Genomic DNA, 144,179 nt, shown 5'->3' with positions numbered 1-144,179 from the left:
AAAAAAAATATCGAAAAAACCTCAGAGAAATAAATGTTATTCACGGTTTCTCTGACAAGTGAGCGCAGTAGTGTTTTATCAGGACTGAAAGTTCAAATGTCACTACATTATTATTCCACAGCCATAAAGTCAGAGGTGTTAGTATTTCCATTAAATTCAGTAAATTTTAATTTCAAACTTTACTTTTCATTTTCCGCATCATCGAAACATTGAATTATGCTACAGGTCTCTCGCATAGTTCACCAGCGGGAAAAGTTTGTCTCTATCATCACTTTCAAAGGCTGACAGATGATCTGGAGAGTCTGTCAAACTCCAGAACAGCCGGAGGATGGAACATCGTCAAGGGCTGTCGGCCTGCTGAACTCATGATTGACTGTGTTGCAATAGCTGCCCTAAATATTAATCAGTGTCTGAGTAAAAGCAAGTATTTTGACTGGTATTACTTCAGCATGTCAAATAGTTTAAATGATACCTGCCTTTTATTACACGTGGAGATGAACATCATTAAATATAACTGGACATAAATTGTCAAACTCGTCCATAACAGTGTCCAAAAAAGTAAAATGATTTATTAATTATTATTAACTTTAGTTTACCACCTTACTAGGTGTTCATTCCATTGGATCCAGTCAATATATTTAAATAAACTCTGCTGTTCACCACAAGAGAGACAACATAAAAGAGGAGGAGAAACTTTATGGCAAAAACAAAAGCTTTGAAGAGCACTGCCTCGAAATACAGGAAGTCTTTGAGGCAGAGAGGAGAAAGGGAACCGGACTATCAGAGCAGGACAAAGATATGTTCAGTAGAGAAGTGAAAGATAAACAATAAGTACAGGAAGCCTGTTGCATCACGTTAACCTTATCTGTAGGTAGGACATTATTCACTGCTGTGTCGAAAAGTTTGTGTTTTGATTGCAGTGAATGGATGATGTAGTGCAGCAAGCTAGAAGAGTAATTAGTTTCAAAATACTTCATTGGTACAAATGTTTTCATTCAGGATGAGAAGATATCTGCACAGAAGGGCCTCTGTGAGTCTGACTGTTTGGCTCAAAAGAAGAAATGGTCACAAATGTCAGAGAGGAGCCAAAAACGCACAGGAAACTGGAAGCAGAGCTTTCAACAATACTGATTGAAAGGCCAACAATACAAAGTCCACAACAGAAACGGAGTCCAATAATGTAACATGAACAATAAAGAGAGCAGATCCAAAGCACAGGGAGAAAGACTAATCACACAGATGTCTAAAGGGAAGACTGGGTATTTATATACATGATGAGGCAGAGGGAGCGGAGGCAACTGTTTGATGAGGGACAGATGAGACTAATTAGGGATAATGAGAGAAAGGAAGTAAACTTCAGCATGAAGTACAAGAGACAAAGGACTACCAAAATAATACAGGAAGTGACTAAATATAGATACAAAGGCTCTAACACACTAAAATGAAATATAGCAGAACATGGGGGGGGAAGGAAAAATAACATGAGAAACTATGAGCTATGAAACCCTAACCAAAACTGAAACCTCGGCTCAGGATATAAAGAAGAAATATAAATATAATGAGTAACAATAACCAATAAGAAACCAAATAAAACAAAAACCAAGACTTCACACAAACTGGAAACTCCGGGTCAAAACACAAGACCACGACAGAAATAATGTAAAGTTTGAGTGCTATAGTCAGCTAATGAGACTAGACTGACTGCCTACCAGCTATGTAAAGTCAGGACAAGTCTCAAGACACTCTGGAGACAATGTAACCCACTGTGTTAAAGCCTGCTCCCACTGAACATATCATTTTATCACATGAAATCAAACAGCAATTCAAAAACTACTACAGCATGCGTGGCTGTTCGCATTGCACATATTTCCAAAGTTATAGCATCAAAATCTGCCTTCCTTGGAAGTGAGTTCTTGAGGTCAATTGAATAATCTCTCAGAAAAACATCAGCGGCTCTGCAATGAATCTAAATGCACTAAATCCACTATACTGCAACTTATCTCTCAAACAACACCAACTGGGAAGAAGAAGAGGCCTTCCAACACGACACATAAATCCATCCATCCGTTTTCTGCTGCTTATTTGAGTTAAGATTGTGGAGACAGCAGTCACCTAAATTACATTCTCTCTAACCACATCACCCAGCTTTTCCAGAAGAACAAGATAATACCACGGGGCCTGCTCTCAATACAAGATGCCCTCAACTAGGAGGCACCAAGGAAGAATCCTGGTCAGCCCAAACCACCTCAACTGTCTCATTTCAGTGTGGAGGAGTAGCAGCTCTACTCTGATTACTTCCAAGGTGACTGAATGCATCATCTCTAAGGCTGAACCTAGCCATTCTTTGGAAGACACTCCACCACTTGTGTCTATAAATTTAATTATTAAAATCGGTCATTAACCGAGGTTGTCACGAATACTGTACCCAAAAGCAGACTCAAAAAAATGAAAGTAAAAGTTCAAGTCGGGCCAGAGAAAATGGGAGCAAATATGGAGGTGCTGAGAGAAGCTGTAATCAGGACTGTGGGAACACTGCAACAGAAGAGGAAACAATTACTTAACTGCGGGGAAGCAGAGGTGAGAGGACAAAACAGGATAATGATGCTGCGGGCTTACTGTCAGAGCCAGACCGTGGAGCTCAGAGGGGGAAAACATCCACGGGAGAATCTAGAGGGATGAAGTAACAGAGAGTGTTATCCAGCGTACAGGGCAAGCAGGAGGACAGGCAGGTAGTATTTCCAGCGAGCAGGACGGAGACCTGGGCACAAGGGAGCAGAATTAAACACAAGCCAAAACGGGTACAGAGCACAGGCGAGCCTTAGTTACCACTAAAGGTGACTGAACGGACTGGCGTGGAGCAGCAGACCGTGCTGGGTGAAGTAATCCTTCTGTGATTGCCTGTATATGGAATTCAGGTGCGACCCTGCCCGAGGGCGTAGCCGAAGAGCCATCCCGAAACACTCCCTACACGATTGCCCCCACAGACCATGACAAACTCCCTACACAAAGCTTGCAACCACAGGTAGAAATAGAAACGTAAATTGTACATTGAGAGCTTTGCTTTCACAATCGGATCACTATTCACCACAACAAACCACTACAGCAGCTGCATAGTTGCTGATGCCGCAATAACCCATCTGTCAATCTCCTGCTCCACTCTCCCCTCACTCATGAGAAAAACCACAAGATACTTAAACTGCTTCACTCTGGGGCAGCAACTTGCTCCTGACCCAGAGTGGACTCCCCAGCCCTTTCAAGCTGAGAACCATGACCTCAGACTTTGAGGTGCTAATCTTCTCAGCTGCTTCTCACTCAGCCACAAACTGCCCCAGTGTGAGCTGGAGGTCAGCACTTGATGAAGCCAACGAAATCACATCATTCACAAAAAAATAAAAAAAATAAAATAGGAAATCTAGCACACATAACCCAACATAGTCAGCCAGACACTTACATATGATCATTACCATTTCTCTAACTTTCAGTGACTGCACATAAAATGATCCGGACTTAAAAACTCTGAATGACGAAAGAAGAATTTTACCATGCTGTTTGAATAAAGGATACATTTCAGCATAACTTCATTTGATACTTTTAATGTGTGTTTTTTTTTTATATTTGAGATGTGACATTAACATGATGTCCGTGGTATAATAGGATATAACTGATCACACACTGTGCAAGTGTAATAATGTGTAGATTATACTCAGTAAAACTCCAGGCCCCAGGAAATAACTTTTAGACAGATTACCTCTAATAACTCAGTGCCTGATTCATTAAATATATGAGACAAGTCAAATAATTTCCATCTTTAAAGCTTTTGCTAAGTCACATTCTTCGAAATTAGGGAAATGACATGCATCAGGCTTTTGTGTTCATGGGTTAATGACATGCATTATCCCAGACGCCGCTAATCTGAATCAGATGAATCCCATTACACATGTTGGAGGTGTTACTTTGGTCATGTGTCATCTGTCTGTAGTCAGGCATTTATTATTGAATTTTAACAGAAACCAGTGGACCGACTCATTTCATCATCCCACTCCAGTGGTTTCAGTACCACCAACAAAATGGGTCATGTTAGATGAATTTTTTTTTTAAGTCATAGGCTGACATCATTCATTTGCCACATGTGTTCTGCACTTTTATAACTCAGAGAGGTCTACAGTTAAAAAAGTAAGAAGAAGACAGGGTCAGAATGTTTAAAGCTTAACACAAAATCAGGTTTCCACATGAACACTGAAACAATTTTACTTTGCCATAATCCTTCCCTTTCATCAGGTTGATTTTTTAAGTAATTAAAAAGGGAAGGGACCTTTTTTTCCAAAGACTTCTTTCTTTGCAAAAATACATTCCAGAGTTCAGCTGAAGCCAATATGTGGTTTCAGCAGTATGGGGCAACTCAAGTTATCTTCCAAAGTTAGTCACCTTTCACCACTGCGAGTACATTTCCCCTTTTTTTTTAGCTGTCTGGTTTAAGACACAATGTCTGAACTCTCAAAACTTTGCACTGATCTTAATCCTGATGTAGAGGTTAAGCCTACGCTTGAAGGCACTGAGGTGTTCGATGGCAGGGGTGACGCAATGCCAATGTTATGAATAAAACTTGAGAAAGTCCGATAACTCCAGCTGTACTTATCTTGTCCGTTTAACACGTTTGTCGCTCACCATCCGTTGCATTTGTTGTTCAACAGTACTCTTAGTATTGGACATCATTTAACATGAATCAGAACAGCGCAGCGGTCACAACCCGTTTGCTCCTTCCGACCAACAACACCTGATGCTAATTGAATGTGCCTACCTTAAATACCATCGTTTACAAACAGAAGAGCGAGCCCTAGCGGCACACATGACGTACCAGACACAAAACATAACAGTTCAGATAACACAGATCACAGCTTGTTATATGTCCACCTTTATTAATACTACATTAGATTTAGCAATGTTACAATTTATTTAATTGACGCTCAATTAGTGGCTGAAAGTGTGCCCAAAAAATATCCACCACACCGTTAAACAACCACCACCAGCTTGAACCACTGGTACAAGGAATGCTTTCTTTTTGTTCACACCAACCACAGCAGGAACTGAGCCTGCGGAAACTGAAGCTTCAGCTTCTTCTTAGCTGACAAGTGTGCAGTCTCAGTGTGATCTTCTGCTGCTATAGCACATCTGCCATCCACATTCAGAGACGCTCTCCTGTATACCTTGTCTGTAAGGAGTAACTGTAACTTTGGCTTTAACAGTTGCTTCACAGTCAGCTTAAAGTGGTCCATTCTCCTTCGATCTTTGGCATCAACAAGGTAAATGAAAAAAGAACTGGTACTTACATAGTGCTTTTTTCCACTCTTCCTGAGCACTTAAAGCACTTTATACAACTTCTCTCATTTGCCCATTCTCCCTTATGCTTTGCACACACATTCATACTCTGATGGATGCATCAGACAGCAACATTAGTTAGCCTAAGGATATTTGGCATGCAGACTGGAGCAGCCAGGAATCATCAAACCTTCAGCTTAGTAGATGACCTGCTCTGCCAATTGAGCTTCGTTCACAACACAGAGAAATACTCAAATAAATTAGTGCATTTCTCTTAGTGTACTAACAATTGAACTAACTGAGGCATAAACAAATGAATAAATAAATCAATAAACAAAATGTCTATAAACTGTAATTCTACAATAAAGAAGGTGTCTGAGTCCAACCATTGACAGAGGCTCACATTGACTTTATGTGTTTATTACAGCCAGAACACATGCTCACATACTGAAACCAGCTTGACAGTCTTTGGTAGGTGATGTTAACGATATACCACAGAGTACACATTTATTCACCGTGTATTCCCCATACAGAGTTAGACTTTTTGTGGTCTAGACTTAATGTGCTGTCAAACACATTAATTACCCACCGCCCACAAAAAGCTCCAGCCCCTCTTGCTTCAGCCTCTGGCAGGTAACATCAGGCTACGAGCAAGGGAACAGCCGAGGGGATCTTGTGTCAGAGATGTGGAGAGGTTAACACAGATTCACTGGCCCTGCATTAATCACTGAAAGGTCATGCGAGGAAAGGCCAAACCAAGCAAATTACTCCTGGCTAGACTTCAGGTGAATACCCATGAAGTAAAGAACGGCAAAAGGCAATCAATGAGACAACCAGTGTGATGCTATGCATTCATTAAGTTGTTCATGTACCGATTTAATGATCTGCAAGTATGATTGGCTTCTCATTGGCTTTCATGTCTCACACAGAATCTACTGGCTAGATAAACAACGCACCCAAGGTCAAAGCTTCACATCTTGGGCAAAATAAACTTTGTAGTCTAACGGCTATGATTGTATGGACTCTTTTTTTATTTTGCACATCATTCCACTGAAGTGTATCTAGAGAATATTTCATAGATTACTGATATTTTTATGAGTGGTGGTTTCATTTTGTAAATGTTGCTAATCCCATGTTAATTTCAATGTTATGCACCAATGTAGATTCTTTTCCTGACTGTGACCTCTTACCCTGCTGAACAATGATGCCATGCACAGCTGTACTTTAAACCAAACTGTGAGCTTCAAACCAAAGAAACAAAAAAGTCAAAAGTTTTCAGTCACTCCAAAACTCTTTCCAGGCTGAAGATTTTCAGAAGCTCAGTTTCTACATTTACATGTGGACACGAAAAAAGTCAAAGGTGTCTTTATGTCTTTTTTATGTTACTCTGTGCACCATGTTATTAGTAGGCTTCTAATTGGCCAGCATTTCTACATGGCTAGGGTTTTATTGCCATCTGTTGCTTGTGCATGCCTGTCTTAGTGCTTTTGATGTGGACAGAGATCTTTTTCAGAGGAAAAGTGGAAAAATCCTGTTTGAAAAAATACCTGTGCACATGTGGATGTGGCCTCATTAACTCCAGACACTCTGAACTTTACCCATAGGTGATCTTTCTCATATGTAGCACACAGCAGGAGATGTGTTCTCACTCGCTTTGATTTAAGGTTACCAGCTGCATAGAACCTGCTGGAAGCATGATATGCGCTGCCCAGATGCTTTCAGTATAGTCCCTTAAAAATGTGTGTGCTTTATTCTCAAATGGGCATGAACCTTATATGAGGACGCTGGCAGTGTAAAGACATTTAACCTCTCGATCTGACTGATCTGGACATTTGCTTTCCCGCATAGAGCTCTCCAAGGTAATGTCAATAAAATTCAGACCTGAAACAGGTCAAGAGCAAAAATCCCCAAAAAGAACAAGTCTTGTTTGACTGTCGTGTGATTTATGCTATCATCGCACATTCTGCCTCACCGTGTAGACTTTTCACTATTTCAAACAGGATCATTTGCCCTTAAGCATATCTCAAGGAGTCCAAAATCCCTGACAAAATGTCATTATCTGATGCTCTAGCTGTTAGGACACAACTATATTTTTGCGGCTCATTTTAGAACAGGTAGAGATATAATTCACAAAAGAAAAGAAAATGATTTGTGTACTTTTTCATAAACAGACATGGTGTGTCTTTAGTATTCTTGTATTGAGGCCTTTCACCCCCCATATTGTAAATAATGGAAGATATTTTCTAAAATGAATATACTCAGGAGGTTGGGTTCCCGGAGGGTGGCTGGAATGACACATTGCTGCAATGAACACCTTTGGATGTGCATCAGGTGATGCAGTCAGGATTGCATTTAACACATGATTTGTAGAAAAGTAGCTGGGTTTGATGGTCAGGCAAAGCAGATTACTTGTAACAGACTGCGACAAGTGCCTCATCTCCTTCCACTGGCTAGTCCTGCTAGTGTGGCCATAATGACTGTGATTTCCCCCTAACCTTGACCAAGCAATTTACCCAACCGGTTGTTTAGATTGTGCTGCCATATGACTCATTTTGTCATTTAGATTTGAATCCCTGTTGGCTTACAGTGCTGCAGGCTGCACTTTAATCCACCCAGAACCTTCACAATTTTTGTAATGTATCTGTGGACCAGTCAGCTTATCTCAGTCACTTATCTGTCTTATAAAAAAGACACCCTATTCAAGCAGCCTTATGAAAAGAAAACTGCACACATTCATCAAAAACACATAGCTGAAGTGGTACCATAATTAGTAGTGTGTACTCCTTTAAGCCCAGAATTGCAGTTTGTGAAGAAAGTTTCTGTTTAAAGTTTATTGTAAAAGTGGAGCTACACAATAAAACATCTGATGGTAATGAGAAAAACACGACCTCATTGACAAGGGAAATGAGTCCTCTGGGAAAGAGAGCAGATGTCCTGATTAAGTCCCTAAAAAAGAAAGCTCAAGTTAATTTTCCCCATAAAAAAACAAACTACAAACTCTGCACCGAGCCTGAGGCAGAGAGGCAGGTAGAGAGATATACAATCAGTAAAATAATCTCCATCATCTTGTATGAATTTACACTCTTTATGAAAAATATTTACAAGCTGAGTGCTCATGTAGGTAATATCTGGCTGTGTGCACTATTGTGAGCTGCTGATGAATAGATCTTTTATCATCATTTTAAAATGTCACAGTCTGTGAAAATGATGAAAAACAACTTGAGGATAATGCTGTGAGCCCAAAAAACATCAGTCCACATCACTTAGGAGCTCCAAATAGGAGCATGCAGCGAAGAAGAATAAAGGCACGATACTTGAAAGGACCTTCAGAGAAGCCTTTTCAATAACTAGCACATTTTAATTTAACATAAATTTGATTTTGTTCTTTTACATGCAAACCTTTTGTGTGAAGAAAAAGTGTAGACTCCAGAGAGGACGTGGCTCACTGCACTGTCCGGCAGGGCTAAGTGAATATTCATCTTTACGTGTATCAAGAAAAAGTGTCACCTGATTTTGCTCCAGGTTTCTTTTACAAAACTGATGCATGAAATGGGGAATCGCTAATCATTCCAGACGAGTGGCAGACACTACCTCCCTAACTGTCTCAGTTTGTGCTCCTCTGTGTTAGCGTCTGTACTGCAGTGGTTGTGCTTTAGTGTGCCTCCTCTGTTTATATTGTTGGCTTTTCTAAAAGCAAACCTGGATTTAAAATGGCCTCTGTCACCCCACGCAACATTAAATGGAAGGCAAAGATGTCAGGTGAGACATCCCATTCAGGGAGATAAATGGATTTCCACTACAGAGAAGAGTTTCCTGCGTGTTCACATTATGGAATCTTTGATCGGCTCAAGGGTGAATCTTGGAGAAAAGCGCGAGCTCACAAGGTGCTGCCTCCCATCAGAAAACTCCTCTGAGGTGACGGCTTTCTAAGTTGTCGTGATTTAAAAACTACCATTACGCCATCAAATGACCGATATCCTCTGTAGAACCTGTAATCTTAGCCAAAATGGCTATTTTCCCACCACATTTGTGTGATAAATTGCAAAAATACAAAACCCAAGCCACCCTATGAACAGCTTGTGCTCATGATGGAGGCATGAGCCCAAACCATTTAGAAATGTTGGCCCATCACAGGCTGAGCGGGGCAGTATCCTGCAGAATTACATTCATATCACATTCTGTAATACACTATATAATCCAGCTCATACACTGACTTTTGTTGCTGTAGCTTTCACTCACCATGTGGTCTGGTCCCATCAGTTTTGGTCTTTTCTTCTAGTTGATTTTGGACGCGAGAAACACCATCTGCAGTATAGCGATGTTTATCAAAGCTACAAATTCAGGCATCCACAGGCCCAGTGCTTGGCAGCAAAAGTTTCTCTCCTCAGTCTGCAGCAGAAGAGTGAGCGCAGTAACACCACCCGTTTCTAACATTATATTATTTGTGCGCCTCTCCCTCCATCTCCTGTGTCTCCTCAGCCATTTGATTTAACTCCTTGTTTGTGTACTCGACTGTGGTGCCCATAAATATGGCTAACCATCCAACTGAAATGACATTCAGTCGTCCTCATAAGGATCCACAGGGTAATCTGCTAATCTGTTCTTCAGTAGACATTATGAACAAACCTCAGACACAAAAAAAACAAAAACAAATCAGTGTGCGACTGAATAGGCAGAACAACTAGGGTTTTTTTTTAAATCATAACAATAGAGGTGGAGAGTGCACAGTTAGCGTAGCCAAAAGAGCCACTTAAACTTTCTATTTAAACTTAAGCTTGAAATGTTACTGAATTACAGGTAGGTTCATATGTATTTGGAGACTGACAAGTTTTAGTTTACTAAAACATACCAATTACAGTTACATAATGGACATGGACATAATGCGTAGACTCCCAGCTTTCATTTGAGGGTATCCACATTCAGATTGGATGAAGGATTTAGGAGTTTTAGCTCCTTAACATATGCCACCATCTTTGTAAAGGGACCAAAAGTAATTGGATGACTTAATTATGGTGTTATCAATTAAGCAGATAAAGGGTCTGGAGATGATCGGAGGTGTGGTGCTTGATTTTGCTATGAACGGACAAAATGTCGCAAGCCGTGTGGAGATAAGAGAAGGCCCAAGATGCAGGGACTGGTTATGATGCGAGTGAGCTTCATTAACAGGAGGTGAAAACAAACAAAGGCGAGGACAGAACTAAGAAATAACCTGAAATGGGAAAACTAGTGAACAAACCTGAAACCATAAAATGCAGGGAGAAACACGGAATGATGAGCAGAGGAATGCAGAGAAACACCAAGAAAGGCAGACGGATCAACAACGAGCACAGGCAAACACACACTATATATATAAAGACGGAGGGAAACAAGGAATGGCAAAACATGAGGGAGGCACAGCTGATCCTAATTAATATGATGAGACAAGAGACACAGACCTTCAAAGTAAAACAGGAAATATACACTGAGAGAACTCAGAGACACAATACTGACTGAGAACAGAAACCAAAACCAAAGAACTAGAATGTCTTAACCTGAATACATAATCAGAATAAACTAGAACATAAGATCATGATAATAAACACAAAACGCTGGGTCAAAAGACCCAGGATCATGACACATGTGGTCAATCGAGCTCTCCATGCAGGTGAAACAAGCCATCCTTAAGCTGTGAAAACCGCAAAATCAGTTTGATACATCCTGAGAAAGAAAGAAAGCACTGGTGAACTCAGCAACACAAAAAGACCTGGACGTCCACAGAGTACAAAAGTGGTGGATGATCGCAGAATCATTTCCATGGTGAAGAGAAACCCTTTCACAACAGCTAACCAAGTGAACAACACTCTCCAGGAGGTAGGCGTATCGATGTCCAAGTCTACTGTAAAGAGAAGACTGCATGAACGAAAATACAGAGGGTTCACTGCAAGGTGCAAGCCACTCATAAACCTCAAGAATAGAAAGCCAATAGAAATCTAAAAAAGCTAGCACAGTTCTGGAAAAACATTCTATGGACAGATGAAACCATGATCAACCTCTACTAGAATGATGGCAAGTGTCATGATCCAAGCAGCCAGGAACACACAGGCACAAATGTAATCTTCAAAAAATGGGTTTTATTATACCCCCAAAAAGGACAAGATGATTACAAAAATTCAAGATATCAAAAATAAAGTTTTTAAGAACCAAGTGGGCCCGTAAAAGAGGTTAACATAACATAATGCTACTCAAAAGTCACTTAACAAAAACATAACTCAACAAACTGACCTCCTCAAATGAGAAACAGCTCCAGTTATATAGCAAATGAATAAACCATTATATACACCAAAGGTGAAAACTAAAGAGATAACAGCCAACCATCATTCAAGAAGAACCCCATTCCCCCTGCATGATCACAATAGATGGTTCAGTCCACTTTATTGGCTTCTGCATTTAAACCAGCTCCACCCTCAGCCTCCTCTTTCAGCCAAATCAGGAAGGACTGGAGCGGAGGTCAGGTAACTCAGAAAGAGCAGAAATATAAATCAATATAACATATACCTATATAAAATAACAAACAATGCAAAGCAAAGTCTATGCCACCATTTGGGCTATAGCTAGTGCTGTCATGCATTACAGGTAACTCAAAATATCAAATTAGTTAACTTATGATCACAGAAGCTTTAGAGCATAACGTAAACATAATACAAAAGACCACATGAATATTACCTAAGTATCTCAGTTGTGTGGTTGCATGCATCCATCACAGCAAGAAAAGAGAAGGTGTGGAACAGCTTCTGATCCAAAGCATACCACATCATCTGTAAAACATGGCGGAGGCAGTGTGATGGCTTGGGCGTGCATGGCTGCCAGTGGCACTGAGACAGTGTGTTTAGTGTTTACTGATGATGTGACACAGGACAGAAGCAGCTGAATGAATTCTGAGGTGCTCAGAGACTTACTGGCTGCTCAAATCCAGCTAAATGCAGTCAAAATGATTGAGAGTGTTTCATAATACAGGTGAAGCAAAGAAAAGGAATATCTTTGAATGCCCAAGCGAATCACCTGATCTTAACCCAACTGAGCATGCATTTCACTTGTTCAATACTAAACTTTGAGCAGAAAGGCCCACAAACAAACAGATCTGAAAGTCACTGCAATAAAATGGCTGGCAGAGCATTAAAAAGGAGGAAACCCAGCATCTGATGAGTTCAAGACTTCAGGATATCACTGGCAGCAAAGGGTTCAGCCAAGTTTTAAAAATGAACATTTTATTTTCAGGTATTTAATTTGCACAATTACTTTTGAGTACCTAAAATTAAGGCATTGTGTTTAAATATTCTTTATTTCCTCAGATTTTTATGCAATGTGTTTGTTCAACCCATTAAGTTAAAGCTGAAAGTCTGCACTTCAACTGCATCTGAGTTGTTTCATTTAGAATTTGTTGTGGTTATGTACAAAACCAAAATTAGATATGGGCCTAACTATATAATTAGATCTTTCACACATTTGTGGAGATGCTATAGCAAGTTACATTAAGGCTGAATAGGTTTCTTCTTTTTGGCAAACTGGGCACTGGATGCTCCCAAAAGCTCCCCAAAAAGGATCTGTGTAAACACACTTTCATAGCCGTAATCTGTCTTCAGTAGTAACTCAATTTTAGTGGGAACATATACATGACATGCCTTATGTGTGATGGATCAGCCGCTTCTCTCCACAGGGTGTCAAACACCGCTGTCATGTGCGCACATGGTGTCCTTTGAAGTTTGTGACTTGACTCACCGAAATTCACGTTACTGAGCGCCAGCAGCAAACGGGCCGGTTTCAAAGAGTGACTGGGAGGGTGGAGAGGTGGTGGTGGAAGCATAGAGACAGAGTCGTGCTTTTCACTTTGATTTCACTCAGTGTTTAGTTTTTACCTCTCAGCCATAAAAGGCTGATGGGGTATCATCTTCACACTGTTGCCTGTGGTGTCAGTGATCTTAACCTTAGCGACCTTAAAAATCTAGTGATAAATCCAGAAAGAAGTCAGTTAGGATTTTCAAAGTTTGGTGTGTATTTACTAGACAGCTGAGAGGTAGCACCAGTGGCTGCCATTATTTTTGTTTACTTAAGTTTTGCAGGGCTAACAATACCTTCTAGAGACTGGTGACCAATCCAATGTGTACCCTACCTCTCACCCTTTAGCAGTTGGGAAACTTTTTATCCTCCCAGGTTCCTGGATGGATGGATTGATGGATGGGCGAAAGGTTTGGAAGCCAGAAAGACTTGGATGTCCTTTGGTTTCAAATGCCTTTTTATAGTATCGAACGCAAAAATGACGCTTAAGGATCACAGAGTGCATTAAAATCTGATGTGAGGGAAAACTGTTTTTCCTGATATCTTTGAAAAGAAAGCTGCATTTGACACCATAGGATAGACATAGGGTTCCATGCATGGTTGCACTGTGTTGCTTCTATTGACAGGTAGAGGTTGCCTACTTTAGTATATCTATATTTTTTAATAATCACAACTTAAACCCACTATAAATCAAGTAAAAATCAGTGGAGTGTGTAAATGAGTTATTTTTCTTATATATTTTTTTCCTTTTGGAATTAGAGTTGACAGGACCTGTATGTGGCAAACTTCTAGAGCTTCTTATGAAGGTTAAACCCATAAGCGCTCTAGCAATGACCTTTTCAACAAGAACAGTCTGTCAGCCTGCTCCCAGGAGAGAAAATCAGGGGGGGGGAGGGAAAAGTATGCAGTCTTGTTACATTCATGCACAAAAGACAGTAGTACTCTCTGAATAAATTTTTCTATTTCATTTAGTACCAAAACTCTTACAAAGCACTCTTTATAGGGCATGTTTTTAATCATGTTAATCAAATACCAAGAAAAAAAATTGCTGTAAGACAGATCGACCCCTTTTTAAAGGGCCTATCATCCACAGGCTGCCATGCGAAGAACATTTATAAACATAATCCCCTGCTCACTTCATGCTATTTAGCGCGCTGCTGGTGTGTATGTGAGACAGAGCACTGAGAATCTCATTACCTTCACTGTCACTTCCCTCAGGTGTTGTGAGTAACGACGCCTACCCACTGACACTGCAGAATCCACTGCTGCCGATTAAAACCGGGCCGAGGCAGAAATTGATTCCGCAGCTCCAGTTTGCGGCCAATCCTGCCTTAATTGAGTTACAGGACGACACATCAGCATCCTGCCTCGTGGCGTCACTGATACATGAACTCGTCAGCTCATTGAAGTTGAAATTTTCCTCTCCTTTGGCAATGAGAAGCAGAGAGGGATCTGCCTGCTCGAGAGCTATCACTGTCGGATAGCTAATAATGTGTGCACCATTGTGGGTATATTAGTTGGCACAGTGTCATTAAATTAAAATTATTGCCTCAGTGTAATCCAAATGATGAATGAGGTTTTTATTATTAGTTGTCATTTTAATACTATTAACTCAGATGAATAATTCATTACTGTGGGAAGATGTAAATATACTGAGACAAACTCGATTCCCTCTGACATGTCTGTCATTTTGGAATAATTTTTACTTTTTTACAATATTAATAAAGTACAGTTTGCCTTTGTGTGAGCTTTGCCCAGCTTAAATGAAGCCACATCACATGGCCTTTCCATTTACCATCTACATAAAACTTAAATGTAAACTATTTAATTAGTAATGCAAATTCATTAGAAGATAAACCACTGCAAATCTCCCTTTTAAGCTGGTGGATAGAAACAAGGCATGGAAATATATATGCTAAAATATACTATAAATTACACAAGAACTAGCCAAATAATGCTGCTTTTTCCTTTTCGATATTACAAATGTTTGAATGCTGTGCACTCATAGCATTTTCTCTAACATAACCTCACAGAATAGTGTCAGCAAACTAAATGCACTCTATATAATGTGAGTCATGCATGCCTCTGACAGCAGCTCACATTCATATGTCTATTTCCTTAGCTGCTTACCCAGCTTAGGTTCACAGGGCAACTGGAGCCTATCCCACAGAGAGGCAAGGTAGAGTCTGGATGGCCCCACAACACTGTGGTCCACCTTTCTGAGTAGGCTGGTAAATATTTTACTTTACACACAAAAGTGTTCTAAACTCATTCAAGCAAGCGTTAGGGGGCCACAGACATCTGGATGTGCAGTTCAGCAACAGGATGAACCCGAGTTATTTATTTAAAAATTTGTGTTCCTCACAGGACAATCACTGCAAAACATATTTTATAGAATACAATACATATCTGTAGTTTAAACAGTGTATAAAGTATTTAAAGTGAGCTCTGCCTTAAACATCTGCAGCAGAAAGGGTACGTTTTCTTTGGATAATTTATGTATAATTTCCAGTAATACAGTTTTATGTGCACCAAGATACTTTCACAGTGTTTCATTGCTTCTTTTGCTAAAGAAATGGCTCTGACAAACCCCTGCAGCACATTGTAAGCTAATGGTAAATATTTAGATGATAACTGTAGAAGCAATAACATTTTACAATTATTCAGCCAGTAAATAGTAAAGGATGAATAAAGATGAAGAGGAAACATTATGCAGCAAGAGGCTACCAGCAGGCTAACTTCAATTTGTCTTGTTAAATAGTGGAGGTGGCATCATCTCTGCTTATCTCTCTATAATGTTACCAAATGCCAGTGAATTTCTGTGTATGTATTGTGGTTAATTTATATATTTAAATTAAATAACTGAAAAAGAAGTAAACCTGGCTGTTACATGGTGTTATCCATAGTGACATGTTCTAGATGGCTTCATCCAGTCCCCATGACTCAACAGCTTCCCTGAGGCTGTCATTACTGCTCCTGTATAGTTGTCAGGAAAATAGCCTGTCTGAAAACATCGACTGCAGTGTGTCCGGTTTCTAATGAAGTGCCCGTTAAGCTCATACAGGGATGTATTGTTTGGCTCATTCACATATCTGTTTCTAACTTGCAGATTTCTTTCATTACTTTGGCCCAACATTCATAATATAAACAAGTCTGTATCGTTTTATATGTGTTGTTTGCACAGAACAGTTTCCATGTCCATGCTACAGATGTAAAGTAGCCCCTCATTTAGCAACAAGCTCCTTGTTGCTAAACGAGATGGTCCTTCTGTGGTGACTACTGCAAACTGTTATCTAGAGCCATGAAAAAATACTGCAGTAAAAAGTGTGTTTAGCAACAGCATAAAATTAATGACAGATTTTTTAACATTGTGCTCCGATATATCTCGTCATATTGCACAGCTCTACCTGTAAGCTACCATTTCAGAGGCAAAACGATTACAGGTTCATTGCACAAGGTCACAGTAATTTTTAACTTTGTAAAACAGTAGCTTTTCTTGTGCTAAACCACAACCAAGTTACGGTTTAGTGTAAAATACACAACTTTACAATGTTACACACATTACAAAATTTCCATCTGGCTTCCAGGGTGTCATGGTCAGATAATCTTAAAGTAACAAGGCCAGAGCACACTATATGTTTCATGGACCTCATTGCTCTTATTTACCAGTTCTTTAGATGTTTTTGAACTTTAAGCCTTGATAAAAGCTTTTACTAATAGCTTGTTTACTGGAGGAGGAAAATCCCTATTCAACATATCAGACAAAAAGCATCAGCTAAAAAGAAGCTGCATGTCAGGCTGTTCCTGCACACATCAACAATGACAGAAATATTCATTTTAAGAGAAAACTCCACATTATTAAAGGCACAAAGTGAGTCATGGTCAAGAAAATAAAACAAAGAAGTCAAAAGGGTTTTTTGAATGTACCCTGAATGTAAAAATATTTTTTCCTTCAACCTGGTGTCGACCTGGTTTTGTTTTCCCACTGGATAGCAGCTTGGCTGAAGGAAAGCCAAAGGGCTTGGGTTAATCCTTAGTGCCACTGGGAGAGTGTGAAGTGGGTGTTAGCCAGCAAACTGCAGGCCGTCTGCATCTCATACTGGATGCCAACAACTGGCCCCATGAGCAGCATATCAACTCTCTGTTCCAAGTTGTGCACGGCCACCGACCAGCAGGCACTGATCCCAGTTCTGTCTCTCTGTGTGTATTTCAGTCTTTGTGGGAAACAGACAAACACATGCACGCGATGAAGGAAAAGTATGAAACATTAAGTGTTCTGTCCCTGGAGATACCACCGTATTAGAAAGATGAAAAGAATTCTGTTGCAAATGAGAAATTGCTTTCAGTTAAACATGTTTGCAAAAGCTGACTGAAAAAAAAAGTGTAAAAAGAAATGAAATGGTGCTTTGCATCACATTCTCACGATGCCATGAAATGTGAATAAGTGTGATAATATAGCAAAGCCCAGGCAGCTAATTAGCAAGAACAAAAAAACTATCCAATCAACTTCCCATTTTCAACAGCTCTTTGATGTTCTTACTTGACGGTCCTGGTGTGCTCGTCACGTCATACTCCTTATAAAGAACAAACCTATCTGAAATGGAAATGTGCCTCTTTCATTTTGACTCTGGGTTCAGTCCCATCCATAGTGCATAGAAGGTGAAGCCAAAAGCCAAACTCAAAAAAGTAAGCTGGATATTTTGCTTTATTTTGTATCTTATCTAGTGATGGTTTGGAGATTTTTTTTTTTTTCATTTTCAGTTATTAAACAGTTTATAAGACTACCATCCCCAAATATTTGCAATATTAAGGAATTGTTATAAATGTAAATTTGGGTACAAATACAAGTGGATATTTGTCCAGAGCATTTATTTACTATTCATAATCACACTTTGCCTTCTTTTTAATATAATAACAACGATTAGCATTTTAAGGGATTTGTTTAATTTTTCTTAACAGCTTGTTTGGGTGTTATAATTTTGCAATTTAAAAAAACAAAACAAAAAGTGTTTTTATCATGATCTCATTATTTTCTACCGGCTATTGTTTCCACAGAATTCTGCAGCAGTTTTCAAAGTCACTCTGTGATTTTGTCCTTAGTGTAAAAATACATTGTTCTTCTCCAGGGCACACGCATGCTGTCTACCTTCATAAATCAGCCAAAGTGGTCACTTTGAAGATATTCCTTATTTGCACCTTAATTGGACCTCTCCATCAAATATGCTAATCATGCTGGGAACGCTAATATCCCCTGCCTGTAGCAATATACCCAAACTTTTTGTGCTAAATCTACCATCCAATTTAAAATGAAGACATAATTCCATATTGGTCGTGACAATCTGCACTGCACATAGTCTTAAGTTTATTAAAAAAAAAAAAAAACCCACAATAATTAATATAAACAGCTTTTCAAAACCTTTAGATAAAACCTTAAATGGTCTTGCTCCTGCTTATGGATCATCCCACGGTGAGAGCTTATTGCACCAAGATTAGAAAGATCTCCCAGGTGACCTCTGAAATGCATAAACTCTGACTGTCTTTAAATCATGTAAACAGTGTGACTGTGTATGGGATGGATTTCAAGTAAGTCTTTTATTTTTCTGTAACAAGAATCTTCAGTTTTAAATGTTCTATATAAACAAAATGTATGAAAATATAAATATGCCGTTAAAAGTACAAAAAATGCATGTAGTAGGATACATGTAGTAACTTCACTGGAATCAAGAGTTCTCAGAAGAACAATTTAGAGCCATTAGCACTCAGCCATTCATCACGTTCCATAGAGATGTCCAGATTATTCCAGGGACAATGAACACATATACTGTATAAACACATGTTTAGTTTCAACAGAAAACTAAGAAGCGCGATTGCTTCTAGCATGTTTTTATTTCATAAGCCAGATTCTTTGACAGAGATACTGTAGGTAGTAGCAAAGGCTACATAACACCAAATGCCTTCTTCATCAGCTGTTGTCCTCTTTTGTGTGTTTACCAGTGTGGATGTCCTGTTGTTCTGTTTACCACACCATGTGGTGATTAGGTGAAATTACTGGCTAAATTATCTGAAGGTGTGGATGTGAGTGGGTTTTTCTCTCTGTGTCAGCTTTGTGACTGACTTATGTTTGCTGATATTTTGCAGGAAACTAACTATACTGTCAGTCACACCAGAGTATGACATAGAGTACATAAAAATATAGGACTGGGACAAACCCTAACCACAGAAGCCTAACACCACAGGACACCTTCAGAGGCCTGGTGTACATGCCGCAAATTATTAGTGCTGTTTTTGGTGACATTAGAGCTGTGAGCCACTGCTGCCACTGTCATCTCATTGGAGGGCCACTTAAGTGTTCAAGTAGTATAAAAAAAAAAAAAAACAACCAAAAAAACAAGAAAACACTCTCAAATATTTCTGAAAATGTAGTGTTTTGTTAGTTTTTTTTATTTTTTTTTATTTTAAATATTGTATAACAAGACACAACATACATTTTTTTTCTCACTTTTAACTAACTGAAGCCTTTTATTGAACTACCAAATAAACACACTGGTACTCTCATTCTGGCCAGACACGTGGCAGCACTTCTGCTATAACTTTGTTTGTATTTAACAAAATAAAAATGCAGATATAAGCGAACACATTAGTTTTTGAATCTCTCACTGAGCTAACACAGCCAGTTCCTCAACATGTTTATACTCTCTGCTCATCTTTTCTTAATATTACATCGTTTTTTGCTTTTTAAAGAATTTATTTCAACAGTGCACTCAACAACAAACAAATCCTCTCTAACAAAAAAAGTAACTTCAAAGGCCAAATTGCATTATATTTCTTCACATCACTATACTGGCCACAAGCAGGGGTGACGTGGGCCACAAGTGGTCCCCGGGCCACGAGTTTGAGCCCTCCGCATTAGAGGAAGCAAGTTAATAGATGTCAGAATGGCAGAGGAATGCACAGAAAAGCAATAATAAAGATATTATTATTGCTTTTCTGTGCATTCCTCTGCCATTGTGCGAGGTCATGTTCTCCGTAGTTAGTTCAATAACATGATGTGAACAATTAAAAGACTGCTTAGTAACACTGGTTTCATTGTCCCAATCAGAGCCAGAATGTGCATTGCATAATTTGAGTGGGGGTTCAGATTTGAGTTGCATTAACATTAAATCAAAGCTTTGAATGAATCACTAAATCGCATACAGTGTGATAAGGATGCTTCCTCCATGGCTGGCTCAGCCTGGATTGGGTTTGTTATGGCTGCCGTATTAATGTTTAACCACAGTTTGTCCTAAAAGCGAGTTGCATTGCATGTCCTACATTGATTATTCTGGAATTTTGTCTCTTCCTCTCTAGCACTTCGTTTCCTTGCTAATGCGTCTTGATGAAGCTTGGCAGCTGTATCAAGGAAATGTAACCTCAAAATAGATCTCACAGCGGCTGAGCAGCGTTTCATCAAGTTGAAAGGACATGGAGGAGGGGAAGGGCAGAAAGAGTTTAAAAGGGGATGAGAGAGATTTATTTATTTACTTCATTCGTCATGTTGCTGAAGCCTGTGACAGGTAGCAAATGAGAGACGCAGCAGAGTATTGACAGCATGCATGCACAGGTCCCACCAGGAAGCTCTGAGAGCAAAAAGAAGAAAAATATTAAAATGAAAAGAGGATTTAGCCCCAGGCAGATATACATCATTTATTGTGACTACATGAACATGACGAGTATTTTGCAGCTGTAAGTGATAGCTAATAATGTTAAGTAAAAAGTTCTTGCTCAAGTTTTCTTGTTGTGTTGTCTTCTTGTTCCAACATGGTGTCAGTTTTTGCAATTTCCGTAAATTCTGTCATCCCTGGAGAACATTTCCTCTCCACATTTTGTGTGTGTGAGATTTGTTTTCTGTGTCCCGCTGGTATTAACTACCCTGATTCAGGCAGCAGGGAGCAGCAGTTATTATTTCTAGCTTATCATGAGATTACTTAGTGTAGCGATGTCAGAACAAGCTATTGAATGTCTTGTTTGATTTAATAAAAGATAGTCCTCGCAGGCGTCCAATTCCCCAGGACTGAAGCGAGTCGTGTTTCTTCTTGACCACTGGCGGCCTCTTGAGAAAGGCGTTATTAATATATGACAAGTCTGAGCACTCTCCATGCAATATAAGAGGGTTTTTTTTCCCCCTGAGTAAGGTCATGTGTGAAACTGGAGGTAGAAAAATGTTTGATTGATTCTCTTAACATGCAGTACTTCTTTCCAAAGCAATACAAGAGAAAGGTATTTATCAAAAAGTGCAACTTGACAGGTTGCTGATACTCAGAAAAAGTCAGCGTGCCAAAACTCTATTTCATGTTTTGAAAAGCACTCACCTTTAAGTCCATCATTTAATCTCTTTAACTCATCAGTTCTCAGTGTTACCATTAACTCATTTTAACAGGCACCTGAAGCAGGCTGCTGCTTTTAGTGAGAAAGCTCTCATTCTGTCCACACAGCAGCAAACAGCAGACAGACGATGGGTACATTTTACTTTGAAGATACATTAATAACACCAAGTCACCATCATGTGTCATTAAAAGCCATAACATCTTTACATGGTGCATAATCTGACACTTTACTTTTTACACTTGTTTATTGCACACAGTGGACATTAAATTTAGCTTTGAAATGCAACATGATTTTAAAGCTTAATCTAGAAGGCTAGCTGTTTTTTCCCCTCACAACAGTCATTTTGGATCCAAAGTACCTCAGCTGCCCTTTACTTATGTGGCACATATGGATTAGTCTAGATCACAGCAAAGAAATTGACTGGTTAGCATATAGCACTTTTACCTAAGCACCCAAATTGCATGCCTCATTTACAGTCACCCTTTAATAAAGCACCAACTTAGCATAATGATCTGCTGGGAGAGCAGAACAGGATTAAACAGAAATCCGAATCATAACATACATAAAATAGAAACAAAATCTCTGAGCAGCACTTCCTTCTGACACACAGACTCAGTGTCTATCTCATGTTAATACAGGAATTATTTGAATGTGACCAGTGCTGACTGGTTAGCTTATAAAATACATTATAGCTGTTACTACGTCAAATTCTCTTTGAGTTTTACAAGATTTTGCAGTAACCATTTTACAAATTGCACTTTTAAAGAAGGTCTTAGTTGAAAGATATAAGCAGTGTAGACTGTATCTTTTCACAGAAGTATGCATGCCCAGAAAAACCCTGACTTGCACCAGGTATGGTTACATTCCAGCTCTGATGCAGAGCTTGCAATGTATGAAAGTTCCAGCAGATGCACCACAGGGCATTTCGAGGCAATCCCAAACCAGAGCTAAAAATATATGCCATGCTTACTTTAGAGGAATGCCAAATCTAGCTCTCAGTCTGTATATAAAACATGGATTTAGCCACTGTGATTTTGTCCAGTGGTTTTGCATTTTGAAGCATTTTGTCGAATGCAAAAGCACAGATACCTGCTGATTAGACATAGTTAACACTTTCACTGGAGTTAATCTACAAGTCCCTGTGCCGATGAAAGCAGCCAAGGCCCTAACTTTAAGCTTTCCCAGTATCCAAACATTTGAAAGAATAAAAAATTTAAAGTCACCCCCTACAGTTGTTATGAAGGGAGAAACTATCCCATCACACCAGGCTGTAAACATGCTTTTGGTGCTGTTTGTTTTGGAGTTTTTACACTGGAGTCCATGGGGACTGACTTGCGTTTGCAGCGATGCTCAACAGGCCACAGAAGAACTCTTTTTTTTTTTTACACATATGTGCTGGCTTCATTTTTAGACCCCAGAGGTTGCTGCTACATGAAGCTGCACAGCTTTCTGAAGGATGGAACAGAACAGCCTCTGAAATAAGAACTTTATGTGGGTTAAATAAAGCCTCTGTTGTCTCTGTGCTGTGAGAGGCTGCACAGCAGCACCTCTATTATAAAAAAAAAAAACTCATCTCTTATATTCAGTGTTGACAGTGACATTTCTAACTATGCTTCTGTTTAATGTTAACTTAGTAAAAACTGTACTTATTGCTAAACATTCATCCCTGAGTTGCTGTAATTCTAAGTTATTCAAGGCAATATAATTATTACACATGAGTGATAAATGTGTTTCCAGCGAACACTGAGTTATTCCCTTGCTGTGGCATTACAGCTAACTGCAGGTACGGCTGGAAAGCTCTTTGTGCCATAAGTGTGTTTTCAAATAAAATAAAATGTGCTTCCACATGTCCAGTATTTCTCGTCCATTTTTTGCTTTTTTTAAAAAATAAAAAGATTTTAAGATGTTGTCTATTGAATTTTGTCCAGAAGCAGAGGAAGACAGTGGGAACTTGTTTGTCCCTCTGTGAGGTGCTGTTTGTTTGGCTCACTGGTTTCTTCAGCTATTTTAGAGTTTTGTCAGACTGGAATGTCCCCATTACTGACTTTCAAAACACCTCTGGGTTTCAAGAGCTCAGAGTCTGTTATGGCAACACTATTTATGGCTTACAGACTCTAATTGGCAAGGTGTGATGCACAGTCTTCCATAATTTGAGGTGCAGCATGTGCAGCCATCGGTGGCACAAATCTGCGCTGTCACTGATAGATACAGCAAACATATCGACACTGAACTTTTAATTTAAGCTGCAAATCTCACTTTAGCAGATAGGTTGCATGCCACTTCCTCCTCTTACTTTGTCCGTGTAGACAGAGCTTAGAGGGCCAAGATGGAGATGATTAAAACGGGCTTAGTGGTGGATTTGCATTGCCTGATGTGATTGCATCACCTCAAAGGAAGCCTATTATTTGTGCAGTGGAGCAGAATAACTGGTAGAGGGAAATCGCTGCCATTTGGCAAAATTTGTCGAGGGAATGGCTCCTAATTTCAGCCTGTAATGTAATTATTTCAGCACAGCCTTATCGGCACGTCCTCCCCGGCTCAAAGGCAGACTGGTTAATGTTCCCTCTTGGCATTTCTGCGTGAGCTGCCTGGCTTCAGGTTTGAATCCTTTATTGAAGGAATGTGCAAGAATGTTTTAGGATCTTTTTAGCAGGTTCGTAAATGGTTTGTTTAGCCATCAGAATCTTTCAAGTTTTTTCTTTTCCTTTCCCCACATTTGATTTGTACAGAAAACAACTTTTTCTTCCAAAGAGACACTGGTGAATGCATTTCTAATATTTCAGTTTATGAGCTGTGATCAGAGAATTACCGGACACAGACAGGATTTTTTCAAAAGCATTTAAGGGAGACAATGTAGTGTAATCTGTACAGTGTAGCGAGGAATGCCCAGACCTCTACATCAGAGAGACCAAAAAGCCACTTCATAAACACACGGCACAACATAGAAGAGCCACCTCCACGGGAAAAGACTCAGCGGTCCATCTGCATCTAAAGGTCAAAGGTCACTCTTTCAAGGATGCCAATGTTCACATTTTGGACAGAGAAGACAGACAGTTTGAAAGAGCAGTAAAAGAAGCCATTTATGCCCACTGTGAACAGAGGCGGTGGTTTACGACACCAACTGTCTGCCATCTATAATCCAGTTTCGAGATCCTTCCCAGACACCTTAACACCCACTCACACCCTGGGCTATCTGACCTCAGGAAACCACATGATAGGGTGGGGCCAGGTTTCACAATGAGCTCACCCGAAACCTTGGCTGATTGTGACCTACACCTGTTTTTACACCTTGGCTCATATGATTAGGTAGAGGATCATCAGGGGGTCCATTGTCCATTGTCCTGAAGAAGCTTCTTAGATGAGAAGTGAAATGTCTTCAAGCAACTTAAAGAAGTCCAGACGCTTTTCTTTCCAAGCTCCTTAGACTACGTTGACCTGGATGACTGAGAACCTTCACAGACATAAGGGAGACAATATTACCCAATTATCTGTGAACATAAAGTTATATGAGATTAGTGAAAACAAGGAACTGTACAAACAAACTGTACTTACCAGGATAAGTGAAGTTCCCCAAACTGTTTATGCTCAGGTTTGGGTCCTTTTAAACTATTTTCCAAAAAGAACTGCACTTCATTTGTGTCAAATTCTTAATATAATATGCATAATATTAACCTTTTACACTGAAGATATCAAATATATAAAACAAGTGAGGAAGGAAAAAGTAGTGCTGTGCTATAATTATTTATTTGGCATCGATCTGATACCAAGCATGTACAGGGGAAGTTTTGCTGATAACAGTATAAATACTGAAACCTATAAAGGCACCTTATGGAGGGGAAAGCAGTGTGTCATTACTTATGAGCTGAATTCTTACTTTCCAAAATAATTAGTCAACACAAAAAAACACTCTTTAGAACTTTTCGTTTATTTTGAATCTGGGTTTTTTGAGTCCTGAGATGTAGATGTGCCTGTCTATAGTTCTGATACTAATACCAGCATTAATATTGTTTGATATTTGGATCGATCTGCAAACCTCTAGGAAACAGTAGGTAGTGGCTGAAAGGGAAGCAAAACTAGTGCAACAAACTAAAGAATTCTGAAGGAGTACTTAAGGTTTTGTGACTCCCATAAACGTTTGGATGCACCTATCTGTTTCCTCAGCACATTTAAGCACTGTGATGAGCACTTAGGTGTTTCTCTTCACTCTCTGACCATAATCATCTCAAACCACGTCAGCTTGGTTGAGGCAAGCTGATCTGATGCAGCATTCCATCTCTCTGTGTCTTGGTCAAAAACACTTTTCAGAGCCTGGAGGAATGTTTCCAGTCGCTGTCTTTTTGAAAAACATGTTTTTTTTCCCACTGAGCACAAACAGGCGGAGTGTACCTGCACACTAAATCAGCTCTTTAATTTAGTGAGTAAATCTCACATTGTCTGTTCAGAGCCATATGTATGCAAAATGTATGAGGTTCAAAGAGGAAGGAAAAGACATAATGAAAAAAAGAGGATGCACTGTGCCAGAGTTGCAGGGAGAGAGAGAAACAAACTGAGAAAGCCTGGGTTTCACGCTCATCCTCTCAGGTAAAAAAACAAAACAAAACAAAAAAACAGACACCAATCAAGGCATTACCTCACAGCAAACTGGAAGCTGGCCCAGCGAGCCAAAAGAACGGGATCAGCACAGCATGTGTCGGGCACAGCACCTATAACAGAAAACAGAGAGCCAGCTCGCCTGGGGCCTTCACACGGCTCTAATCTCAGGTGCTGCCAATCACTGGTGCTGGTGACTCTGTTGAACTTTTCTTCTGCAGCAGAGGGAACTCTTGCTCTTACTTTCCTGGGGCAGTCCTCATTAGAGCCAGTTTCATCATAATGTTTGAAAGTTTCTTCAAGTCCAGTTTTAAAGAAATGATCAAAGTTCTTGAAACTTTTTGGAGGGATTGGCCTTCATGTTTTACAGTAGTGATGGACCTACCTCAGCTAGTCTTTGCTTAACTGGGAGGTTTAGTGGGTTTTGCCATTATGCACTTAATTTAATCCATTCAATGCATTACTGAAAGAGGCATTCCTGTAAACAGTAACTTTTAGAAACTGGAAATGTTAAAAACACAACTTTTGCTTACTGTGCATTATTCTACATGAGTTATTTCATGATTCTTGATGTCTTAAGTACTGTAGGAAGCATTATAATGAAAAAAATATCTTTGCATGGTGTGTCACACAGTGACACACTCTGTGTGTAATCAAAGCTTGGCAGTTGTTATCAACAGCAAACGTCTCCCATAAAGATATGAGGCTGATATAAAATACTGTCACGGTCAAAGGCCAGTGTGTTTTATTTGAGGCTTTGTTTTGAATTAATATTTACATCTATGAATAATATTCATATTATTTCTATATGACATATTAATTATATTTATCTAGTAATGCAAAGTTTTCTTTCTTGTATTTTTTTGAGTTGTAGTTTTAACTCATTAGTTTGAGTTTTGGTGTCAGTTTGCATTACTGTACTGATGTAGTGTCTGAGATTTCGAATTCTGTTTTTTATTGAGTGCCAGTTCTTATTTTAAGTTCATTATTGTGTGTGTGTGTGTGTGTGTGTGTGTGTGTGTGTGTGTGTGTGTGTGTGTGTGTGTGTGTGTGTGTGTGTGTGCTCTCAGTATTTCTCTGTGTCTGTGTTGGCTCTATCTCATCTACATGCTTGTTGTACCCCCACCGCCATGCACCGAGTGACTAGACTCTATGCAGTCCCGTGGAAAGATACTGTAACTACACCCCACTTCGACAGGAAGTAGAAGCCAAGTGTTGTTATTTACTCAATGTTCATTGTTTAGTGTGAGCACGTCTACAAAACAGAAACATTGCATTCAAGTGTGGTTACCTACAAAGCAGGAATCAATTTGTTGCAATGACCCTCTCAAAGTCTGGACCTCACCCTGACTGAAATGCTGTGGTAGGACCTCAGGAGAACTGCACATATAAATAAATGCCTGCAAACCTTAATTGAAGCAACATTCAGGATTGGTTCACAATTATTTGAAAAGTAGGGGTAGTGTCTGTGTCCTGAATCCAAACTGGGAGCTGGTTCCACAGAACAGAGGCCTGAACACCGAAGGCTCTGCCTCCCATTCTAAAAAGGGAACCAAGGGAACTAATACGAACCACAAGTAAGGCCGAAGTCTGAGAGCAAAGTGCTCTAATGGGTCGATATGGTACTATAAGGTCATTAAGATAAGATGGGTCCTGATTATTCAAGACCTTGTATGTGAGGAGCAGGATTTTAAATTCAATTCTGGATTCAGCCCAGAATCTAGTCCCTGTCAGGACTCTTGCTGCAGTATTTTGGATCAACTGAAGGCTTTTCGGGGAGTTTTTAGGACATCCTGATAATAATGAAGTCCAGCCAAGTAATAAATGCATGAACTAGTTTTTCAGTGTCACTCTGAGACAGGAATATACATAACTACAAACAGCTACGCCAAACCCATATACATTACACATACCCATGTTTCTGCATATTATTATTTGGTCTTATACAGTTCTACACAAAACACAAATGTGGAAATCCAGAAACTTCTCGTGTATCTCTTCAGTTCCAGTCTGTGATCATTACAGCTTTAAGGTGACTCTTTGTCACTTTTAATTATATATGCTGTCCAATTTGCTGTTGTTCTTTTTTCTTTTCCATTTAGCTTTTCTTTCTGTTCTTCTTTTACTGAAAATTATGTTATTACATGTACAGCAATGCTGTTAATTGAATATTTGATGAAATTTTCTCAAATTTATGTTTATTCCTTGAGAAATATGGAAAAAGAACATAACCTGTTACCGTGACACGCTCAATACTCTCAGCACTGAGAGTGTCCTTCAAAAATGTTATCGTTTTAGCCTTGCAGAATAAAAAATTATGAATTATTAAAAATTTAAGAAACCTCTCAAGTGGAAACAGGTGTTCATAGAAAATGTTTCCCATGTTTCCAGAGAGCAGACATAAAAATGTTCTCTTCAGTTTTAAACAGACAGGCATTATTATTAGTCACTGAGCTTGTAGTGCGCTTTGGTCTGCAGGCCTGTAATGATTGTATCAAATATGGAATTAAGTGTATCTTTTGGGGGGTAAAATGTGCTTAATTATCAGTTCTGGGTGAGCAGAGTGTGAGAAAAACCTGCAGTTTAAGTTCATTTTGTGCAAGTATGATTGATCTTGAGCGGGTACACACATGAAAGTTCCTCAGTCTCCCAGGTAAAAAAAACAAAAAGAGAATTCTTCTCAAGAACAGATGCCTGCAAGTAAAACAGAAACATTGATGCGTGCGTGGGAAATTTTCTGCATCTAGCTTGGAAGCTGTGCTTTGGATATTAGAGTTTCTTCAAAGTGAGCCTGCTGCATCATCTGAAAAGCCAGAATAAGCATTAAAATTACTGACTTTATGAATGCTTCTGTCATGTCTCATATTCAGTCTGCTGCTTTTTCTTTTGCCCTGTAACCACAATCAGATACTCATAACTTGGGACAGAACAAGGACCTTAATTGTGCAGCAAAGCCTTTGTAGACCTATTTCTTTATGAAGTAATTGCATGAGCTTGAAATCCCCGTAGGGTCCTTTGTTTGACATTAGCCTAGTACGTAAATCCATTTTAATCAAGTTCCCGTGGGCTCTTGCTTTAATGTGAGTGTGCAATCTAAAATGTTCATGCTGAGAGAAATATATTTTTCTTCACGAAGTGAAAGAGTCCTTCTGGCACACTTGTTCTTGGAGGTGACCTCAACCTTGGACTAAATGAAGACATGGATAGGCTCAATACAGCGGGAACTCAGCGTAATTGGCAGTCCACAAATATAATCAAACAGTATATGAGCGACTTTGGTCTTTGCGATGCATGGCGCTCCCTTCACCCCACCAGTAAGGAATATACTTTTTTCTCACATGTCCATCACTCCTACTCTCGTCTGGATTATTTTTTGGTCAGCAGCTCACTGCTGAACGACATTTCAGACACTGAGATTCACCCTATAGCTGTCAGCGATCATGGTCCTGTATCTTTAACACTAATGCACAAGAATAATACTACGCCAAGAAAAAACTGGAGATTTAATATATCACTACTTAAAGATGAAGACTTTATTAAATATTTTAAAAAAGAGTGGACTTCATATTTGAACTATAATGACACTCCCGAAACATCAGCTTCTGTTCTATGGGAAGCAGGGAAAGCTGTGATGAGAGGTAAAATAATTTCTTTCTCATCACATAAAAAGAAAAAAGAAAACAAAAATATTCAGGAATTAGAAAAAAACATCAAATCACTAGAAGAAGCCTACGCGTCCCACCAAGATCAGGAAACATTGAACAAAATACGCAAAACAAAACTAGAATTAAATGAGATAATTGATAAAAAAACAAAATTCTTAGTACAAAGACTACGCCTACAAAATTATGAACATGGTAATAAATCCGGTCAATTTCTAGCAAACCAGCTAAAAATAAATAAAGAAAAAACAACTATAGGTGCTGTTCAAGATTCATCTGGGAACACAATATATGAACCGATACAAATAAACAACATTTTCAGGGATTTCTATAAAACGTTGTATTCACCACAAATAAACCCATCTAAAAAAGAAATTGATCAGTTTTTGGACAACATAACTCTTCCAAAATTATTGGACACTCAAGCAATGGCACTGGATTCACCACTGACACCAGGTGAACTCCAGGAAGCCCTGATAAGTATGCACAATAATAAGGCTCCAGGTCCAGATGGCTTTCCTGCAGAATTCTACAAAGAATTCTGGTCGATTCTAGCACCAGTTTTCTACAGAACGTTGTTGGAAATTAAAGAAAAGGGCAGACTTCCATCAAATATGAATTCTGCAAACATTAATCTCCTGCTAAAACCAGGCAAAGACCCTGTATATCCCTCAAGCTATCGTCCAATATCCCTTATAAACGTAGACCTTAAAATAATCTGCAAAGCTCTCTCAAAGAGACTGGAAAAAATAACCCCCCTCTTAATTCATCCTGACCAAACTGGTTTCATAAAAGGTAGGCACTCATCAACAAATACACGTAGATTACTTAATTTGATAGACTACTCATACAGTAAAAACCTAGAAACTACAATATTCTCTTTAGACGCAGAAAAAGCATTTGACAGAGTTAACTGGAAATTTCTATTTGCAACTTTACACAAATTTGGTTTTGGATCCTCTTTCATAAACTGGTTAAAAATATTATATAATTCCCCAACAGCTTGTGTTAGAACAAATGACCAGACATCCTCCAGCTTCTGTCTCTTGAGGGGCACCAGGCAGGGATGCCCACTCTCCCCTTCACTATTTGCAATTTTTATTGAACCACTAGCAGCAGCAATTAGACAGAATTCAGTAATTAAGGGCATAAAATGCAAGAACGTGGAACATAAAATCAGCCTTTATGCGGATGATGTGTTACTCTTTCTCCAAAATTCACAAACCAATATCTCTGGGGTGATTGAATTGATAAACTCTTTTGCAAGAATATCAGATTACTCAATTAACTGGTCAAAATCTACAGTCCTACCGATTAATTGCTCCTTCCATAATTCCTCTTCTACACCACTGCAATCGGGAAATATAAAATATTTAGGTATTAATGTTTCTCCCAAGCTTGCAGATCTAACTAAATTAAACCATATCCCACTTTTAAAGAAGGTAGAAGATGATCTGGCTAGATGGAAATGTCTACCCATATCACTCATGGGAAGGGTTGCCGCTATAAAAATGATGGTCTTACCAAAAATAAATTATTTATTCTCAATGATCCCAACTAAACCGCCACAAGATTGGTTCAGATCTCTAGATTCATGTATGTCCAAATTCCTTTGGAAAAATAAACCCCCACGTATAAGCTTAAAAACACTACAAAAGACCAAGGATAAAGGAGGACTAGAACTGCCTAACTTTCAGCACTACTTCTTAGCCAACAGGCTTCAGTTTATCTCAGGATGGCTAAAACACACCCTCTTAGATGAACCTTGGCTAGATGTAGAACAAGCACTCTGCAATAATCTAGAGATCTCAGACCTACCATTTATCAGCTCAAACATCCAACGACATGAATGCTTTAAAAGCATCAACATCAGCTCTTCTCTGACAGCATGGTGGGAGTTTCTAAAATTGACGGCGTCTTCATTAATCCCATGCAAACGTACACCTATCTGGAACAACCCTGACATATTACAAAACAATAATATGATAAACTTTTCAGATTGGAGTGATAAAGGAATCAAATATTTAGAACATATACTAGAAGGAACAGAATTTATTTCATTTGACGGACTAGTTACACAATATGGGATCAACAAGATATGATTTTTAGAATATCAACAAATTAAATCCATAGTAAAAAAGAAATTTAAACCGGGTCAAGTTGAACTACAAACACCACCAAGTGTGGTTCAATTTCTTACTCTTAAACCCCCCAAATTACTATCCAAAATATACAGAATGCTTTCTAAAACAGATGAATCAATATCACTTCCTATTGCAAAATGGGAAGCAGATTTATCAGTTAACTTAGACCTAAACTTCTGGTCTCAGATTTGCTTAAAAACCTTTCATCTAATTAGAAATCCCAGTCTTCAATTAATTCAATACAAAATATTACATAGAGTGCACTATACAGGTCATCGGATGTTCAAGATGGGCTTTACGTCTACCAACAACTGCTCACACTGCCAAACCAATTCACCGGACAATTATATCCACGCTCTTTGGTTCTGTCCACCAGTTCAGAAGTTTTGGCGCGAGATATGTGAAGACTTATCGAAGTGTCTGAAATGTAACATTCCAACTTCCCCCTTAGTGTGTTTGTTGGGCAGCTTAGATAATGTCACTTCAGAAAAGAATATCGCCCATATGGTTTTCACTGCCCTATGCATAGCCAAGAAAACAGTCCTCATGAACTGGAAAAATAAAAATAATCTTAATTCTAACCAATATAGAAATTATCTATTAGATTACATTAGTCTTGATACAGCCTCTGCCACCACATCAGATCAATTGCTCTGGGCTCCTTTGATCAGCTCCATCACCTAGTGGGGGTGGGGGGTCATAGTTTGGTCCTGCCTTCACTGTTGTGATTGGTGTGGGGGTAGGGACAGGCTTAGGGCGTCGGGGGGTTCCCCGGAGGCATCTTCCTTGGGGGGCTCAACCCGGGGTAGCGGTCATGTCCGGTTAGGGGCTCTGTTGGCTCTCCGGTGACTGTTTCCTCGCGGCTGCGTGCAGCGGGGCTAGGGGAGGGTCTGTGCTGACGGACGTGGGTTACTGACCTGGTAGCCTGGCTGCCCCTGGGTGGGTCCGGGATGGGCGTGAGGTTCTGGGGGCGCTCCGTCTCTGGGCTGGGACCCGGACCGGGCCTCGGGGGCTTGGGTCCTGGTTGGTGTGTTGCCGGGGTTGTGGGCGGGTGGGTGCATGGGGGCCCAGCCCTGGAGCAGGGTGCCGCCGGTGCGTCGAGCCACCTGGGGGGCTCTTCAACTGGTGGGGGAGATTGTCACATCTTGCAGGAGCTTTCCTCTCCTCAGGAGCTGCCTCTGCAGGAGGGGGAGATACAGGAGAGGTGGAGGAAGATCTCAGCCTGGGTGTTTATTGTCTTATGTAGTCTGGAAGATGAGTGGATGGTGGGGTGGGTGCAGTTTTCTCTGTGGTGGGGTTGGGTGGACTGTCCCGGGCTCTGTGGGGCCGGGCGGCGCTGCTGCACTGGGCCCGGTCTGGATGGGCCTGGGCCCCCTTTCCCTGGCGGGTCGCGGAGTATGGGGGTGCCTACTGGGGTCAGCGGGGGAGCTGGCCCCAGGGAGGGGTCACCTGCCCCTCCCTTCCTTCCCTCCCCATCTCCAGCTGCCTCCCTCTTCCCGCTCCACCACAACCACCCACACATGCAGGGCCTTGGAGTAGGGGTATGTCACCAGGGTGCAGAGGAGGCTACCCCCCCCCTCTGTCCCCTTCTGGCTGCCTCTGCCTCAATTTTATCCCACAACTTAGACATTCACATTACTCACACTCTCATTACACATACATATAGGATCTTGGGGGTGGGCACGATACACGGAGTCCAAAGTACCATCAGGGTGTACACCCCACCCCTGGCATCGTTGCCCACCTCTCAATTTTAAATACACGTAGACATTGAGGGCTAGCAGGAGGGACCATGCGCTTACCTGCTGCTCTCTGGCAGGTAGCTCCAAGCCCTCCTGGGTTTTAAATGCACCTTAGAACACACATGCATCAACATTACAATGAGCGGGTGGAGGGAGGTTCGGAGTCTTCTCTCACCCCCGTTCTCTGCGACCTGCTGGAGCAGGGGGGCTAGGAGGAGGAGTTGGCCGTCCGACTGCGGTCTGGAGTGTGGAGCCTTCCTGCTGCTGCGGAGTCGGGGCGGTCTGCCTCCCCCCACTGCAGGGAAAAGGGAAACACCACCTGGGTCTGGGTGCAGTTCCCCCCTCCAGGGGCGGGGGCACCTAGACCCGGTTTGTAGAGTACGCTTGGGGAGTGTGATCGTGTGTACAACGTCTCTTTATGTCTGTCTCCACGTTGGTTGAGTGTGGAGTAAGTGCATATGAGAGCATGAGGGTGGGAATGGATGTTTGTATCTGTGTGTGCCTGTATGTCTGTGTCTATATGTCAGGTTGGGTGTCAGGCGCCACCTCTCTGGGGACATCTCAGGCCCTCCAAGGTTTGGAGGCCTATCTCCCCCTACCACCACTTCCCCTGCCAGTGGCGGACCCCCTCAGACATCGGTGCGTTGGTGGTTCTTTGTGTCCTGGGATGGGCGTCCAGGTACACACCGGCTCACTCCTTGGCGGCCGCTTATCGGGGCCTGGAGCCTGGGGCTCGCTTGGGCCACTTCGGAGGTGGGGTGCCCCCGGCCTCTCGGCCTGGGGCTCGGTCACTCAGGCGCAGCTGGCTGCCGGCGGAGCTCACGGGCGCGTCACTGCAACTCCCCCTGGCTTCTGCTCCGCGGCTGCTGAGTGAGCCCTCATCTGGGACTCTCCTCAGCTCTTTCCGGGACAGTGGCGCAGCTGCCCCTCTGTTGGTCTTCCTTGGTCTCTTGTGTTCTGGGGGCCTCTGGATGTCTGGAGTTTTGATCTCCTCCACACCTGCTTCACGCCCTGGAGGACGGGGCTGTGGCCCCCCCACACCCTCTAGCAGATTATTACATGAAGGAACCTTTTAAAAAAACAAACAAACAAGCGCGTCCATGCTCACAGGTGTACACACGGGTGATCACACCCACAAACTACACCCTTTTTGGCTCCTACCTCAAAGCACACTGTGTTCTGTTGATCTTATGTGCTGCACAATAATGTTTAACATTTAGTATTTACTGTCATATTCCCATATATCATTGTGATGTTGTTTATTCTATTACTCTTGTTCTCTTCTGCTTGCTTTCTTTTTTCTTTCTCAGCAGGTGATCCAGGTGATTGATATATGCATTTTTTTTCTTTTCTTTTTTTTTTTTTTTCCCTGCCCATTCTGTTGGTTTTTGTTTTTTGCCCTTCTCCCCCGTCCCTCTTCTCAGCTGTTTCTCTTTCCCTCTTTCTTTCTCCCTTTCTTTCCCCCAGTCAAGTCTGTCCCGTATTCAGTAAGTGAAAATAAAATAAACAATAAAAGGTGAATCAAATGGACCATTACGGCAAGGCTGGGATGGTCAGTTTGGTAAAGTAAATCCGTTGGGCATCTTTCTTTGCCTTTAGACAACAATTCTGATGGCAAAAGAGCCAAACGGGACAGGCCAAAAAAAAAAAAAAAAAAGAAAAAAAAGAAAGAGTCCTTCTTTGAACTCCTTTCAGATACAACAAAAGATATCATTTGTAGGAACTACAATTAGAGCAGTGATGTTTTCAGGGTAACTTCCGCAGTCGCCACACAGCACAAGGAAATTGGAAAAGTTCAACTAACGGAAAACGATTAATTAAAAATAGATAATCATGTGTATTTGTGTGTTTTAACTGTAACCTGTGTGTGTGGCACATGCAGTTTTGAGCTTCCATTTCCAACATTGTTTTGTGTCTTTTGTTTGGCAGGAAATACGAGTGAAAGTTGACCGCTTCACATCACCTTCACTGCAATACAAGTGTTTAACATATACATGACTAAGGGGATACTTGAGATTGAAAACTACTGATTCTGATGATTACACAAAAAAAAAAATGTGTTTCATCACACACTGAATTTGAACATTTACTACTTTCATCACCTTTTACAAAATCTGACAGAAAGATTCTGACCTGTACATTTTAGTGAACATGCGCAGTGCTCAGGTACAGTTAAGTGTGAGGCTCACTTGAATAGATTTACTTGGTTTGGTTCACTTGGATTTCAAGTCTTCTTCTTTAACATCAGCTCAAGTTAAAGTGTTGAACAGAATAATTCTGTAAGGCATGCAGAGGACCCTGTGCTGCAAAAACTACTAAAATAGCTTAACATAACAATACTTCCAAAAGTCTTCTCTTCACTTTTAAATGAAGGGTGTAGTTTGGAGAACAGGCAGACCTAGCAAACTATCTTGTCCGATGTTTGGGACAATAGAAAAACCATGTGTGGATACATGATTAAGGCCCCATTGAGTGACGAGTGAATGTCACTCGATACAATGTTCTTTGATCAAATGTTTTGAGTTTTTGTATCCTTTATTTATTTATTTGCATCTGGTTCATTCTTTGTTTCAGTTTAACTTCCATAGTGTTCCATTGTGTTTTACTGTCAATTCTCCATTTCTGTGTTGTTTCCGTGTTAACTTGCTTCCTGTTTTATTCTGACAGTGATGTATGCAACAATTTGTAATTACTTTTACTTCCCTTGCCTCGGACCTGATCTTTTTTTTGTGTGCCCTCAATTTGTGTACCCTGAGATATGTGATCTTTTTTATTTAGTCCTACGTTCAGATCTGCAAAACTTTAAGACACACAGTGTTTCTTGACCCATACGAGCAGCACCTCAGCCAACCTGAATCGCATAAACTGATCTCTCAAATATGTCTGTTGTGATCGTACCACATATATTAAACCTTTTAGTTTTGAAACATATAATGGCGCTGGCACGGCTGGCAGCCTTAACCCAATTTCCCTCGGGATGAATAAAGTATGATCAATCAATCAATTTAGCTGTGTAGTATAAAATGAGTTATAATTTGGAGTAAAACTGTCACTCAGCAGTAAGAATATAATAGCGAAACTACATCCAAAAGAGTCTCCATGCTGACTATTTGTTTTTGCCTTCAAGTCCAATAAGCCTTTGCAACAAGCATTTCAATAACGCTCTTTCGCAACAATGAGACTGGGTTTTGTGGTGGCAGTGGGGATGGTATGCTTAGTGAATTGTTCTTGTTACACTTGTATAACTTCAATTATATTTATAGACAGGAAAGAAAATCTAATTAAAATGCATTTATCCATTAATACGCTTTAATCCATTACTGCCCTAACTTGATATCTATGTCAAAAAAAAATGAAGCAACAGTTTTTCCTGCGTTTGTTTTTTCAAATGTCTCTCACTTGTTGCAAAATGACTCATCAACTCCTGGAGGTGCAATTAAAGTACCCCGCATTTTTAGCTGAGACTTGAGGTGTGACCTGGGTTTAGATGGTACTCAGGGAACAGATATACTAGGCTATAAACAGTAATATACAATACGATGATGTGTTATTTCCTTTTGACATACAATAAACAGAAGCTTGTATTTCAGCCCCAGGTAAGGAAGCTATTTCATACCCCCCTGTATCAGTGCTGACAACCATTTCATAGTTTCACACATATCAGTAGGTGGGTCAGATATTTTCTCATGCTGCTGGGGGTGATTTTTATTTTTTTTTAATAATCCTAAAGCCGCCTTGCGACAGACTGGTGACCTGTCCAGGGTGTACCCCGCCTCTCACCCTATGACAGCTGGGATAGGCTCCAGCGCCCCCCGTGACCCTGAAAAGGAGAAGCGGAAGTGAATGGATGGATGGAATCCTAAAGCCCTTTTACAACAAAGAGACCTTCTTTTTCTTTGGCCCCTATACTGAGAAAGAATGAAGTGCACCAGGTGGTTACAGTATCCTGTGGAGGGGGCTTCACATCAAAGCCAGCAGGTTCTGTAGCTTTGACTCATACTCTGTACTTCGATGAGTGACCACATATTTCAGTCCATCTAAGTCTGTGCTTACAGCAGTTCTGTCCTCTCTTATTCACCGCCAACAGGGCCTTCCTTTGTCAAATGATGACTTCTACTGACTCATAAAATTAATTATTGATCTCAGAGTTAACTCAGCGTGGATACGATGTAAATTGTTGGCTGCTTTTAGCTGAACTTTGTGGGCATAGTGTGGTATTGAAGCAAATATAATAACACTTTAATGAATATTTGACCAGATCAAAGCTTTATTATTTGCTAAATCACCCATCCTGAACTGTCATTACCTAAGTTACATTTTTTAGGTCACAAACTCGAGAACTCGTGACGTTTGAATCCAGCAGAAAAAATCCCACCTGAGCTGAACTTTGATCCAAACTGGATCTGACAGAATGAAGTGGTTTTGAGTAAGCCTTTATCCAAGTCCTCTGCAGAGAATGGCAGCAAGAAAATGAAAAGGAATGATGGTTTTAAAAACTCAGACTTCAGCCCACTGAACACCCACAGATGCTGAGCAAACATGTTGGTTAACTATATGTATCACATCCTCTAACCCAAAAGCACACGCTTAATGTTTAGAAGCATACAAAGTGTCTTCAGGGGAAGGTGCTTCAGTATTTCGGCAATACATAATAAAATATATTAAAAAATACACATATCCACCCGTGACATTATCCATTTATCTATGTTGTTTCTAGTTTCCTGCTGTGAAACCTCAAGCTGAGGTCATTGCCATAATGACTTTTCAGTCGAGGCATTAAAGAATATGCTTTTTGGCTATACTAAATGGAAGTCTTCATAATAAATAAGACTTGAAAGTAGTGGCCATGAACTCTACGAGAAAGCAGTGGAGACATTTTTTTTAAATTGATTTTTATTCTTTTCTTTCCATTTTGGATTACAGGAATAACCTCCTGCTGACCATAGGAGAGAAATCAGGCAGAACTGATGACATCAACCAACCTACGGCTCCTATTGTGTTTTATTGTAGTTTTATAATACTTTTATTAGCACTAGTCATGTGCAGCAAGTTTTTAAAAGCTTACAATTTAACTATAGTTCATGGGCTCACCTTTTTCCAGACGCCATATATTTGAATGCTTCAGAAAAGAATCACTCCGGGACTAACTATACAAACAAATTCAGCGGGTGCACTGTTCAGGACTTTTTTTATAGCGAGTCATCGAAGCCAGAGGGCAGCGTATTAATGACTAACCTCGTGTAATAAATGAATCATCTCAGGGGTTTTCTCACTGAAGTTTGGTCCATTTGCAGTATCTTTTTCCTGCCAATGATTGCTTTAATCCCTGTCCTCACATTTTTATTGAGGGGAAACAATTATGTTTATCCTCCATCTTCCCTCATCTGTTTATACATTATCCTAATCATTGGTAGCCACCAGTTAGCACGCCATTATATGCTAGCTAGCCCAACTTCAGTGACCCTACAAACATCGCTGCTATTTAGTTTTCTCTCTTCATTTATGTCCAAAAAGCAGATAGCAGAACCGTACGTCCTGGTTCCTAAGAAATCCCTGAGTCAGAACATGGTGTATCATCTTTAGACAGAAACTAGAACGCTAACTTCCTGCTACATCTTTGTCTGTCTTTTTCATGGATGCCTGGATGTTAAGCAGGATTGTAATACCTGGGAGAGCGGCCACTCTGATTATTTTATTGGAGATTTTAACTCTCAGTGATACCACAGTGTTTGTTTGAGTTTGGGAATCGAAGAAGAGTTTGGACTGGAAATGGCTAATGATGTTAGACTCAACCACTGTACATTGTACCTGAAATATCAAACATAGCTACACAAGGAACTGGGATGGAATGGTATGTGTATCAGTATAAAAAAATCCTAGTTGAGGCAGATTTAAGAACTTAATGTAGACATGAATAATTTAAATAAAAGATTTAACTTTATACAAAATCTGTCACTTCTGGGTACTTTAATTCTACTCACTCCTCATTAAGTCTGCAAAATGTTTTTTTACGAGCAGCCCCTCAGATATATCATATGGACCTTGATTTTCAACCTCCTGTCTGGGAAGTTGTATTCTAAAGGATGACAAAACCGTATGAGTAAAAAATTATGACAGCTGCAGTGGTTGCTGTAAAGCTGTGCCTTGTGTTTTATACCATGAATCATCTTTTAGCTAACTTCAGCAATCCAGTGGGAAGAGGAACCAAAAGCAGGACAAAAGAGGGTGAGTAAGAGTTCAAAATCCAAGTCTTAAAGTTGAGGTCATACGCAGGCGGTCGGGCGGTCTAGCAAAGAAAGCCAGCAGTGTCATGGCCGTGGTTTAAAACCTTGTTTCCTGTTTTGAATCCTTAGTTAATATAGGAGTTACTATTTGGGTTTTCCTGTCACTCCTCTGTGTAAAGTTTCGGTTTTTGTGTTCATTGTAATGTTTGGATTCCTGATTTGACTTTTCTGTTACTGTAGTCAAAGCTCTGGTTATACTGTGCCTCCTTTTTTTTTTTTTTTTTTTTTGCCTGTCCCGTTTGGCTCTTTTGCCATCAGAATTATTGTCTAAAGGCAAAGAAAGATGCCCAACGGATTTACTTTACCAAATTGACCATCCCAGCCTTGCCATAATGGTCCATTTGATTCACCTTTTATTGTTTCTTTTATTTTCACTTGCTGAATACGGGACAGACTTGACTGGAGGAAAGAAGGGGAGAAAGAAAGAGGGAAAGAGAAACAGCTGAGAAGAGGGACGGGGGAGAAGGGCAAAAAACAAAAACCAACAGAATGGGCAGGGAAAAAAAAAAAAAAGAAAAGAAAAAAAATGCATATATCAATCACCTGGATCACCTGCTGAGAAAGAAAAAAGAAAACAAGCAGAAGAGAACAAGAGTAATAGAATAAACAACATCACAATGATATATGGGAATATGACAGTAAATACTAAATTTTAAACATTATTGTGCAGCGCATGAGATCAACAGAACACAGTGTGCTTTGAGGTAGGAGCCAAAAAGGGTGTAGTTTGTGGGTGTGATCACCCGTGTGTACACCTGTGAGCATGGACGCGCTTGTTTGTTTGTTTTTTCATGTAATGATCTGCTAGAGGGTGTGGGGGGGCCACAGCCCCGTCCTCCAGGGCATGAAGCAGGTATGGAGGAGATCAAAACTCCAGACATCCAGAGGCCCCCAGAACACAAGAGACCAAGGAAGACCAACAGAGGGGCAGCCGCGCCACTGTCCCAGAAAGAGCTGAGGAGAGTCCCAGATGAGGGTTCACTCAGCAGCCGCGGAGCAGAAGCCAGGGGGAGTTTCAGTGACGCGCCCGTGAGTTCTGCCGGCAGCCAGCTGTGCCTGAGTGACTGAGCCCCAGGCCGAGAGGGGGGAGATAGACCTCCAAACCTTGGAGGGCCTGAGATGTCCCCAGAGAGGTGGCGTCTGATACCCAACCTGACATATAGACACAGACATACAGGCACACACAGATACAAACATCCATTCCCACCCTCATGCTCTCATATGCACTTACTCCACACTCAACCAACGTGGAGACAGACATAAAGAGACGCTGTACACACGATCACACTCCCCAAGCGTACTCTACAAACCGGGTCTAGGTACCCTTGCCCCTGGAGGGGGAACTGCACCCAGACCCAGGTGGTGTTACCCTTTTCCCTGCTGTGCCTCCTGCTGTTTTACTTTATAGTTTCTAGTTATGAGTTTTAGTATTTGTGTTCTGGTTCATGACTATTTTTAGTATTTAGCAGGACCTGCCTCTCCGGTATTTGCATCTTGGTCTCCTTTTATTTTCTTGTCTTGTACTTGTTATGTATGCTCTGTATTCATGTCTCCTTTAGTTATTTCCTGATTTCTTTGAGGATTTGTTTTATTTCAGGTCCTGTGTTTCCTTTTTTCCTGTTGAGTTGTCTAATTTTGCTCCTTTTATTTTCTTCTTTTTGTATCCACTTTTACTTCGTGTTTTCGACTTTGTTACTTTCCGTACTTTTACATGAGCCACATTAAAGATTTATGTTTGTTAAGTTCTCATATAAATACTTTAACATTGTTATCCATCCCTTATTTATTCCATAATTATTCCAGCATCTTGTTGTCTACACTATTAAACAATCTGGAAACATGCTATACATGCTGTTATTGTTTATAGTATCTGTCTATTCTGTTAAGTACATTGAGGGTCATTTCTGTATTCATATACTTGGTGAATAAAGTTTATTCTTATTATGCAGACAGATACAGCAAAATAAACAACTGTACATTTAATTTTTGTAAAATGTTACTTCATCACTTAATTCCTTTTGTAAATATACTCTAAACAAAGTATAAAAAATGTGAAATCCTGAAATTATATTCATCTTCAGACAGATATCCAGACAGTCCTTGAGAACAAAGCACAATGTCAGCCTTTCATCCTTTCATCTGCTAATGTCAGAGTTCTTCTTTGACACATTGTTCCAAGTGAGAAATATTGAGGTCATGATATCGTGGGAAAATTAGCATAAAGAAAATTCCATCAGAGCTTTCCTCCAGATTTGACCATGTGACTTTTACTTTCTTTCATTCTTAAACTTTCCACACAGAACGTGGGGGACTACAGAGACATTGCTTCCCCGAACAGAGTGAGTAATGGCTCTGCATGATTAGTCTCAGAGACAGGCACATTCTTGTCCACTGACATCCCACACATGTGAACAAATGCACAAAGCAACCACCACACTGGCTACGTACCAAGACTGTGGACTGTTCACTCGGGTTTTTCTGCCTTCAGGGCTCATTTTCTAAAAACAAGAGTGTATCTGCCAATGGCTTAAGATAACTCGCCTTTTATTTTCCCAGTGTGGTTTCTTTTGTTTCGGGAACCTTAGAAGTGAATATCATCATCAAGACTGAATGGGCGTCTCTTTATTGCATCTTCACTACAATAAATCCGACTGTTTGTTTGTGTGGTCTCCAAAGTAAGTCAACAAATGTATCGTATTTCTGACAGTAAAGAATTGTCTACTGTAGGTTAGGAGATACGGCTAAACTGTAACAAAACATTGAATATATGTAGTTCTTCTGAAATACGAGGCTTTAATAATAGTACTGACATTATAATATGTTTTAAAACTTATATATGTGCAAAATACTGCACTGGCACATGTTGATTGCAGAAATGAAAACAGAAATGATAAAAAAAAAAGTTTAAGGAAATGATGTGGCATTGTGGCTGGAATATCATTCAACAGACATGGAACCATGCGAGTCATTCATCACTGGGGAAACTATTTTGAAAGCACAGAAGTGTAAATATAGTTTCCCGGTCTTTCTGACTGGAAGAAACTGGACGTCAGCAACTCTGTCCACTGGGAAAAGTGAGATCGATTAGCTAAATCCACAGAGAAAAATTAAAAAATGTAAAAATGACTATGTAAGAAACATGAAATATTTTAACAAAACAGTCACAGCCGAGCTCAACAAACTAAACTGAAATTGAAACCCCACTTTTCATGGGAAAATGCAGCTTTAGCTTTGGTTTTGTAATCAATTTCCATCAACCGATCTGAAACAAGAGTAGAGGCGGGTATATTGCTCCATATGGGATTACTCAGCCAGGCAACTTCTAAAACAGCGTGCAACAACTTCTCTGAACATTTGTTAATAAAGGTCAAGTGATGGTGGTGATAGCTGTCTGATTAGCACACTGCATGGACATGCCTTCACAACAATTAGGACGAAAGAAAACAAGGGGTGGAGTTGGTCAAAGATGTTTCAATTACAAAAGAGAATCAATTGCAAAACATTAAAGATTTTTTATGGTCAAAGTAGCTTGAAGTTTTATAATTTAACCACCCATAAAATGTCAGATTAGCAGTTTAACTACGTTAATATGCAAATAGGAATATATTTGCAGAGTAAATTTATGCCACAGCATTACCAAAATGATTTGTTCATGTTTCTGTAATGGTTAATCCACCGGTATGTCTAAGCTCTTTAATCAAAATGAAATTTTAATGCTAAAATGGACCCCAAAGCGCTTTACACATTCAGTCATCCACCCATTCACACACACATTCACACACTGGTGATGCCAAGCCACATTGTAGCCACAGCCGCCCTGGGGCGCACTGACAGAGGCGAGGCTTACTATTATTATTGCTGTTATCGTTAATTTTCTAATTCTGTTTCATTAAAAAGCTGGATTTTTTTTCCTGAACAAAAAAAAGAAGTTTTAGTTTTTGAATGTTATGCCTGATTTATTTCTCAGAGAAGTTCAGTGTGCCACCTTAAAACTGGGTATAAAAAGTTTGAATCAGAGAAGTTAGAAATGTTTTGTTTTTGGTAGATTTGCAACAAGGTACGCATCCATGTAGGCATTCATGTGTCCATTTTTTTTACAATAGAGTGGCAAATTTATAAGAAAGATGACAAATTTGCCAGGAATGACTCGAGACCCGCAACATCCTTGGATGAGTTTTTCTTAAACATTTTATAGCCCTTCATGCCCCGCCCCTTTTTTCCTACCTTCAGTGGCTCTTGGTGCAGCCATGGTAATGAACTTGATTTGTATCTATCTATCGATATATATATATATATATATATATATATATATATATATATATATATATATATATATATATATATATATATATATATATATATAATTATTATTTATTAATTTATTTATTAATTTTTTAACTTTAAAGTTGGGATTTATTTCATATATCCTAACTAACAGATCTATTCAGTGTATCCCAATGTACAACTGGAGCAGACAGGGAGGCCGCTTACGCACAACGTTTGAAGCCCAGTTTACTGATACTATCTCACTGGCACCGATTTCTGTGTGAATGAACAGCTGGCAGCTTTCACAGGCACATGCTGGTATGTCTTGTAAACCAGCCAAGTATGACATAAAGATCTGGTGTGATTGCAACATTCCTGTTGCATATACGCAACTGAAATATATTATACACTCTTTTAGTGTGGTTGGTTCACGTGCTGTGCCAAAATAAATAAATAAATAATCAGTATTTACATTTTTTTTTACTGTTGTGCAGACCAGCAGATGAACATTGGGCTCTACATTTGGTTCACTAGCTAGTTCCTCACTTGATCTGTCTGCTATTGTTGCTGGTTGTTGTGTATAGTTGGTTTGTGGATATTCTTCTGTGAAACAACTATTGCTGATATAATCAAGGTTGGATAGACCTGAGGTCTGTAATCTGAATATCGACTTATCCAGGTAACTTTAGGATTAACCTTGGCTTTTGTATAAAGAAGGTGGTGCACTACTTATAAGGTTACATTGCCATGGTAACATGCTGCAAAACTAACCTCTTTTTTGAACAGGTTATATTCCAGATTAGAGATCAGCAGGTATGAAATCACCATCAACTCACTAACCATGAAAATAGTATCACCACGCCTGGATGATCCCTCAGTGTCTGTTTTTGAAATATTGTCTAAAGTCTCTGTGTTTCCTCAATGAGCATAATTTTTTTTTATTGTCCTGTTTGCTGAAAACTGTTCTACAGCATTTTCATTGAGCTATAAGCATTAATACAAAACAGGGCACCTACTTGTAGGCTATTTGTGGCTAGGCTAATTTGCGCATGGCCTGTTGTAAGCCTGCATTTATTGATATATTTATTCTTTGCTCTCAAACCACAGAGCGCCACAGAGGCTCCAGCTGAAGGAAGCAAAAATAAAACTGTCTTATGTACATTTAAAAATTAATTTTAATAATGGGTGATAGAGTAATGGGTGATGATAGATCAGGTTCTGAAATAGGACAAACTTTCTTATGACACTAGCTCTTTTTCAGTCTTAAGAGCTTAAAGCAAACACACATTCATACAGCACTTTTTATACTAAACTGCAGTGCTTTTCCTCTTACACACACACAAACACACACACTCTTGTAGCTACCTTGACTGCAGCTGCTGTGGTGCTTTCAGTCTGCATTATGTGCTTAACCTCTTCACCCCCGCCCCCCATGAAATAGTTTTATCTTCCTTTGTGCCGTCGCCGATACAGTTGCCTATAATTGTGACTGGTCAGACACTGCTGGCACCTCCCCATTCATGTGTGTTAACTTACAGAGTTGACAACCACCTTCAAGTGACACTTATCCTGAGTCCAGATAATGCTGAGCTCTCTTCATAGTAGAAGCCTCAGGGAATAAACCATAAGAATGAGGGTGGGGTTCTAAAAACAAACAAAATGGGGAGGATGCAAACACACTCCTAGTTGCTAAGGAAAAATAAAAGAGCACATGAATGATTCATTTAATGCAACACATCAATCTTTCAATCGATATTAATGAAAATGCATTCACTTGAACCACATGCACAATATGTTTTGAATCTATGTGAAAACACAATGACATTGGTCTATGAAAAAGGAAATAGTCACAGTTTACTAAGGGTGTGTTAATGTCACATAGTCATACAGTTAATAGCATCTCCATAGGGGTTTCACCCTCAACTATCTTGGTTTGTTTTATTTTCATCATTTTATTGTGAAATAAAAAAAATCTTCCACTTTTCCCATTTTGCATCACACACATAAACTTCCACGCAGTCCCTCCAGGGAGCTGACCAAGTCTGACCACGATCCTGCTGCCGGCTGTTTACGAGCTCCATGGGAGCAACTGGGGTTTAGGAGGCTGGCTTGATGGCACCTCAGAGAACCTTTGGGGAGAAGAAACAAATATTAACTTTCCCTGCAAAGATTTTTCCAGCTGTTCTGAGGACTTGAACTATGACCCGCTGTCAAAGTCTTGTTCGGAAAAAAAAGTTTGTCTTGGCGACTGGAGAGAGCTCATAAAGTTTTAGTGGATCAGTCAGTTATGGAACAATGACAATTTACTTTTTGCTTCCTGCTTTCTAAACACTAATGTAATTCAGTTGATCAACTGCAAAATTTACAACACATATTTGTCTAAAAGCCCAACTCTCTAGTCAAGCCTTTGGGTAGTATGAAGTGTTTATGGTTGTAGCATTCAAGTAAATGTCTCCTATGCACAGATTAGTCATTAACACCAGTTTCTCAGGCTTCAGTATTTTCACAAACCATTTCCTTGTTAACAGTTTCCTGAAAGAAAAGCCAGAGAAAGAGTCATGCTGAATCACCTGAGCTCTACATTTGTTCTTTCAGCGATTCAAACTCATTGGTCAGACTTCTGTTCTGATCAAAATCACACCAGTTGCCACCACATTTAAAATAACAGAGTATGTTTTGTCAGTGTTCATGTTTCATGGCATGTTTGAACCTGAATCACAATCATTTCCTGAACCTAATCTAAATAGTTTTACAGTGTAAACCTCACCTGAAAAACAACTGGTGCCTAAACATCCAACGAAAAGCAAGAGTAAGGGGAGGGGGGGGGGGGGGGGGGGGGAGATCAGTGAATCAAAAAGTCACAACAAAGCAAAATAAAAAAGCAAACATAAAACTCATAAACAGGACACAAAGTGTAATCTCCTGGCTGACAAATACACTCTGCTGTCACCTCTCTGTCAACCCTAATGTGGATTTTATCACCTCTTTAGAGAAGACCATTTCTCTGTAACCAGTATCGCCATGAGTGGTGCATTAAGGCACCAATACCAAAGAACACCTTGTGCTTATCTATAATGGCCCTGAGGGTGTAAACTATAACAACAAAAAGGAAAAACATAATAGCATTCCAGAAAACACCAAGACATAAAAACACAACATTATTCACTTTACTTGAGAATTAGTTAAAAAAAAATAAAAAATTCTTGTTTTTGGCTATTTCTGTTCCTGTGCTACTCTGAGCTATGCCCTGTGAAAGGATGGAAGAGTAAAGGGAATATTTTAACAAAAGACATTAAACAAACTAATGTCTGCAGAAAAAATATTTTTAAACCTGAAAAGAATATTCCATAGCTTAAAAGAAATGTTTCCAGTTTCCAGCAGATGAGATGTGGTGTGCAGCAGAGTTCGACTCTCCTTTTGGCCCGAGCCTTTCTGTGTGGGGTTTGTGTGTTCTCCCTGTGTTTGTGTGGGTTCTCTCTGAGGACTCCGGCTTCCTCCCACAGTCCAAAGACATGCTAGACACATGTCAACGTGTTAACTGGTGATTTTAAATTGGGCATAAGTGTGAATGGTTGCCTGTCTCTCTGCGTTAGTTGTACAGTACAGTGCTGTACTGTCTCCCTATAGTAGCTGGGATACGCTCCAGCCCCCCTGCAACCCTGATAAGGATAAGCTGAAGAGAATGGATGGATCCTAAAACAACATAGCATCTTAAGTGTTCACAGCACGGGGCAAACACCTTTAATCTCTGACAGATAAAGAACATCTCCACCAAAGTGTTCTATGTGACAGTCAAAGCACTGATTTTTTATTGTTGTTGACCCCCCAACTGTGACTCAAATCCTCAGCCTTGGCAGCAGTGCAGCCACCTGCATTTAACAAAGTGTGCTTTGTACATAAATCCACTGGGGTATTTAATGCAGTGTAATGAATCCATCCAAGTTATGAACATTTGTGGGGAAAAGAGGCTTGCAGACTGTAATTTCAGGCTATATGAGCCAACTCAAAGCTCAATTACAGCTTGTGTCACCAGAAGAGGCCTGGAGGCGCTGGAAAAAGAAGTGTTTCAGAATCTTTCCAAAGGCTCAGGTACACATTTTCTGCATGAAGCAGACAGCTGAGGCTCTGTAATGCACTTCAGATGAAAATTTCTCATCACAGGGAGATGAATATGTGTCGCATCTTTGCAGCCCTTGAGGAGCTGCAAAGATGCAACCGGCTTGATGCAAGTTCATGATTCCCGAGCGTGTGTGTGAGAGATGGATTTTCTCCCGCTGTAAAGTTTCTGGCCAACCCTCTTATTACTCTTGTTATGATTACATTTATGTAACATTATTTACTTGAAAAACATGATAAGAGACATAATCAAATATTCCCATCTTCATACAATCCATTTCAATTCTTTGTAAGTGTTATGAGTCAGAGTTTATTCCCTTCTATCGATATATCCCAGGAAATTATTGGGAGTTTCAGTGACGTAGGCAGTGTCTACGGTCTCAGTGTTATCAAACGGAAGTACTCACCCTCCCATACACGTGCACAATCGTGAGCGCGCGCTACAGCACTTCAACTTGTTGAAGTTTCCCCCTGAACTTTACATTCCGCGCGGACCTGCCCCCCGTTCAGCAGCATGCCTCTCTCCAACAAGTGGTGGATTTTGTGCGCAGTTTTGCTCTCCTGCCTGGTCCGTTTTGGGTCTTGCAGAAAAGGTAAGACGAATAAGACAAAGTTTGTATGTGTATATGCATGCGGGTTCTTTTTTAAACTGGCTTTAGTTAGTTCGCAACTTGTTTTTGTTGCTACACGACCGTGCTTTAGGAGAAAGTTCTCCTCGCGAACCTCGTGCGTAAAATACGACTACGCTCAGGGTTTATACATATTCACTTTCTTATATTTATCACTTAAGTTTTATTCCTGTTGAAATACTGCATGGATGTGTTAGGCATTAATGCGTGTTATTGTGTACAGCAGTACAGTCCTGTCCTATATTCATATATTCGTAAAGATTGCAACAAAAAACATTTTAGAAATTACGCGTAAATGTTCAAATGTACTCAATAGAAACTATTGTCATTTTTTTTTATTTACTTTTTTGCTTAAGAAGTATTACGTGTAAAAATCCAGAAAATGTTGAGACGTGACCCCATACTTTAATCAATGTCTTTACTGAGGTCCTGGCAACAACGTTTGTTTTGCTGTGTGTGACCTTTTAAAGTCGAGATGTGGCGTCTGGAGAGGCCAAAGTCCAGAACAAATGCAGTTCTCATACTGGCCACGACCCACACCTGAACCGCTTGGCACCTCCTCTCGTTCTGTCACGTCGCAACAACAGCCTTGCGAGCTGTAATGAGACCGATGGGATTGGATGTCAGATACCCAACAAGCTGTGAAAGGTCTGAGTTGTGGCAGGTCTGGTCCAAAGTGGTGAAGAAAATGTAGCCTAATATTCTGCTTTCACTTCTCCTTTCCTGAAAGCAAATACCGGTTTGGGTGAACTGTAACATTCACTGTATATCTTTAATGTCAGTGTCTGCTTTCTTCCTATCTCTCAAAGACACACAGCTCCTTTTTGCATCATTTCCAAGCATGGAAGGGACATTTTAAAGCTATAGTTAGAATTTGTAAGCCAGACACTTTGTTATGTTGACAAACTTGATATTTCCCCTGATAAATACACGTGTACATTTAATATCCAAGCATTTTCCTGGCTTCTTGTAAGATTTACATTTTAGTGAAACCCATGGAACAGTTTGAAGATGAGGGACTGCCAGCAAAGTTGATAGACCTTAATTGCAAATAGACTACGATAAAATTTTTCTTTGTAAAGATTGAATAACAACAAACTTAAAAACTGCTCTTAATGGGTGGCAACTTTCTAGTCCTTTGTCCAGAGGTGATTCAAAGGACTAGAAAGTTGCCACTTAAAATGCACATACATGGAAGAATGCATTGTTCTATTCCGTAACCAGAAACTAAGTCCTATTCCTGCAATATAGTTTATTAACTTACACTCAATGTTGGTATTATAAAAAGCCCTGTACACTCTCAAGACTGTATTCATGAGATGTGCTGTAATCTGTGAAAAATACTTTGTTATTGAGGCTGATGAATATGTAGTGGGTCTGTAGCTCGACTACAAATAATTACAAAACAAACTGAGGAAGGAGAAAATTTTGACTGACTGGACTTTATTTAGTTGGAAATGTGTTAAAGCCCAGTAATTTATTTTGTCAGCCTTCAATTTTTTAGGTCTGTGGGATATAGAGTGGAACTCGGTTGCCACTCCCTGTGGGTTTGAATGAGAAATACAGTCATGTATCATCTGCATATAAATGGAAAACAACTTTAAATTACATTGCAGAGGGGCAGATTTAGACACGTTTTAAAACTCCAGAGTTGACAAAACACCAGAATCATAACCTCTGTAATGATATAATCAGAGCAAAACACCACTGATATGTTCCCGAGTGACCCAAAACATAATCTTTCCAATATAAGCTGCGAGAGAATACATTTCCCTCCAATGGTAATTGAGAAACTAATTTCACTTGTACAGAAGAATATTGTGGAAGCAAGACTTCTTATTTTTCAGATATACTTTTGACATTTTAGCGTTTACTGGACTGGATAGTAAAGAAAGTTTTCAGAAAAACGGGGAGAGAGTGTTTGGCATTGCCACAAAGGAAATGGTCTTGGGTTGGCTCAAACCAGTCACTCCAGTAGCTTTCAGCATATAGGTCACCTGCTTATCCAAGCGTCCTACCCATGACTTTTTTTTTTAAGCATCTAAGAGACATTATTTTCCCTAAACCATCATTTTCTATTTATTGATGATTAACATTGTAAACATACAGGTCTTTTTAACCTTAAGGCAAAAACTTTAAAAATACTAAATGTTTTCTTAAAGCCATACAGATATTGTTATAGCAAACACGACCAGGGGCATTTTTTATTTTTTAGCCACCCAGTAGTATGAGAAAGAAAATCTTCAGTAAATACAGAGAGACAATTTGTGTCTATTGCCCTATAGTGGCCTTCAATGTTTTGCTCACAGAAGAACGTTAGCTTTTACTATTTGCATATCATTTAGGTGCTCTTGAGAGGTAATGCAATAAGGGATTCACTGAGCCAGTTTGGGACTAAACATCGGTATCATTGGAGCACAGTTCTGGTCGTATCACTAATCGTCTCATGAAGGCGTAAACACTGTCTCATTAATTTGTGGAGGAATTTAATTAGAAGCTCGCTAGCTGTTTGAAGTGGCCCTTTTATTAGAGAGCCTCAGGCCATAGAAAGAAAACACTGTAGCATGTGCCATCTTAATTAGCGTCTGCAGTAAGGAGCAGACTTGAGAAAACTACGAGCCTTAGAATGTCACTAAAAACATTTTACCACAAGATCATTTCACCTATAACTGGAAAGTCTTCTCTGCACTGACTATTATTAGCTACAGACTAATGTTTCATGCTGGCAGTTTCTTTAATAAGGAATGTTAGTTTTGTCTCGACATGAAGCTCACCAAAAAGTGGCTGCACTGCAACATAACCAGCAGCCTTTCCTCAGGGTCATATAAGCATTAAAATGCAAGAGGCACGAAATCTCTCTCAGTGACGTAATTCATTGTTCTGCCTCTGTTCTCCATTTGTGGATGTACCAACTCCTAGTTTTTAAAACTTTATACTTTCGAGAGAGAATTTTTTGTTCTGTTTTTTTATGCCTAACTTTTATGTAATTTCACTTTGCCATGCAGACTTCGTTATTTCTTCTTCATAACTGACCCTTGTGGTCTTCAATGTCCCCACATACCAAATGCATAATGGAAAAAGTAAACAAACTTACAAATTTTCTGCATCCGAACTTGCCGTGTACTGTATGTGCACACTGTATGTGTTGTATTTTTGCAGGAAATTTGGCCTCAAAAAACACACTGTGAAAAGAAAAAAGTGAAGTTGGCATCAAGACATGATTAGCTGGTCCTGTAAGAACGTGAGATTCTGGGTACATTCAGTTCTCATGAGAAAGCAGCAGCAGGAAGAATTTCATGGTTTGATCCATGTTGAAGCTGTATCACGACCACTTTTATACGTTTTCAGAATGTCAGTCAAGCAATTTGAGGTCTTGTTGGCAGATTTGGGAGCAGATCTTAGGAGGTAGAAAAATGATTTCAGAGAGCCAGTTGACCCGGAGCTTGGTCTAGCTTTGTGTTTGAGGTAAAACATTATTGTTTTACTATTTCCAAATCACTGTATATTTAGTACTGGTGTGCGATTTGAGTTACGAATGTGCTTGATGCCAAATGTAGTGGTCTGATTGGTTAGATCTTTTTGTGCAGATCCAAAAAAATCAACCGTGTTTCTAAAAATTCTAAAATGCCGCAAATTCGTCCAGTGAAATTATGTGGTTGGTATGTGTGGCTGCATTAAGAAAGGTGAGTCTGAAAAATGTTTTTAATGCACAAATTATTCACACAGGTTTTAGATGTTTTTACAGATGTAACTGAAGCCAAAAAGTGAAAATCCTAAAGGGAACATTTCTTGTAGACCTGCAGGTAGTGAAGAAAGGCATTGCAAACTTTTGTTAACTTGGAAATTGCTGCAAGGCATGAATATTTAATAACATAAATGGGACTTTAAGAACATCTAAATTGCCTCCTAAAAACATGGAACTGCATCACCAACAGAAAAAAAAAAAGATAGAGCTTAAAAGTTCAGATTTGGAAAGCTTAGCACTCTGAGGATGCACTGTAAAAACTTTATGGAAGGACATTTATATAGCACTTTTCCAGGCTTACTGATAACCTAAAGGCACATTCTATAATAGAGCCAAGTCTCCATAAAGATGTGGGCACAACAGACTCTGATTTCCTGTGTCTGGGTCTTATTTCATCCATTTTATTTTCCTGTGATGTTTCCTGTAGGCTGGGCAGAGGAACAGCTTTAGGTCCAAGCTGACTTAGCTTAATTCTTATCCCTCTCTTTCTGGGTCGATCACACTGCCTGCAGGGATTTTTGGACTGCATCCTCTGCCTGGCTGGTCAGATGATAAAGAGGTCAGCGATGGGCTCAAAGTCTCTTAATCCAGTCTCTGAGGAAATTTTTCAGGTATCTAGTGCATTGACTGTATCTACGTTTTGTTGAGTTCGTAACTTTAGTGATACCTACACAACACTACAAAAGACACCCAGTACTGCTGTTTTAAAGCCTTTTCATCATTGAGAGGGAGTATTAGGCTCTTAAACTGAAAAACATTCACGATTGTACTCTGTCCTGACCTGACATGGATTTACTTTCTATAACACAATTTGAACGTCATGTAAAAGACCTTTGGATGGAGTTGAACTAGTCTAAAGACCTGAAACTTTCTCTTGAACATGCTTTGAGATATGACTGCAACCTGAGACTTCTTTCAGTTGCTCCTGTTAGGCATCACGGCGGCGGGTCATTTGCCTCCATCTCAGCTTATCCCGAGCATCCTCCTCTGTCACACCAACCCGTTACATGTCCTCCTTCACTACATCTGTTCAGTTCAAGTCAGTTTGATTGATATAGCGTCAAATACAAACAACAATCGCCTCAAGGTGGTTTTTACTATAAGGTAATAGTAGCCCTACAATACACAGAGTAACAATCATACAATCAGACAGCCCCCTATGAGCAAGAAGAGTTGGGAAGAGTTAATCTCTCCTTTAGTATTCTTAGCCCCTAGATTTAAAGTCCCCGCTCTCACTTCCATTGTCTTACTTTTCCCTCATTCTTGCTGCCTCTAAACATGCCTTCCTCTTTCTACTTCCTCTGGCTTTGCCCAACAACTTTAACCATCAAACTGATGGTCAACATCAGGAGGATGCATTCATCCAGATCATCAATTTTATGCAAAAGTTATGCACAACAATTTTACACCAAATGTCCTTTCTGATGGGAGCCTCTCCATTTATCCCATCTTGAGACCAGCAGTAGTGCATTGGTGTGTGACCCCCTGTGGCTGGGTTCTAAAAGACCTGCTACAAGGCTTGAAAATGAGCCAAAAGATTTAAATCAGCTACAACTTGAATTTCTTGAAGACAGGGTTGAGGCATGTTGTCTGCCATATTTCCATAACACATTAAATTGTTCCAGCACATCTGTTATTGTGGTAAAATATTTAAATAAATTTGCTTTTGTGGTGCTTTCTGTAGGGCGTGTGGTTTAAATAATAATGGTCATTAGTGGAATAAGCTGTGTGAGTCATAATAACTGGAAGTTGTGCTGTAACAAGATAATTTCGAGCCCATTATTCGCAGCCCTTGAGTGTCTTTCCGGTTTTGTTACTTCAGCTTTCTGAGCGTTGCTGCCCTGTGCGACACCAAAAACATAAATATGTGACAATGTTCTGAAGTGGAAGCATATTTAATTAAATACGATTGTTTTATGTGGCCTACATTTTCAGCTTTCGCCCACCACAGTATCACTTTAAGTTAGACAGAGTGTTAAAATTCTGCTTGAGGTAATGCCTCTAGCTTTGCTGGTTGACTAATTAAAATGTGTGCCTCATCTTTTTCTGTGAATATACAGTGCATATCGCTAAGAAATATAGCATGTGTAATTGTAGCCTACACACCTGCTTGAGCAGGAACCATAAACTCATTGTGATACACAGTTACATAATTTAATTGGCTGGGAACAGCTTCTTATTTTATTTGACCTCATGAACTTTAGAAAGTCAGAAATTTCAGAGTTCAAAGGTCCTTGCTGATTCATCTGCTGCAGAATATAAAACACCTCAGCCTACATCAGAGCAGCAGGAACGCTAGTCGAGAGCCTATATAACACCCGCTTAATCTCTGAGCTTATTTTATATCTATGTGACAAACACCTTAATGAACACTTAAGGTTGGGTTACTTAGGCCTTGATCTATAAAAAATGAGGACACAATGAGACAACTCAGTCACTGAGGAAGATTTCATATATCCATGCAATTTATTATTTTTGAACAATCGTTTGAATTTTTGTATTGATGTACTTGTCTTGATTTCATCTGTGCAGGTGTTCCACACACTAACTCCTCTGACTGTAATGCTATGATATTTTACATTTGTACTTACTACTGGCTTGCTGAACATAAGGATTCCTCTCAGGTCATGAGTATTTGGTCTTATTTGGAACAAGTTCTGGATGTTGTGGGGCAAAGATTTATTCGCAGCCTTGTACATTGTTCGCGCAGTTCTGAGGTCAACCAAATCTTTAAATTTGAGAATATTTAATTTGATAAAAAGTGGTTTTGATGGTTCTCTTGAAGTAGCTTTATTTAAACACCGAACTCCAATAAATTTTCCGTACACTAAGAGTAAGTAACAGTAACACAACATTTCCACTTTTGATTTATGATGTGCAAAATACAGATACTTGGAAACCCAGAAACATTCCAGTGCAAAGTTGTTCTGGGCATCAGATCTTTGTGCCGCTATTACCCTATTTTCAGATAAAAAGCTGACTGCAGTGCGTTTGGTGAATATACGTGTCCTTTGAGAGAAAATACCTGTCCACTCCAGTTTGACAGAGCTGGGGGGAGATGATAAATGTACTCTAAGGAGCATCCAGCGCAGGTTAATCGGTGAGTCCTGTGCACTGTCACCTGTAGAAGCTGGCAAACTACACTACCTTGGCTCTGTATTTAGAGGGAAGATGCTGTCTCTATAATCATTTCTCAACTCACCTGACAATATTTCGCTAGTGTGTTCTTTCACAGCTACAGAGGCATAGCCAGAACATCTGGAAATGCATGTACCAATTGCTCAATAGGAGGAAAAAGTGGCTCACCAAGGGATAGAAACATTACTTTCAGTGTACTAGCTTCCCATTATAGGCGTCAGTGAACACATGGATGTACTTTTTATTTAAAACTGTGTTGTTAAGTAATTTTAGGGCCACCCAGAAAAGGTTTGTAAAGAGACTCAAAGTCAGAAAGTCTTTTTTCCATTACTGAATATTCACTACCTGAAAAAAGGAATTCGTAATGTCTTTATGGTAAACAACAAGCAAAAATTTAGGTCTTAAATTGACTCTGAAGACTGGGATAATATTCTCAACCTGGGTCAGATTCCTTAAAAAAAGACCTGTTGCTATTCATAATTTTCAGTGACTGGCACAGAGACATGAAGGGAAAAATGTGTGCAAAAGTACAGATATTTATCTGGAACATGGACTTGGTTATACTAATAATTTTGTAGTTTTGGGATGTGAAAGACAAAAAAAGGATATTAATATTTTAATAATATATTAATAATAATTTTAAAAAAAGAGCGTCCTAATTAGCTAACCTTACTTAGGGTCGCTGTACTCAGTAGGTTGATGACGTGAATTTGAATCAAAACAAATCATTTCAGTCGAAATGATCAAAACTGACTGTCTGCTATTATTTGTGAACAGACAGAGTAGCAAGTTGTTACTGGCCTGGATTTAACAACCATCTGGCAAACCTGATAAAAATAACTGGAACACGTTGGAGAAAAAGCTTTGTTTTGTCCTCCTGGCTGACGCTCCTATAATGACGTGACGTAACATCACAGCTCCGAATTCCACTGGTGTCACTCTGATGAATAAAGACCATCTGTAGTTACGTAGGTTGTTAAAAGAGGCCCATTTGTGCCTTTTTTTTTTTTTTAACAAGACATGTTTAATTTCTGCCTTTTGTGTTGTTGATGGTGTTGTGTCATTCCAGGTACAAAACCAAACAAAGCTGGCCTTTTGTTCAAAGCTTTTCGTCCCTTTATCTGTCCCTGCACAGTGCGCTCTATCTTGAAGGAGTCTGCGGCTGACGGAGCTTCCTGCAAGCAGTAGCAACATTATTAACGTTGCTGTAGCTTGCAGGAAGCTTTAATCTCGCAAATGTTGAGTCATAATTGCCATTTTGCACAGGGGGTGAATGACACCGACATGGGAACTAATTAGGTCTGTAGCCTTATGCCTTCGTGAATGACTCACATTTGTTTGCTGAAAAAGATAGTGCTATCCTTTTTCCTTGACTCTGGAAAGTTTTTGTAGCCGAGCTCAACTGGCTGTCTGCAAGTGGATAAGGCTATGGTAGCATTTCCTGTTGGTGGAACTGACAATAAATGTAAGGTTTGTTTAAGGGGGAGTGTTTCAGGAAGTTATGCATCTCACAGGATGCTGAACTTGTGGGAGATAATGGAAGTGGAAATATGGCTTGAGATATGGGAATGGTGGTAAATAACTTGTGCTATTGCATTATGGTAAATGGCCTGTATTTATATAGCGCTTTACTAGTCCCTAAGGACCCCAAAGCGCTTTACATATCCAGTCATCCACCCATTCACACACAGGTGAGGGCAAGCCACATTGTAGCCACAGCCACCCTGGGGCGCACTGACAGAGGCAAGGCTGCCGGACACTGGCGCCACCGGGCCCTCTGACCACCATCAGTAGGCAATGGGTGAAGTGTCTTGCCCAAGGACACAACGACTGAGACTGTCCAAGCCGGGGCTCGAACCGGCAACCTTCCGATTACAAGGCGAACTCTTAACTCTTGAGCCATGATCGCTTGCATTATTTCGTTTTATATATAAATGCTGTATTTGTGTATGTTGGATTTATGTTGCTGGGGGAAAAAAGAAAAAAGAAGAAGAATCTCTTTTCTTAAGAAGGTGTGCTGACTTAACTGTGCTCTAGCATAGCAGCAAATATCAGCAGAGTGGACAAAAGGTTTGGGGAATAAAAGACAGAAGTGAACCAAGTCTGAACCTGTTGGAGGAGCAGTCAAGCAGAATGTCTGATGAAAGGCCAATCACTTCTTCTGGTTTGTACCAGTTCAGACAAGGCACATGTGGATGATGGGTTTCTTGTTTTTGACTGCTTGAGGTTGATAGTCACTGAAATTGAGCTTACGCCTCTTTCGCAGTCCCATGCTGCTCAGACTGATCTGATCTACTGAAACAACTCAAATGAAAGACCCGAATGAAATGTGAAAAACAACAGAGTGAGGTTGAGCTTATACCAACGTTTAAGGCAAATGAAGGCGTCACCTGTCCGGGCTCCGGGCTGCAGTTGGGTCTGTTTTTGTTTACCTTCAGCCGTGCAACCTTTAACTTAAATATTGCACACATATCAACACGCAGAGCAGTGTCAGGTTCAGAGCAAGTCCGTCAAATGCAAGTCCATCACAAAAATGAAAACACAGCACACTCTGCACGAGTACACCGTCTTTAAATGCCACCTGCGATCTTGGCTTTGCCCCAGTGGTACTTTCAAATCAAGTGCAAAATCTTTACACAAAAACACAAGCAAACTGTAACAAATCTCGATACTGCTACTCGTTGATATTTCAAACATTGTTGAATGTATGAACTGGGAGAGTTAAAAACATGCAATAAAAGGCAATGTTTTATTATGAGAAATGTGGTATTTATAACTCCACACTGAGATTTGTGAATATGTGCTCAGATGAACAGCAGGATATTGGTATTTCTGGGCTTCTGAGCATATTGAAATATAACAAATAATAAATTATCAAGTTGTATCTGAACACACTGTTTCTTAAGCCTCCCACTGTGTCTTTCTGTCTGCCATTTCTCTAAAAAATGAGTTTTCCATTTTACGCATAGTGCAAAGTCAGACACAATCAGTTTTTCCTTTGTATTTGTAACACCTCTGACTTATTCCCTACAGCTTCTTTCTTTTCCATGCACTGTAATGTGAACAGATTGGTACTGCTCAATTTTGAGGAACAAAACATTGTTTATTTCTCTTGTTTGTGGTTTTGTTATTCGGTTTTAGTCATGGCAAAGCCATGACCGGGTCAGCCTGCTGGGCGCTCCGGACTGAAACATTTCATTGTCGTCTTGGTTGTTCCCACGATTGCATTATTTATTTATTTTTCCACCTGCAGTCTCACCATTGTTTTGAGTTTTGATTTTCTAGTTGATTTTGTGAGTAAATTATTTGCAAACAAAACTGAATTATTGTGGTTTAACAATGATGCAAATACATAAATAGTCATTTCAACTGATGAAAACTCCACTAGGTTTAGAAATCATTGAACAGTCACAGCTGACAAAGCATCATAGCCACAGATTAAACATGTAAAAGCGACTAGCATCACTGGCACTGCGCAGGGGTTCGAGGCAAAACAGCACCAGAAAATGTTCAGTGAGCTACATTTTCATTCAATTTGTGTCTTTGGTGGACTTTTTCATGTCTTGCATCATATTTATGGCGAATTCTTGCAGCTGTAATGATGTTTAGAGATAATAATACTTGAATAGGAAAAAAAATACTTTATACGTTAACTATGGTGACAACTATGAAAGTCCATTTCCACCACCAAAAGAAAAAAAAACAATTATCCATAACTCGAAATTTCGAGTTAGTGCTGCCAATCAGTTATCTATGTGAATGACATCATTTCCTTGTTACCCAGAAGTAGAAGTTACCCTCCGCTACAATTGCTACAGCTAACCAGTATTACAGCCAGTCATGAATGCACAAATTGCTGAGTATTTTCAGCATGGCTTCACAAATGACGAAATCCTTGTGTTATTAGCTGAATCGTTACTATCGTGGTGTTACTATCAGCAAATGTACTTTCAAAAGCGCCAAATTGTTGCCAACCCGGTTTTGAGTGCGCATTCCTCTGCGCCATATCCTTCCGGGTAACAAGAAAATGACGTCATTATCGTAGATTACTGATTAGCAGAGCTAACTTGAAATTTCGAGTTACTTTTCTCAAAATTTTGAGTTAATAGGTCGAAATTTCGAGAAAGATAATGAGTTATGGATTGTGGTGTTTTTTTTTTTGTTTGTTTTTTTGCTTTTTTCCTTAGTGGCGTAAACAGACTTCCATGCAAAACAGTACCGTGCTAAGTAGCTTGCAATGCTGTATAATCTCAAGGTGTGTTCACATAGAAACTGAAGTTAAATTGAATTCGCTGTAATGTTTGTATTGTGTTGCCCTTGAAAGTCATAAAGCTGATTCATTGGAGCCTAACTGTCACAGGGTGAGAGGCTAGTTACACCCTGGACAGGTCATCAGCCTGTCACAGGGCGAACACGGAGACATGCAACCATTGCTCACATTCACACTCATTGTAATTATAGAATAACCAGTTATCCTAACCTTATGCACTCAGTTCGCTGTATTCAACATATTTGAATAAAAAAAGAAATTCTGTCACAGTTTTTTCTGTGGAGCTTTAAAAAGACGACATGTCATTTGTTAACCTCCAGGTCATGACCAAACCACTTAGGTGCAAAGTTGGGTTCAGGTTGCATTTCAGCCACCTGCTAACCAAGCATGTGTTAATTTTGATTACTGTTAGAGAGACTTAACCAAACCCAAATCATGTAATGCAGCAGTCCCCAACCCCCGGGCCTCGGACCGGTACCGGTCAATGAGTCGTTTGGTACCGGGCCGCGAGAGTTGAGGCTCAGGTGTGAAATGTGTGGTTTTCAGGGTTTTTATTGGTTTTCAGCGTTATTTTGTTATCGTTTTTATCGTTAACTCTGTTTTCCTGGGTCTTTTCCCGTGTGTTATGAATAAATCTTCTTTTTTTTCAGTACCGGTACTAGTTTTATTTTGTCCGCAACACCTTAAAGGCCGGTCCGTGAAAATCTTGTCGGGCATAAACCGGTCCGTGGCGCAAAAAAGGTTGGGGACCGCTGATGTAATGGAATAATAGTGTTTCACAAAGGGGACAGTTTGGATAGATGTGAACCTAAACATACAGGTCAATGGAGACCAGCTGGCTGTGAAGAGATTAAAAAATAAATTAGTAAATGATCTCATTTTTCAAGCTTAAAATGTCTCTTTGTACTGGTTATATTTTATTTTCTATAAAACTGGTCTGCCCATGCTGCCATCCATCTTGCTAATCTTTTCAGTTGATAACATAATGGCGGTGACCATGAAACCGTGGATTGAAATGGTTGCTGCTGATGTGAACAAAGTGGAAATAAAACAAAAGTGAACTTTCAGTGCCATTCGGCTGCATTACCCTCAGGTGTCAGTGCAGGAGCAGCAGGCATAATCCTTCATATGAGAGCATGCTTTCAAACTTAACTTTTAGTCTCACTTTGGCTCTCCAATCGGCAATAGAAGAAGGACTTCCTTTTCTCTCATCTGTTTGTCTGAATTATAACCTGCACTGTAGAAAAAGGCTGCTGTATTGATCTCCTAATCTAATGAGTGTATCTACTGTACAATCGGTTGAGGATGGCATTTGCACAGATGGGGAATGAGCCACTTTCTCTCTGACCCATTGATTCAGCTGCACCATCACAACCACATCAAAGCCAAAAACATTAATGACCGTAGTCCTTAGAATCCTTCAGGTTCTTTTCAGTGCTTCATTGTACCTGGAATATTGATGCATCTGGAAAAAAACAAAACAAAAACTTTTAGCTAAGTTACTTAAAACAGCCAGTATAGCAAACTGTGAACCTGCGTCATGATTGTGATATGCAGGCCAGCATTGTTTTTCTTCAGTCATTTACACCTTCAGCAGCTATGGGTTGTCCTGTCTAAATTATGAGCTGTTTTTATCTTTCTTTAGAACAATAAATCCTCATATTAAAAAATGTAAATATTTCACTTGTACCAAATATGACATTTATGAAATTTTACCTTCTTGAATGATGGATGTGAGCGTGATCAGGGCTTATAGCTATGAACCAACAAATCCTGTAGCGAAGCCTCTGTACCTCTTTTTCTCTTTAACCTATGTTAGAGTCATCTGATGTTGCCTCTGGTTCAGCTTTGATATTAGCAAAGACATCTGCATTTGGGGGCTCTTGATGCACTGACACTACCCTGTAAAATATGCCTGGCTTTCATTGTATGCACTCTGAGATAATCAGGTGTTGTTTTTTTTTTTTTTTTTTTTTTTTGTGTTACCCTGAAATAAATAAATGAACTGATTTATTCAGATATATAGTTCTAATTGGTTAAAGACAGCAGTTACAAGTTTTAATCCAATCCGAATGTGTTATATCAGCGTGCCTTGTAATGAAAGTTTTCCATTACTGGTCTCAACGCTGCCATTTCTGAGAATGATTTGGTTGTCATTGCCAGTGACGTGATGAATAATTGTGAGTCTTTTTGTAGCTGGGACTTCCTCACTATGGCAGATGGTGCTGTTGTATTTTCTCCCCCAGCGGCTTTTGCAACTTATGTCGAACTTATGCCTGCATCATTGTCTGCCATATGCTCCTTCTGGACTGAGAAGTCACAGTCTTCTCTCGAATTAAAGGGACCAGACTATAATTTTGCTCGTACCGATGTAAACTTAATTTCTTGCAGTGGCACACACAGGTGTGCAGATAACTGTCACTAACCTGCGGTTCAGCTAATCACACACATCCTATTAAAGTGGCATCCAGGAAACCTGGTTTGTCCGGTTGATTGGCTGAGGACCGGCTGAACCAGACTCTAATTGGCACTGAGTGGGATTTTTTTGGGGTCGGCAGTGTTTTGGCTTTGCAAATGTCACAGCACGGAATTGGAAGAATCACTGAAGCGAGAGGGATTTGTGGTTCCCACTATTGTTTTATTATCAAGACCAAGTGGGAAACAGAGGCTCAATTTAGATATTGCCAGGAATAGATAATGCCTTTGCAACGTGGAGTGATTTCCACCACTGAACTGAAATAGGAGAAAAAGTCTCTTCAGGTTTGCAAGATATATGAAAAAGAGTTAAAATCATAAAGAAAAGGCAGACAAAGTTTTTGGGTTTATCTCACCAGGCTCTCAGAGAAAGAGAAGAACAAGCTAACAAAGAAAAAGTGGCCCTGGGTTAAAAAAAACAACAAAAAAACAAGGTAAGTGGAGATAAGTGTTAAATCTGGCTTGGCATGGACAAATGAGTCCACAAAAGCTATCGAGTTGTGGAGCAACAATTATCTTGCTCATTTCATCTCTCCTCCCTCCCCACCTGCCACGCCATTACAGAGGTTCTGATTAAAAATGCATGGATCCCACAAGCCTTTTGGATAATTAAGCAGGTTTTCTTGCAGCCTAAAACAAAGCTCTGTTGCAATCTTTTTTAGCAACACCAGATAAAACATACTATACACCGAGATAAACAGAGCTCTGCATGATAACTTTGGTGTAAGTTTGGCGGTTTTGTAAGTTTTAACTTGGGTATCTCCAGCAGCAGTCAAGCCACCAGTTGTGGCAGGGTTTTGTCTATTCTCTGTGAACTGAGCGATACAGGGACCCAACCCATGGCTGCCCAAACATGAACTGGTTCACTACTCACTCTGGCTTCAGGGTAGCCCCCGGTTTGTTTCCCGACCACACAACCTGAACTTTCAAAGCTTTTATTGTTTGTAGAAATGGCAACATATTTGCCCTGGAGGCATGAACGTGTCAGTGTTTCAGGGGGATTCCTTTGATCTGCTGGCGAAAATACTTTAAAAGGTGCTTGAGGCCATCTTTGATCTCTCAGCATGAAGAGCCATTGGAGGAACTTCCTCCTGCTTCCACGATTGATGCAGGAATCAGGTCATCTTTCTGTGGCAAAGACCCAGGTCTGTTGCTTTAATGAGCTGAATGTGGAATGATGTGCAGGATGATTTTTCCTGTGCAACCCTCTTTTTTTTTTTTTTTTTTTTTTTTTTTTTTTTTGCTGACCCACCCAGTATCCTGCCGTTTGTAGCCTCAACCACACTAAGCATTAATTGTGTACACTTGCTAAAGTGAGCTCTGCTCTGTTAATAGATTAACCGAAAACAATGGTTCAAACCTGTTTGTGAGAGTGTAATTCAAAATGACATCATCTGCAGAACCACCAAATCCACCAGTTTGAGTCTGCAAAAAAAGCAATGCGGGTGTGTGTCAACTAGATGTCCTTCCCTGATTTGTCCCTTTTTGCCAGAGCTGACAAAGACTGTTAAAGACCTCGTGTGTTGATGCCAAAGCATTCAGGGAGCAGAGATGTATCCTTCTGTGCTCTAAAAAGAGAACGAAACTCTCCTGAAACCAAGTTACAAAACAAATGCATGTTTGGAAGTGTGTATGTACGTGCGCACACACAGAGGCAGAAACGCATACGCAGTGAGGGTGGCCTTATTTGCTCTGAGGTCAGCTGTAAAATCTTGGGACACACTGTGACTCACTGACTCGCCCTCAGCCCTTTGTCCACTGGCCTCAGGGCAGGGCTCTGATAAACACACAGCATTTCTTAAGTCTCGGGCCTATCTACACTGGCACGCTGATGCATCCTTTTGATTTCTTCATAAATGTTTAAGCATATTGACCCAAGTGTTGCAATCCAATATCAGTTTTATTTATTGGAATTTGCACTTGTTAAATATTTACTGAGACGAGTTAGTAAAGAAATGAATTTTCCATAAGCAGCTTTTTCAAGCAATGTTCACCATTTTTTTCCTGTCTTAAATAAACTCACCAACTAAGTAATGATTATTTTATCTCATCAAGCCTTAAAGGAATGGACATAAAAAAAAAAACCTCCTTTAAACTCGTGGATCATGTCACTGATTGCAGATTGGGTCCTCGGGCAGTGAACAGAGACATGAGTGAATCTGTAGTTTGTCAGGCTTTCTATGAAGACTGTCAGGGATGTTTCCTAAATCATTACTTCCACAGTTTGACGTACTGTTTTGAGTGCACAAGTAAGTAAACACATGGAGTACTCTATGAATACCTGAACTGTGTGCACACAGTTGTCAAATAGCTGAGCGTGGATTAGTGCAGACGTCTTGCACTCGTGCGTGAAATAAGATAAAGAACTTAAAACATATAGACTGAGCACGATGTTGGCTACATAGGAATATGAAAGCCTCTTCAGCCAGTAGAAGGCGGACTCTTTATCAGCACGCGCCATGATGTCAGTGCTACTTAGCTTGGCACTAATAAAATCAGACATTGTGTTGTTTAGTATATGTGCCTGATAAGTGTTGTTTTCAGTGCACTGGAGGCATTTCATATTGTGTTGATACTGTGGTCATTTATTCAGCTTAGTGAGTAAATGTTCTCTTTCTGCTGTTTCTTTTCAAATCTCAATGCATGGGGAAATGTTAAAACCAGACTATTTCCCTTCCTGCAGCGAACATTCATACAGTTGATGCTATAGATGACAAATGCACTGGGAGCTGTCAAAACTGTGGCATTACTCTGCTCTTTATCTTTGTTTTCCATCTTTATTTGTCTCACTTTCCCAAGCTTGTCTTTTAGCACATCATGTTTAACTGTCATCCTGATGATGGTGCGTGCTCTTTCGTATTTTCTCTTCGACTCTTTCATGGGTTGCCTGTTTTTGTTTGCTGCTTTGTGGTAATTCAATCCTCTTTGCAAAGGGCCCTAGAAATGAAGACACGGGATAATCTTCTGTTACACCGAACAAGCTGGGACTGGGTTTCAATCAGACTCAACCTGCCCAGGGAATTACAGAGGTGCTCAGCACAGCGCACATGTTGAGCAACTCAGATCTTTATCCGTCCATATGTGTACGTACAAATCTTGGCCAAGCTGAACTTGTCAGCAGTATTCAGAAGAGTAGCCATCAATAGAAATCTGACGTGCCTGAAATCTGCTTCCTGATTCATTACGCTCCATATTTCATATTTCAAGAAGCATGCTAATAGGTCCAAGGATTTTTCTGATGCCTTTTGTGAACAATATTTACTTACCCTCTGTTCAACTCTGTAGAGGATTCCTGATGACAGATCCAGAGCTTTGGATGGATTTGTAGATTGCTCAGGGGTGTGTGTGTGTGTGTGTGTGTGTGTGTGTGTGTGTGTGTGTGTGTGTGTGTGTGTGTGTGTGTGTGTGTGTGTGTGTGAAAGTGTGTGTTTTTTTATTGAATTTTACCCCGGCATACTTTAAAGATTTAATTTTAGTTTGCAAATTGCATCATGTAAAATACAGCTTATAGCTTTTTACATACATTTATTAATTTTTTGATCATAATATATAATTTTCCACCAAGAAAAACAGCTTGGGATTGACAAAAATAAAAACAATATTATTGCTGTTCATTCAGAATTATTTAATGTTGAATCTCTTTGGCATTTAGCTGCAGTTCTATGATGCTGCTCAAGAAAACCTGAGCTGGAATGAGGGTGACTAGAAGATTGCTCATGTCACGCCAACCACTCAAAAACTCTCAGCATTTCTTTCTTTAATGCCATCTATGTAATTAATTTCAGCCTTTTCTTCTTTGCGGCGCTCCTGATTGTACTTGATTGCACTGATGGGTTTTCCATTAAAAGGGTGCATAAAAAAATAAAGGAGGACTTCTTAATTGTAAAATACTGGAGGCAGTAGCAAATTTCATTTATGCTAGCCTACCATTGTTCAGAGGAAAAGCTACTGGGAATACCTGACATGACTCATTATCTGCATCCATAAAAGGAATGCTTTGGAAATGATCTTTATTCTAACTTTATTCTGAACCTATCAAGAAAAAAATCTGATCGTTGCAGGTCTGGTCATTTTTTCCAATTTAAAAAAAAAAAAAAAAACAAAACAAAAAAACCCCAAAAAAAACAACAAAACAAAACAAAACCAAAACATTAAATGAAAATGCAGGATTGGGCAGGGGTCAGGCTTCAAATCAAAGGAACCGCTGTTGGCTGGCATCTCATGTAAGGTTTAATTATTAGATTTATTTATAACAGTCACCTCAAGGTATAAGGTAAAGATGCTGCAATAATAGAGAGAAAACCCCAACAATCAGATGACCCACTCTGAGCAAGCACTTGTCAACAGTGGGAAGGAAGGCTCAGGGAGGGGTGGCCATCTGCTGCGATCAGTTTAGGGTGAGGGGAGGGAGATAGAAAAAAGACATGCTGTGGAAGAGAGCCAGAGATAAATAATTACTGATGAATAAATAGAAAATGGTGTATGAACACATAGAAAGGGAAATGAGGCACGTGAGGAAGAAACACTCATCATGGGAAGTCCCCAGCAGCCTAGGACAGTGTAATTACTTGAAGGTTCAGGGTCACCTGAAGCCGTAACTATTTGCTTTATCAAAAAGGAAAGCTTTAAGCCTGAAATTAAAAACAGAAGGTGTCTGTCTCCTGAATCCAAACAAATTCTTTAAAGGAAGTTTTGAGTCACCACATGGAAGTGGCTGGAATTTTTTGGTTTCCCTGCAGAGAAAATGTCTTCAGTTGTGTTTCTTTTACACTGCCTCCCAATGCTTCTGTCTGAATAATGAACATGAGTGATAGAAGAAAAGAGTCCTTATTGCTTTGGTCTGGCTTAGACAGGAGGAGCAGAAATCAATAGGAGGAACCTGTTTCCTTTCCGTCTCCTTGGAAAGTCAAATTCTGGCTTATTGACCATTCCTATTTGCAAGACACTGTGTAACACAAAGCCCAGTCTGCACCATGTCTGCACTTTTATTTTTAAAGAATTTTTTGTGCTGTAACCATGGTAGCCCGAGGCATTCGATCTCAAAGAAGAGAGCAAACAATTGTGACTTGCCATCTTTCTCTTTAAAGTTTGTTCAGTGTGTTTCAGCACTAAGGTGCGTCCACATAGGCTGTGTGGGGTACCAGACAGACTCACTTCACCTATGTCAATGTGAAATTCCTCCCTGTCTGCTACTGCTTATCAGCCTCGGCAAGAGGAGCATGAACAAAAATACCACAAGACTCTTCAGGGAAACTCTGCTGGCCTCACCACATGCATTAGTAGTAACACAGGTCGGCTGGAAAGAAGGAGATTGGGAATATCTGATTGGTATCCCCAATGGCTGGTTGCAAGCTAGAATTGGACAGGTAAAGGAGGAGGACAGGCTGAAAGGATGAGCTGCTGCCCTCATTACCTTTCCTGGCAGAGTGACTGTTTGTTGACTGCTGTGCTGATAGGAGAGGGGTTAGGGTAGGTCCCATTAGAGGACCTGTTTTGATGAAACTCTGTAGCTTTCAGAAAACAAACCTTGTTTTTTCATCCCAGCTGCAAAAATCTAAAGTGGGTGATTTTTAAAACATCAATATATATATTACTAGATACATTATATAGCCTTGAAATCTTGTTAATTCAGTTCTGTTCCTTGTGTATGCTGGTACGGTAATGCAGGAGTTAACAGTGTCACTTTACTGGAAGAAGGTTCCTGGTTTAAGCCCTCCAGCCAGGAGAGGCCTTTCTATAATTCCACTCTGATTCCACCCCCCCCCCCCCATTTGCTTGTTAAGTTATCTGGTGAATTTGTAGTTGTCTGACTGTGTTCTTCCTGTGATGGACCGGTGATCTATCCTGCTTCTACCATGCCTCTTTGCCTGCAGCCCGCAGGAGATGGCCCTCAGTTTGATAAGCTGTAAAACAAATTGATCTGTCTTGTGCATTTTTGGTTGTTTTAACACTTGTCTTCACTTTACTTAGGATTTCCTTTTGTCTTATTTTAAGTAAGCCATTAATACAGTGGTTGCCTTAAGCATCTGAGTAAATGGAGGAAGACTGGGACTTTACCCCAGAAGCAGAGGCAGAAGTGAAAATGGCATAGGCACTGGAAATTTTGAGTGCTCACATGCAGCTCCAGCAGGAAATAGTTTTGGGTTGCATTGCATGTGTGAAAATGTCTCTAGAGAGCTCAGAACTTAACCAGTATTCTTGGAATTTTTGCCTCACAATGTGACTTGCTAATCAGATCTAGGACAAGTCCTGAGAGTGACAGTGAAAATAACAAAGAGTGACAAACGTGGCTATATTTACCTCAGACCTTCTCTGCAGAATAGGCAGCATAGGTGGAAATTGTCATGCATTCTTTATGAATCAGAATCAGAATCAGAAAGGGGTTTATTGCCAAATGTTGAGCAGGTTTACAACATTAGGAAATTGCTGCGGTGCTTCAGTGCAAACATAGTGTCATAAATAGCACTTAAATAGACATGAAAAAATAAAAGTAGGGATAAGAATTAAAAGTGCTACGTAGAAAGATATGTGCATGAGCTATACATGAGATATATACATGAGAATAAGAATTAAGAGTGCTACGTTGAAAGATATATACATGAGTGCAGGTGGTGGTCAGTGCCAATCATGGAATGATGCAGTGAACACAGCGTACAAAAACAAAACAAAAGTAACGCACTGAAGCACCAGGGCGACCATACGCGGCGCCATCTTGGTTGAAGACAGTTGAGCACCACCACTTAATGGGGATCCATAGCAAAAGCAATCAATTTTTGTGTCCGTGTGCATTTGTGTTATTATATTTTTTTCATTGTGCAGGATTGCGCGAGTATTGATTCACACTCCCAGGTTTCAAAAGTCACTCCTCTCTGTGCTCGTACGTGAAAAAAGCAGGGAAGGTAGGAAACACTGAGTGAGAGATTGCAACACATCGATTTATTTATTACATTAGCATGCGCAGAATCCATAAAGACATTTTTAAATGCTGTGGTTCAAGCTCTGTAAACCCCTTTTGGACAGATATCCAACAAACCAAAGAGATCTCAGTGGGTTTTGAAGTAACTGCACTGCTGCAGGCGAGCATAACAGAGACCTGACCTAAAAACAGCAGGGATGAGGACATAGAAAGCTATTTCCCAGCAGCACACAGAGACAGTGATTTAACATTCGCAACGGTGGTTAGTAGAGCTCAGAGGGTTTCGTGTCACCTTTTTTTTTCATGGATCTGACAAAGCCAGCTTTTATAAATATTAATGACATTAGAGAACGCTGTCTGTGCAAAGCTCCATTGTCCACTGATCTTAAAAGTTGTGACCTCAACCGCCTAGTGATCAAGAAAGTTCACCTCAACAGGCCCGGTTATTTAACACTCTAATGATCCGGTCTCGCAGTTTGTGCAATAAATAATTTGATGTGCTGCAGTCCAAGCCATCGCTGTGTGCAGCATGCTGGGAAATTTGTGCTGCCTTCACTCAGTCTTTTCCTTCCAGCTGCCACCTACCTGGATCTGATCTGCTTTTATGTCGCAGGGGAGTTTTGCTGGTTGCTGGTGCTTCCTTATTTTCAGTGCAAGTCCAAAAAAGAAGTATGCCAAAAGTAGAAGTTTTCTTTTAAGTTATTGCATAAAAATAAAATATGTGAGTAGCTTTTCTGACTAAATATTTGCATATTTCTAATTATTTTGTCAGGTCACACGGCGTGCTGTTCTTGTGTCTAAAGTGTAAACGGCTGAAAGCTGACTGTCAGCCGTTTACACGAAAGTCTTTTAAAAATTATACTGCCATGCAACTTTACCTTATCTCAAAGCCTGAGGTTAGAGTTTGATGCTGTGACCTAATTTCTTTCCTCACAAAAAAAAAAAAAAAATCCATTTTACTGGATGCCAAAAGAAGCTGAGCACTAAAAGTTGTGTTCTTGTCCCACCACAGCACATGGAGTGCCAGCTGAACCCGTCATCTTCAGTGAGTTATGTGCCCTGAAGGACGAGCCGGGGCCGTGCAGGGCCATAAAGGACAGATACTTCTTCAATGTCGACTCCGGACGCTGTGAACTCTTCGAATATGGAGGCTGTGGGGGAAACCAGAACAATTTTGAGACTTCGGAAGAATGCGAGGAAACATGCCTCGTCTCGGGTGAGTCTAACTTTTTTGGCTGACTAAATGATTTTTTTTGACGTTTTTTTGAAAACTCACTTGAGCAGTGAACACATCAATCAATCAATCAAGGCTTTATTCACCACGTGCAGGTTGCCCTGCAGTGAAATGGGACCCCCACCCCTCCCCCGACCTTACACACACAACACAGACATCACATGGGGATACAGGTCGGAGATTGGTAGCGTTACAGAAAAACACTGAAATATACACTACAATGGGAAAGTACAAGAGGAAAAAAGAGACCTCTACTCATGCTGGGCTCCTGGGAGGACAGCATGAGAACAGGAAACAAAAAAACTCCTCTGCACAAAAAAGCACATAAATGTCCAAAGCACAACATTATGGAACACGTGACAAGCCACAGGGTTGGGTGGGGGGTGAGGAGTAATCCGAAGCAAACACAGCAGCCATCCTGCCCAGCGCTACCATTCCAGCACGGGCTCAGACCCGCCGTGTTCCCAGGAGGGAACAAGCATCGAAGGCGTTCGGAAAGGGAGGGGTGATGCGTGTGTGCATATCAGTGTATATGTATGTGTGTGCGTGTCCAGAGTTCAGCTGAGACAATGTCCTTCGCCCTGCTAGGCTAAGTAAACAGTCTTCCAGCCAACCTAGGTGGCCTTGCATGGAATTGGAAGGAACAGACTAGCCCATCGTTATCAGGGAGTTTTTGTTCGGCTCCAGCCTTGCGACCGCAGCTGGCACCGAAAGGGTATCCGCATGAAGTGATGGTGCTTTTTACTTTAGTGCGAACAGCTCATATAAATTTCAAAGCTGTTCTAACAGTCCAACACTGGTCTCTCAATCTCCCGTTGGAGAGCCGTGAGCTTCTCCATGATGTTATCAAACTTGCGCTCCGTGATGTTGTCATTCTTGTGCTCAAAGAGCCGATTCTGAGAACTCACGACCACAGTGAGCTGCTCCAAGATGTGATACAGTTTGCACTCAGAGGTCTTATTCTGAGTATTCATGGCAGCCGTGCGTTCTCCAAGATCTTCTCTGTGCTGCGCTCAATGAGCCCATTTTGAGAAACTCGTACCTCGTCCCATCGTTTCAATCCCAGCGGGCAGCCTTGTGGGGGTTTGAACAGCCAGTTCCGCTTCCTTAATTCTTCGATAAGTCAGGGCCAAGCCAGCTCCGATCAGCAAGAACCCTGTTATGTCTGTGAAGGTTCTCAGTCATCCAGGTCATTGTAGTCAAAGGAGCTTGCAAAGAAAAGCGTCTGGACTTCTTTAAGTTACTTGAAGACGTTTCACCTCTCATCCGAGAAGCTTCTTCAGTTCTAAGGTCAAATGGTGGAGAGTCCCAGATATAAACCTAGTGGGAGTATCCCCCCACAGAGGGACAAAAGGACCCCCTGATGATCCTCTAATCGCCTGAGCCAAGGTGTGAAACTGGGTGTGGGTCCCAATCAGCCAGAGTTTCGGGTGTGTTCATTGTGAAACCTGGCCCCACCTTATCATGCGAATTCCTGAGAACCCTGTTACCATGGTTCCGAATAGGTAGATATCTTCAGCACTCAGGCTCACCCAAGCCCAAACTTCTCATTGAGAAAAGGGTGTCAGTTGCATTTAGGGACCAGATGATCAAATCCATAATTCCTCTTTTAGGTTTTAGAGAACAGACTGTGAGAGAGTGTTCCAGGGAAAAGTAATATAAAAAACACGAGACTAGACAAGGACACAAGAGTCTAAGGAGGGAAGCTAAGGGAGAAGAGGAGGAGGAGAAAAGTGCGACCGCCTTCGTCAAGAGCAAGAGCAGAAAAAAAGGACACCTATGACACACAGATAATTTTTCATAGTGAGCACGCTCAGACCGAGGATCGTGGCACTGTTGTTGTTAGCAAAGGATCATTTTTGTTTTCAAGGACTGCTGTTCCTCATTAGGCTTTATTGCCTCCTTGGGCATAAAATCCTATTATAAAGTCATTCTGTTGTTATGTTGCTAACACGGAACATTGCCAGCACATTAATTCTGAACAGTTTTGCAGAAGCCATCTGCTTAATGTATAAAAGAAAACTTGGAAGTTTCTGGGTCATAATTATGTATAATTTGACCTTTTTTAATGAAAACTACCCAGCTTGACCCTGAAAAGGTCACTTAAAAAATTCACAACTGTCACCTTTTTTACTAGAGGGTAAAGATCTTACAGATATTTGAGAGAAATCCCCAACAGTCAAATTACTATGGGTGACTGCTCGGGGATGGTGGGAAGGAAGAACTTCCTTTTAACAAGAAGAGACCTCCAGCAGAGCCAGGCTCAGGAAGGGCCTGAAGCCAGCTGGGAGGTCTTGGGAAAACATAAAATGTAATGACATTCAGAATTACTATATGAAGATACTGTTAATGCTGAAGTGTATAGAGGATGACCCAAATGCTGCACAAGCCTGCATACAAACTAGAAAAAATAAAACACAACAAAACAAGACTATTTGGGTGAATTTTAATAACAAACAATACCCAGCATAAACAAAGTATGGCTCAGTCCAAAAAACAAACAAAAAAACATTAAAAACATTTAGGAGGAGTAAAATAAGACCCGTAGACATGGCTGTTTATACACACTGGGGTTGATAAGGAAGGTGGAGACAGGTGGGGAATGAGGCATAACTAAGCGTAATCATGATCCAGGAACTAGTTAACCGAATAAATCAGAAAATCACCGACAACCATTATTGATAAAAACACTGTGACACACAGAGGTAGTGGAAAGATGTGATTTTAGTGGGTCATGGGAAGTCCAGCAAAGCAAAGTCTGTAGTAGCATAATCAAGGAGGGCTCAAAGTCACGTGGCCCAGCCCGAACTATAAGCTTTATCAAAAAGAACAGTTTTCAATTCAATTCAATTTTATTTATATAGCGCCAAATCACAACAAAAGTCGCCTCAAGGCGCTTCATAGATACAGAGAAAAACCCAACAATCATATGACCCCCTATGAGCAAGCACTTTGGTGACAGTGGGAAGGAAAAACTCCCTTTTAACAGGAAGAAACCTCCGGCAGAACCAGACTCAGGGAGGGGCGGGGCCATCTGCTGCGACTGGTTGGGTTTTAAACCTAATCTTAAAAACAGGCGAGAGACTGAAGCCAAACAAGGAAACGGCTCCTTAGAAAATTTTAGCATGGTACACTGATATCCTCGTCAGATATGACATTTGAAATTGGTTGTAATTTTTAGGCAGGAGACAAAGCTACCTTGCAAGTAGCTTTTATCACTAAATGGTAATTACATTAATAACAGAAAATCAGGATTTTTATTTTTTTTTTCAAATTGAGAGAGCTGCAAAATATTAGTCAGTATGCATTTAATAACTCCAAATGTGCTATTATTCACATGCTGAAGCATGAATTTGCATCATTAGCCTGTCTATTGTGTGTAAAGGACATGAAAATGAAGGAGCAGCATTGTTCTTGGCTTTAGAAACTAAAAACTGTGCTTGTTTTTCCAAGGATTATAGCAAGAAACATGACTAGGATCAGCAAGGTATTTAGCTCCATGGGTGCTAAGGTATCGGTACTTGTGCCAGCCACAGAAATCTCTAAAGTATTCGTTATTATCAATGCTGAAATATATGTGCCATATTTCACTTTTGCATTCAGGATGTGATGCAAAAAATGTATTGAGGGAAAGCTAACAGAATATATAAGAATCTGTCTATCCTTCAAGCTCGGGTCCTCTACCCGAGGCCTGGGATCTTAAGGGTCCTGCGCAATATCTTAGCTGTTCCTAGGACTGAATCAGAATCAGAATCAGAATCAGAAACTTTATTGTCATTGTCATGAGAACAACGAAATTAAGAATGGTCCCCGATCATTGCATCATCCCTAGCAATATCAAAATATAAATAAAACAATAAAATTCAATAAATAAAATAGATAGAATACTTAAAATACTAATAAGATATAACAGTAAAACATTCACATACATTCCCACACACATGCTTCAGACCGTGCATAGATTAACACAAGAGTGGCGTGATGGACATTTTGGATGGACTGCGCTCTTACCTTCACCCTCCACATCTTCTAAAGCTCTTCGCTGAGCCCTTGGTATTTCTCCAGCTTCTTGTGTTCCTTCTTCCTGATGTTGTTGCATATTGATTCTTTCAGTGCAAAATATTAGTGTTCAAAAACAACTCTCTGTCACACTAAACAGTTATTTCTATAAAAATAAATGCAGTGTATAATTTAACCTTAAGCTAGAAAGCAACATGGGAACACTCAAGTAAAGTACCTTTAAATTGTGCTCCTGAATAGTAAGTAAAAGTGTTTACTGACATTTCCTTATGAGACCACAAAAGGATCTTGTGGAATAAAATAGTGGCTTCCTGCTGTTGCAAGAAGCCACTTTTAGTTGTTTTAGTCTTGAATGGCCTGTGAGCCTGCAGGATAGCTGTTTGTCTTATGCTGGAGCTCGGGATTACCAGTTACCTGTAGACACAAAGCTAGTTAGTCCCCTATGCTGGTGTCACAAGTTTGCATTTCAACAGACAAACACCCATTTTTTTATCCTCTTTATATCCCTGCTGTCTGGAAATAATATTCCAGAGCCACACCTCTGAAATCTCTGGAGCACTTTAAAGCCTTACAGGCCTCGTGTACATAGTTAAGGTTTCTAAGCCCAAAAATAGTTTAATTCCCCAAACTGCCAAAGCTGTGTTCAACATCTAAAAGTGAAAGCAAACAGGAATCTGCTTACATCATGCAGTCACGCACCACAAACTGCCGGTAATAGGTTCGTCAGAGGCAATATAGTCATTTTAAATTGCATTTAGATTAGATAAAAACTATTACTGGGAAACGCATGCATCAACCATATATACAGCAATCAAGATTGTACAGAAGGAAGAGGGCAAGAAGGAATGGCTTTTATAATTCAATTCAATTCAATTTTATTTATATAGCGCCAAATCACAACATAAGTCGCCTCAAGGCAAGCAGTGTGCACATAGGCAGTGCTTGTTTATCTGTCTGAGTTGCTCGAATAATTTTAAGATGGGTACAGATTCACCTCCGTCTTGCCGTAAAAGATTTGGGATGACTTTTTCTGGCTCAATTAGAGTGAAATCAACAATCTAGCTAAAAATACTTTTTGTCCCACTGGGTTCTGACTAGGAGGGAAGATTTTCTCTATGGTAGCGTTCCCAGGTAAAATCAAAATGCAGATGTAAAATTGTGGATATTTATAACACTGCTGCGGCTATTTCTCTCTCACTCCTCCCTGAAACATTGTGTGAGATGCCTGCTGCATATAGAGAAGATTGCAGATACTTCTATAAATTCCCATTAGGCTGTTGATAGCATGCAATCAGTGTTGCCATAAAGCACACCTGCTATTGTGCGCCAACTGTCAGATTGCAAAACAGACAAGTCGAGATGAGTTGCTTTTTTTCAACTCCCTTTTTTCTTGATGAGATGGAAAATTTTATAATCTTCATTATTGCTAAACTTCGCTTAACCTCCACGCTGCAAGACGCAAGTTCAAACACGTTATGCGGTAGCTGTTTTTCTGTAGTGTGGCGTGACTGGGCTTAACGGATATACACACACGCACATACAAAAAAAGCTCAGAACTAAATCCTGAGTGTACTAAAAGTAAAGGTAGAAAGGCCACTCTGAGTGTGAGTGTGTGTGTGTGTGTGTGTGTGTGTGTGTGTGTGTGTGTGTGTGTGTGTGTGTGTGTGTGTGTAACTATGAGTAAAGATGGACTAAATAAAAGGAGTGACAGGACCCCTTCATTGATCCATGCTGTATCCTCCCAAATCAATTGGTGACGGTGAAAGCACCGTGACACCTGCTAAGTGCAGCCTTGACAGCACAGCAATACATCCTGCCACTCATTGCACTGCACTTAGCTTTTGTTAAGTGGGACGAGGGTAATATATCATAAAACTGTCGCACTTGAAAAGCAATCAAAGCCGCGATAATTAGACCCGTTCACAATTGGAAGTTCAATTTATCCACAGTCAGGTTGTGCCGCAGCGCCTCACTCCAGAAGCACTTCAGGTGAAATCTGAAGTATGTGTTGTGAAAAACACTTGAAGTCGACAAAAGCAAATTTGGGAATGGGTGAGGAGCAGTTTTGTCTCGGTTCTGGAGCTGCGTGCAGAATGTATAGCATATAAATAATACACTTTTAATACTGAAGCATGTCTGATCAACGTGGAATATGTTTCTCTCACAGTAAGAAACCTTTACTTTTAGCATGTTATGGGATGCTTAATGCAGTCAAACAAGAGGATCATGAATGGATTTGCATCCTCCAACCATTGTTACATACAGGAAATGCCTCCATTTGATCCACACTATTGCGTGAGGCCACAGGATAACTGGTCTGTGTCTAAAGTCTCACACAAGTTTGAAACTTGCAGCCTTTTGGTTATAAAGAAAATATCACTGCATTAAATGCAGCTATAAATGTAACTTATCTGTATAATGGCATTTAAAGGGCACTTCCAGGACGGCCTTTATTGGTTTTTGGTTGAACAAATAAAAACATGTTAGAGCGCACTACAAGCAAGGGACAGCGTGTAGTGGTGGCTTTTATCTAAATTGAATCGCACTTTCAGGAGTGTATCCTTTTTTCCAGCGCTGGGTGATGACTTTGGTTTAAACTCAAAGTCGAAACTACAATGAAAGGAAATAAGCCAACAAGTTCCTGTTTCATTTGTGTTGATTTACAGCAGGCTTTAAATGCTTACACACACAAATATAAAGGAATCTGGTGCGTGTATCATTCAAGAGCTTCTCATTGAGAAAACTGACACCCTTTTCTCAATGAGAAGTTTGGGCTTGGGTGAGCCTGAGTGCTGAAGATATCTACCTATTCGGAACCATGGTAACAGGGTTCTCAGGAATTCGCATGATAAGGTGGGGCCAGGTTTCACAATGAACACACCCGAAACTCTGGCTGATTGGGACCCACACCCAGTTTCACACCTTGGCTCAGGCGATTAGAGGATCATCAGGGGGTCCTTTTGTCCCTCTGTGGGGGGATACTCCCACTAGGTTTATATCTGGGACTCTCCACCATTTGACCTTAGAACTGAAGAAGCTTCTCGGATGAGAGGTGAAACGTCTTCAAGCAACTTAAAGAAGTCCAGACGCTTTTCTTTGCAAGCTCCTTTGACTACGATGACCTGGATGACTGAGAACCTTCACAGACATTCATAACATAATTAAGTTGCTTTCAGGTCCACATTAGTAAAACGAATATCACATTTGTGTTATTCAGTCTGATGGGTTTGTAAATTAATTTGAAATTAACCTAAATTAGCATCAAAATTTCATTAGCACTACCTGTTAGTGTGCTCTCCACTATCCAGTTGGCCTTTTACAGGATATGTTTGTTTGTATGATGGAACACATTAAATCCTTCACTCAGCAACTCTGTATGGTTTTGCCAACAGGAATACAAAGCTAGACTTTTTCACAATGAAACCTTGAAAATGTCATCACTAAATCTCAGGAATCAGATCTTTAAGATCCAATGTCTTCCTCTGTGTTTTGACTCATTCTGTGCAACAGGCCTGTCAAATCAGCAACTCTTTATTTCTCACAAACACTGCACACGGCAAAAAGTCTGCACACTCTGATTTGATTTATGCCACCTGTCCCTTCTAAACTTCATTACACCAGATGACAAAGACATAGACAGCTTGTTGAGAATCTTCTTGTAAAGGTCAGAAACCGATGTGAGGAACATTGTGGCTTACCCCAAAAAATCACCAGGTCCAAAACTCTTCTTTTAGTTTGCTTTGCCTTTTATAGCTAAGCCCGCAGAGGTCAGGGAGACAAACAAGGGTTTCTCTGTCACTGATGTGCTTATTTGTACTTACCCCTTACATTCAGCGTGTGAGCACAGCTTTTTATACACCAAAGTGAAAAAAGAGATAGCAGCAAACCTGTAACTACACAAACGGTATTATATTGCTGGAGGTCTTTGAAATGTCAAATTTGTTAAGGGTGTGGAAAAGGCCTGTGTACTAAACAACATCATTCTACAAGGGTAAGCTGTTTTTACATTGTTTTGCAGTGACTATTTGGGGACTGAATTATGTTTTGGAGGTGGTTAAGTAAACCAGTAAATAATCTTACCCCCGAAATCCATCATTTTTGTTGATTTGTTTATTCCTCATACTCCAGCGGTGTTTATGTATGAAATCTCAAAATCATAGAAATGTATTGTTTTTATTAATGTTTTACAAATATGTTGTGACATTATTATGCTAGATGAAAATTAGCAAAGGCAATGTTGTAATTTCCAGATTTGCCCTCTCACTGCTGCTGGACACAGTGGTACAGAGGTGTGTTATTTGGGCTGTGACATAATGATGTTTGACAGGTTAAAGGTTTAGTTCGTTTAGTAACAGCATTTTCTTAAAGGATTTTTATACCACCTCATCTGTACTGTACCTGAGGCTGTGGATAATTTGGAATTCAGTTATAGTTTATGTAATTTTGTGTCAGATGTTACATTTAAGAGCAGCAGAAAGCTATTTAGAGCACATATTAGGCAATATTTGCAATACTTTAAATCAGAATCAGGATACTTTATTGATCCCTGGGGGAAATTATTTTTTGTTACAGTGCTCCATTATAAACCAACATTAAGACAAGACAGACAATACGCTAACTAAGAATAGCACTAATATATATATATATATATATATATATATATATATATATATATATATATATATATATATATATATATATATATATATATATATATATATATATATATATATATATATGTGTATATGTGTATATGTATATATATATATATATATATGTATGTATGTATGTATGTGTATATATATATGTATGTGTGTGTATATGTGTATGTGTATGTATGTGTATGTATATATATGTGTATGTATATATGTGTGTGTATATGTGTATGTGTATGTATGTGTATGTATATATATGTGTATGTGTATGTATATGTGTGTATATATGTATATATAAAATAGCTGTAAAAGAAACATGTGTAGTTGTAGCAGTAAACAGTGTGTTAAGTGGATGCGTTGTACAGGGAGATGGCCACAGGCAGGAATGATTTCCTGTGTCGTTCAGTGGTGCTTTTTGGTAATCTCAGTCTCTCACTGAACGTGCTCCTGTGACTGACCAACATGTCATGGAGTGGGTGGGAGGTGTTATCCAACATTGTCTTTATCTTGGACAGCATCCGCCTCTCCGACACCACCTTGAGGGAGTTCAGCTCCATCCCCACAACATTGCTGGCCTTACGGATTAGTTTATTAAGAGTGTTGGCATCTGCGACCCTCAGCCTGCTCCCCCAGCATGCAACAGCATAGAGGATCGCACTGGCCACAACAGACTCATAGAAAATCCTGAGCGTTTTCTGGCAGATGTTGAAGGACCTCAGTCGCCTCAAAAAATAGAGACGACTCTGGCCCTTCCTGTAAAGTGCTGTGGTGTTTTTAGCCCAGTCCAGTTTATTGTCAATGTGTACTCCAAGGTATTTATAGTCCTCCACAATGTCAACACTGACCCCCTGAATTGAAACAGGGGTCAAGTGTTTCCTGGTCTTCCTGAAGTCCACGATCAGTTCCTTGGTTTTTGCCATGTTGAGCTGCAGATGATTCTGCTCACACCACGTGACAAAGGAGTCGACCACAGCCCGGTACTCTGTCTCATCATCCCTGCTGATGCATCCAACCACCGCAGAGTCATCAGAAAACTTCTGAAGATGGCAGGTCTCTGTGCAGTGGCTGAAGTCTGTGGTGTAGAGGGTGAAGAGGAAGGGGGAGAGGACAGTCCCCTGTGGTGCCCCTGTGTTGCTGATCACCTTGTCAGACACACACTGTGGGAGACGTACATATTGTGGTCTTCCTGTCAGGTAATCAACAATCCAGGACACCAGAGAAGCATCCACCTGCATTGCTGCTAACTTATCACCCAGGAGGGTCGGCCTGATGGTGTTGAAAGCACTGGAAAAGTCAAAAAACATGACCCTCACAGTGCTCGCCGGCTGGTCCAGATGGGTGTAGACACGATTGAGCAGGTAGATGATGGCGTCCTCAGTTCCGAGACGAGGCTGATAAGCGAACTGAAGGGGATCTAGGTGTGGTCTTACTATGGGTCGCAGCTGGTCCAGGATGAGCCTTTCCAGGGTCTTCATGATGTGGGAGGTCAGTGCCACGGGCCTGTAATCCTGGGGGCCACTGGGACGTGGCGTCTTTGGTACAGGGACGAGGCGTGATGTCTTCCACATCACTGGGACCCTCTGCAGACTCAGACTCAGCATAAACAGTTTATGAAAGACTCCACACAGCTGGGGGGCACAGGTCTTGAGGACGAGGGGACTCACTCCGTCTGGTCCAGCAGACTTGCCTGAGTGAAGTCTCCTCATTTGCATCTCAACCTGGTATTGAGTGAAGGTGATGGGTGGGGGAGGGGTGTCAGGAATCTCACAGGAGGCAACAGCGCCATGTGAAGAGAGAGGCTGGCACAGTGGTGTGGCTCTGGATTCCAGGCTGACTACAGGTGAGGTTGTGGGAGCATAAATGCAAAAGCACATCCAATTAGGTGGCCCAATAATGTATGTAATATCAGTTTCATGTACTAGAGTTACATCAGCTGCCCTGATTCTGTACCTCTACAAGTAGTCTTTTGTTTTCCCTAATCTGAAGGGTTTCCAATGAACCAGTAACCACAACGATGAGCATGACTGTGATTAGTTCCCATCTAATTTGGGTTTCGTATGTTTCAATTAGAAGCTTCAATGTGGAGTTAAGGAAAATAAAACATATGCAGTAAGCAAAAATGCCAAACAATTTCTAGTTAGAGCTTCTTATTTAATTTCTTTATACCAGTGAATTAATATATTGAAGCAGCCCTACAGTTGGTGAGGGAAATTCCCCACTGAAATCCATCCATTTAGTCTTATGGGAAACTGTTATGAGCCTTTCCACTGTTCACTGAGTCGGTCGGCCTGAGTCACTGGCAGATGAATTGCTAATGAAAAGAAAATGTTTTCAATAATAATTAGTTGCATTCTTGCTTAACTAACAGGCATGTGCAATTTTAGAAAGTAATTCGGGCCTTCCAATTATTGAGTTTTTTGACATTCTTTTTTTTCTGCTGAGATAAGACAGACACTCATATAATTTTCTTCTCCTCGCAGCTCAGCCTGCAAGTGCTGACCTTTATCAGTGCTTATAGGCTGGAAGCTGCATTTATTTATTACTTTTCAATCACAAAAATAGCATAATGACAATTTAATCAGCAGCATATCGCAATATATATTAAATGAAAAAGTTGCTGTTGAGATCTGTGTCTGTCATTATCAACTGGAATTCACAGGCTTCAATTATTTTTCCACCCTGAGTTTGTTTATTTTTCTTTATTTACTCTTCCATTACAGATCAGCTGTCTTTTCTTTCCACATGAGGCTTCACTGAGAATGTGTAAGCACAATAAAGACCTTTCAAAATACGGTGACGTGTACTGACAAAAAAAATATGAAGGAAGAAGCAGAAAGAAAGTAAATGAGCAAGCGAAGAGATAAAGAAGCGATGGGCTGATCTGAAAGGTAGTCTAAATATTCAGCTCGTCCCATCAAAAGAGTCATTGTACATTGTTCCAAAATCTCATCTGTCTCCTCGTTCTGCAGATAACATTTAGGCAAAATATGAAAACATACATGTTTTTCTTTTTTTCTCCACACGTAATCCAGCTCAGCCCTCAGAATCTTTCACGGCTATCTTAAATATTAAAGTGTGCTTTGCTGAATGATGGGATGCTCTGTATGATTCATACCCAGTATTTGAGAAAAAAAAATAAAAATAAAAAGCTGACCGATAATTCTCAAAACACAAATCATCTCTGCCACCTTCACGGCTTTAATAGAGAATTGTGCATTTGAATTATTCATCGCCGCTTTGCTCTGGTGAGTACGCAAGCCTGGCCCTTTGGCACAACTCTTTGCCCAAGCTTTTAAGTCAAAGTCACCTCATGAAATGTATTTAGATGTTACAATGATAGCTTTTTAATCACAGTCAGCCTTCAGTGGAGAGTGATTATTCAAAGACTTAACAGATAAACCGAACAGACAGTGTGCGGCTTTAAGATATCACTTGGCAACCATATTAGTCCTCAGATGCTTGACCACAGTGACTTTAGACAGGTAGCAGCATTTATTTACGCACAGGTCAGAAGTCCCAGCAGAATTCTCATTTGGCTTCGAACAAGAGTGATTGATTTTGTGTTTTCTTGGCTTGTTAGCCAGTAAATCACACTCTCTGGGCGGCTAATTGTCGCAGTCTTGATGGAAACCAGTGATGGTTCAGTCTGTCCATTTAACTGTTGATGAGCTATTTCAAAGAGTGCTGAAGTTTTTAAGCTCAGACTGTGTGTTTTACTTTATCTGTGCAATTATGTTTCCACGCAGCTAAAATATCACTTGAAGTAAACATTTATAAGCATACAGCTGAATACTAATGGATCAGTAGTGTGCTGATGACATGGCGTGCTTCCACCGATATAACTGCTGATAACTTTATGGATTGGTCATCAGGGTGCTTGGTTAAGGTCAGGGAAAGACCAGAGGAGAAACAAACAATGCTCACGTTACTTGAGAAACAAAGTGTTATTTACTTTTGTTTAAAACCACAGTCCGTTCGTAACCTTAGCCAAAGTTGATTCTGTTCATCTGGACGTAGCGTGGGAAAAACGTTTCTCGTCTAAGAGACTTCTTCAGTCTCCAAAGTGTTTTCGTTGCCTAACCTGAACCATAGATTGGTATTGTGAGCTGAGTGACCACCATCCACTCAGACCACCTTGATGCAGTTCATCATTGCAACTTCATTATTAAAACAAACAAACATGTCTCTGCATACATGGATAAAATCTTGCCTGGTTATCTACTAGACTCACAGGAAGCAGGCAGGCTGATGGTTCCCAGATTGCACCAAACGTACTGGAAAAACAGTTTGATGTAAATTCTTAGAGATTGGATCGACTTGTTTTTGTAATTGAGGTTTACTAACTGAAATGAAAGTGCCACGATCAAATTTGTTTACAATCTTTTGCTGAAACATGTCATTTTTTTGTCCATTCTTTAGACAGTGCAGTTACATTTCTGCTTTTGGATAAGCTTTGCACAGGGTTTTTTTAAAGTTAATAACAATATAATATAGTTTGCTTTTCACATATTCTAACCTATTAAAATCCTTCTCCAGGTTGTCGTGTTGTTATTCAAGTAACACGAACACAAAATCTGATCTGAACATCCTAGTGTGTGACTAAAGTACCATTCAAACAGTGTCTTCACCGGTCCATGTAATGAACACATTTGACTGTTTTGTGCATAATTTACTCAGAAAATTAGTCTGGCATATTAAGTATGTTTTTGGAGACTGTGAGATCTCCACTAGAATGTAAAACAATAATTTGTGGGTTTGATGACAGCAGATGTTTGCACTTATCAATCCACTGATGTGAGGCTTAAGATGTTTACTTAATTTCTTTCACTGCCTTAACAATCTTTGGAATAAATATTCATTGAATAAAATGCACCACAAGTGTCATTTTAGATGTGAGGATAAAGATAATAATTACACTTTGATGATTATGCTTTTGCACCACGACAGGCATTTAGAGGATCCCATTACAATTTGATGTAATTGCAGAAGTATTTTGATAAGTGAATCACACACACACACTGTGTGTCATGGACTGAATGACTGAGGGGGCTTAGAGGCACATGTTCTACTCTGTGAAGAGCCACGCTGATCAGTATATTGACAGCTTGTCAAGTTGCACCTGTATTAGTTGACAATGCCTGTCTAATGCAAGCAGTGCATTTCATAGTATAGCCATGATTGGATTTCAGACTGAAATCAAGCTTTAGTCTGTTGCTTGTAATGATTTGAAGTTTTGTGACGGCTCATTCAGTTAATCAGCAGGGTTCCCACATCCTCCCATCTCTGCAGTGGTCCATACTGCAGATGTTGGGAATTTCAGATTAAAGACATGGTGACTGCTGAGTGCATGCATAAGCATCCTTAGCTGGATTACCGAGTAATAAGCTTTCAGTTAAAGGCATAAAGCATAAAACAAATCTGAGATACTGTGAGTAAAAAAAGACACACCGGAGCAGATTCAGAATTTAGATGAGCATCTAACTGTAGCTCAGAGGTGTAAGACCCTGGGCTCAGTACTCCGACACTCGAGGGTGATATTATACGCAACAAAAAGTGGAGAAGGGTAGAGCTGAAGTAAGAAGTAGAAAAGATATGATAGAAAAGAAAGCAGAGCCTTGGCAGGAGGAGGGAATGTGGGTCACCAGGGACAAGGGAACATAAGGAAGTTCTTGCTGGAAATGTTGACTCTTTGCCTTCTGTTGGATTGTATCTGAAACTTGACTGGAGAAGAAATGTCACTGTACCACTGGGGAGGCAAAAAGTGGGACAGACTGCCCGGTGATTGCAAAGTGCTTCATGGCATGCAGTCAATTTACTGCACCTTGTACCACGTACTGTTTTGAATAGGTTTATCTTCCCTCCCTGTGTCTTTGGTGTTGTTCCTGCTCCTTTTTTCTGTTTGGCAATTCTCATAAAGACATGTTTAATTGGATAGCACTGAACCTTTCTGCTCAAGGCATTGCTTCGTACGCATATAAGGAAAAAGCCATCACTGGCTTTATCGGATGGTATTGCATACTTTTGAAAATAATTTGCCACTCAGTTAAACTACATTCATAGCAAATGAAAACCCAACTGAAGCAGCAAAGTTAATTGTGTTTCTTTTTAGTTTCAGTTGGCTTTTTTTTTTTTTTTTTTTTTTTTAAGGAAATCAATTTCAGAGTCATTGAAGCTTTATGTTCTGAATAAAAATGAAAGAAAGTGAAGTACCATTGATCCTACCAAACAAAGTGATGGTGGCTCTATATGTTGTGGAATACTGAACACAGTTTGGCTCTTCTTTGGGACTTTCTTTAATGAAGAATGAACGAATGAAGTTTCATTGTCATGCATTTTATATTTCAGATAGGAGTCAAATATGGAACAAAACTATGGACTTTCATGACTCAGAAAATGAACTGAAATGTCCAAAACCATTTTTAAGAGCTTGAAAAAAAAAAGGTGTCTCACGTATTTAAACCCTAGTGGGGTTTGTCCGTCGAGAGGCGGTTGCTGACCTACTATTAATCATGTGTGCTGTCACATGATCCAAGGTGTGAAAAAAGGTGTATGTCGTTACACCAGAGGGTTTGGGTGAAACCTCTGTGACACCTTGCCTCACCCTATCATACGACATATTAAAGTCATATGCTATTATTATTACTATTTAGCAGCAAATTAATAATTACACGTTTCAAGAGAATTTATTGTAACTCTTCCCTCTTTTACTTTCTTAGATAAGAAGAACCCATGTCATTTACCCCAGGCTCCCGGTCCCTGTCGAGGGCTCGTGTCACGCTTCTTCTTTGACAGCTCGAGTCAGGAGTGCAAGCAGTTCTATTATGGAGGATGTTTTGGCAATGCCAACAATTTCAGGACCATGGCTGAGTGTCAGGCAAAGTGTCTAAATCCAGGTAGGGATGCACTTGCATTCACTAATGCAGTTCACTGACTGTTGTTTTGAAGCGTTCTCTGATTTCTTCCATAGTCATATCTGCTTTTGATGAAGTCCTACATGAGGACCCAAAGATCACAGCCTTTCATTACAGCTTAATGGTCTTTATCCTCTGTATACAGAGAGTTCTCTAATCTTTTCATAATGTTAGAATCTGTAAAATTGCATGTAAAGAAACATTATTTTTTCTCCCTCACAGAGTGGAGAATCCTTTATTTTCTTTGCTTACTTTATCAATCATTTTCTTTTGAAAGGTTCCGCTGGCATCAAATTGTATATCAGCACGTTATTTTAAGCATGTTATATGTTGTCTTTGTACTGATTTTGATTAAACACATGGTTTGAATAACTTGTAGATCATTTGGATTTTGTGTATATTTTACACACAATAGCTTTCTTTTATTGGAAACATGGCCAGTTGCTGTGCATCAACAGAAAACCCATTTCAGTGAGGTGACATAATCAAAATAATTCTACCTCTGAAAATTAACTTTGTGATGACTTTTAGCTGACCGTGAAATCACATTCCACCTTGATTTAGCATTTAAATGGTTTTAAAGTGACCAAAGCATACTCAATTATACCAGACTTTAGGCATAAGTCGTTTAAATATTGAAATTTTGAGGAAAATAACGAGCAAGTCACTCGGCTGTGACCAGTTCTGCCAAAAGACCATGTTGTAGAGAGAATCGATTTTAATTCCACACAGACGAATGTTTAGTTTCATTTATAGACAAAATGTTTGCAAAACAACACCTTTTCCCAGCTGATGCTAATGTAATTAAACGTGCTTTAATTATGATTGATCAGGGGGATATACACTGAACAAAAATATAAACGCAACACTTTTGTTTTTGCTCCCATTCCCCATGGGATGGACGTAGAGACGTAAAATTCATTCCAGATACACAATATAACCATCCCTCCCAAACAGTGGTCACAAATCAGTCCAAATGTGTGGTAGTGGGCACATCTGCTATATTGAGATAATCCATCCCACCTCACAGGTGTGCCACATCAGGATGCTGATCTGACATCATGAGTAGTGCACAGGTGTACCTCAGACTGCCCACAACAAAAGGCCACCCTGGAATGTGCAGTTTTTTGCGCTATTGGGGGTCTGGGGACCCAGAACCGGTCAGTATCTGGTGTGACCACCATTTGCCTCATGCAGTGCAACACATCGTCGCATGGAGTCTATCAGATTGTCAATTGTGGCCTGTGGAATGTTGGTCCACTCCACTTCAATGGCTGTGCGATGTTGTTGGATATTCGTGGGAACTGGTACACGCTGTCGTATACGCCGGTCAAGCACATCCCGAACATGCTCAATGGGTGACATGTCCGGTGAGTATGCTGGCCATGCAAGAACTGGGACATTCTCAGCTGCCATCTGCCCTGAACAATGTGAACCATGATTCATCCGTGAAGCGCACACCTCTCCAACGTGCCAGACGCCATCGAATGTGAGCATTTGCCCACACAAGTCTGTTACGGCGACGAGCTGGAGTCAGGTCAAGACCCCGATGAGGACGACGGGCATGCAGTTGAGCGTCCCTGAGACGGTTTCTGACAGTCTGTGCAGAAATTGTTTGGTTGTGCAAACCAATTGTTCCAGCAGCTGTCTGGGTGGCTGGTCTCAGACGATCTTGGAGGTGAACCTGCTGGATGTGGAGGTCCTGGGCTGGTGTGGTTACACGGGGTCTGTGGTTGTGAGGCCGGTTGGATGTGCTGCCATATTCTCTGAAACGCCTGTGGAGACGGCTTATGGTTGAGAAATGAACATTCAATGCACGGGCGACAGATCTGGTTGACATTCCTGCTGTCAGCATGCCAATTGCACGCTCCCTCATTGCTTGTGGCATCTGTGGCATTTTGCTGTGAGTCAAAACTGCACATTCCAGGGTGGCCTTTTGTTGTGGGCAGTCTGAGGTACACCTGTGCACTACTCATGATGTCAGATCAGCATCCTGATGTGGCACACCTGTGAGGTGGGATGGATTATCTCAATATAGCAGATGTGCCCACTACCACACATTTGGACTGATTTGTGACCACTGTTTGGGAGGGATGGTTATATTGTGTATCTGGAATGAATTTTACGTCTCTACGTCCATCCCATGGGGAATGGGAGCAAAAACAAAAGTGTTGCGTTTATATTTTTGTTCAGTGTAATTAAATTTGTTCCAACTATAGTAGGTCTTGATGCTCAAACATCCAGGTAAAAAAAATCCCCAAAGGTTGATTCTGTTCATCTGGATGTAGCGTTTTCAGGAGGAGAAACATCATGTCCAGATGAACAGAATCAACTTTTCGAGATAAATACAGCAGGACTGATGTTCTGTGGATGGCAGTCGAGACACATGTTCTCAGATGTTGCTTTTCTCTTTTGTCCGTGTCAATATGGTGAACCCTACCACAGCACCAGAATCTCCTTCTCCAAGAAAAGACGATGTTCAGCCAATCATCGAGACTGGTAACGATGACTGTACACTGCACTCTGCCTATCTTCTTCTTCTTTCACCTGTTCCCTTTTAGTGTCATCACATCAGGTCATCTTCCTCCATCTCACCCTATCCCTAGCATCCTCCTCTGCCACACCAGCCTTCTGCATGTCCTCCTTTACCACATCCTTGAATCCTCTTTGTGGTCTTCCTCTTCTCCTCCTGCCTGGCAACTTCAGTATATCCACTATCTCCCACCTGCGCATATATTCAAACCATCTCAACATTGCCTTTCTCTGTAATATTCTGTGTCTTAAGTAACTGATAAATATAATTATTACTGATGGCATCATTCCCCTTGCAACTGGGATTAAAAAAAAAAAAAAGAAAACAGTAAAAACCAGAATGAGATGGGCGATTGATGGAGGCATTCAGCCTATGTTGGCATGACTGGAAGCAGAAGGAAACAACATGTCCAAAAATCAGTAAATACTGCACAGATGGACAAATTGCTATTTAGTAATAAGTAGTTACATATGCATGTCATTAGTTAATTAAAGCTTTAGAGTACCAATTTTTTAATTTCATAAAGACGCAAGTAAGCTAATTCCAGTCTTTATGTAATCACTTTCCTGTCGCAATTCTCTGTTTTATGCACAGGTGCAAAATTTGCATTAATGATCACAACTGAGTCTGACAAAGGAAGCAAATTTATTCACTGACTGATTGATGGCTTCCCATATTGTTGCATTTCAGGGGAACAAATTGCAGGGGAACAAATTGCAAATGCACCGTTGGTGCAAGGGAATGACACAAATCCAGAGACAAACGGTAAGAAAATTCCACATTTTCAAGGAGAACTCAATGAGAAATCTTGGATGTAGCATTTAGAATTAAGGCTAATTTGATTTTATTCATGCAAATTGGTTGTTAGGTTACTATTCTTCATAACTCCATAAACACAGAGGCTACATTTCTGAGAACAGCCAGGATTTCACTCAATGTTAGTCTCATAAAGCCAAGTAACACGAGTCAAGAATGTGATATCAATAAAATCAGCCGGCTGTGTAGCTGATTGATGAAGTAAACTTGATCAGTGAGAAAACTGAAAAGCTCTGCGACTAAGATACAGTCAGACAATGAAGCACAAAGCTAGAAGCAGTACACGTAGTTTTCATTTATTACACAGAGTATTAGACATGTGGGATAGATTAATGGTCACAAGGCATGATTAAATCACTCATCTTGTCCTCAGTCATTGTTAAATTCTGAAATATGCTCAGACCTGAAAGTAAGCAATTCCAAGCCATTTATTAACTAGAGCAGTTTGTGCTGCCAAAAACTTTTTTGTTATAAAAAGAAGAAAAGAAATTGTCAAGGTGCAGTGATGCATAGATGGTAGACAGCTTGCAGAATTGCTTTTGTTGTGAAAAGCAAAGGGCAGAAACGGAGTGCATCAGTGTCCTCTTCCCACAACTCGTTTGTTACTTTCCCACTCACTAATTTTCGGTGTATTCGCAGTGTGGGAGCATAAATCACAGCTGTCCTGTTGCAAGGCTGTTTTGTACAGCTTGCAGGAAAGAACTGGGAGACCCTGGCTCGTCTCCCATCGCCCTCAACTCATTCAAAGAGTTATAATTCTAAGAATTCAATTTCACTGTTGTCAAAAATATTGAGTAGAAGAGATTCAGGATAAGTTAGCCTCTGTAGTTCCACCATGGAATCAATCTTTTTCTTTTTGAGGGTAATTCTTTGATTAAAAAAAACAAAACAAAAAACCCAAAGAACTCGTTGATGTAATAAAGTGTCTCTGAGAAGTAAAGTTGGTATGAATGTTGATTTCAATTCATTAATCAGGTCTTTAAAAGACAGATTTAGAAAATAGGTTTTGGTGATATTTGATGTCACAGTTCACTACTACGATGAACCGAGTTTGACTCTCAAAGTTACAAAAGCCAGAAATGAGCATGAGAGAATGTGGTGTGCATGTTGACGTCTGTCTGCCAAGCAGATGTTGCCATGTTGAAATCAAAGAAATCAAATCAAAGACTGACATCTTGTGGCTGCTCAGTGAAGCACACACTTTGGCTCTGTGGATCTCAGACTTTTTCAGGCATGAAACAGTTCTGGGCAGCTCCTCCGCCCAGAAAGTCATTAAAATCATCTCATCAATAACAATAATAAAAAAGGGAATATAAACTTGAAATTTAGCTAAATAAAATAAAACACAATAGCATCATGAAAACCCTTTATATATTTTCCAGGTTGCCTGCACCCAGTTATGTGCTGTGACTAGTTATAGTTTCTCTGTTTTTGTAACACGGGACATGACAAGTAACAGAAGACCACAGTTTTTCCAGCAAAGCATGTTTATAAAAAGCAGCTGTAGAACTCACTGAATTATCTAATTAATTATTTTTATCAAAGAGAATTTGCAATGCAAACAGTGGCATGACTGGCATGAAACAACACTTTGCGCACCTCACAGCTGTGTATGAGAACTCAAAAGTCGGTCTGATGGGAGCTTAAATGAGCTTTAATCTGCCAGCTCCAGAATACAAAGTCTGTGTGATGTGTGTTTGTGCCCATCTGGACATATTGTTGCAGATAACGGATTCATAGGCAGTGCGGGGGTGTCATTTGTGCTGTGTTTTGCACACTCCCAGGAGCATCTTTTGTGTCCTACATGTGAGAAAGGACAATATGAACAATGCCCTGACCTGGTTCTACCAACATGATCTATTTATGTGTGAGAACTTGTCATACTATATTATGTTTGGAAGTTTAACACAGTGGTGGAATAATTCTTATATATTAACTGTTTGCCTAAAAGACTGAGGCTTTGTGGTGATTTAGGGGTTTGAATTCCTAGCCAGTATATCTGAGTTTGGGTTTCAGACCCAGTGTCAGAAGTTCTTATTGTTAGGCTGATTTCTTTATCAAACGAGTCATTTTTGAGTATTAGCTCTGATTATTATTATTTATTGTATAGAATTATTGCTTTTTCGTGTGTTTAATTCTCTCGGTGTAAGCAATTCCAGGCCATTCTTATCCTCTATCTTGTCTTTCTGTTTATTCCTTTGTCCTGTAGTGTTCTCCTATATCCATCTTCATGCATAATGTAAGTCTCATCTCTGTGTTTAGGATAGGTCTTTGAGGTTTAAAGGTTATTATTATTATTATTATTATTATTATTATTATTATTAATATTGTACGCTGAGATCATTTTAATTTTTGTCTTACCTGACCCTGGATTCTCACCTGTGTTAACTGTGTCACCTATGCCTTGTTCCCCACCTGTGTGTGTATAAATAGTCCTGCCCCTGTGTATATATTGTCCTATCGTCTTTTGTCATTGTTTCCTGCAAGCCCTCCTGTGCTCTCTTGTGCTTCTGCGGTTTAATTTCAGATTTTGGGCTTTGTTCATTTGCGATGTAGTTTCACCCTGAACAAAATCACTTTTTGTTGTTGATCCTGGATTTCTCTGCAGTGTGACATTATTTTTGGTGACCTTAGCTGAGCCTAGCAAGTTAAATACTGAGATAAATGCTGAACTGTTAAGGTCACTGTTTGTCAGTGAAAATAAGTGTGCATCAGTAGTGAAAAAGAGTCATTGCTCATGGGTCTCCAGTCAGAATATGGAATATGGCCCTACTCTCACCCAGCAGAAAACTACAGAAAAAAACAAAGAGGATGGCTTACACAGCAACTTCCACTCTCAGAATCTGTTACTCCAAGACTCAGCCTGAATATGCCGGTCAAAATCAGTTTCAGGTGGATGAAGCCTAATGCAACAGTACACAAACAGGAATCATTCATCTTCCTCACCTTCAGGCTTGTGGTATCTTCAGCTTATGTCTTAGCTCTCTAATAAAACTAACATAGATCTAATTTAATCAAAGAATTATGTAACATTTTAAGGATGAAATGAAATAAAGTTGGCTGTTTGCTGTTTCTTGTGATTAACAGACTTCACTCTTTCAGAGCTGTGCTTCAGACCTGTGGACAAGGGGACATGTAGTGGTTCAGAGAGCAGATATGCATACATTCCAGAAAAAAAGCGATGCCAGTCATTTTCCTACAGCGGCTGTGGAGGGAATGAAAACAACTTCATAACCCGGAGACACTGCTTCCACAAATGCATCAGAAAGGGTAGGATTATTTTAAGAGATTCACTTTAATCCAATTCTGTTCAGTTTAGTTGATTTATATACTGCCAAATCACAACAGCAGTCACCTGAAGGCACTTATGTTGGTAATAAACCTACAATAATACAAAGAAAACCCCCAACAATCAAACATCCTCCTATGAGCAAGTACTTGGTGACAGTGGGAAGGAAAACCTCCCCTTTAACAGGAAGAAACCTCAAGCAGAACCAGGTTAAGACCCAGGATGACCCAAGGAAGACAGGACAATCTGGAACTGATCAGTTCCAAAGTTTGGCATACCATGGCATGCTCATTCAGTTAATTTCTTTTTCATTTGTTGTCTTTAATTATTCCATTTTAAAAATCTAATATGAAGACATTTTGTGGTTTATGTTGCAGGTCATGGGAAGAGGATGATGATCCGAGTAAGGAGGAAAAACTTACACAACATTCTTAATTACTCAAGAAGAACACTCGACTCTGCGTGAGATTCTACTCTGCTGTCAGCTGTATTTATGCCAATATATGTTTTGTTTGGGCTTTTTTTTTTTTTTTTTTAGCTTTATGCATGTTTTTTTTTCTGCTCTGCAGCCAAGTCTGCCACAACCCCTTGACATCATTGGTCTGCCTCTGTGTTTATAGCAATATGATTTTCTTGACTTGTTGAAACATGTTTATTCATCTCAGGAATAATTTGAGCTTTATGTCATTTAAAAACTCTGTTAATTTTATTTTTGGTCAGACACATGAAAGTAATGCTGTGCTGCACTGTGCAGTTTGGAGTCATTGTTTAGAATCTGCATCTAAATGATGTTCATTAACTGAGATCGTTAGAAGAAAAGACTGCGGGATCCCCCTGTGGTCTAGATACTGGTGGCGGTAGAGGAGAATAAGCAGATGATGATGACGCTGATAGAGAATTTGGATCAAGCTCAAGGACAACCCACACTGGTGGACATGGGGAGGAGCAGGAGTAGATTACAATATGTTGTAATGGAACTAGAGGAGAAGCTGGAGATGGAGAAGCAAGGATATCAACAAGAGGAATGTCACAGATTGGCTCTTTCTTACTGAAATGAAACACATTTTGAAATAAGGGGGGGGGGGTCACTTTTTGAAGGAAAAAGTGTGACAAATGAAGCTAAAAGTGACACCAAAGAGGGATGACGTCCTTTCGTCCTAGATGAAGGTGAAGAATAATGATTGGACCCTGAAAAGAAACAAATGAGGGAAGACATTTCAGAGGATTTATTTTTTGAAAAGAAAAAAGCTTCATAAAAACAAACAGAGTTAGCCACTGAGAAATATCATGAAGAGCCTTGTCCTGTTTGCTTGTCTGTGTGCGTCCCTTTGCCGCTCACACTGCTGCTGCCATGACCTTTAATAAAGAGCTGCCATACATGAATGAAACATATACTGAACAGCTATAGCGTATACATGATGATCATGTCTTTATGTCTTTTCAATAATAACTTGCTCAGAAAAGGGCAAGCATAGTATCAAAGAATAATATTTCTGCCTTTCATTACAAAACATTAAAATTTATGACCTTAGCAACAGCCTGAGTGACATACAGAGACAGATGAGCTTTGATATCGCAGCAGGATAGTCGTGTTTTCGATTTACATCAGAATTTATGGAAAAAAATATAACATCGTACAAGCAGACTTTGAAATAATTGCTACACCGTGCTGCTGAGGACGGTGCTCTCTGTTGGTGTCGTTGTACGTCAGGCAGCATCTCATATTCTTCTGTAGCACACTTGGCTTGGGATAACAGATCTTGTGTAAAAATGATTTTTTAATTACATAAATTTGATTTTTAATGAATTAAACTTGTTATTCGCATTGTTTCTATCGCTTATTGACAAAAAACATTTGTTTGGCTGATGTTTATGCTCTGGGCACTAATGCTTTGCACTGCAGTTATTATATGTATACATATTTTATGTCTTTCTATTTTTACGATCAGATATTATCGTTTCGATATAAACTTCTCACTATAGCCTTAATGGGAATACATCTAATGCATATTTACTGTGTATGTACAGCAGCTGATGCTATTCTACTGTGGTATTGGCATAGTTTCTCTTCAGTGTGAACGGCAGCATTAAAGTTGTGCACAATTCTTCGTCCAGAATTGAATTTTTTTTAAGCAACTCCACAATCAAGAAACCATCACAGCTGTAAATCATTGTGAACAGGATAATGACTGTATTGTTGTTTGTTGTTGATTTTTTTTATGACTTTAAATCAATGTTTTCAAGCTTTGGAATGTTGTTGGTAAGAAAAGCCAGAAGGGGGCAGTGTTGTGTAAAGAAAGACGTTTGTGAGCAGCAGACGAACAGTGCTGTTTACTGTACATGGCTGTAATGGATGGGACTGAAAGTTTATATATATAATACATTTCAACAATCCTATTGTGTTTCGTGTTTATTTACTCTCTTTCCATCTCTTTTAGTTTGAGTGACAAGTCCAGAGTTTTACACTGGAAAACAAAGAATAGCAAAATGGCCTTCAGAACTCTAAATAAGACAACAGAAATCGTGTAGAGTTGCAAGAATTGTCAACTGAACTATCAGCTTTATAACAACATAAAGCTGACAATTTACACCCTGCACAACAGTCCGTTATTGTTGTGCAGGGTGGGGGTGAATTTTTTTAAGCATCCTTCTAGGTTACCTCTGTTGTAGGCTAGTGCAGAATCCACAGCCTGCATATTTTCAGTGGAATCTGGGTAATTTTCAAGACTTGATCTCTGTTTTGTTATTGATTACTTTATTACGCTATTTTTATTCAAGTCTGTAGAAAATGCTTTCATAAAGCTGCACAAGACAGTAATTTCAGAATGTCAAATCAATGCATCTCATGTGAAAGACATTCTCTATACTGACAAACCCACTGAGACGTATCACCTGATATAGTTCTAGTTTTATAGGATGGAACTTTCTCCTGTTTTGAGTGAAGAAACACTCTTGAACCCATACACAATCATCGTTTAATAGTTAGCTGGTAAGCTGCTGGAATATATCGCTCTCATCTACAATAGAAATATAAGAGTGGTGCAAGAACTTTGTAAGTCTTTTTCCTCTAAAATGAAAAGTGGATCCAAATCATGCTAGCTAAGTGAGTCCAACAGCATAACAGAGACACAACATCCCATCAGTGCAGGATCAAGGGTTCAGATATTTCCTTCAGTCTGTTACGCCTCTGTTTGTGTGCTTTACCAGCTGGCGGTAACCCTCGTTGTGGCTGAAATCACTCAATATCAACTGAATTCTGAGTGTGTAAATCCACTTTGACACCGTGTTCAAATCATAATCTCACAGAGCAATTCCTTATAGTTTACAGAAAATGCAGCCTCCTACAGAAACACATCTATAAGTAAATGCTAATGAGATTATGTTTTTACCTGTATTTCTAGCTTATAATACAATAAATCCTCATCATATGTCAGATCCCACAGTGGAATAATGTTTGTCTGTATCTTACTTTACTAGAAAGTGTCGATGTATATATGTGGCCTGTCAAGAAAACACATTCCCCTGGCAGTAGACTCATTTTATCGGTGCATATATGTTTATGGCTTTAGAAAGCATCCAGTACTTTCATAGCAGCAGTTTGGTTTGAAACTGCAGCTGGTTTGAAACAGAGAAGGTCAGAGAAGCAAAAGGGATTCAAAAGCTACAAAAAGTGCTTTTACCTGTGTGTGATCAGTAATGACCCATCCACCAAATAACGAAGAATCCATTTATAAGAAATGTATGAATGCGTTGTAGGCTAGATGCACAATTATAGATCACGGGTAGAAGTAAAATAAAATATAAGCCGATGTCTTAACCCAGCCATAAAGGAAGAAAATTAACAAAAATGGAGGCTTAGACGTATGCTTTAAATGTCCCCGTGTTTAAAATGATCCATTTCATTGTTTCTGCAGGCTTGGAACGAAAAGATCACTCAGAATGCACAAAACAGTTTCCCCGGTGAAGTGCCCGTGAGCAAAAACACTCTTTGATAACACAAACTGTGGATACACGCCTGCATTAGCGTGTAGGAGTGAAAGGGGCACATCATCCTGCACTGTGCCGAGCTCGCCACAGATCGCAGGTCCTCAGCTGTAGCCTACAGTGTGATGTAACAGGAAGTAGTGGGTTGCCTTCCAACGTCAACCTGACAGCCGTCTGAGCTGCGCTCATTGAGCGCCGGAGGTCCACCGTGTCCAGTTGTCTGCGCTGAAGCCGAGGAGGAAAAGACGCTTTGGGGGACTGCTCTGAGAGTTTATTGCGGTTCCTGCCTCTGCGCTCCGGGTGGATTTTACTCTGTGGTAGGACGTGCTACAGTGAAGTGTGAATTGCGGTCTACGCGCTGTGTCTCTTCCATGTTTTGTAGGCAATTTGAGCCGCAGTCACGTCGAATGCAATTAGCGCAGAGTTGACAGGGCATTCTGTTGCTTTATCCAGGGCATTTCAACTGTATGTGCACTGAGGGAGCCGGGGAACATGCACTTATAGAATGGCTGAGCCCACTCTGAACGATGAGCATCCGCTTGAGCCGCATTGTCCCTCTGTCAGGAGCTGAATGCAAGAAATGTCGAGGTGTAGGAAGAAAATAAAGAAACGGCTTTGTTTGTGCGCTTTGGACACCGTTAGACCAACAAAGCGCGTTGTGCGTGATTATTTGTATCAAATTTATATATTAGTTCCGTCTAATGAGACATTCGCACTCACCCCTGTCCCGTTTTCAGGTGGTTTTAGGATCTTTTCACACGCGCAGAAATGATAACACTGTTGGTAAATGAATTCAGAGGTTACATTTTAAGATGCATGCATGGTCAATTTAGATTTTACATGTAATCTATACACCTACTAATGACTGATACCTCATAGGAAGGGATGAGACGCAGTCAGGCGTTTGTTTAGATTTTTTACATTAATTAAACGGAATAAGAAAAAGAATCAGCTCCATTCAGCACCGAGGCTTTGATGTAAGCGACGGCCACTGGTTGCTAAATCATCTGCATGGTTACATAAGGGGCAGATTTGGACATGTTGGAAGTTTGTGGGCTGGACAGTGAAAGGGATCATGATGATGATGAATGATGGTTGTGATGATGGTGGTGTGTAGGAGGAGGATGTGATGACGATGGCCACAATTGGCGGACTATATTCTGCTGAGGAAAGATGCATTCGAGTGATTACAAGGGAGGTGACAGAGCAGAGGTAACTCCCAATCTGAAGCTGACTGGGTTTTTAACAGATGAGTTTCTAGATATGTTTGAACTCCGTGGGTTTTGCAATGTCGAGGTGGAGTATTCTCAGATGACTTCTTGTGTTTATTAAATGTTGTTTAGCCTAATTTAGCACTTTTGTTATGGTGATTGGGAAATATCAGCAGTTGAATTCATTCAAAAGGTTGAGCCAAAAGATTTTATGTGCCGCTTTTATTTGCTGCTCTGCTTTTAAACGTGCAATTTCAACTCATGCCTTAAGTATTTGAACTCTCCACGACCAATGAAAGAGGATGTTTGGAAAACTAAAAGAATTCAGTTAAATATTAAGTAAGTTGCTTTGGTCACTTCAGATCATTTAAAATGTGATAAGTTTAAGATGCAGAAAAATTCGTTTCAAAGCACATGTTTGGCCCAAAGTTAACTTCTTCTTCTTGGAATAAACACATTTTTAGATCTCATTTCAAGATGAACACTGATTAATATTTCATAAAAGGGCTAACATAAACAACAGAAACAGACATTTCTAATTAAAAATGACTAAAAAGTGCTTTAACTTTGGATTATTTTGTACAAAACCAGCAACTTTGAAGGAGCTTCTTTTACTAGTTGCATGTCAGAAATCACTTTAACGAAAGTATATTAACATTATTTAACAGTTTTCAAGAAAAATCAGAGAAATATTAAGCAGAAATATAGCAGCACTAGTTAATTTCTGCTTTGCTGTCTCTGTGATGATCTCACAGATGTTCAGATTTGTCACGCACACCTCAAAAACAAAAACAGCCCATTACTGCAGTGCTCCACCCTGAATGTCACACCTAGTTAAATGTTAAATGGTCAAGTTTACATTATATGCACATGTTTATTCTTAAGTATGGGAAAGGTAAAATAACGTTGAGAAATGCCAGAAAGTAAGCCTAGTAAAACAGTGGATCTGCTTTCCTGCCCATGCATGTCGGCCGTCAAGACACTTTGGACAGTGAACGTATCGAAGCTGCCAGTTGGCAGGGCTGTCTGATGAGTCTTTGAGGCCATTTCGCTCTGACATCTTCCAGCGGCTCAGGCCTACACCAAATTCATGAGCCGATTGTGCAATGGGAGTGTCGTGCAGCTCATCACATTTAACCCATGCTGAGTGTTTACTGCCCACGTCTAGAAAGCAACTATTAAATGTGGGTGAGACAAAGATCTTGGCAGCAAAGCTCCCCAAACCTTTGCAGTCTTCATGATATAGCAGAGCTTCTCCTACAGCCATGGCATTTAGAAAGCTGTGCTAGTGGCAGCTCATTTGCAGTGTAGCCGATTCATATGGAGAACCGTGAAAAATAAATTTCTTCAGGCCTTAGAAGAAGCTCTCGTGTGGCTTTTTTGTAGTGATAATACGTGTGTTGAAACTGGAGCTTTTTGTGAAGAATTTATCCTGTAAACTCCAGGTGACCTTCTCTGGTGAGTGCAAAGGCCATCCGATTCACAGTCACAAGCGTAATGATGTTTCTCGTAAAGCGTCACCCCTCATAAATCACCAGGACACAGCTCCTGATCGATTCCTCTGTTTACTTCCTCATCCTGTTGGGGACACTGCAGACCTCTCAGACCTCTATAAAAACCTTCATGACCACAGGTTTCTTGCAGCACCTTTCACTGTCTGTCAGATGTATTTAAATTGATTTCCTATCATGTTTCAAACTGAGTCTCCACCTCTTTTATATATTATATATTTTCTTCCCTGCTCACTCAAGACTGAAGCTATCGTATTACACAAAAGCACAGTGATGTACATATGCAGCACTCCCCTCAGCTTCTGGATTCAGTTTCAGGAATATGAAACCTTTTGAGGTAATTTTTCCACTCATACATTATGATGGGTAAATGTATTTCTCATCTCCAGTTTAAATTGAGGTGCCTGATGGGACGTGTCGCAGCCTAATGTCGTCGGGAGCAGCTTCAGGACGGCTTTGTTGCTGTGTAGTGATTGGCATTTTGAACTGCAGCGCTCTGCGAAGGATAGAAGGAAAAGGCTGCATGGTTTCTAAGGGTCTTCCATGTTTGTGTGAGCTAAACAAACTGAGTGATACAAGCTTCTTAATTTAGTGTGTGGGAGGGGACTTCTGGCATACACAATAGAGGAAATGGTCCCTGGGAAGAGCTGCATGTTTGTCTTCCAAAGGTGAACCTGGAGTACTAGCAGATGAGTATAGAGCAATTTTGTTTGTTTTTTTCGCCATATAAACTCATAATAAATTCTTGGGGCTTTGATGGAAGATCATTAATAAATAATCTGGTACATTAAGTGCAGAGATTTCTTGTTTGAGAGAGCTTGTTTCCAACCACTTAACACTGCTTCACATTCCTCTTCCACCCTGCGTTTTCTGCAGCTCTGAGCAAATGTCTGCAGCAGCCATTTCTGTTGGATTTCCAATTAGCTAACTTACTCTAGCGTGAAAATACGACTATTATTACTTTCAAGCCCAGGCTGCCGTAAGCTGTGCCAAAAATCTCTCCATTTTATTGTAGTTAATTGGTTTTCAAGGTTAATAAAAGTCTCAAATTGCTTGTTTCCCCATTGAAAAACACAATATGTTATTGTCTGTAGTCTGTGTAATGGTCAATATCATAACGTTGCTTTGGTTAAACATATAGGGAACTATAGCCACTGGGAAAAAGCTCTGTTTGCTGTAAGGGATTATTTGTGCATTGCAATACCATGAGTGGCCACTAGGAAAGATTAGCAGGAAGGATGACTAGAAGCAACTAAGGGTAATATTTAAAATTCATTACATTACAAGATTACGGATGTTAAAATGGTCTGCAAGACAATTCTCTACAAAAGTCTTGAGCCACCTCTCATTTTTAAATATTTTGTTTCCAAAGAGTCAGACTGTTGTATTTTTTTAAGTGATCTGGAGCAATGGTTGGCTCAAGACCTTTGCAGCCTATGGTCTAAATATACTGACTAGCCAATCTCAAAGCTAGATTTGGAGGTGTAGTACTGACATGACTCTCCTCCTTGTTATGGAGCTAGGATTCAAAATGTATTATAGAGCCTCTTAGCAGCTCACATGCAATTATTAACACCCCAGGACAGGAAAATACCTTATAAAAGCCTTAGCATGTGCACTGACAACCGTAAAACTGCCCCAAATATTGCAAATGTGTCTGAGCTTTCTTTTTTGTGGCAATGAAAGGAAGTGCTGTAACATTTTAACTGTATATTTTTGTCATTAACATTAGAACAAAAAGGTAATCTGAGAACTCTTAACATTTTATTTTGTAAAAAGTTACACCCAATACTACTAGTGACACAGTATCCATGTAACCATCAGACATGCATGAGACTGATGCTCTGCGTAGCGTTGAAGCCAGACAGAGCCACAGACCGTATAATGCACTAGATTTCCTGCTAATGCTGCTTTACTGTCCAGCTTACAGACAGGATCTTGTCTTGCTCTGGATCCTTATCTTGCTGACCTCTCTAGTGACTAAGCAGACATCTACTGGGGAGGTTTGCATGCTAGTTACTCCTCAGCCTTACCAAACAAACACTGTCTGCCTTCAACCTCTTGTAGCATGCAATAATTCTTTTACTTGTTAATTTTTTGTGGTTTGAATAGTTTGTCTTATTTTCTCCGATTAACACTTAATTTTCTCAATCTTTTTACAGGTAAAAGTTTTGTTTGTTTTTTTACTGATAACAAGCGGTCCGTTATAAATTTAAAATAACTTTGCACCCTTTGTGACAGCAATAAGGGACAATGTCATGTAAAACTAACTGTAAATGACCGTTATTCAGATATTCTCCACAAAAACAAATATATTTATTGAAGCTCTCATGTGTGGGCTAAGCTGTTAAAATGTTTTCGTTACACAAACACAAGGCACGCAGAGAAACTTGAACCGCTTAGTAGTGACGTGAATAGCACTTTCAGAGGTCAAGTCTAGGGCCCACAGCAAGCATACAGAGGATATTCCTTGGCTTCCTTTGGGCTGTTAATTTTGAGCTCCAGTGTTATTTTTGTCGTGGCACTACCCACAGGGAACCACTCATACAGGTCCCTGAGCAGCCTGTGCTCACTGTTGACTGTTGTTAAATGCTAAAAGAGGTTTTCAGCCAGAGATTAAATAATGCATCACAGAACAACCTTACTGCTTTTCTGCATTCAGTGTGTGTGTGTGGTGTGTATGTGTGTGTGTGTGTGTGTGTGTGTGTGTGTGGGGGGGGGGGGGGGGGGGTGTTATGTGCTCCCTCTGGAATTCAAGAATTCGTTTTCTTAATGGAGAATAAGAGTGTGATATGAAGCTTTGGAAATGGTTGGATCTATGTAAATGAAATCGAACACAGGGGGGATTAAAGAATGGTGCTTGACTCGCTTGGAGAGAGATCCCAAAGGACATTTTTCTGGGTTTATAATATTTCAACAGTACAAAGAAAAACAGCCAATAAGTGAGTGGAGGCTTCATTGATAAAATCCACAGAAATGAAGAAAGAAAGAAAGAAACTGGGAGAACACATAAACACTGATTCAAAGGCAGTGTTTGGCCTGAAAATCCTCTGCTGGTTGCCATTTTAATGACCAAGAATCCCCTAAACAAACAGTTATGGAAATAAATTTGGTGAAAAGCAGCAGGATGTAGAAATGTCACCCAGAAATGTGGGAACAATTCTGCTGAGGAAGTTTAAGCTATTGTATAAATCTGTCAAGCTGTCAGTGCATTTAAAGCACTTTACAAAGAAAGTCGAGTGACCTGTAAAAATGTGGCTCTATGCAGTGGAGAGAACGGGTGAAATTAACCACACATTCCCACCAGCCTGTGCTGTATGCACCAGGTTACACACTGGGCATGCTCAGGAGGTTATCCATGTGGTTGTATAGCTACTTCAAAACATTTACATCGCAACTGCAAGAGCAGCTATATGGATGCAGTGCAAGACAGAGCCTGATTTATTTTTAACCAGAGTATTTTTATCTAGGTATTTGTACTATTTTTTCCTTTGCGCAGACCAGTGGCCTCTGGAACAGGATTCTTTTCCTATGCTAAGACCTTTAGTATGCAAAGGTAACTGAAGACAGCCTTGGTGTTTGTTATTTTTTTGTTGTTGTCAAGATTAATGAGGACACGCTAATGAAACGAATTCAGTTTCACATTTTGAGTAAAATCCAGTATTATCTCTTCAGCAATTCAACGCTTGTCTGTTGGCATGCTGCATCGTGTTCATCATTTCTTTTTTAAATCTCAGAGTTTTGGAAAGAAATGTGATTGTTTTTGTAGGCAGAACTGGATTAGAAGGATTAGTAGAACTGTAAGAAATATATGTAGATGGTTAGATTAGCTTAGTGAAGACAGGGGACAGGTTAAAACCACTACAATGTAACATGGCTAAAAGATACTGCTATTTGAGCAAATAAAGAAAACTGTGTTGCCAGAATAGATTGGGCAGTCCTTGGATTTGAGTCTTTAGGTTTCTGGAACTCTGTTGAAGTGATGGGACATCATTTTTTTCAGAAAGAAACATTTCATTTGATGTATTAATACTGCTGATTCTATGGATGGGGCAAACGTCATCCTCAATGAGACCACATATGTCATCTAAAGATGATACACAGTGATGCTCACCTCAAAAGGACAAGCAGATCCAAACCACACTAGCAAAAGGTCCTCCAGAGCAAGACGGTCACCATTTTTTTTCCCCCTTTTCTTTCATCACCTATCAGTAACCTCCCTAGAGCGTAACTCCAAAGATCACTAACGGGTTAGGCCATGTCTCATCTGTGTTTTAAAAAAAAAAAAAAAAAATCTAGTATTTTATGTTGTCCACACAGAAAACATTTAATAGTTCTAAGTAGTAGTTGTAGTACAGTACTCAGCTGTATTTTTAAAGGGTTCAAAGAAGGCTACTGTGTGAAAGTACTGCAGAGTATTGCTGTGCTGTCTACATGAGTTGCGACCCGGCTCAAAACCCACAACATGATGTGGAGACTGATATCAGAGTTTTAAGAAACATTCCTTTTTGTTTCAAATTACTTGATAGGCTTGGCTAAAACACTTACAGCCCAGTGAGCATAAAGCCTCAGCCCTCCATACACCACACTTCATCAGGAGTAGCCAATCAGCAATTAAACCCAGGCAACACCTGAGAGGGTCACACAGGGGTCACAGTGGTGTGCTGTGACATTAACCTGGTTCTTGAATGCTTTGGTTTAATATTTTAGGTCTGTAACTAATGATAAAATGTCCTTGAGGTGGCAGTTGCTGTGAATTGAATTGAATCCTCTGTGTTGACTCCTGCTTTCTCAGTTGTTAAGTCACTTTGTGATTTAAAAGGTTTGAAAATACAATGAATCAATTTTCAGAAAACCTTCACCTGTGTTTGAAATATTCAATTCATACTGAATCACTGGCACATAAGCAGCATTTTACTGATGTAATTGGCCCACTCATAAGTTTTTTTTAAGTCATTTATACAGTTTGATAGTTTATTAGCATAGTTACAACAATAAATTTGGGGTGACAGGAGCTGATTACAGGGTAGGAACAAAGGGGAAAAGCTCAGCTGCTGCACACAGGCACTGAATACTTGGCATAATTAGAACTATGCCTCAAAACTCTGCTTGCAGGACTCTTTTAAAGCCAACACATACTTGACATTCAGAACAAAAAATGTCACACGTAACCTTTTACTTTTCTTTTCGTTTAAGTGCGTTTTTGTGATGTTTGTGTGTATTCTTTGTGTGACTATTAATATTTCTAACATAAACTTTATCATCACCACTAAAGGTTATGTCACATGCCAAGAATGTATTTTCAACTAGTTTCACCTCCCCTAGCAGACAAAGAAACACCAACACTAAACAATACTTCATAAAGATTCACCTATGCTCATCCGAAAAACTGCAAACATCCAAGTCTGACAGAAAAATCCTGTAATCCTCTGAACGTAGCCAAGAGTAAAATGGCAAATGGCCCGTATTATTAAAGCGCTTTACTAGTCCTTAAAGACCCCAAAGCGCTTTACATATCCAGTCATCCACCCATTCACACACTGGTGATGGTAGCTACATTGTAGCCACAGCAACCCTGGGGCGCACTGACAGAGGCGAGGCTGCCGGACACTGGTGCCACCGGGCCCTCTGACCACCACCAGTAGGCAACGGGTGAAGTGTCTTGCCCAAGGACACAATGACCAAGACTGTCCAAGCCGGGGCTCGAACCGGCAACCTTCCGATTACAAGGCGAACTCCCAACTCTTCAGCCACGATCGCCCTACTGCTCTGCAAAACTGCAGAAGTACTAGGTGTATCTATATGTGGCAATAACAGAATGGTTGGGATGCATAACACATGGGCCCAGATGCACTGAGCAGCAAGTTCATGGTTTAATCCCTGACCTCAGACCATTTGCTATATGACATTCCCGTAAATGCTTTCCTACAGTTCCCGGCTCAGCTGTTGCTGTCAAAAACATAACAATGCCATAGTCTCCCCCAAAGTGATAGTGGTATAACAGAAGGACACATACTTTCAAATTCCTTGAACAGTCATAATTCCCCAAGATGTTTAGTTGCACATGCATTTCCCTATGCAGGCTCGGAGTCTTCACACTTCCCTAATTGCTGTACAACATCTGGCATCATCCAACCATAAGCCTGTCCTTCCTTAGTTGTGGAGATGAGTTTTAGAATTCACTCTTTTCAACACCGCCGTCATAAATAGATCCACGTGCTTGCCTTAAGGACACTGGCATGCTTGTGAGGGTATGAATGAAATGACATGAATGTTTTGGTATCTGAGTTGCTGTCTATTTCAAAACCACAAGAACACAGCCCCCCTCCTGCCCTGTTAATGCAAAGAATATTGCATTGCTTTAGTCGGGGTGGGTGGAAGGAGATTTGCAGCAGTCTTTTCATGCAACAAAGAGGACTCCTCCTTCACATTAGTGTGGGAATGCTGTTGTTTTTCCAGACATCTGGTGATGCCCCTGGCAACTGGGAAGTCTGCTCTCATGTCCCAGGCTTGGTAAGATCAGTTGCTGTAAGGCTGAACTCCTATTCAGGCATGTTCACTCACATGGATAAAAGCTACACGTACAGCTGATCCTGTGGAAAACATCCAACAGCTAAATTTGGCCCTGTTAATCAGAAGGGAAGCTCTCAGAGGAACCGTGTTCTCACATCCTCATGTTTTTTGGGTTTGTCACTCTTGTTTCCCGTATATTCGTGGTCAGCATCATTTAAAGGCATGCAGATTTTTCCTTTCTTAGCATTTCCTCTTTCACAGACCCTCCTCTGTCCTCTAAAATAATAATCAGCCTGCGATAATGCAGTAAAACGGTGTAAAACCAAGCAGGTAGGAACGCTTCCATTACTCCTTGAACACATTAAGTCTTCCTTGTCAGAACGGCTCTGTTTAAATAATCCATTTTGTGTCGGAGGAAATGAAGATTGTGGCTGCAAAGTGTGCACAAACATGATAAAAGAAGGGTTATAAGTAATTGTCAGTCATAATGAGTAATTCTTATTGTATGTAATTGTATGCTAGTTGTTCGTTTGGAATGATGTACTGCACTTGAAGTACTCATTTTCTCAACAAATGTGTACGCTGGCTTATGAAGGCACAGACCAAGGACATGTGCTGCTGTAATACAGACTATGATAATGAGTGTCTAGAGAGAGAGTGGTTTGCTCTCACCAAAAGAATCATTTTTATTTCTGTACTTGCTACAACCTGTTTTCAGGTCTTAAATAGAGAGTCCTTCATGTTTTTAAACAAAAGCCGTGCACTGAATTTCAAATTCAAAAAACACACGGGAAAAGACCCAGGGAAACCGAGTTAATGATAAAAACGCTAAAAAAAATGATGATAGAAACCCTGCAAACCATACATTTCACACCCGAGCTTGTGGCATGGTACCAAACGACCAGGCCGTTTGGTACTATAGGCTATTGACTACTGAATCTGTGCTTGAAACGTGTGTCCACACACCAAATCTTCCCTGACTCTGTGTGTACTGACATGGTAAATGATGGCATGACTGATATGGAATTAGTTCCAGAAGGCACAACTCTGCTGTTTATCTTGTCTCATCTCTTGTTTACAGAGCAAGCATAGGACACTCAAGACCTCTATACCCCAGTGACCAGATTTGTGCGAAGCTCTCAAAGGCCGATAACAGTGTTTTGCAAACATTGCAGTGTAACAGCACAGCATCATTATCATCATTTATCTTTTCATTTTGCACTTCTTTGCTCATCTTTCAGCAGAGAGTAAAACTGATCACTTTACATAATATTTTTGTGATGGATTATTCTTTTCTCTGATTCACTTACTATTGTTTAAAATATGGTCAGCTACTAGTGCAAATATTGTTTGAAGAAGAATTGTTTCATAATTGCGTCTTTTTTTTAATCAAATTTGCCGTAGACAGAACAGGAATAAATCTTGGCGGCATCTTTTGCAAGCAGAGGTTTAATCGGCTCCCAGTACCTGCTTCCCGCTCCGTTTAATCCCATATCCATGCTATAGATTGAGACGGTAATGCAGTTACTGGCCTTTACCAGCCTAAAGGTTCTCCGAATGCCACTGAGCCGAACTTGATGGAACTTGGTGTGCAGGGCGCCAAACATCCTGTGAGTACAAAAGGATGTTTACAGTGCAGCATAACATCTCTGCAGGGACAGTGGGAGTTGATAAGTGCAGGCTGGGCTCTGGCACTGGGTGAGAAGACGGCAGATGTTATACATAGGCTGTTTTTTCTGGGTAACTTTCTGCTTGCAGATGTAGTAGGTGATGTCATCTCTTGTGTAAAGTGTACATGACTAACCACTTCAGTGAAACACTCTGAGGTACTACAGATAATAGTGGACCACCTACAGTTTGCACTGGTCTGCTGTTGGATAAAGTTGACCCAAACAGATCAATAATCAAGTGCTGTGCCTCTGTGGAGGCTGCTCTCCTGGTTTTGAGCTGCAATTAGCCGAAACATGTTTATGAAGTTTGCGAAATAGTTGCAAATCAAATGTCCAAAATTTTCCATTTTGTTTGTATCTACACGAATATGGAAAACAAAAACAGTATTCAGTCTTAGGATGAAGTAAAAGCGAGAAGTTTTCATTTTCTTAAGAACTCTAAAAACAATTCTTTCTTTAAAAAGACTTGTGGGAAGTCTGAGTGCTGTCCTGGACTGTGTCACGATAACGCCAGCCCGCTGCTACAGCTGTTGAGCTCTCATTACCTCCATAATAGCAGCATTAATAGGACATAGAGACATAGTAAAAGTTAAGTACATGAATGTAAACACAGACAAACCACAAGGATTATGTAACAGAGAGTCATCAAGAGGATTATGTGACAGACGTGGCAGATAATCAGAGGGATCCTTTTTTTCTCTGTAGCTAACAGCAGGGACACTACTGGTATTATTATACTAGTAGTATAATAACAGTTTTAGCTGCAAGGCTCTGTAGTTAAGTACACAGTTAAATGGATCGGGTTGTTTAATTAACCAAGAGCTTGTTTTGTGTCTGTGTAAAACTGTGTGTGTATAAGCACAGAATTAGGGATGGGAATTAATAAGAAAATAGTGGTTCCAATTCCATTATCAATATCACTTCATGGATTCCATTCAATTCCTGGCTTTTTTTTTGGCTCTGCTTTAAGAATCACCACTGTTGCTAAACAGCATATCAAAGACATCACGTTCACTCTAATTAATTGCATGCTGTGTGCATAATGTATTACATATTTTACACAGAACACTGTGTAACACACACAAAGTTGTGTTAGCAGCATAATGCACTTGTTTTTGTCCTAGTCATGAATTTATTAATTTTATTTGGAAATGCAATAATAAAAATTTCCGCTGTCCAAAGTTGCTCCAGAAACCCCCACACAGGATTGAACCAGCTGAAGGTGAAATGATGTCCACAAAGCAGGCTGTGATGGGAGCACAGTGAGAGCTGCACGTAGGCTTACACAGAACAGCTGTTCTGATCACACAGTATGTGGCACTGCTGGTGGATCATGCTCTGTTTTCTGTTTACTGCAGAAGTTCAGTAGCATTGTTGCATATTTCTCACAATTGCTTATTTATTAGTTGTGTTGGAGCACACATAATTAACATTTTCTCTCTCAGAATCATTTCAACAAGTAAGCATAGTTTCTGACATCACTGAGATTTCTATGAAGTCTTGTCATAGCTTGTTTAAGACTACTTTTGATAAAAAGGTATTTGTTATGTGTTATGGCTTGAGAGTGAATATTAAATGTGAAATTTCCACCGTGACATGCGGGAAAGTCACCACATGTACTGTTAGTTAAATGGTACAATATTATCAGTTTAAAACAATAACGTACATGCACGCACACATGCGTGCACACACACACTCACACACACACGCACAGGTTGTCTGAAATGATGCATCCTCTGTATCACTGTATTTATATTAAAAAAAAACTTGCCAAGAAACAGCTGGGGTTCTTGACAGAGTAGGGCTGTGTGTCTGTGTGTGTTTGTGCATTTCTGTGTGTTTGACTGTGTGCGAGCGTGACAGAGCAGCTGATCTTTTCCTGGCTGTTTCTAATTTGCACATCACCATAATGTTTTACAATCCCACTTTCAGTAAGTCCCTCCTCTGTCTCAGCTTAATGCTGTTTTAACTCTGAGCAGACTTGAGGAGCACTGAGCCAGCCAGTCCCTTTGGTGACTGAGCAGTGTGGGGACCTGTGTGGGAATAAAAGCTACTTTCACCTGCTCCTTATTCAGAAGGGTATCGCCACTGCGGGCTTGCCTGCATGTTTGATTTGGCAGTGTTTTTGCACTGGGATGCCCTTTCTGAGCCAACCCCAAAGGGATTTGTGTCTACCTCCAGCATTGAAGTAAGGCTCTTTTGCTTGTTAGGCAAATGTGAAAACCACTATGAGAATAAACAGGGTCAGTTTTCTCTCTGGAATACTGATTGATGGGTGTAGTGTACTGGCCAGTGAAATATCAATATGAAAGCAGGGGGATCCCAGGGGGACTATTCTATTCACACATCATCACAGCTGAGAATTTGTATCTTTTTTATTGTATTGATAAGCCATTGTATCGTATGGATCTTAATGATCTTCTAGAACCATATCACCCCATTACAGCTCTTTGCTCTCACACTGCAGGCTTACTTGTTGTTGTTCCTAGAGTATTTAAAAGTAGAATGGGAGGCAGAGCCTTCAGTTTTCAGGCCCTACTTCTGTGGAACCAGTTTCTAGTTTGGATTCAGGAGACCGACACTATCTCTACTTTTAAGATTAGGCTTAAAACTTTCTTTTTGGTAAAGCATATGGTTAAGGCTGGATCAGGTGACCACGAGTCCTCCCTTAGTTACGCTGCAATAGGTGTAGGCTGCTGGGGAATTCCCATGATTGAGTATTTCTGCTTCAGTCACCTCCCTGAGCCTGGTTCTGCTAGAGGTTTCCTCCTGTTAAAATGGAGTTTTTCCTTCCCACTGTCGCCAAAGCACTTACTCATATGGATTTGTCTGATTGTTGCGTTTTCTCTTTATTATTGTAGGGTCTTTACCTTACAATGCAAAGTGCCTTGAAGCCACTGTTGTTGTGATTTCATGCTATGTAAAGAAAACTGAATTGAAACTAGTTTGGCATTCTTCTAAAGACTCAGTAACACAGGCCCAGAGACTGATTAGCAACCACCTGGTACCATAATTACCAGTTACAAGAGAAAAATAAATATTACTTGACCAAAAGTTGTTGCTGGCAGTCGCCGTGGAATCAATTGCTAAAGCCTTATTCACACAGGTCTAAAGACCCGTCAAAGACCCTGGAAACTGCTGCCCACTAGTGACTATTCCACAACTGGTTGGTGAGAGGTTGCTGGAGGTTGGACTGTCACTCGAGTGAAATTGGTTGCAAAGAGTTAAACACTTTCAGTAAACCCCTCTTCTGCCTCCTTTTAAATGTGAGCAGACTTGAGGAGACGCTGCATCAGCATCTTCTGTGACTGAGCTGCAGATAGAGTTGTGAGAATGAAATGGGTCAAATCTCTCTCTAATGTACTGACTGATGTCTGTGCTGCTCCCCCCACTTTTCTTCTTCTTCTTCTTTCTGTGACTGTAAGGTTCAAGTAACTAAGCAGTGAATATTTCAGCTCTTCATCCAGATGCGATGCTCACAGGAAAGGCAGCTGATTATATTGCTGAGTGTATAATTGGTAATTAAAATGTTTCCAAAAGAGAAACTTATAAATGGAATTAGTCTACAACTCATTATAGGTGTGTCCCACAAACGGAATGTGAGTCTGTGGGAAACACTGCTCTGGTTCACATAAAGCGACCCTGCACACCTGTTTCTGATACTTTTGAGAATGTAAAGTGCAGACAAGCAACTTTGGAGGGAGAATGGGGTAGGCGGGGTATGATTATGTCATGTGCTACAATAAAAGTTTAAACATAGGCCTGACTGTTCTGCATGCGATTGATCACAGAAAGTTAAAAACATTCATGTGTAATATATGCAGTGATGGTTGAGATGGTCTTCTAACTACATCACTAGATGCAAATAGCAACATCGTCCCAGTTATCTGGAGCTGAGCTTTACTGCTTGGGATATTGTGGATTTGTTTGCTGGTTAAAGAGAAGAGCACCGGTTGGTCTGCAGCTTCATAACATTTCAGCAAACTTAATCAGACTTCAGATGTTGCAAATAAAAGTGACCTACAGGTGACTTAGTTCCTTTAGGGTATGAAGGATGTTATTAAATTTCACTAACCTATTCCTGCATGCCATATCATTATCCTGGGGATCAGGTTCTCTCTCTGTCTCCCATTCTCAAGCTTGTTACCCACCGAAAGCCTCACTGCCACAAGAACCTATTGATTTGAATTGTTAGCAATGGTAACAACTTATCTCAGGTTATCTTGGTGCCAGTACAGCATTTCTTCCTCATGCTGTGATATATTTGTACATTTGCATCACAGGTTTTAGACGTTTAACTCCAAGTCAAACATAAGCCGCTTAAACTATCTAAAGCTACCCGAGCATTAGTAAACCCACTGTTTTGCAAAGCAAATCTGTAGAACCTGAGGGATATGCTTCTATTTGAATTTTCTCTCATCTGCTATTCCACAGCCTTGTCATGAAATCCCAGTGGCCAGCAGCTTTGCTGCAAACAACCTTATGGGATTCTGCTTTGATGAGGTGCAACTTGCACCCACTAACAGATTTATAAGTGCTGTCAGAATTTATGATGGACTGCAAACCAAAAGAAGTTTGGCTTACAAAACACACGCGGAAGTAGGAACAGGAGATTTTAAGCCTGTACTGTGCTTACAAGACTTTTACCACTTCCTTTGATTGATACGGCTTTGTTGGGTTGATTACAGCTGCTTATTTTTTCAGCTGTGCGTTCCCTTGAATACTATGCCAAAAAGCTACATCACAGGAGCCTTTAATTCCAAGCTGACCTAACATGGAGAGTGAGGGCACGTTATATTGCTGTTTATTGGGAGAACATACTGTACAGTGCTTTGCTGTAGTTAATCCTCGGTATTAAAACAAACTGATTCGGCCAAGTTCTTGTTACAAAGTTTCTTTTGGTCACAGAATAAATTTGTTGTATTTAATGATTCAGTAAATTTTCTAACTCAGCTGATGTCCTGAACTGGAAAAACAGAAACTTAATGAACATTTAGCAAAGGTCAACTCACTCTTATCCACTTAGACTATTCAGTGTCATTCCAGTGTCATCTTATATATAAGAAGGGCCTTTTTTATGAGGACATTTTATTACATTTTAATGATTATCTAATGTTAATGTTTAATTATTTGCTTTCCATTGCAGGTCTGCAGTTTGTAAATCATCGTCCAGCTCTGAAATGGCTGACAGGAAGTTGGATGGCTTTGGACAGATTTGGATGGTAGCGCTTATACTGCTGTGTAATCCAGCAGCGGTAGGTCAGCCAAAATGCACACAAGACACAGTTTAGTTCTTACTGATCTAAATTTCATAAATACAGCAACCACCTTTAATTCTACCTCAGAGAGTTATGTACTGCTAGGCTGTTTATGTTTGATGTTATCCTTTAAAGGACAAAAAATGCAGCTTCAGGTTGGTGTTTGGACACATCTGTGCACCAATACTAAGGCATAGATGTCATAGTTTCCATGCAGCGCAACTGACTTTAATGAATCACTAAGTATGACTCCCTTTTCCTGCATTTGGTAGTATGTGTTGACTGTTTTAGACTAATGCATCACCAGAGGGTTCGCAAGTACATAACCAAAGATGGCTCAGAGACATCTTTACTCATTTTAAACATAACCAACAGTACTTTTTGTACCCTCTCACTGAGCGAGAATTTATACACTTGTTTCTTTTACTTGGTTTCTGTTGCACTGTACCATAACATATCTCTCATTCTACTTTGTAAAGCTTAAAAAAATGAGTGGATTTCTATTTTTTCTCACCTGTCTTGTAGTTTATGGTGAAGGCAAGTCTGGCGATCAATGAAACCCAGCAGCAGGCTTCAACCAGTGTCTACAATGACATTACGGTCACCAGGAACAAGATAGTCACAGCCCAGTTTGAGTGCTATCAAAAGTTAATGAAAGAAAATACCCACAGCAGACAAGGTAAAGCTGTCTTGATTGAAATTGGTTAAGAGAACCCTACTTTCAAAATTCTATAAATCTATTCTTCAATTCTTAGTTTGCAATGTTCCAAATGTGAAGAGCAAAAAAGCTCTTAAAATGATGTCTGTGTTTTTAGAACCTGTGTGCAATCGCACGTGGGATGGCTGGCTTTGCTGGGATGACACCAAAGCAGGAGTTACATCCGAGCAGCACTGCCCGGACTACTTCCAGGATTTTGATCCATCAGGTGAGATCTGCAGCTTCTAGCAGCCAATTTTCTTCATCCACCTGCAGATTTACAGATGACAACTTACTCTGATGATTATTCCTTGTTGTGGCTTTCAGGTCCTCATTCATAACTTTGAAGGCCTTTAGTAAAAAAACAAAAGCCCAAACCAAGATAACACTTATTATATCACCAAGGTTAAAGCTCTCCAGAACCACAAAAGGTATTATGTAACAGATTTCGCAGGCTGAGGGGAGCTCTTCATGATTAATGACTGTTCTTCATGTATAAATTTGCTTCACCTTTTAGCTTGAATCTTTCTAAGTGAAAAAAGCAAAGACTATACCTCACACTATGCTCACACACTGAATGTAAATACCAATTACAGCAAATGGCCATGAAGCAGAAAAGCTCTGTTCTCAGTATTAACACAGGATTTGTAATTTTTAGTGTATTAAATGTGTATTAAATCACTGACTTCAGCTCCTTCTGTTAATGAGGCAGGGTTTTTGTGTGTGTGATTATTAACTTATGCGTGTATGGAGTGGTGTAAATACATCACTGTTTATTACAGTAAATTTGATTTAAGCGTCCGGGGACTTCTTAACCACATTCAGTCAACCGCAACCGTCAACAGGATGTGCAGGCTTATAATTAGATTTCATTCTTCTAATTGACGTTTTCATTAGCTCCATCCATAATGGTGTTTTTCTTTTTCATCTGCCTCTACCTTCTACTGGAAAAATCAGAATAATACATTTAAATTATTTACCACTTTTTGTTCTGCAGAGATGGTCACAAAGATTTGCACTGACAGTGGTCAATGGTTTCTGCATCCGGAGAGCAACAGGACATGGACCAACTACACCCGCTGCAATGAGCACACTGTAGAAGGCAGAATGGTAGGTTGAAAATGGCAGTAGGTAGGACTGAGTTTAAATGTTAGATAATCAACAATAGGAAAAGTATGGCTTTGATGGCCATGTGATGTGGTTGTGAGGGGCTCTGCACGCTCTGAACACCACAGCATGTCTGCTTGGTGACCAAATACAGGCTGGAATTTGTTCTGCTTTGGCCCAATTTCCCCCCCCCCCCTTTTTTTTTTTTTGGACACAAGGAGAAACTATATTATAATTGCACTGTACTATAATTTCCTGTAACTGGTTCATAAAAAAACCCATCAGCTTGAAATTATAAATATTAAAAGACAAATGGAACATTTTCAAGAGCCTTTCAGTGCAAATGCTGAGATGTATGTTGATGCTTAGTCAAGTAGCCATTTGGAGAAAGATAATGAGATTACAGCCTGATAACCTAATTTCCATCTGTTGTTTCTTTTCAGACTGCAATGAACCTTTTCTACCTTGCCCTCATAGGACATGGGCTGTCTCTGACTTCCCTCCTCATCTCCCTAGCAATTTTTTTCCATTTCAAGTGAGTCAACTTCTGTTATATGCGCGACTTCCATAGACGGATGCTTCTCAGTCTGTGCATAACATAAAAGCGTTGTGGCATAACTTCAGTTTTCTGTTTTTCCAGGAGTTTGAGCTGTCAAAGGATCACCCTTCATAAGAACCTCTTCTTCTCTTTTGTTCTGAACTCTGTGATCACCATCATTTTGCTGACTGCAGTGGCCAACAACCAGGAGCTCGTGCAGAGGAATCCAGTCAGTTTCTTATTATTTGTATTGATTCACTTGACTGTAGCCTCACAAATGTCTCTATTAGTTTAATGTGCACCATTACACCGGTCATTCTAGTTTAATATTAAACATAAATCAATTGCTATAAATCCACATTTATTATGTCTTTTCCTTCCTCAGACAAGCTGTAAAGTGTCCCAGTTTATTCACCTGTACCTGTTTGGCTGTAATTACTTCTGGATGCTGTGTGAGGGGATATATTTGCACACTCTCATCGTGGTGGCAGTGTTTGCTGAGAAGCAGCATCTGATGTGGTACTATCTCCTAGGATGGGGTAAGAAGAGGATATCAGTCAGCTAATCACTACATTTTTCTAACTGAAGGGTCTTTCTTTACCTAACTTGCTCACTTTGTTTTGCAGGCTTTCCTCTTATCCCAGCCACCATACATGCCGTCGCTCGGAGCTACTACTACAACGACAAGTGAGTTAACGCCAATGCTTGTGCAAGAAGTTCTCCTGTATAATATTTTTTTAAGGAAACCCACAGATTGCTGTGATAGATTTGCTGTTATGTGATGCAACGTTACTGTTGTGTAAACCTTTTTTGTACTGCTCTCCTCTGCAGCTGCTGGATTAGCTCAAAAACATCACTGCTCTACATCATCCACGGCCCCATCTGTGCTGCTCTTTTGGTAAGAATACTACTTCTTTTCTTTCCTAACTCCAATCAGTTTCAACAAGTAATTCACTATATATCTATTTACTAGAATAAACCAGCTGATTTGTTTCATGTTTCTCTTGCCACACTGTTTGTTGCGCAAAGAGTACAATAAGCTGCTTTTGTCCTCCTCTGAGTGGACTCTGTGGGGGGTCCTGTGAGCAGGACAGTCTCAGAACATGCATAAGTGTGTTTGTCTTGTGAAATCAATGCATCTTCCCCTTTGAGAATCCACCCACTGGTCCCCAAGCTTATGTTGTTTTCTAGGAATTCACCTAATCAGCACATTGGAGCATGCTTCAGAGAACGCTGGTCCCTTAGGACAGTCTGTACTAAATGTTCAGCCTCCAACATCCTTTAAAATGTTATGTGTAGGTTTCCTAACTTTACCGTGTATCAGAAGTAGACTCGGTGTCTTATAATACTGCAGTAACGGAACTGAAGACTTTCTCGGCTTATTAGAAAAAGCAAACATTCCTCTTTGATTTTTTTGTTAACACTTGTCTTGTTAGGATTGACGTGTTTAAAGAAATGATGCCTAAAAGAAGCTTTGTAGTCTCTTAATAATTCAAATACAGTACTGTACAAAAGTTTTGATTTCTTTATCATTTGCTTCCAATGAACTAGAAGTACTTGTAATATTTTAGAAGTGGTCTTAAGCAATAGTTCTCCGGGCTGAACGTCTTTCAACATTTTCAGTCCAGTCCTTGTACCAGACTATTTTCAGAGGAATCGGCATGATGTGCATTGTGCCCTTAAAAAAATCTGAGGAAACTCCTCAAGAGGAGGACAAAAAAGTATAACCTACAGCAAGTAAACAGTGTCTAACAAGCATGTCACCAATAAAGATTTTCACCTCTTATAAGAAATTGCCATACTGCTCTTTATGCTCTTATACTTGAGGCATTGCTTGTTTTCACATCCTATCAAAATACTAGACTGTAATGCTGATTTATATATGACTTCCCCCTTTAGGTTAATTTGTTCTTTCTACTCAACATCGTGCGAGTTCTCATCACCAAACTGAAGGTGACCCATCAAGCAGAATCAAGTCTGTACATGAAAGCCGTGAGAGCCACGCTCATCCTGGTCCCTCTGCTTGGAATTCAGTACGTCCTGCTTCCCTACAAGCCAGAGGGACGGGTCTCTTCGGAAATATATGACTACATCATGCACATACTCATGCATTACCAGGTGAGACAGCGGTTATTAATCAGTGTGAAGGTTTGAGGGGATTCTCGTCATTTCTACACATTCATATAAAGCATAGAAAGCCGACTGCCTGTGGCATCTACGGCAGTCTTTAACTGTTCTGTTTGTGTAGTTCTGTTGTCATTCTATCATGCATATTTATTTTATTATGAAAATTGATTGCTTTGTCTCCTTCGGTGCTTGAGACATGTATTTTAATAAAATCATTTGTTAAATGGACATTAACCTCATTGTTTTCTAGCTTTTAACAAGAGTCAAACATTCTCATTAGCCAGAGAAAAGACTTTGTTTGTCTAGCCCAGGCAAGAACAGCAGGAAGTAAGGCACAAATTATTTGAGTTGAAAGAGACTGAAATCCGTTGGATGTTGATGAAGCGTTATCTGATCATCTTGAGCTGTCCCAGTGTGCGCAGTGCAGGGAAAATGTCTTGAGTAACAGCCTGAATCAGCTTTCAAAATGTATTCACTTTGACCTCTTAAGTTTCCCTGCTTCACAGCACTTTAGACCCTAAGATGTTGTCTACAAATGACTTTCCTGAGACCAATTAGTAAGCTGTATGTCATCTCTCTTTTAATATGTTTTTTTTTTTCATTCCAGGGTCTGCTTGTGGCCACCATCTTCTGCTTTTTCAATGGAGAAGTAAGACAGGGTTATGCCCTTTTATTATTCTTTTTTTTTTTTTTAGATATTTCAACACGTGTACACACCCTATCCCACACTTGTGCTGACCTCATGGTTGAGAAGGGTCATGCGTTGACAGGGTCATTGCCCTGGTGCTACTCTTCCAATGTTGGGGAAACTAATATGTAGTCATAACATTTCAGGCTACCAGCTTGATTACACTGAATGAAATTACAGCAAAGATACCCTAGAGAATAATCTAGCATGTTAAATTAAAAACTCTTGGAATGGGCTGTCCAAAGTACACCTTTGTTCAAAGGTCTTACTTTTTTGTCAGACCAAAAAAAAAGAAAATGCTGGTGATGCAAAAGTTTAGGAATGTTACCTTTCATTTTCTACAACCCAAGAAACTTCAGTCCAGGTCAGCGAATTACTAAAGTAGCTGACATCATCTTTGGGCATTTAGTAATAAATGGTAAAAATAAATCAACACCTATGATTCTGGATCCTTGCAAATGCATTGTTTCTACTTGCTTTCCCTGTGGTTATACCTAAAAAATGGAGCTTACAGTAGATTAAAGGAAGGTCAATTACAGCAGAGAAGCAATTTTTCAATAAACATTTTAAAATAAAATCAGCTTGTGCTTACAGCTGTTAGGTAAAGACAAAAGTCTGACTACTTCTCCAGCATTGCTCTCCACAGACTGAAAATTATGCTGCTAGCAAGCAGCCATGAGCTACATGCTGATTACTGTCAATTTTGCAGGCAATTGGTCTGCAGAGAACTTGACTTGAAGTGAATGGTTTACAAGATCCACTAAGTAACTTCCCTTTGATATTTATCTTGTGATTTTACTGTCATAGTGTGTCCTAACCCTGTGCTCATTATACGCTCAAAGAAAAAGTGGCATTGTTATTTCTGTACTCAGAAACACTGACTCAGTAAGGCACAATAGAACGACACTTTAATCAAAACACGTTTTTCTCAAAGAGAGCTTCAGAGAGAATTTACAGTGAAAGATAAACAATGCTATGTGAAGAAATGGATCATGCATGTTCCAGGTTTTGCTTTCAGGAGTGCCTCAACTATTCATGAAATAGATACACCAGTGTGCTGGAACCATCACACAGCTGCTGCAGACTTGTTGCTGCACATCCATGATGTGACATGTCCTGCCACATCCGAGAGGTGCTCTGTTAGACATAGATTTGGTCAATGTGGAGGCCATTTCAGTACAGTGAACTCATGTTTACTTTGCTAGAAGCAGGCATTAGGAGGCGGTACACTGTGGCAATAGAGGGATGGGGATAATCAGCAACAACAGTCTGGCTGTAAAATTAGCACCAAGGGGCCCAAAATGTGACAAGAAAGCATATCTCACTCCATATCTCAGACCACCACCACCAGCCTGAATTGTTTGCATGCTTTCATGTTGTTTACACCAATTTCTGACCTTACCATCCGAATGCTGCAGCAGAAATTGATGCTATTCAATCTTTTTCAATCTTCCATTGTCTGATTTTTGTGAGCCTGTGTGAAACATAGTCAGTTTCCTGTTCTTAGCTACCAAAACTGGTCGTGTGCTGCTGCACTCCATCTGCCTCAAGTTTCGGAGTATTTGCGTTTAGAGATACTCTACTGCATCCCTTAGCTGTAATGAATGGCTAATGAGTGACTGTTGCCATCAGCTGAAAGCAGTCTGGTCATTGTCCTCTGACATCTGAAATCAACAAGGCCTTTTCTCCAAGAGAACACCTGCTCAGTCAATATTTTCTCTTTTTGGACCATTCTCTGTAAACTCTAGAGATGGTTGTGTAGGTTGCAGCCCGTCTGGCACCAACAATCATGACCCTTCAGCAGATTGTCAGTCTGAATGCCTACATGCTGTTGCTGCCATATGTTTGACTAATAAGGCATTTTTACAAAATAACAGTTGAATTGATGTCCCTAATAAAGTGTCTCTGTGTCACAAGAATCTAATGAAGAACTAGAAAACAGAAGCACCCCTCCCCTGGTTCTCTGTGTATATATGTGCCCTACTAACCCACAAGCTGTTTGTTCTCCTTTTCGTACCCTCTCTTCCTCCCTCTTTTTCAATTCTTTCACCTCTCATTAGTGCACTGAGATCTGCCTCGCCCAAGTCCCTAAGGCCTTGGCCAAACCCCAACCTCAGTACATGCTTACTGCATCTGCCATTGTCTACTAGAAACGTTGTTCAAATAGTCTCAAGTAGTGAATTACCATCCAAAAAATGAAGACATCAATATTATGCTGTGGTTAGCATAACAGCACACTATTTTAGAGTTAGGTAGACTCTCAAATTGCCCTCAAATTTATTACAGTTGTGCAAAAAAATTTCCATGATGCCCTGCCGTTGTTCGTCCAGCAAAAACTAAAGCATCTAAAGCCCTTGTGTTACTTGGTACTTCTAGCTTTAAGCTAGGCTAGCCATGTCTCTGCTGTTTCTTGGTTGCTTACCAACAATGCTCCTGAGACTATCACATCCCAAAGGATGAAGTAATTTTAAGATCACATTTAAAATGTGGGAAATAAACAGATGTGCTTTCTCTCATAGATTAAGGTGATAAGAGGCATATCCCACTGCGCAAAGTGACGTCTTTTAGAAGTCATTTTTGGACGTATAATTTTGGTCCGCTGAAGGGGTTGTTTTGTAACAACAAGCGACGTCTTTTGTCTACATCCATTATACTTGTGTTGATGTCCGTATGACTTCCATGTATGGATTATTTATAGTACAAACAAATAAGTTAATTAAAATTAAAATAATCAATTAATTAAAATAAATAAAACAGTTAAAGCAAAACTGGAACTTTAAAAATAACAAGCAAAACAAAAAAAAAGATAGACAATAAATCATGTAATCAAGTAATCCATATATTTATATGTATCATGTTGATAACAACAATTTTGATATTTGTAAATAAAAAAAATAATAAATGTATTAATCATGTAAATTTCCTGCACCTATCATAGACATCCACATGACCTCCAAAAATATTACCCAGTCTAAAGTTCAAATGTTGAACATCATATTAACGTCCAGGCTGGGTCATGGTTAGATGCCAAAACTGTGGACCTTGTTTGGACATCCAGAATAGATGTCCAGAATCGGTCATGGACCAATGGACCCAATATAGACATTATCTGAACGTCTATCCAACGTCCATTGTTTAGTGGTGTTATCATGTCTATGAGTCATTTTAAAGGTTTCATATCAGCACAGATAAAAGAAGAAATGCAGTCCTTCGCAGGGGAATATTTTCCTATTTTCTTTCCCGAGTATCAGAAAATGTGAAAATGCTTACCAATTTTTATTTCTACCACTGCTTCAACTTTTCAAGTTTCGGATAATATACAATCATCATCTTCATATTTAAGAAATTCATCAATGAATTTCTTATACCGCTTTATCAATTAATTGTCTTTGAGTAAACTATTTCACTGACTATGTGATAATCAGTTGTTTCATGCTTACACAATTGGAGCTAGAAAGCTTTTAGCCTATATAAACATTAAGACAAAAACTTCACCTTAACTTTGGCTCTGTCTAAAGCACAGCTGTTGAATGCCAGTCCTCGAGGTCCGGTGTCCTGACATCTTTACACGTGTCCGTGCTGCAACACACCTGAATAAAATTTAGTAGTTCCTTACCTCTATAGAACTTGACTATAGGCTGATGTGGCAATTCAGCCATCTGATTTGTGTTACAGCAGCTTAAGAGTGAATGAACACTGTGCAATAAAAGTAGTTTTAGAATTATTATTTTTTTAAACTTACACTTTTATTAAAATATACTTGAGTAGGGTTGGGGGTTGCCACCTTGGCAAACAGTCAAGTCTTGCTAATGACCTACAAATTTTATTCAGGTGTGTTGCAGCAGGGACACTGCTGTAAATGTTTCAGGATACCGGCCCTTGAAGGGTAAAAGAATTCTGTTAACTGTTGTTTACCAATGTTGTGCTAAGATTTTACAAAAGTGTAATTGTCAGAAAGTCACCCTAGACTTTTCACAGATGTGCATGGAGAAGCTGGTGCCAAAAAATAAACCAAAAACCGAAGCAAAAAACCCCAAAAACATCTAAATATTTATTTTTGTATTTTGTTCTGCCATCTTATGCAAAATTACTTTGGGCTTATCACTTGAACTCTCAGGCTTTATATCACCTTTGAAAGCTTTCCTGTCAGCTAATATCTGATATATGATCCCTCTGGTCAGGTCCAAGCTGTTCTGAGGCGGCACTGGAACCAGTATCATATCCAGTTTGGCAGCAGCATAGGAAACCACTCGGATGCCCTGCGCTCAGCTTCCTACACAGCTTCCTCCATCACTGAGGTACAGGGCTGCTACAGCATCGACGGTCACTCGGAACACATGAACGGCAAAGGCTGCCACGACTCAGATGCCTCCATACTCAAGTCAGACAGCCCCTTCGCCTGACACAAACAGTGCTCTCAGACTCTGTCCATCCCACCATCACCCTTAAAATCTGCCACATGCTTGGAGCTCGCCATCCAGGAAAACTGGCCACTTCCCATAGATACATAGAGGAAAACGAGTGAGGGGGAAAAAGGATTGTCCATCCAGGCTGTCATGCATCTGAAGGAAATTATGACTTCTTATCCACACCAACACAGGTCCTTTAACTGTACTGTACGGTGAGCTTGATACAGCTACTCCTGCGCTGTGCTTTGTCTACAATTTGCATCTGAACTGCTTTACTTGGACTACGATGCTTTCAGATCTTTCAGCCTGACTAAATCATTTTTAAATCAATAATTACTGACTGCTTGATTATCCTCCCGGGTTCATGTTGTGCACAAAAGGCCTTTGGTTACACTGTAAATTCTTTTGACACAGTTAGTGCCAAACCAAGAAATCTTGCCTGCCTCATTTATTTTTTTCATTATCAATAATGAATCAGATAGGACGTCTAACATGTGCATATTGAAGTATTAAACATATCTGTATCTTTCACATGTTAAACTTAATTTATCAACATATTCTTGTTTATTAAATGAAAATGGATTAAATATCATACAGTATTTATGAAAGGTTTATATGTTACATGTTTGTTTTTTTTATTTTCAAAATTAAATACTGATATAACTTGCCAGCAGCACAGAAAACTTTTCTTTGTTTCAGTGTTTGTTCCTGTGTGTGCAGTTCATGCAGGCGATTTTGGTTCGCACCACTAGCTCACGCTCTTCATTTCTAGTCAAGATGTTTGCACCTGCTCAAGTGATCCTTACTAACGTGTGCATCAGTTAGGCCACATGGTTGCAATGTTTACAGAATATTATCAAAGAGAAGCCACATTTGAATGTTGACAGCCAATGGTGTGTTTCATTTGAACTTGGAATTTTCCCAACCAAAAGTTTGTTTTTTGTTTTTTAACTGGAACACCCCCCTCAAATCTGACTTCCAATTCGGAAGGTTGGAGAATTCCCACCAACAACGATTTTACAATCCAGTATAGCAGTGCATGTAATCTGTAAAGCTTATATTGCTGAATAAGCCATATTCAGAGCATTGACCACGTTTTGTGTGTGAACATGCAGCAGTGGTGTTTTCCAGCTTATAAAATAAGCAAAGCGCTATATTGCTAGTCATGCGTGAATGGCTCTACCTTGCGAAGGAGCAGAACGCCGCTAGGACGCACCCGGCTCAGGAGTGACATCACACCCCACTCTGATGTGCAACTTCCAAGGCAAATGAAATGCAGCATTTATTTAAAGACTTGGCTCCTTTAAGCACACATCACATTTACTTTTACTGCTGTCTTTATCCTTACCCCTCATAAAGCATTTAAAAATAATTAAGATGTCAACAGTACTCAGTTTTCAGACAGAATACAGGAAGTTAATTGGATGACGTGCTGCTTTTTCCAGTACCGTAGTAGGAAGAAAATTAAATCAAATTGAAGAAGACCACAATTATTAATGTTCGCATGAAAGAGGAGAAAGATTTAATTCCTCTTGTGTAATGAACAAAGCCATGTTTCTGTTTCTTTGTAGTGCAACCGTTAGAAATTACGGTAGATTCACTTCCATCTTCTTTGAAGCCAGTACACATTATTCTTTTCTACCTAAACTGAATCTGTATCTTAATGTTAGCAAGTGTACTATCTATACTAAAAAGCTTACCGATTTGTAAGAAACTTCAGGCCGCTAAATCCTGATATAGGTGGGATTACTTTTGCATTTTGTCCCCGTCTTTTTACAGGATAGTCATGCTACGAAACAATATCTTAAGGCCAGTATGAACGTTTGAGTTTAGTGATCTTATAATCAGTTTGCACATAAAAAATGGAAAGTGCAATAGAAGCAGGCAAAATCGTGATGCAAAATGAAGCAAGCAACATTAATGTCCACTAACCTGTCCTGCTACACTGAAGACACTAAAAATGGCAAAAGAGGAGAAGCATTAGATCTGTGTGAAGTGTCAAGGAATAGCGTTCCTTATTTTCATGCATGAGCAAATTATACAAATCTCCAAAACTTCCACTGCCTGTTTGTTTTAGGTCTGACTGGTGCTTTCTCAGTTACTTTGATATGAATCCTACCTGGGGCAAAACCCTTCTTACCTCAGTGAACCAAATCTTTATAGTGATTAGTGGATAAAAATGCATGCATTAATTTAGCCTACTCTTATTCCCAGGGATGAAATACTGATATTTTGTCAAAGCCTCTGGAGTCTCCAATACTTACAAGCTTGTGGTACTACAACACACCTAGTTTAAGGGGTCTCTTGTCCCCAAATCATCACATATTGACACTTGTAGAGGAGCTCTTGGTGTTGTATTTAACCACACTGGTTTAGAGCATTTTTTATACATGCAGGGTTATGAATTTACAAACCATGGTCCCTTCCTATGCCTGGTAGTTTTACTATTTACTACTATTATTTATGTATGGGACACCAGTGACATCTGATAGAATGTCAATATTTTGTGACCAGGGATGAAAACGCACAATTTACTCTTCTTTTTGGAATTTATTTAAAGGCTAAAAGTATTTTATTCCCCGAGAGTGAGGTATAAAGAAGACATTAAGGGTTAAGGTATATGATTTTATTTTTTGGAAAGAGCCCTCTGCTTTAGCACAGTGCTAATGCTAGTCTGCACACAGCCTTATTAAGAAGTATACATGATAAACTTGTCACATTTTACACCACAAAACACTAAAAATTGTAAAAATGTGTACTGATAAAACAGTTTGAAAGCATTTACTGAGAAATGTGTGTTCTCATTCACATCACAGAACCTTCTTTGAACTTTTGTTTCTTTTTTTTATTTGTCTTTTTTCTCTTCACTGTAAATCATTTTAACACATTTTCCATAATGCTGGGAACACACGTCACTATCAGTCAATGTAAATATTTTATAAATCTAACATTTCTGCAAAGGGGACAAGTGTGAGTGTGCGTATGCATGATTTATATATACAGTATAAATGAGTACAGTATACTCATGAAAGCATTCAACCACTGTCTGTGTTTTATTTTTTTTAATGGTAGTAACTCTTTCATAAGATTCATTTGTGAAAAATCTCATGGATATCTGAAATAACCACCAATGAAAAGGTCAATACATTTACATTGCTGGCTATTCATTTATGTATGATAACTGTTGTATGTTTCCATTGTCAGTCTTTAATACAGCTGTGACTTAAAGCACTTATTTCTACACTAAACAATGAATTGGCATATTTTTAAGAAACATTATTAGTAAGTGGTTAATGTTTGAGGCAAAACCAATCAGTTTGCGTCATATGTTCTCAGTTTTCATTCTGTATTGATTCTATGTGAGATCAGGCTTTAATATCCAACATACAGTTTGTAGTTTTATCATATCATATCTGCAGGACAGTTTCTTCATTTAAACATAAACAATACAATCTGCATGTATGGTTGACGCTGTACTGCTTTGCAGCACGTGATTCATGTACAATGGGAAAGCTATAAAGTATCCATAAATAGTCATTTATTGTGTAGTAATGCCTCATAATCATTGATGAAAGTAATTTCAGATTTGTGGAAACGCCATAGGCTTTTGGTAAATGTAGTAAATCTTGTGTATCATTTAAGTTGTGTATTTATGTGTGAAATGTTTTCATATGACTCTCCAAAGGATTTGTGATGTCCCCGATGACACTTGGTAAAATGTTGTAAAGTATGACAAAAGTATTGAGGACTATGTCTGTAGGTTTTGTTTATACTGTACTGTATCTAACTTTGGTAGTCTTGACACATTGACTTCACACTGCTGTTTGAATGTAAATGGTTTTGTTTTATTCTCTGGATGTGAAGAACGTATATACACATATATTTACGTACAATGTCTCTTTTTTTATTATTTCACTGAATTAGACAATGTCGCTATCTTGTGTGTATCTACATACTAATACAGTATGTAGATACACAATATACTATATTAGTATACAATGCAATGTCTTTGCAATAGTTAAATTGCTGTCCTGCAGCAACTGCATCAGAATTTGTGGAGGAATTTCTGAACTTCTGTTTAAAATCGTTGAGGTTCTGGCTGGACTCTGAATGTAAACAGTGAATTTCTGTGAGATGGCAACAGATATGACAAACTAAGCAGACTGACTTTATGCACTGAGGTTGCTTCAAAGATAGCAACTGACTGCAAGTGGTTGTAGACTAGTCACTGTCTCTCAAAGGCAACAGTAACAATAATTATGGTTGTGCCACAGTCTCTAACCACCAGTTTCCTTAATTTGACTGTATGATTAGCAAAAGATACCCAAGCTAAAGACCTGCATCAAACTGCAGTACAATGTCCATAAAAAGTCCTGTTCAGGTTGCAAACTCTCGCCTGCATCATTCTACAGCCATTCAAGCAAATCTATTCAATTTAATACTTCGGTGTAACATTTCATATCATTCTCACTTGTCCCATCTACTATATACTTGATTTATGAGTTTTGTGTTGAAGTGAAACATCCCAAAAGAACACAGTGTAACTGAATTGTGTAGTTGGTTTGACACGTCTGGGACTCTGTAGTGGGGGCTGTTGTAATGAGAAACATCTGCTATGTTGCCAAAGAGTCCCCACTGAAACCGTAAAAGCGAACAAACAAGCTTCATTTTTTTTTATGTTGTTCCGTTCCCGAATCCCTTAAGCGTTGGGTAATTTCTGAAGAGTCTATTAAAAAAATCATGTGATAATGGGAGATTATGACTAACACCATATTAATACAAATTACTTAATTTAACCTAGTTTATGAGCAACATATTAACAGGTGACTAAGTGCACAAAACTTGAAAGTGTTGCAAAGTACAGAAAGACCATGAGGTACAATAATATTTTTTTTTTATTAACATTGCACAGACAAGTTGAATTTTATAGAGTGAAAAATGATTCATGGTCCCGCACTTTGATAGTTTGATACGTTTTTCACAAATCTATAACCTGTCATGTCTTATGCATTTAGAACTGTCTTAATTCTTCATGGCACCGACTGAACTAAGCGTAGGTTTCCTCACAGATTTTGGTCCATGGCTGCTGGCTGATGGTCAATCCAGCTGGAAGCTGCGGTACCATCAGTATAATGACAGTAGCATGGGTTGCTCTGATCTGTTTAAACACTGACTAGGAAAACTGAGCAATACATACTTTAAAATATGAAAATATGAGTTTTTTAACAGATATTTACCTTGATTATGTATTACAAACATCAGCCATCCATAACCTTAGCATGTTTTTATGTGTATAAGCTCCATTGACAAACCACGTCTCAGTGAATTTACTCTTTAATTTGGAATTAATGTTCATGCAAATCGAGACAATGTAGGGCTTAACACTGAATACAACCCTAATGCTACTAATGCTGTTCTTGGTATAATGTTCATAAATATTTCAAATAAGCAAGGTCTTAATGGAATATTTAGCGGTATAATATTATTTATGAGACTATGAGAGATTATATTGATGCTACTGAGAGTGTGCACTTTAGCAGCACACTATACTTTTAAGCATTAAATTCTGCTAAACAAAGTTGTCTACTCAAATGAGTACAAAACTGTAAAACACTATAAAGGTAAAGAAAATCCAGCCTTCTACAGTATGCATCCTGCTTTGTCCAATTAAGACTCCCGGCACCACACATTTACTGCCCCACTGCTTACAACAGCCCAAGCTGACATATGGAATTTTTTATGACCCTTATCTGGCTCAACATGTGGTAAGACAGGTTCGCTCAAAGCCACAACATGCCAACTGGGCAAAAGTTTTAAAAATATAATTTTCCCTCAGTGGTGAAGAATTGTTAAGAAACACAATTCCTGTAGTTATATGTCAGCAGACATTGCATGTCTTTTTCTTTGCTGCTTCTGGCTTGTATCCCTCTTACGTGACCTGAATAAGTAACTATGTACACTACTGGCTGAAAAAAGGGGGAGAGACTGCTTTAGGTTCCTGTCACCTGCACTTAGCCTCAAAAGCTGTGGTACAGCTGTACACTCCACACAGTGCACAACAGGGAGTTGTGTTTTTTTTATTTTCTTTTTGACATTGTGTACTTTCTTCTGCACCTTCGCCCAAATGAGCTATATTTCATATAAATGGCTCAAAGCATAAATAACAAAAATAAAATTAGGGAACAAGTCTGTTAAACTTCAGGGGATGTCAAGCTGTCCAGTTAGGCAGCACTAGTCATTGTGAATCAATTTGACATCCTTTGGTGCAAAAGAAACAGGTACCAACATGTCTGTCCACTGGAGAGGAAACGACAAGATCAAAAGAAATGGTTTTGCAGTTGGTAGCCTGCTCACTCCTTATCCTGACTAATTGTTTCCTATTTTTACTTTCTACTAATGTATGAGACAAATACTAGCATGAGATGGTACCTGCAGCCCATTGAGATAGCACTGGTACTCCAGTTCCTCTAAAATGATACATCTATACATGCTGTAGAGGAGATAAACCAGGGCCACGGATGAGCATCAACCCGGCAAACAGGACTTGCATCTGTTCCTTTGTGTTTCAGAACAAACTGTCAGAATCAGCCTCCATCAGGGTGACATGAGGTCCTTCCTTGGGACCTGTGTTCAAAGCTCAGCACAGTGCAGCGTGATTTGCTTTTCCCAGAGAACATTAAAACTGGCAGGTCCACTGCTGGCACCTCATTTACTTCACAGATGAGAGAAGGTTCCCACTGAGCACACGTAACAGATGTCAAGAAGTTTGTAGGTACAAACTTGTTATTGCACTGTCATGGTCCTGGGTCGAGTGACCCAGTGTTTGAGTTTTATGTATCTTTTGTATTAATTTGTGCCCTAGTTTAGCTCATCTAGTTTATTTTGAGATTGCTGTTTAGTCCTTTGTTCCTTAGTTGTTTATGTCATCTCCCCCTGTACTAAGTCTCCCTGGTTCATGCGTCATGTCTGCGTGGTTATGTTTAGTTCATGTCATGTCTAATCTCCATGTTTCCTGTTTTACTTTGAAAGTCTGTATTCAATGTCATTTTATTCAGTTTCACTTCTCCCGTCCTGTCGTTAGGTTCATGTGTGTCAGCTGTGCTCCCATGTGTGGCCACTTCCCCTGATCATCCCTCATGTGTATTTAGTCTCTGTGTTTCATACGGTCTGTGTCATGTCGTCTGTGTTCCTACCCTCCATGTCCTCACGGCCAGTCTGTACAATCATCGTCATGGTTTTCTGAGTCTCCTTAGTTTATCAGTATCTGTTTCCCAGTTTAGTTTAGGTTCAGTTTAGTCACGGTGTTTCTGCTTTGTGTTGAGACCTGTCATCAGCCACAATAAAGGCTCGCTTTCAGTTTAAGTTTACTGAATGAAATGAATGGCTGTTAAATGGAGTAAATTCTGAAATCAGTGGATGAATGTAAATAGTCCAGATTCAGTCTGTAACAAGCTCAATAGGATATAGCTGAACAACAAATGATGTTGTTAGCAAAGGGTTGTTTTTAAATTAGATGTGCTCTTACTGCTCCTTTACATTAAAAAAACTAGACATTATTGGTGTTCTTGGCAACTTTTGCCGGTTGCTGCTCCAATAACCTTTCTTTTCACAAGACAGCTTTTGCTAGCTGAAAGATCCACCATATGCTACCTACTCAGCACCAACATCATACATAACTGTCACCGCTGCACCAAAATGACACTGTCACGCTTTTGGTTTAAACTGAACTGAAACCATAAAATGAGTGAGAATTTCATTTTGAAACAGCCGTTGCCTCATTACACCAAAATGTACTTCGGCTTTGCATAGCAAGAATGGCAACAACATGAGCTTCCCATTAAGGAAAACCAGTTACCCTCTTCATTCATTTCACCACAACAATACAGTCCACACCCCGAAACTGCACATCACTGACAAAACTGCAAAGGATGTGGAGGGGCGCCGATGTGTGCGCTCGTCACTATCTAATCACCCCCCAACATGCACCCCTTCATGACAGCAGAGGAAATGGGAACAACAGGAGGTCTTTGGCTTAATGGAAACATTTACCCTGACTGATACTGATAGCTGCTGTATATACACACAGCAGAAGAGACACTGGAAAGAGGCCAAAGAAGTTTGTTTACGTTAGGGGGAACTCACAATTTAATATTTGCAGGTCACACAGGCGAGATTTTAAAGAATGTAGGCTGAGTGTAGGGTGAGTCTGTGTCATAGAAGCACGGATAACTCCCACACCTACCATATATCAACACGATCTGCATTGTTCCTCAAATATTTATACGGAGATGCAGGGAGATTCATCAATGTCAAAGAAAGGACAATTTTTTAATAAGAACACTTTCGTTTGATTTACTCTTTTAGGAATGCAGATAAAAATAAAGAAGAGAAATAAAGACAAACTGTATTAGTTTTGTTTTGTGGCTTCACCTTTAATCCATCCATCGCTTTTGTAATTTTCCATGCATCCGTATATTCATGCATTCCTCTATAGGAGGAGTCATTTGACTCACTTATCCTGGGAAGGAGGATCAGAGACACAGCCTAAACATCCTTTTCTTCAGCTTCCCTCTGGGGCTTTCACAGGGATCCCATATAGCCAAATCTGAACGTTTTATGTCTGACATGGGGTTAGATAATACACATTGAAACAGATGATGTGACCATATATTTTTAGCAATCATGGGAAACTCGTGCCTTTAGATATATGATGGAATAAATGCATGGAGTTTTTAACCCCAAGAGACCGTTTCCTATATAAAGACTGAAATGTTCATCAGTACAGTAGCAGCATTTAAAACAGTTACTCGGTTTGTCAATCTTTGACCTTCATTTCATCAGTGTAGCAATTAATATGCCTCAAGGATGGTCTGAGTGAGGCAATTAAAGGCTTAGCTGCACTTCGGACTCCTGGATTGAGCAGTTCAGTAACATGCCAACATGCTAATTTTAGCTGCTTTACATTCTTGCTAATTCATTCTAAACCATTTCTTTTAGCCATGTTAGTCGTGTGGGTGATTGGTCACTTTGTTGAAGACTAAAATGTGAATAGATTTGCATTAAACAGGGTTCAGGTAGACTTGTTTCCTATTAGACACTTGTGCAAAACTGAGATGGTAGGCAGGGTGAGTATTGTGTTTGACAGCATTTTAGCATTCTAGCATTTTATTATGATGGCATGGGCATGCTACATTAGCTTAAAGCTATTGTGATCAAATATTCTGTCTAGTGCTTCAAACGATAAGTCAGTCTGCGGTTCATTTTAAGTTCACGTTGGGAAATATTCATCCTACTGTATTTAATAAATGAGTTTATCCTCCTGTGGCTAGTCAAATTGGTTTTAATAGGACACTATCTGGGAAATCTGACTTATTACTTTAGCACTATAATATACCAGGAAATTGAGCCTGACTCTGTCTGACCCCCCACCCCCTTCCTTCATGCACTCCTCCCTTGTGCTGTGATTATCTCCCCAGGCTTCTCTTTATATCCTGCAGCGTACATGTTGGGGCTACTTTGCTTCACGGTATAGACAGGTGCAGATATCTGAGAATCTTGGGGTCGCTTCTCTCTCTGGCCATGTGACATGAGGGGTTCATCAAGCCTCCACATTCCTTGGGAAACACTCAAAGGGGGTACTTTGGTGTGCAAGGACACCGTGACATTGTGACGGTATAAGGGGAGGAAATGTTTGAGAGACATAATTAATGTCAGTGAGTTAGAGTTTGTGAGAGGAGTTAAATATCAACTGAGAAATAACTATATTGTATAATAGTTGGTGCCACCACACATCTATTGGTTTATCTTTAGAGTCAGCTATTTCAGGTTTCAACATTCAAAAAATTGTTGCTGTTTCATTCATATTAAATTCAAATTAAGTTGAGGTGAAAACTGGCAATGAACTTGCACAAATTAAAGTATCAGAAGCACAAGAAACAAACAAAGAAATACTATAGTACTACAGTACAGTGATGGGATGAAACAGCAGAGCTAGAGCTTAACAAATAATATACTAAAAAAATTAATATAAAGTACCAGCAGAGCATACTGTATTATTGTATTGTATGCATGCGGTTTTATTCAAACTTGTACCGTTGCAGACAAAATATTGTGTTGCAACTACATAGAAATGTCAGAGGCTAATTTGACCCAAAAACAGAAAGTATCTCGATTATTTGTGGATAAGCGTGCTCAACTCAGCGTACACACTTTTTGTTTAAGAGAAGTTTCTGTCAGCAGCTTTCAGCCATATTAGCTGATGCTCTGTCTGTGAGTCTAAATCCAGCGTGTAGAGCTTCCAGGAAGTCCTAATGCACATCAGCCAGAAAGACGCTTGGCAGCTGACGATGGGAAGCGTAATGACAGGTGTATCATAACAGTGGCATGGACACTGCAGAAAGTGAGAATGGAAGGATAAGCTGTGACAGTTTTTGCATGTGGGAAATTAGAGCCGTGTGTCTTTCTATGTGAGCATTGTTGGCGTGTGTTACAGAATATTTTCGTCATGAACGAATGCAGTTCTGTATGCATATATTACCAAACATTCATACTCAAAAGTACTGTAATTCTGTCTTCAATTCAGTCCTGAAAAAATGCACGCTTTGCAGATTTGCAGTTCATGCCAGTTTTGCATTTGTGCCCATAGCAACAAAAATACACTCAGAGTGTACTGTAATGATCACACTTCCTCTGCCCTTGGATTTGACACCCGAGGTTTATGGATTTAACTCCTTGCTAAATCTGTCGCATGGAACCCAGAACAGATCAGCAGTCCAGCTGACACTAACACCATTGGGACTTGTTCCAGTTGGTCCTCCGGTGGAAGATCTTCTGCAGATCTCTTTTGTTTGTTTGATGCAAAAACAAGATCACATTTACAAACTGAAATAATTCAAGATCTTAAACTGGTGATATGCAAATTATTGTTAAAGGTTAGAAGTTGTGTTAAATACGAATAAATACTGTTAAACACAGCCACACTTGTTGGTTAGGTGGCCTATTGCATTCAAATGTGATGTATCAATAAGATGGATTTTCTTTAAATCTTCCGACTTATCATAGTCCCACCAGCTCATTCTCATTTCCAGAGTGTCATTCTGTTAAAGCTGCTCAAGGTGTACTGAAGGTGTCTCTCTGCCCCGATGAGTTGGAACTCCTAAGTCTTCATTTGCTTTGGAAGAGAGCTAAAGTATAGGGGTTTAACCTAACCCAAGATCTTTTCCTAAACCTAATGAAGTCAGTAAAAGGTATCCAGCAAGTGAGAGCGAAATCCAAAATGCAAAAAGCACCAGTGACATGTGAACCATGGTCTCGTGCTGCACAAAGCTGCAATTTAGCAAGCGCACAATTCTAAATTATAGGAATGTGTAAGCACAAAGACTTTTTTCTCCCTCTTTCTCCATTGTTTCCACCTCCCTGTTTCAGTTCCTTGGCTGGCACACTTGATCTCAATAAAACACTCGACAAGCTGCAGTATATATTACCCAGTCCTGCAACTCACTCCACTCTGCATTGCTCTGTTGAACTTTCTGTTAGCGATGTCAAGGCCATCTTCTCTTACTGATTAATGATTTCTAGTTTTAACTTTGCTCTCCTTCTATGCTCAGCAGACCTTGTTTTTTCCCTGTTGTCAGCTTCCCCACATCATGCCAAATCTGCACCCCCCGTTTTATATTGTGTCAAATGTCTTTTCATCAAAAATACCAGCCAAATACCTGAAATGTAGAAATTAGCAGACGTTAATGTGGTAATGCACAAAAATTAAATATCTGTGATAATGGTATTTATTTAACAATCAGGTAGTTTGTTGCTCTTGTGTGAAGACAAAACAAAGTTTTGTCAAGGCAAAGTCATTTACCAAGCCATGCTGGAATGTTCAACAATTTACACAGTTCCTCTCAATTAAGCTGAGAAAAGGGGAAGAGGTGGCTTGTTTGTGGAGCCGATTGTTCGGGAAATCTGCTAACAAGACAGACTGCAGAATGGTAGCTCTTCTATCACACGAGGAAATGTCTGTACAGGCTGGTCACTACAGAGAGCCCACAAGTCTTCCGACAATTGTGCAGGAGAAAAAAAACATTGCCTTTTAGGACATATATTTTCTTATCTTGTAGACATGAAGATAATTACGTTTCTCCAACAAACTTATGTTGAGTGATGTTTGGTGGGGAGAAAACACACCAAGGAAACCAAACCATAATCACACTTATCTTAACCTCAAGTTCATTTCCTGCTAAATTCATTTTCTTGCTTATGGTAAGCAGGTCTTCTGCACTGTATGGGTTGTAAAATGGCCTTTTTATAATTATAACCATTTTAATATATGTTTAAAATGTTTTAATATAATTTCCTTTTTGTAATTAATTACTGTAACCATGGCTTACTGCTTTTGTAGATGATACATACTTTGAGTTCATTAATAATTACCAAACAAATATAAGACTATGTAAGACTTTGGCAATCATAACAGATTTAAAACTGAAACATATGATAAATGTTGACGGGATAAATTACATCAAATCAAACATACCCAAAACTTCAGATCTATTTTATATGAAATTGTAGAAATCTATACAAAAAATCTTCAGTAAATTACAATAAATCATTAAAAAATTCAATATTAATTAGACTTTATATACATCAAGATATTTTTAAACAATACAGGAACAAAATGCTTCTAAATGTGTGTCCATCAACAGCACTGCGCAGTGTCAGAGTTAGCAAGACCTCATTCAGCAATTAAATTGTTGTTGTTGTGGTGATTTGACACGTTGGTACTAAACTGCTGTGTGTGCACTTTAGTAAGGGACACGGGTTGTGTTCAATTATGAACAATCAATAAATGCAAGATCAGATTGTTGTTGTGCTCCAGTCTTCATGGAGGCAGCAGAATGCATTGAGCATTTACTTGATCTCTAAGGGCTGGCTAATGGGACCTGGAGAAATTGTTTTATGCATCTCACATTCTCTTATTGCCTTATTCTAAATGTAATTTACTGTAACCATAAATATGGGGGTAACAGGATTATTTTACTCAAATTTCTTCTGTAATACAAAAATCCAAATGAAAGGAAATTCAGTGATAAGCTACATTTTATTAGTGTGTAATTTTCTTTTGTTAAATTAAAGCACGGAGGCTTCAGGATTTTTATATCCTGTCTACAAAGTGTCCGATAATAATTTGCACATGTGCCAGAAATAATCAAAGATTACAGAGAATTCAAGGGGATTTTCAATTTCACAGGAGCCGACAGTGGATTTAACTAGAGAGGGGATTTCACTGCCTGCAGAGGTTCTTTATCTGGCTCCCGGCAAGAGCACAAGAAAACAACCAGCACTGGTGGCATACTGCAAAGAAGAATTCCAAACAGCACTGGCATGGCATTAGAGATCACCTTACCCAGCAGCAGACTGTGCAGTTGGTTATGCATGACCCAGTTTAAGGACAGGTCATCTAAATACACTAGGTTAGGGTGATGAACTGCTGTTGGAATGGCAAGCTGTATTTCACATGGAGACATTCATAGTGTCGCTCTTTTGCAGAGGTATTATTGCCTTAGTGATAAAATAAAAATCATTAAAAAAAAATGCATTCTTTCTTTTTGCGAGCTGTTCAGGGTTCATCCACACATGCATTTCTTTTTAAATTTAGATTTATTTGTTTACTTCTTTATCCCATACATCTACACTACTACATTTTAATACTCCTGTCGGTCTCCCAATTTTGCTGCGAGTATTCGAGGATTGTGTTGTAATCTGGATGGAGAGGAAACAGAGACTTTAAAATTTGTCATGCAGTCATGATGTTCTTCGTGTCATTAGGTCTCGTCAGTCCCCAAACGACACCAAAACATTAAGGCTAGGCTCATATCCCTACTGAGATTTTATCTATCCTGTCAGGTGCTCTCTTCTTATTGCTGGCTTCCCCTGGCGCTGGATAATTTCCCCAGTAATATGTATTTGCTTTCTGTCTACTCCCAGTCTGTTTTTTAACACCATTTCCTCCTAACATTGCCGTAACCACTCCAAGCAGGCAAATCTCTGGTTTCCCTCTTGTTATTGCTTTTCTTCTTCTGTATTTTCTACAAGAATCCAGCACTCTGCTGCAGGTACGCCTGAATTGTCATGCATGTGAGGTGTATATAAATGCTTATTAATAAAGACGGGAATTATTTCTGGAATAGTGCGTAAATACTCTTCTGAACACAGACTGTTTTTTTTAAAAAAATCACCAAATTAGATAAAAAGCCCTCGTTTGAATGAAGTGTGTCAGACCTCTCTGCAGCTCCTACTAGACTTCTAGTGGCAGCGCAAGAGTCTCCAGTGGTGCAATTGTCCACACTTGACAAGGTGCAGATAAAGGCATGTCTAGGTTCATTGGGAGGGCGACCACATCTTATTAGACTTCATCGAGCTCTCTTGGCAGCTGTTGCTGGCATTTTATCAGGCAGGATAAAAGCCCGTTACAGTTGTGAGAGGTTTTTATTTAAGTAAACATGAGGCTGAGGTGATTTTATGTTACTAAAACTAAGCGTAGTTTAAGGTTTTAAAAAGCAAACTGCAGAAATTATTTCATATTCTGACCAAATTTAATGTATCATAGGTCAGTAAGTAAACAGCGTCTTGTCTGTTTGTTCCACGCAGCATTTATAGCTTGAGTTGCTATAGCTGTGATAGATAGATAGATGGATTTAAAGATTGGATTCCAGATTTCTCTGTTGATGAAAATTCAAGATGGGTAACGATGACTAAGAGGACCACACTGAATAAAATTAATCACTTCTCCCTTCCTGTTTTTAAGAGTCCAAACTGACATATATTTATATGCCGTGGTTCACTAGATTAAAATGGAAGTTTCTTATCTCAGAATTTAAAGTTAGACTCAAGTCCTTGTTTTCGGGTAAAAGACCCTGGAGAAGAAAAGGAAATGTAAACCCCCCCTTCCTACTTAATGTTCTTTCCAGCCCCTTTAACCTTTCATGGGAATCCGCTAGTGCCGTGCCTGAGAACTACTGGTGGAAATACAAAATCCACAAATCCCAAATGTAGCTGGTGCCTTGTGGATAATAATTAGTTTTATGGTTAAATTATTGTTGCTCCCTGAAAATGGAAGTGAAATAGTGACAAAAGCATTTTGATAACATGGTTTGATTGTTTTAGAATTAGAATGTCATATTTACACTTATAATCTCGGAAAGGCATCGAGTTCTGGTGATTTGTCTGTTTGCTTGTGCTTAAAAAAAATGCTCCAGATTTCCTTCTGATTAATCTCCTGCACATCCACAGATAAGACTTTCCTATAAACACAGGATGGATTGTTTACCAAATGTCTTGTCATTCCCGTACCCTTTGCCCATAACAGGATGTAATTAAAGAAATTCTATTTAATGTTGACGCCATTATATAACTGCTGCCGGGATTTTGCATCAGATGCCTGCCAATAATGAAATAAATGAACAAAAACCTCATAAATATCAGAGGTTAACGAGGCGTATTTGTGGACATTTGCACTAGTCACAAGCACAGAATAAGAATGAATTGTACGCGCTGAATCCAGTTGATTGATCAGATTATCGAGGTTGAAGCGCGCGTGTGCAGCTGGTCAAATAAAATGAACACTCCGCAATGTTGAGCTCTTATTGCTGCAGTCTGATTTAAACAAGCAGATTAAATCTTGTCTCTTTTGTTTCAGAGTCCATGACTTGGATGTTACGTGGATGTTTGATCTTCACTGTGCACAATGATATTTGTGCTTGAAAAGAAAGGTCTGTTTCTACATCACTCAACTGTTCCTCATAATCCTTGTGATGCATTTACAGTGTTGTAATGCTCTCTAAACTACAGACAAGAAAAGCAGGAAGAAGCAACAATATGCAGGTCTCGCATTGCTGAAAACGAACCACAAACAGTGGAGCCATACCAAGTGGTAAATTAAAACAAATCAATCATAACCAATGTCAAAGGTAACGAGGTGTCTCTGCGGCTGCTTCAGATTAGGGAGGATGGGTCATTGCTGGAAATCTTTCACTTTCTGACCTGCTATATAAAATTATATTTTAAAAAGAATACAGTGTGTGCTCGCCCTTGGATTCAGCTAAATATTTGAATTTGTGCTAGTACACTTTGTCTGTAAGATTTAACAGAGAATTGGCTGCACTCTGAAGAAATAATGTATATTTACAAAGGAAAGTTTTCTTAAAGCTCGAATTTATGGAAAAATATTAGACTCAAACTGTTATTTAAAAAAGTGTCCTTCTAGGTCCTAAAACATGTCATCAAGGGATATTTTAACAAACTTAAAGTATAGCACAAATAAATCTAACACATTATAAGCTTGTATGGAGAGTTATTTATTTCGAGATTACTTTCTTACAAGTCACTGCCAGAATAGCTTTTATCCCCGAGTGATCTTTCTTCTCTGGGACATCAGTTTATATCAGGACGAAGCTTCATTATATAACACATTTATCAAGATCTGTGACTGAAAGAAATAAATACATCTACAGCTGATTATTTAGTAGAAGACTGTTCTGTTTTAAAAATCGAGTTATTGCTTCCTTTTTATGTTTGCCTAGATAAGAAAAGATGCATTCTAAAAGAAAATTCTGCATCTAAAAGGTATATTATAATAGAATCAACCCAAAGTAAAGTCCACTTTGTTGTTTCAGGGCTGCTGAATGTTAGGTAAGGATGTAATGATGTAATGATGGCATTAAAAAAGAAAAAAAAAACTGTAGCGTTCATAGACAAAAACTCTGTATCTGAGTATCTGACGCAGTGTTCTCGTCTCGTCCAGATAGTTCCAGCACTGCTGCATGAATGACTCATCATAACAATGACTAACATGACCTGCGAGCACACTTCAAGTGACAGTCAACTCAGGGATAAAATATAATTTGCTCTCGAAATGATGCATTTTTAAAAAAGAGAGAGAGAGCGAGAGAGATACAATTCTGCCCACCCACGATTTCAAGTACTTACACACAGGTTTTAATGGGTTTCTAGAATAGTCCAGCCACCCCTACTCACTGCTCATACACACCAAATGCCTATGTGCAGAAAGAGAGTCTGCCCACTTCATTTTGCTTTTTGATTGAGTAATCCAAGAGCTGTAGCTGCTAAATAAAAAATCAAGTCCGGATTGATTTTTGAATTTTTGAACAGGAGGACGTGCATTTTTCATGCACGACTGCCACAGGGGACTGGGACAACGACCCCTGAGCGTATGAAAAGAGGATAATTTGCTACTCCTCAAAATGTTATCAACACAATCTCAAGCTCTGGATCTTAGATGATGTTTGTTACTGATCTGTAATTACACCCAGTCAGAATGAAGCAGCTTTGATCTAAGCATAACTACTGGCATACTAAGAAAAAGACTAATGAAGAAGATATAGCACACATATACGCATTTATGCATGTATGCAAATAACTTCCGGTAAACAGACAGAGGCAAAGTCAAAAGAGGCAGATGGCAAGTGGTTTGATAAGATGCATGTGGGAGGGTGTGGTTTATTGTCACAAATCAGTACTAAGTAGGTGAACAACAGGATGCTGTGTTGCTCCTACAACATGTTGTTGAAGCAAAAGAGGGAGCGTTTAGCCACTACAAGCAACATAATCAGAATCAGAGCATGGAGTGCATGTATGTGATATGGTGCAGGACATGTATGAGGACAGTGATACATTCAAAGTGGGGGTCTGGTTACATCATGCATCAGCTCTGAGCCCCTTCTTGTTTGCAGTGGTGATGGACTTGCTGGACTCTCCGTGCAGTGTGATCTTTGCAGATGACATTGTGGTCTGTACTGAGAGAAGGGAGCTGGTAGAAGAGAGTCTGGTAACATGGAGGTATGCTCTGGAGATGAGTGGACTGAAAGTCAGCAGAAGGAAGATTGAATACGTGTGTGTGTGTCAAGGAGGCAGATGGAATAGAGAAGATGCAAGACAGGTGAGGAGTGGTACGAGTGCAGGCAGGGTGAGGTGGAGAGATTAGATGAGTGTCGGGGGGATTTTTGATAGGATTGCAGCAACATGGAAAAGGAAGGTTTACAAAATGGTAGTGATGTACTGTATCATCACTGGAGACAGTGGCTCTGACAAAAAGACAGGAGGAAAAGCTGGAGGTGGCAGAGCTGAAGCTTGGGTCGAGCAGTTTGAAGACAGCGCTAGAGAGGCAAGGCTGAGATGGTTTGAACATGTTTAAAGGAGGGATAGTGGATATATTGGACAATGTCTGGCAGAAGTAGGGCCAGTCACCTACTAATCAGAACATTGGTGGTTTGATCCGTGTTTGTTCCAGCGTGCATGCCACATATCCTTTCACAAAATACCAACTCAAGTTACTCTCTGATGAGTCCATCAGATGTTAGATAGAAAGCACTTGCAGAGGAAAAGCATAGAAAAAAGTGATTTATGAATGTGAATGAGGTGAACGAGGCAAGTACAAAAAGCTCAGTTAGATTAGAGAAGCACTACACAAGAATCATGCTGAAGACCGAGCTGTCAGGCATGTAGGTGTGACAGAAGTAGATGGAAGCGATAGGGGAAGATGGAGGTGAATTGTGGCAACCCCTGAATCCACCAGCTGAAAGAAAATTCAACAAAGTAAAATATAATCAATCAAATCACCAAAACATAGGGTTAGCCACTAAGGGTTAAAGCTCTGAAACACTGATTTGATTATGGCTCTTCAAACTGAGCCTTAGTTTATCAGCAGAAAACACATGTGATGTGCTTGTAGTTAACTGATGAGAAAGACTAAAATCTGAGGTGGACTAATACTCCTTTCCCAGGCCGAGTATTTTCTTTTAAAAGGTAGAGTCCTGGGAAGTTTGTGAATCACTCATTGTGGCTGCAACTTGTTACCAGATGTTGCAGCCACAATGACATACATCCCATAGCTGTGATTAACGTACTGCATTGAACCATAAATTGTCTAGATGTGCATACGTTTCAGAATAACAGCTGTCCAAATATTGTGCATCATGTCCACTACCCTAAAAGAAACGAGATAAAGGTCTGGTTCAAGCTGTAATCTCTCTGGATCTCCTTTATCACTGCAGAGTTGCTTAGATAAGTAAAGGTTAGCAGCTAAAGGAAAGTCACAGCAGCATTTTAGACTTAAGAATGCTCTTAAATTCAAACTCTAAAACTCAAGAACATAACTTATTTTTTGATTCATTTATGTAATCACGCCATATTAAAGCAAAGTTAAATTAGGCTAAAAGAGCTTAATTTAAACAGAGATATGCGCGCCACCTGGCTAATTATTCCAGTAAATCCAAATAACTGGCCTCCTTTCAAGGCCTCCTTCTGAAATAAATTACTAGAATTTTTATGTATCCCCTTGTTTAATTATAATCATTACCTTACCAATATTCTCTTTGTTTTGCAAAGTATAATACGATGTAATAAAATTAATCAGGACAACAGGATAAAGGCAAATCAAAATTGTAGAAGTATGTCAAGAAAAAACAAAGTATCAATCTGAAACTTAGGAAGTAAAAGATATCAGATCATTCAGCCCGAGGTCCTCATGCATGCTGTTTGAAACTGACTAGGTTTAAAGGCAAAGGCCAAAGAATTCGTCTTTAATCTCCAGCCAAAAAAATGCTAACCGAAAAACAACTGCTGGTCAACCTGAGGCTACAGTCAGGCTCATCTAGAGATTAAACAGCTGCCTCTTTGGATTACACTGCTGATTTATTTGAAACGTGAAAAGGGAGCGCTGCTATTCATATCAGGCCGAGGACTTCAGGGAGCTGAACGGCTGCTCTGCACCACATAGCCACCAGGGAACCCTTGAACAGGCTTCACACATTGTCATAGTGCTCAGTGCCACCGGCTCCTGTTCTTACAACTTTAACATCTGCTAAACAAGAAAAAATGCTGCTTGTAATTTAATTTGTTTCAATAGAATGGGAAATTTTAATCTTTAATCCATTTGGCTTCACTATATCACAAAATCATTAAGTATAACTTAAAATGTTTCCATTCCATGACAGTCCATGTTTTAATACTGCGTCTGTAAGCAACACTGATTAGATTGACTTTTAGTGAAGTGAAAGTCTGGACAGATGCTAAAGTGCTCCTTAAAGTGAGAGATAATGGAAGAATGGCTGATAATTGTATGAGGGTTCAAAAACACCAGCAACCTTTTTATGTTTCAGGCTGATATCCAGCAAACAAACAAAAAAGTGACAGATAAATTGGTCAAATTGTAAATCTATTTTTTGACGTGTAAACTGGAGAAGCTGCTAAGGACCATCTACTTTTTCTCCAGACCTATGGGCAGTCCAAGGAATGGCTGAAACTGTAGGAAGGAAATAATAATGAGGTGACGGGAACATAAATCAGATAAACAAAATAAACACAGGCTCTATATTTATATTTTTATACTTTTTGTTTGTTTTATGGGTTCTTTTAGGGCCAGAAGTTTAAGGGCATTGAACTCTAAAAATTTGCAGCATCTTAATTTTTTTCATGACAGATAAATTATGGTAGGGAATGAAAATGAACTCATACTTCTGTACAGTTTCTTAGTTGAATACATCTGTTCGTCATGTATATTTGTCCTAATGTTAAGATTTGTGGTTAAATGGGTTGGTTTAGGGGGTACTAACTTTGTGCATGTGTGTAAGAACATAATGGCTTTGCCAATTTTCCTTGAATGGCTCAAGTTTTCAGTTTGCCTTATCTTCTCATCTCGTCCTAAGGACATCAGCTGCCCTTGGCAGCACAGATGGGGCATTCATCTAAACTGTTACACTAAGATTTACAGTGAGTTTCATTTTATTTGTCGGAGTTTGTTTCCTGCTTGTGTGATTTGCTGATATTGTGACAACTTGATGTGTAAGCCACGTTTCATGTGAGGAATGCTGTGGGATTTTCAGAGTATGGTGTAATAATTGTTTGACCGCTGAAGTTTTCTACCATTTTATTATATTTTTACATGAGTCATATATTACTTATAATCCAGTGACTCCCCTTGGATTTAGTCTGTGTTCTGTTCAGCAAATCATTTTAAGAACTCTTTTCTATGCTATGTATTGAATGTTTCTCTGTCTTCAAAGTCACAGCTGGAATGTTTCAACTTTTAGTTGCACCATAAATCTTTTATATTCTGAGATTCAATCAGCAGCAGATGTAAAAGCAAGTGAATAAAAGGCATCAAGGGCAACAATTGCTGGAATAGTGTTCCATTAGGACCACAGATATAATAGCAGATTGCATTCTCAGATTTCCTTTAGAATTGCTTTTGCTCTCTCACAGCACTGAGTGATTTTAAGCCTCCAAGGTCAACAAGTGGAGGAAGTCAAAGTGCTATGAACGTCATCACATCTGAATAATGATATGGGTGAGTCCGAAATAGAAAATAAAGAGGCAATTAAATTAAATACCAATACACTGTGGCTGTGAAACAAGGGTATGGTAAGTGAAAATAAGAACATTTGTGTGTTCTCAAGGTGTTTGAAAGGTCAAGGTGGAGCTAAGATAAACAAATACACACACAAAGACGTGTAATTCTTACAAGTGTA

General features: G+C 39.7%; 2 protein-coding genes across 2 annotated transcripts; both read left to right on the top strand.

Moving 5' to 3' along the window:
• The first annotated feature begins 48,773 nt into the window (after positions 1 to 48,773).
• On the top strand, positions 48,774 to 95,324 carry tfpia (tissue factor pathway inhibitor a). Its single transcript, XM_080901977.1, has 7 exons — positions 48,774 to 48,889; positions 70,482 to 70,685; positions 86,095 to 86,271; positions 88,735 to 88,788; positions 89,513 to 89,587; positions 92,741 to 92,908; positions 93,305 to 95,324. The coding sequence occupies exons 1-7, from the start codon at positions 48,811 to 48,813 to the stop codon at positions 93,391 to 93,393; spliced, it is 846 nt and encodes a 281-aa protein (XP_080758103.1). The 5' UTR covers positions 48,774 to 48,810; the 3' UTR covers positions 93,394 to 95,324.
• Positions 95,325 to 97,074: 1,750 nt separating this feature from the next.
• LOC308409450 (calcitonin gene-related peptide type 1 receptor) lies at positions 97,075 to 126,519 on the top strand. Its single transcript, XM_080902226.1, has 13 exons — positions 97,075 to 97,228; positions 112,963 to 113,071; positions 113,600 to 113,753; positions 113,890 to 114,000; positions 114,769 to 114,881; positions 115,322 to 115,413; positions 115,519 to 115,645; positions 115,802 to 115,955; positions 116,043 to 116,103; positions 116,248 to 116,314; positions 117,316 to 117,534; positions 118,151 to 118,192; positions 122,413 to 126,519. Exons 2-13 carry the CDS (start codon positions 112,997 to 112,999, stop codon positions 122,632 to 122,634), a joined length of 1,437 nt encoding a protein of 478 aa, XP_080758352.1. The 5' UTR covers positions 97,075 to 97,228; positions 112,963 to 112,996; the 3' UTR covers positions 122,635 to 126,519.
• Positions 126,520 to 144,179: the final 17,660 nt, after the last annotated feature.

The sequence above is a fragment of the Rhamphochromis sp. 'chilingali' genome (genome assembly GCF_963969265.1).
Source record: "Rhamphochromis sp. 'chilingali' genome assembly, chromosome: 14".
NCBI lineage: Eukaryota > Metazoa > Chordata > Actinopteri > Cichliformes > Cichlidae > Rhamphochromis > Rhamphochromis sp. 'chilingali'.
This window is presented reverse-complemented; position numbering and strand designations above follow the sequence as displayed.

Excerpts from the sequence above, each read along its gene's own strand:
- tfpia (XM_080901977.1), top strand. The coding sequence starts at position 48,811 with ATGCCTCTCTCCAACAAGTGGTGGATTTTGTGCGCAGTTTTGCTCTCC. Across the intron at positions 48,890-70,481 it reads TTTTGGGTCTTGCAGAAAAG|CACATGGAGTGCCAGCTGAA; the intron begins GTAAGACGAATA and ends GTCCCACCACAG. Across the intron at positions 89,588-92,740 it reads CACAAATCCAGAGACAAACG|AGCTGTGCTTCAGACCTGTG; the intron begins GTAAGAAAATTC and ends TCACTCTTTCAG.
- LOC308409450 (XM_080902226.1), top strand. The coding sequence starts at position 112,997 with ATGGCTGACAGGAAGTTGGATGGCTTTGGACAGATTTGGATGGTAGCG. Across the intron at positions 115,646-115,801 it reads AGCTCGTGCAGAGGAATCCA|ACAAGCTGTAAAGTGTCCCA; the intron begins GTCAGTTTCTTA and ends TTCCTTCCTCAG. Across the intron at positions 118,193-122,412 it reads TCTGCTTTTTCAATGGAGAA|GTCCAAGCTGTTCTGAGGCG; the intron begins GTAAGACAGGGT and ends CCCTCTGGTCAG.